A 144,179-nucleotide genomic window follows, 5' to 3' on the forward strand; every position below is an offset into this window, starting at 1 on the left:
GAAAATTTCTTACCAAATTTTTTTTAATATATATTTATATCTTTGTGTATCTACATCCATACCTAAGCAGCGAGAACACATATCATATAACCATTCACATTTATACTATACAATACCAGAATCCAGTATATACAGACCATAGCCATACAAAAATACCCCTCCAGCATCATCTACCCAAAAATATACAAAACTTGGTTAAAAACTCACCCTATAACCAGGGTAATCCAAAATACTCTCTATCCGCGAGCCTGATCTGCTCGTCTAATTGGCTCACTTGAAAAATGTTAAAGTAAAGGGGTGAGTCGACGCTCAGTAAGTGGAAATATGCTATTATTAGTGCGTGACAACTAAGTTAAGAACACTTTTTAAATAGCAAACTGTAATGCAATAAATAATATGTAAAACATATCTTTCTTTCACAATTTAAAATATAATTGTATCATCTGTATTTTCTACTTATCATACTGCTAATATCATACTATACTCATCATATACTGTAAAACAGTATACATATACATAATTGCGCTTTATCCCTAGGACTCTGTACGTCATGATTTGACCCCTCATGACAGGGTTGTGCGGCCCGTAGGCGGGACTTCATCTGGTCGGCCCTCTAGATAAGTCAATATACTCTACACTACCTCATCCCGGCCAAACTGCATCCACTCCTAGGCTCGGGACTAGCTACTACCTTGTCAAAATCGGCCCCCTCCACCCAGTGAACTGGGGAGCTGCATCCTCTCCGAGCACGGCTGACGGTACCCACACACTATCTGAGATATGTGGTTACACTCTATCTGTATATAGCAACGGTACCGTGCTCTATAATCTATATCTGTACTGTATCTGTCTATAATATTTCCACAGGGATTTGATACTATATATATATATATATATATATATATATACATATATACTTTTTTACTGTTTTCATCATGTTTCCAAAATTACCATAACGCTATCTTTCTGTACTATAAATACTGTAATCTCTGTATACTATATCTGTAGCATCTTGATGCTAACTCTATATCTTTATCTGTATACTCTGTCTATATACTCTGTCTGTATACTCTGTATGTTATGGTAATAGGAAACATGGCATGCTATAACTCTGTATATACTGTTTTGTACAAAATTATGATATAATACTGATCTGAATAAAACTGTATACATGTATATATATATATATATATATATATATCTGTTTTATGAAACTATTCATACAAAAACTGTATATGCATGTAAATTTCTCTGTATAATCTTTGTGAATATATATCTATATCTTTATATTCTGTATAACTCCATATATTGGGAAAAACTATATAAACTGCATATACTATCTATATCTGTGTATTCAGTATAGTATGGTACATTATAAAAGCTGTATAAATTCTTCATCACATGAAAATCTACTCAGGTAATACAAGTATTTCATCTCATATTCTGTAAATACTGTATAATAAACTGGTATAAATATGTGTCTATGAAATCTCTGATAGCATTATGAAAACTCCTAGCATAACATATTTCTTTTACCTTAACTTTGAAAAACCCTTAAAAAATTCTAACTCTATACCCGCAGGATTCCTAACTCAACATCTTGAAAACAAAATTCCCCATAACAAAATATTAGTATTTTCTTATTTACAACATTTCTCATAACTGAGGGAAAGACAAATACCGAATAAAATGCCTTACCCTAAGATTGGGACGAAATCCAACCCAACTTTTCCAACGATCAGCTCCAGTAGACTTACAAAGAACTTCACCAGGAGCATCGTGGTAGCCTCAGATCTTCGATCCGACGAGAAACAGGCTCGGAAATGAAGAGAGAAGTGAGAAAGGGACGTAGAGAGAGAGAGAGGGGGGGCACTGAAATTGGATAAAAATCCGATTTTTCACTACTTATAGGGCCAGATTCGTTGATGAGACACGTCACCTCGTCGATGAGTCCTTCAGTAAATTCGTCGACAAACCTTACCCTTCGTCGATGAAATTCAGAGTAGCCCAAAATCTCTCTCTTGTTATTTTCTCGTCGACGAAATCTTGCCTTCGTCGACGAAGTCCTGAAGACCTTCGTCAACAAAACCCTGTATTCGTCGACGAATTTCCTTATGCACTCGTCGACGAACCCCTGTATTCGTCGACAAGTCCTGTCAATTCCTTGAAATTATTATTATTATTATTATCTCCAAAATGCGATGTCATTGACGAAAGCTCCGCGTTCATCGATGAACTCTACTGCCTCCTTTTGTTCCTGTTTCTATTTTCCTCTCTCTTTAATATTTAAATATCAATATTTTCTGGGTTGTTACATAAAGGATCTTGTTTTTTAACTTTACTTGATTCTCATTTTTCAAAGGTACTATTGATCTTAACTTCTGCCATTCCTTCTAGAATATTTTCAATTCTTGTTGATTAGTTTGCAATTGATCGAAGCATTTGATTTGCGTAATTATTTTGACTAACTAATTGACTAAAATCATTATTGGTGATGCAATTACTTTTGTTCCCTTATATGCAAATTTAAAAGAATCTTTTGGCGGATGTGTTGAAGATACGTAATTATTATCTAATAACTTCCATTTATTATTATGAATAACATTTACAATTTGTCTATCTTTTAAATATTTGAAGAATAAAATATCTTTATGAGTTTTTTGCATTTCTTCTAACCATTCTTCTCTTATTCTTTCTCTTTCTTCTTTATTATATTTCTCAAAAAATGTATCTTGATTCTTTTGATTAAGTTTATGTTTATAATCTTCCCTTAAAACTTCCATATTTGGTTCAAACTTTTTACTTATGGTTAATAAATTTTTCCTTTGACCTTCTTCTTTTAAAGTTTCTATCTATTCTTTATCTAAAGCTCGAGACATTGTTTGTTGACTTTTTGAGACCGATCCCTGTTTTGATACTGACAAAGCACCAGTATCTTATGTGTGCTTTAAGTGTGTAAACAGGTTTTCATTTCAGCACGAACATAAGATACTGAAAAATAGATGCTAGCAAGAACATAAAGCTCACACTCTCCTGACGTTTTCCATGAAGATGTAAGAGCAGAGAAGATAAAGAAGACATTTGTTTTTAATTTGTATATGCATTTAATTTTTATCATTGGTATGTAATAATGTATGCATCTGCATGATATGTTTTAAATGCTGAGATGACCATAAAATGACCATAGGGAGTGAATGACCTTAGGGCACCGGTCGACTGACGCTGGATTTTTAGGACTATTTCTGAAAAATAAAAAGACCTAAAATGACCTTACGACAATCACACATACACATATATGTATGGCTAAATGAATAGGGTGATTGCATGATGAAATAGAACTGAAATGTACTTAAATTGTATGTACGTTCGACCGTACTGCTTAAGTACAAATTCCTTTGGTCGACCAAACTGGTGTCGGGTCAACAGTTTGACCATGGCTCGGTTGACCGAACTTACTCAGTTCATTCTCACCCGGTTGACCGAACACCCTAGGAGTCAACTATTTGACTTTATGGTCGATTGTGCCCAGATTGCATGCCAATGCCCTGGTCGACCGAGTTCTCACGTGAGGACCTCAATGGTTTGGTCGACCGAATTAGCTAGTTCAAAAGGTTCCTGGTCAACCGAACCGCGCTAAAATGAAAATCGCCCCTAGAACCTTAATGTCCGGTCGACTGAACTCATAGTTCAATTTATTCCCGGTCGACCGAACTCAGCACAACTTGGTCAACCGAACTTCCTTCGGTCGACCGGTGCTCTTGGGTTGGAATTTTTTAAAAGCTTTAAAACTTAATTAAAATTTAATTAATCTTTTCCAAAATGCCGAGCGTGTTTCCAACGGTCAAATTTTCCAAAAATTCTATAAATACCCCCTCATAACTCCACATTAGTAACTTTGATTAGCCAAAATTTTCTCTCAAATATTTTTACTAATCAAAGTTCCCCCACATACTCTTTTACTTGAAAAATCATTTTGGGGTCAAATTTATCATACTTTTCAAACTCTCTTTCACTCTTTTGTTGAAAACATTCTTTTTAAGAGAGTATTTTTTTTATTAGGCTGATTATTTTTAAAGTGTGGTTATTACAAAAATGTTTTGAGCATAAATCCTATCTTCTCCTAACAATATTATTGCAAATCTTCATTGGAGAAAATATTTGTTTTGCATTTGATCTTTGAAGCTTTTATTGCATGTTTCATATAATATCAAAGATCTTACATATTAGTTTTTGTAAAAATACTTTTAGAACAAACCCTTGATTCTTTGGTGCATTTTAAATATATTTTTAGGAAAATATTTTATTAGGGTTCAAATCTTTGGAGCATTTTATCATATACATATTTCTTCAAAGATTAGAATATTTATTTAGAAAAATACCCTTACTCTAGTGAGCATAAATCATATCATAAGAGAGTGCATATATTTATGAGTTTAGTGTGTACATCCATGCTTGTATTTAGAAGTTTTTTCATATGTACAAAAACGTTTTTATTGTACGGTTGGGTTCAGCCCGTGAATTGAACTGGGGAGTCTCAGTCCCGAAAATGAGACTGGTTCGGTTCAACCAGAAATTGAACTAGGGAGTCTCAACCCCATAAGTGAGACTTGTTCGGCTTAGCCTAACAATTGAGCTGGGGTTTTCCTTGCTCCGTAAGGAGAGAATGTAAAAGGTTTCTGCTCTGCCTAGTTAAGTGAGCATGTAACGCCCCGAACCCTTAAACTCGGGTCCGGTGCATTATACCTGATAATATCCTGATAAATCATAATCCATAACATATGCAACGGAAAACATAATCATAATCTCCATATACATAGTTCTATAATACCAACATTCCATAATACCAGAGTTTGCTATTTCCTATCTAAAAATCCATAAAATCCAACCATCACCTGCATTTCCATAAATACATACACCTCCAACACATTTTAGTATATTCACAACCATTTCTCTCACAACATCCTTAAAACATAACGGCATAAAACATAAATACATAAATATTTACAACCCCAAAACAGTATCAACATATGCCCTGTTTCTTAATATTCCTCAAAACTAAGTACCCTCGAGCTCCCTAAGACTGACCTCGAGGATGTCCTGAAAAAGAAAGAATCACATTCGGGTGAGACACATCTCAGTAAGGGAAGAAACATACATATTAAAACAGCGTATGGCCAACATGAGGTAAATAAATATCATTTTAATTACATTTGCAGATCATCTCATAACATTGAAATAGTTTTCTGAACCTAAACAATCACAAGCAAAGGTTTAACCCACGAGATTACCCAAGGATAGGGGCGATTACTCGCCCATACAAGTAGCACCCCTCAGCTTTGATACTTAGGTAACCCTAAGGTCACAACTAAAGCATACCAGGGCACTCACCTTACTTAGTAAGCCCTCAAGTATTAACTTGATCTCGTACTCACGCCTTCAACAATAGTTTACTTGCAAAGGCCCTAAGGATAGGGAAATCTACCCGCCCATACAAATAGGTTCCCTCTGCCCTAGTACGTTATGCAGCTACTACCACATCCGAAGCTACTAGTGCACTCGCCTTTCTCAATAAGCCCTCAGGCAAAGAGTTTGCCTTGCCCAATCGTAACATGTTCTACATACATAGATACTTCTAATATCATAATACTTTATTCCTTTCTGTCATTATTTATTCATACACATTTGTTCATGTTCATAGCTTAAACATTGCATTTCATTTCACTTTAAGTGACTCTTTCCCATTTACAACATTCACATTTGTCCTTTCATTTCATTGCCATTTCATTGTCATTTCATTGCATAACATTTTCATTTCATTCCTTCGTACTACAGCTGGTCGTTAGCCATTGTTGAATTAGGTGTAATCCCAAGAGGGGGGTGAATTGGGTATTTTAAAATTCTTTGAATCTATTTACCACTTAATCCCTACTTGTATATTTAGTAATGAGTTCTTATTACCCAATTAATTGTGTGCAATGCTATTCAACCTACACATGCAATACGAACAATTTAAATATAGTGCTGAAAGTAAATAGTAAAGGGAAGAGAGAAGACAAACGCAGTTTTTACGAGGTTCAGCCAACTTGGCCTACATCCTCGCCTTGAGCAACCACTCAAGGATTTCATTAAAATGCTTGCTCCTTAAATTGGGACGAAACTTTCCTTACAATCTGCTGCTTACAAGAGGCACAACTCCATCATACTCCGCTGCTTACAAGAGATACAACTCTCTCCTCAAACCCCGGTTCATACACCGAACCATGAATACAATAGAATCTGTAAAAACACTCAAAAATACTTCCAAACAAAAGCTCGTGAGTACAATTCAAATTCCTAGCTCAGAATGTATGAAACGATATAATCATTTATGTATGATATGCTTTAACACACAAACCCCTTTTTATCAATTCTCCCAAAAATATTTGTATAAAAACAATGCTTTGGAGATCTTAGGTTAGATATTTGAATATAAAGATAACTTTGTAGATTGCAAAGATTTGACACACACTTTGTCAAGACAATATTTCTCTCAAGAGTTCGATCTCAATGTGATCTTGGTAGTATTTTCCCTAATATATATATATATATATATATCTATGTGATGAGAATACCAAGTATCAAATACTTAAAATATGATTTTCAGAAAATATCTTTCAATATGTATAGATCTAGTTATGCACTTCTTAGGATATCTAATCAACTAGTTTAGAAGTAACCCAAAAATCATGTCTTTAACTTTGAACACACTTGAACGATCACTCTTTAAACAATGACCAAATAAAAACTTTCTCCAGTATTGAGCTTGTCTAAAACGATCTTTATATGAATGTGAAAACTCAATATCAAGTTTCTCCAAAGATATCAAAACAGATGGTGATATGAGGTTCTCTAACAAAACTAAATGTAATAACCAAACCTCAAACCAAGTTGAAGCACAAGATGTATAATAGAGATCCTTTTAGATTTTTTGAGGTGATTTGCCAAAGATGATGTGTAGAAACTAGAGCGTAGGCAAACGTACAGCAATCAACTCAAGTATCTCAGTTTTCTTTTGAACAAGATGTGTTCTTTGCTTTACGTTGATCTTCTTGTGTTTAGCCACCGTACTAGGGTTTAGATAATCAGTATTTATAGTGTCTTACCCTTATAATTGATCTCAACCGTAAGATCAAAAGATAGCTCGCGTGTTTACACAATAAAAATTAAATTTTTAATCTTTCTAGGAAGTTTAGATGTCTGAGGTCTAGGGCCTAGAAGACCGAAGTCACTTTTATTCTTCGAAAAAATAGTCTGGACACAGAGTTAGACGGCCAAGGTCAAGGTTCAGTCATCTAAGGTGTTTCTGCCAGTTTCTGTTTTTCACCCAAAAATCTTCAGACGACTGAACTTATTCTTTAGACGTCTAAGGAAATTCTTCAGCCAACCGAACTTAAAGTTCAGTCAACCGAAGTCTCTATTTTCTGAATTTTTCTTTTCTAATTTAAAATTCTGCTTTGCTCTCCTCTTGGGTCTTTTATAAAACATATTTTCCATGATTTTAAAAGTATTTTTAAGTCCATTAATGATATGCATGAAATGCATGAATCCTAAAGTCTTTCTAAGTTATGTTGAGCCTAAAATTAAATCATATGAAAATGTAAATACATGAGATCTAAGTACCCATTCCCAAGATGTTCTGGAACTTTGCCGCTTGCATCTTGATTCTCGTACTCTTTGAGTTCCATGGATCTTGCCAAGATTTGTGTGCTTTACTTTAAGGCTTCCATGACTCATTATCATTCCGTGCATGCTTAATATAGTTCTTGTTCACAAACTAATGCACAGATCAAATACCTAGTGATTTGTCATTATCAAAACCGGATTGGACTCATAGAGTCAACAACCATCATTTGTTAGTCCATATAGAAATGCGCTAGAATCTTCTACAGTTAGTCCACATAGAAATGCGCTAGAATCTAACATGACTGTCTTTCAGCTGTCTTACATTTACATGATTGCATTTAACATACACAAACATCATTGTTCATATCATATTTTATTCTCATTACTTTACTTACTTAGTCTGCATCTCATACATTTAACATATATTTGCACAGAATCTCATGCCACACAATTTAACAGTAAAATTCATATACATTCCTTACAAAATAAGCCAACCCACATTTAACATTTATATGGTGAAAATACATTTCATTCCTTACTTACTTCCTTAGAAAATACCTTTCACTTTCATTCGTTTACTTTCACATATACATAGCTATATAAACAACCTTAAGCTCAGAAATCATGATTTTACATGGTTGGCATTTTATACCCATTTAAATATATATATATATATATATATATATATATATAAAACACATAATCCATTTTAATACATGAAAACTTGATTTAATATATAAATTTCCCCCTTACCTGACTTTCAAACTACGCTCGCAAGATCCTCGAACCAATACCCGCAGCGTTCACTTGGACCCTGAATAAAAAATCCTAACTTAATTAAAATAAATTCCAATTAACTTAAATCTTAAGAAAAATGCTTATTTACTACTTCCTAGGCTCCAAACAACAATATTCGTTAAGGAAATCCCAAAATAATTCACATACCCTGATTTTGAGATGTTTCCCAAACCTCTCAACCCAACGATCAACTCCTACAGCCTTTGAGAGAACGATCCTACGAACGTCGTGGTGGTTCCGGATCGTCAAACCGAGTCAAAATCGGCCTGAAATCGAAGAGAGAAGGCTGGGAGTTCGTATTTTAGAGAGAGAAGAAGAGAATTCCCGAGTTTTACGCTGAAAATTAAGAAAAATCCTATTTATAGATAGGGCTTCGTCGACGAGACACATGGATTCGTCGATGAGGTGCTGTAGAGACTTCGTCAACGAGAAGATACCTTCGTTGCCAAAATTCAGAGTTCCAAAATATACTCTCTCAAGATTCCTTTGTCGAGGATTACTGGATTCGTTGACGAGCTTAGAAGGACACTCATCGACGAAGACAGGACATTCGTCGACGAGGCCTGTTGTTCCTTTTAAAAATCCTTTTTTTTCCTTATTATTCTTTAATCCATTTTATTCATTATATTTTCTAATTATTTTATTTTTTGAATCATTACAGAGCACGTATAGTGAAATCCTTAGGGGGTATGCCCAAGGCGGGGACGCAGGCAGTATTGACCGAACCTCGTTAACAAATCTGTGTGTCATTCGCTCTCTAACTTATTTAAATTCCTGCACTTAAATTTCAGCATGTGTATGCTCATTCATGTTTTGTTATAACCATTTTGTATGCACACAGAACTAATTTAAATAAGATATGCAGCACACGTGTATGTATGTACACACTGATAACTTAATCGTTGTACGTACACGTTTTCAATATTGAATATGATATGAACTGTGGTGAATTGGCATAATTGTTTAAATTAGTAAAAAATGTTTTAAAACCCAATTTACCCCCTATTGGGATCACACCAATTCCAACATTGTTGGTGAATTAGATTCTTCAGAATAATAACATTGAGGAATTTCTGGTTCAAAATTGATTCCTTTAAGTTTATAATACTTATTAGGTTCAGTATAAACACTTGAAATGCTTTTTCTTCATAAGTCTTCTGTTATTCTTGAACTTGGTTGTCCTACACTTGTGCTTTTTGTTAATAGTGATTGAAAATTTATTTTGATATTTCCAGTTTGATCATGAATAATACTCGTGGCTATAGTCTTTTTAACACTTATAATTTGTTCTTCATTATTTTCATTTAAATTGTCAAATTCCCATTCTCCCCCAATTTGAATCTCATGCTAAAGAAGTTTCTTTGGTTGAGATACCAACGATGTCCTCTCATAATTAGCTTGAAGTAAAAGAGTTTTACCTTTTGGACTTTCTTTAATTGCATTTGGAAAACCAAGTTCAACGAGGTCCTTGTATGACGGCTTTGAAAGAAGGGGCTCGAGGTCTTATAAGAGGTGAATATTTATTGTGAATATGGATTTCTTTTGAAGGAGTGACTTCTTTTGAGTAATTGTCACTGGTCCTCTATCGTCTAGACATTTTTTCTCTGTAAAAAGTCTCTTGTTAAAAAATTTAGAATTGAGTTTGAAGTGCCTTTAATAAATTCAATTTAAAAATCAAACACATAAATGATTGCTTGCCATCTGACAAAAAAATATGTTTTGAAACTAAATATTTAACATCATTTTATATAATATCTTTTGCACTCTTACAATCTACTCTTAGTAAAAATTATTTATTAAATAAATCATCTTGAAATTTTTGAATGCATAAAACAATTGATAAAATTTCTTTTTTAACTATTGAGTAATTAACTTGTGGTCCTGACCAGACACCTGAATAAAAGCTAACCAAGGTTTCTTTTGAATCTAACCGTTGTTTAAGAATTCCTCCAAATCCAACACCAGACACATCTATTTCTACTATCATAAAAACTTTTGGGTCCGAAAGACTAAGGTAAGGAAGACTTTTGACTAAAGTTTTGACCTTAATAACTGTTTGAGTATGTTCATCCGACCATGCTGATGGATTCTTCTTTAATTTATTGAATAATGGTTTTAAAATAATTCTCAAATTTGGAATAAAGTTAGCTACGTAATTTAAACATCCTAAAAATCTTTGTAATTAATTTTTATCCTTAATTTCGTTTGGAAATTTACTTGCAAATTCTAAAGATCTTTGAATTTGAGTAATTGTATTTTGATAAATGTCAATTAAAAGAATAATATCTAATGACATATGGTATCATCAGCAAATGAATAATAAATTAATAAATTTAGTTATTGTTGATGCTTACAAAATTTTAGAGGTTGCAAAACATTAAACTACTAATTTTATGAGAGGTTTCACAATAGTAATCGTTTTACTTATGATATTTTTTTGACATATTGAATATTTTTTTCATTATTTCATGAATTAAATTCATATATCAATGACAATTACAAAAATTATTAATTCAATTCTAATTGTGGTCTCTTAGGTGATTGCAGAACTCTTATGCTAGGTAGTATCTAACCATATAGAATGCTAGCTCCTTAGCTATTATATGTGATTTTCTTTGAGCCTCCTATCGGTTTATGCCACTATTTCTTGCCGTATTGACTTCCTATCGCTTGCTAAGACGCCATTTTCTTTTTACGTAAAATTTGAAACATTTTTAATATATTTGAAAGTTGTTCGACACAAAAGTTTTTATTTGATTTTGAATTGTTTATGGACACTCTTACAATTAGAGTTTTTTCCCATTTTATTATTAAAAAGAAATAAAATATAAAATAATACTCTTATTGGAAAAAATTTTCCCAAACTGATGCTCACGTAATCTCGCAGCTTGATGCTGCGAGATTTAAAAGCCCAGTCAATGAGAAGCTGACGCGTGGCACGGTTGCAGAGAAAATCTTGCAGCATAAAGCTGCGAGATTTAAATCCTCAGACCAACAGAGTGGTGACACATGTCACTGAGCAAATCTCGCAGGTTAGTCCTGCAAGATTTGCATGGCACCCTGCTTCTCTCCAGCCTTCCTCCTCTACCGGCCGTTGCACCCTCAAGATTTGGTTTTCTCATTTGATGTTGCTATCCTAAAAAACACTGCACCAGCTAATACTCGGATGACATTTCAATGAAAGAAATTTAAGAATTTTAATTGCCAATCATCGGAAGAATTTTAATTAGCAGAGACTAGATCCTGAACCTGCTCCGCTCCCGGTAGCGAGAAGAGATTTGCCGAGCTGAGGGTGATCACACAGTCTCGACAAGCAACTTCCTCTTCCTCGGTGAGGGCGAGTAAATCTATTATCCAAAAAACAGAGCAATCAGAGAGAACACTGGCTACAACAAAATCTTTAAAATTATTTTAATCTTGTCTCTGAGTTCAAAGAGAACTCTAGCCAGAAAGGTACGTTTTTAAGATTTTTTTGTTCCTCTCCCTCCCTTTCCCTTCCCCTGTTTCAGTACCCACTGTGGTAGCTCGTGCTTGAGGCAGCCCTCTCTGCAATATGCTTTGCAGAGGAAGCAATTTTAGATAACTTATGGTTAATTTGGGGTGGCTTCTGAAAAAGATAATGTAAATTTTGGGTAGATCCTAGCTGGAAATTGTGACAAAAATGTCATAACATAGCATATGTTCTCTCACTTCTTCTTGCGCTTGGGGCTTTACCGGAATGTTGGCTGCTTATTAGCAGATTTAGGCAAGTAATATGCTTTGCAGAGAGGCAGCAATTTTAGCTGTAGCTACTAAAAACAGAGGTTTTATTTTTCTGAAAAGAAATATAATTTGTAGTTTGTTTTTACTGTATATTTTTTAAAATGAAAATCAGTCGACATTCAACAAAAGAAAAAAGAAAAAAAAAGCATAATAATTAACTGTTCTTAAACCTTTTTAATTTTTTTCACTGAGGGGGGTGGGGTGTTGTTTGGTTATCTAAAGTTAACATGGTGATGTTAAAGAAATCATTATTTTTTGTAGTTTGAACAGTGCATAAAATACCGCCGGGTTTGAAGGGAGACAAACAGAGTAGAGAGAGAGGTATGTGAAGAACTCATCAAATCAACAGTGACTTAAAATTAAAAGGACAGAAAATAAAGAAGACAAATTTGTTTCTCCTGTTTTCATTTCACTTGGAATCTGGACATTTGTTTCTCTCTTGGTCAAAAACCAATTCCCACACGGTGGGTCTTCCTCCATTGCCTACTCTGCTCTGCTCTGCTCATCTCATCATGTGTCATTTTCTGTGTTATTTTACACAAGAAGCAAAGACCAAAGAAACCCACCACGAGCTGCCTCAGCTGGTGCAGCGTTTTTTAGGATAGCTGCATCAAATGAGAAAACCAAATCTTAAGGGTGCAACGGCCGGCAGAGGAGGAAGGCTAAGAGAGAAGTAGGGTGTTCCATGCAAATCTCGCAGGACTAACCTGCGAGATTTGTTCAAATCTCAAACTCCTGCCGTGGCATGTGTCACCTTCTCATTCATTCATCAGTTTTAAATCTCGCAGCATGGTGCTGCGAGATTACGTGAGCATTAGTTTGGGAAATTTTTTCCCAAATAGAGTATTATTAAATATTTTATTTTATTTTAATAATAAAATTGGAAAAAACTCCTTGCAATTATATCACTCTTTGAACATTAAATTCTCATGAAATAAAAGAAAATAGTAATACCTAATAACATATGATGGCATAGTGAATGAAGAAATAAGTTTAGTCTTTATTAATGGTTATAAAATATTAATTTAATAATTAGAGGTTGCAAAAATTAAATTTATAATTTCATGGGGAGATCTCAAAATAGTAATAATTTTATTTATGATATTTTTGAAAATATTAAATATTTTATTTATTGTTTCAAATACTAATTCTATTGATGACGATTATATATAATGTAAAACCCGCCCGACATTGGTTAAACCTCCATCCGATTAATTCCTGAGCAAGGAGCAGAAGAATCCCCCGAAGCGAAGAAAAGTATACTTGAAAGCGCGCGGTGGGGTTTGAAGTAGGTAGCAGAAAAAATGAGCAGGTAATCGGCGGCGGTGCATGAACATCCAACGGCCTTCGCTCCATCAAAATTTCTTCAGTGTAATATTGGCTAACGCTTTTCGGAGCTACCTTATTCTATGGTGTGGGCTTTGTTACCCGTCGATTCCATTCCAGGTTCCAATTTCTTCTTCCTCCTCGTTTACTCTACATATTGCTTATTGTTCTTCTTCTTCCATTTTTTTTTCTTCTCTGTCCTTTGCTTGTGATGTTTTGTTTATTTTTGCCATAAAATTTACAATGGTACTCAATTTAGGAGGAGTAGAGGTCGAAGTATCTCATAGCTTTTAGGTTATTGCTGTATATATTTCAGAGCATGTCAAACATTGAAAAGTAGACTACTATTCCAATAATTTTGTGATCCAAAAGGCTGTTGTGTAACTCTAGTGTTTGACATAGCCAACTTATGCTTTTGTGGTCATCTCATTGCTTTTATGTTGTGTCAAGCTTCAATGCCATCATTTTCCCCATTTTATTTAGTGACCCGTTTCATGGCGATTTATAATATCAGTCCTGCCATGCATTTTTAGTGTTTGTAATAGAAACAAATCATAATGATTATGACAATGTGTGTTTTACCAAGACAGCATGATATGGTTAATATGTTCCATTAAGTTATGATTTTTTATATTTCTTACTAGTTGTATTCCTTGTTTTTACTAGATTAACTGAGAGATATCCCTTTACAAAAAAAAAGCAAAAAAAAAAAGAAAAAAAAGAAAAAAAAAGAAAAAAAAAGAAAAGGGAAAAAGAAAAAGAAGAAGAAAATGAAAATGGTAATGCCTAATGCACAGGCTCTCATCTCATAGAAAAACATGATATATGTTGTTTAATCTCCACATTTGGAAAGACTGGTTCTCTCGCTTGAACTTGTGTCTGTCAGGTCTAGCTTTCGCATTCCCTTGGCTGGGTCAAGGCTTGCGCTCACTCGCGTTATTGGACTTGGAGTGATCACTAAAAATGCAGTTTTTAAATTTTTTTTTCATGCAGTCCTTCTAGATTTCACTTTTTTTTGGGAAAATGTTTCTGAGTCGAGTTCTCTCTCTTTGTCCACTCCACTAGGCTCCATCAATTAAGGAATCATTTGTGGCTTTTTTTTGAGAGTTGATTGTAATATTTGCTTTAAATATCCATGTTAAAGGAGCGCTAGGAATTGATTGAAATCATTATCAGTTTTCACCCATCTCTTGATAGTTTATTTTTGTTCTCCCACTTGAATGTTTGCTTACCATAGCTTGTGGTTGCAAGAAAAGTCTACTCCTCCAAGAAGCCAGCAAACAGGTTCCATACCAATGATTTTGCAAAAACTTTTTAAATAAAAATTCTCTTACATTTATGAGATAAACTAAGGTGTCCCTTCTACTATAAGAGAATTGGATTTGGAGTGATAATTGAATAACTGCACTTAATTTTTATTTCGACTCTCTCTTTCTCTCTCTCTCTCTCTCTCCCCCTGCTACATAATAGTTGGATATGCTGGCTTCTTCATCTATCATCACGTGGGAACAATGAAGTTGACTTATGTGCTTTGCATGGCTTCTGCTGTACACATATATCTATTTATGATGGGATGGTGTGTGACCGTGTGCGACCCTAAATTGGATAACTGGTTAGCAGATGCACATAGCATGGGCATTTGGTGAAAAGCTTGTGAAGGAGTGGCATAAGTGGGATGTGGTTGAAAGGAGAGGATGGGTTCTTGGTATGGAAGGAATTAGAGTTTGTGGTGGAAGATAGGTTGTAGTTGGGATCAGTGGACTGATTTTGGTAGATCGGTTTATTAATGGTGGGAGAAATGTCCCACATTGACCAGATAAGGGAAATTTATCTAGTTTATATAGATTGGTTGGAGTGAGAACAATTTTAGCATAAGCTTTTAGGCCTGGTTGTTAAAAGCAGCTTTTATAAGTTTTTTTTTTACTAATCCAAGACTTCTGAACAGGATTTGACATGGTACGTTTAGTTCAGCAATGACTGCAAAAGACATGTTATATGTCGTAATAAATTGCTTGGTGCAATAATAATAATCTTGGGTTGCCAAGCGCAATTGCACAAGTTGTAATGGGAGGGAGGAGGAAGTACAATAGAGGCCTAATGGACAACCAAACCTAAGAGCTAGAAATTAAAAAGTTTCCAAGGCCACCACAATGCCAAGATAGGGTCGAATCATCATAAAACCTTCCCAAAAAGAAGCTTAAGATTTGCATAATGATTTACTACATCATTAACAACCATTTGATGAGGAAGAGGTGAGAAGGGCAGTGTTTGATGTCATTGAAATGTTTAATGAGTTCTTTGTGAATGGCGAGGAGCATTTATATTTGTTACTATTGTGCTCAAGATAGATTACTCCATTAAGGTAGGAACTTTAAGCCTATTAGCTTTGACTCTTTGTGTGTAGTGTTTACTAGATTTTTTCTATGGTTCTTTTTTAATAGTCAGTGTGGCTTGCTGGTTGACATGAGTCCTTGTACTTAAATTGCTTTTAAAGGTTTTCAGAGTTTGATGCATCTTTTTGAGATTATGATGATGTTAGGAGGGGGAAAGGTATTGCTTTTAAGTGTTGAATATTGATGTAGGATGGGTAGCTGGCCATTGAATGGATCACTTTTGACCCTATTTAGAGGCCGATTCAAAAGAATAGTGTTAATTGGGTCCTAAACCCAAATTTGTTTTTTTAAATTATTTCTTAAGCTTATGTGCGTGTGGATTTGTAGATAAATGTGTCTTATAGGTTTATTTGTAAATAAACTTTGTCCCATTCTTTCTGAAACACACCAAGACCTTCCCATCTTGCCAAACATAAATTGTTTCTTGTTTATCAAAACAATGTCCCTCCTGACATCCATTGGTTGATCAAGAATCTAGAAGAAGGTGAAAGATCACTAGGTTTTCAGGAAAGATGATGGATATGGAGGTAAAAGAATCGAAAGACAAAAAATGATGTAGGGTAGAAAGATGTGAGCTGGGAAGAGAATGGGTGAGAACTCAGAGTCAATTGAAGCTTGAGATACAAAGCCTTTGTCTCGTTTGAGGATGTCGGAGTGGGCCTTAACTTGGGCCTTGGAGCTACAAATACGGGGATTTTTTTTTCTGCCTTGAAATCTCACTTGACTACTCAAAGTCCAAACCCAACTCTTTTTCTCCCTTTAAGCTACATGACGGTCCTTCCGAAGCTGCCAAAAAGTTAGTCCACTTTGGAAGGCTGCCCCCTTCAGGACCTCCCCTCATGCTGCTGCAACGCAATAGGAGATTGTTCTGGAGCAAACACCGCCTATCACAAATTGATGCTGAAAGACTAGCCTTGTTCTAGCCCTTAGCACAGTACCACTGCCTATGACACTTCGTGTGTAAATCCCAACTTTGAGGATTTGATTGATATACCCAATATTGATACTTCAAATGACTTGGCCTCAGACAACACTCACTTCAAGAACCAAGCATCTGTTTGGGTTCTTTGGAAATTGATATTGGTAAGCAAAACCATAGGCATGTCCTTTGAAGGGTTTGAGGATAGAGCCTTGCAATGTTTGAGGATATTGAAAGAAAGAGAAGAGAGGATATGAGAAATAATCCCAAAAAACCGTTAGGCAGTATAAGAAAGTTGGATACAATTAGGGAATTAAAGCGCTTGGAATGCACAATGAACTATGGAAAAACATAAGGATGCTTAGAAATGGCAGAGGCATGCAATAGCCGGAGCCCTTGTGTTAAATCATGTTAAGGAAAATCATTTTTTGGAACGTAAGGAGTCTTAACGACAAACCCTAATTAAGTACTTATTGAAGGATTAGAGGGGCAATGTGGTGTGCTTGCAAGAAAGTAAGGTGGAGACAATGGAGCAGTTCTTGATTAATGACCTTTGGGGCTGAGGCACTTGTGGTTGGATATCCCTTGGAGCAATAGGCAGCTCAGGGGGTATTCTTGTCTTATGAAAGCCTAGTGTTGTGGAATTGTTGGACCACTCGATCAACTCCTTCTTACTCTCTTGTTTGTTCAAAAGCACGAATGATAACTTTTAGTGGATTTTCACAAGGGTGTATGTCCTTGGTAAAGGACCCTGTAGACCTCCTTTTTGAAATGAGCTATTCGAGATTAAGAGTAGATGGGATGCTTCGTGTATCATTGGAGGTGATTTGAATATCATTGTTTATCCGCACGAAAGAAGTGGGGGCAGCCTTGAGACAAGTAGCATGAGAGATCTCCTTGACTTTATCAGCATGAATGCCCTTATTGATCTCCCTCTCATTGGTGTCAACTTCAATTGGTATAACTCCAAGAGTTGCCTTCCTTTTCAAGGATTGATAGGTTCTTAATTTAGGTTGAGTTGGAACTTCACTTTCCTCATGTGATTTAGAGTCTACTTCCTGGCCCCTTCAGATCATTTCTCATCACCCTTGACACTAAGGGAGTTAAATTGGGGCCAACGCCCTTTTGCTTTGAAAATATGTGATTAAAACAAGATGGTTTCGGGGAGTTAGTGAAAACTTGGTGGTCATATATTCTGGTCTCGAGGAAGGGTAGTTTTTACTTGTCTCAAAGTTGAAAGGAATAAAAGAGAAGCTAAAGATTCCATAGAAACACCTTTGGGAATGTCCACGCAAAGAAGACCATTATCCTTAATGGCACCAAAGAGCTTGATGAGCAGGAAATAATCCAGGGTCTTGATGATGAATAGAGAGCCAATAGAACTTTTCTTAAGAAGGAATTGAACGAGTTTATTAACCTTCAAGAAATATGTTGGAGGCAAAAACTAGAGCTTTATGGCTTAAGGAGGGGGACTATAATACAAAATTCTTAAATTGGATGGCGAAAATTCATCATAGAAGTAACACCTTTTCCAACATTGAATTTGGGGAAATCACCTTAACTTGGGAAGAAGATTTTAGGAAAGGTATTTGTGATTTTTGTAAAGACCTTTGCACTGAACCTGAGACTTGGAGACCTTCAGTGAATGGCATCAATTTCAGGTCTCTTAGTTCTTTCACTATGAGGTGGCTTGAGAGACCCTTTGATGAAACAGAAGCCCTCCAAGCTATTAAAAATTGTGAGGGGGATAAAGCGCCCTGGGTTTCTTTCAGGCTAACTAGAGCCTCCTTAAGCACAACATGTTAAAAGTGTTCGAGGAGTTTTGTAAATGAGGAAAATTAGTTAGTTGCATCTACCACTTTTGCCTCTCTTGTTCCAATGAAAGTTGGGGTTGTCAACATCAAGGATTTTTGCCTTATTAGCTTGGTAGGAAGCATTTATAAAATCATTGCCGAAGTCCTAGTTGAGAGTTCAAAAAGCAATACTGGAAGTTATTGGTCAGTATTAGTTCCTTTTTTGATTTCTTTCACTCCTCGAGAGGCTTGAGACAAGGAGATCCCTTGCCCCCTTTTCTGTTTATTTTGGTTATGGAGGTGCTTAGCCTCATGTTGATGAAAGCTACTGAAGGAGAGATCTTTAGATGTCTCAAGGTGGGCAAAAATGGAAGTCTTACAAAAGTTTCTTATCTCTTTTTCCATAGATGATATTATCATTTTTCACAAAGATGATCCCTTCTATATCCTCAACCTCCGAAGCATTTTGTTAGGGTTTGAGGCCGTCTTAGGCCTGAAAGTGAACCTTGGCAAAGGTTAGCTTATTCCAATTGGAGAGAACATGGGAGGGGCTCCCTTGCTGGTTTTTTGGGTTGCAAGATGGATCCTTTCCCATTAATTACCTTGGTATCCCCCTCAGAGCCAAATTCAAAGACAAAGGAGTCTAGGACCCTATTGTTGTAAAGTTTGAAAGGAGATTGGTAGGATGGGAAAGAAATTTCTTATCAAAAGGAGGCAGTCTCACCCTCATCAGGAGCACTTTGACGAATCTTTTAATTTATTTCATGTCTCTCCTTCCCTTAACGACCTTAATGGCTAGGAGATTGGAGGCAATCTAGAGAACATTTCTTTGGGGAAACTTAGGGAGGAGTTTAAATATCACCTTGTTAGATGGGGGGTGGTCAAACAACCCATTTGTTTGGGATTGAAATCCCTGCTCACTTTCAATTCAGCCCTCCTTGGGAAGTGGTTATGGAGGTTCATGAAGGAGAAGGATTTTGGTGGGATATTATTGTTTCTAAATATGGGTTTGAGCATAATGGTTGGACAATGCACACTAGAAGGGGACCCTATGAAGTGGGAGTTTAGAAATTCATTAGGAAAGGAAAGGATGTCTTTTTTTTTTTTTTTTTTTTTCCTTTTTGTGACATTTCAAGTGGGAAATTTGGTCAATGTTTAGTTTTTGGCATGATGTGTGGCATGAGAACAATAATCTTAGAGCTATCCTTCCTTCCATCTACAGCTTGGCTTGTGACAAAAATGCCCTTATTGGTAATCATCTCCAAATCACTGATCAAGGAATTTTCTGGAATATTCCTTTTACTATGAATGTGGCAGATTGGGAACTTCATGCGCTCTCTGACTTTTACAAAATTCTCTATAAATTCTGTAACCAAAACATCTCCAACGAACCAAAATGGGCTTTGGGGAAAAAAATGGTGTTTTCACTGTTAAATCTTTCTACAAGAAGCTCTTGTCGCTGAGAACAAATTGCAACATCTCCCCCTTGAAATCACATTTGGAGGATGGCAGCCCTTCAAAGATTTGCCTTTTTTGTTTGGGAATCTGGATATGGAAATATTTTAACCCTTGACGATTTGCAGAAAAGAGGGCTTACAGTTACTGAAAGGTGTTTTTGTTTTTGTTTTTTTTTGTATGGCTGATGCAGAATCAGTCAACCACATTCTTCTCCATTGCCCCGTGGTACTTGTGGAATTTGGTTCTGTCCGTGACTGGACAGCAGTGGGTTACAGCAAATTAACTTGGAGGGGAGATTTGGGCTTGGAAAGGCATCAGAGCCACCAAGGAGAAGTGAAGGCTTTCAACCTCATCCCTCTTGCCATCTTTTGGTGTACTTGGGAAGAAAGAAATAAGAGAGCCTGCAAAGACACAACTACTCCGCTTCAGACTTGCAAAGACTAGTGGACTGTTGCTGTCTCCAGCTGGCTTAGTGGGAAAATTGTTAATGATCATGATGTAATCCTCGATGTTTGCAACACTCTACGGAGTGGTTCTTGTTTTGTACCACTTGTTGGCATCCCCTTGAGGCTTCACTAATATAGTTTTCTCTGTACTGATTGCAAAAAAAAAAAAAAGTGGTTAATTTAGGGATGTCAAAATTGGGGAATTAGATGTCAAAAAGTGATAGATTAGGTGGATAGGTTAGTGTATTCATCCATCATTTGGTGGAAACAATGGAAGTTTCCTTATGTGCTTTGTATGTCTTCTAGTGTTCCTGTAATTTGTTGAATATAGTGAGGAATTGAAAGTGTTACTTGTGTGTCACGGGCTGAACATTTCACACCTTTTGAAGGGCTGTGCGGCTAGTTCTAGCACTCTTGCATAACTAGTTAGCTGAAAGTATATTGCGGTTTCACCACATGAACAAATTATTAATTATCAAGTACAAAGTTAAAGTGAAGCAATTAATAAGCATGAAAGTGGACAAGAGTCATGCGGTAAACGGTAAAACAACATTATTCATTATTAACATCTTCCTAAGCAACGTGTATTCTAGTAGGCTAAACGTTTTTCCAAAAGCTAGTGAGTTTTACAATGATGATGAATACTCACCCTTCCCTAAAGAGCTTTCTATGCTATTCTAGCTCTGACACTAGGAAACTTTGAATGATAGAGAAGTCATGCTTTCATTTGACGCTAAAGCATTTTCTTAATTAAAGAATAAAACCTACTTTACTATTTACACTTGGTTGCCTATCCTATGTACGCAAGACAAGTGGTTATATGCAAGCATAATGCCTTGAACAAGCTTGGCTCCAGACGTTCTCCCCACTTATATAGTTGACGCCCTTGTAGGCTTTGATGCTAAGTTACTTCGTCCACAAATGGTTCCATGTCTTCCGTTGACATCCAATTGATTTCATCATCTCCAAGGTCTTTCCACATCACTAAGAATTTATGCCACTTCTTCTTTAATGATGTGAACTCTCTATTTGCAAGGATAACCTCAACTTCTCTTTTGCTAGGTTGGGATGTCTTTAGTAGCCTTTGGTTTATTGACTTTTGCATGGATCTTCCGTGTTGGTGATGAATGGTTTGAAACAACTTATGTGAAACACATGATGCATCTTCATCCAAGTCGAAAGATCAACCTTGTAAAAGGACTTCTCGACTTTAGCCAAGATGGTGATTGGTCCTTCATATTTGCAAAGCAATCTCCTATCTCGACCTTGTAGTGACTTGATTTGTTCTGGATGGAGCTTAACAAGCATCAAGTCACCACCCACATTGAAGTGCAACGATCTTCTCACTTGATTTGCCTACTTCTTTGTCCACTTGGAAGCTTTCTCTAAGTAAGCTCAAATGATCTTCATGTTTTGTCTCCATTTTTGGTGAAAATGTATGCTCTTGGATTCTTTCCTCTACACAACTTGTGCATTGTGTGATGTAACAACGATTGTTGGCTTGTTACAAGCTCAAAAGGACTCTTATTGGTTGTATCTAGGCTGAAATAGAATTGAGCCATGTTGTATAGCTACACCTAATTTTTTTGGTTGGCGGTGATGAAAGTGCACAAGTATTCCTCTAGTACCTTGTTGAATCTCTTTGTTTGTCCATTTGTTTGCAGATGGTAGTTCAATGACATGTCAAGCTATGAAACGAGGGTTCTGAAATGGTTTTGTCCAGAAGTTCTCTTGAATTTTGTCTCGGTCAATGACGATATCTTGGGGAACATCCTTATACTTCACCACTTTTTGAGAAACAAGTGTGTTGTCTTCTTTATTGAATGGTACTCTATACTCCAGTGTGGGTATAAAAGTGCTGTACTTCGAAACCTGTCATAACCATAAGTAAAGATCCAGCATCCTTGAGTTTGGGAAGGTTGCCGATAAAATCTAGTGAGACACTCTCCCACGGTTTCCTTGGTACTTGAAGGGGCTCCAATAACCTTGCAACCTTCTTCCACTAGACCTTGTCTTATTGGTAGGTAAGACTAGTTTGGGCATACTCAACTACCTCATCATGTATGTGTGACCAATAGTACTTTTGCTTCAACAATGCCAAAGTGTGATGCCATCCTCGGTGGCTTGCTCATATGGTGTCATGACACTCTCTAAATGGTGTTTTCCTTGGGTCACCAGCTTGAGACCCGAAGTACTAGTTACCATGTATTCATCCTCTATCCAAACGTGCGTGCTTCGCCCTCTTCCACCAACTTCATAAGGGTTTGAGAAATTGGATCTTTGACAAGGTTATCCTCAATGCTCTCCCCCATTGTCGTGTAATCTTACTGTTAAGTTTGTTATAATTGTAAGGCTGCAAGCTCGGCCTTCCTGCTTAGTGCATTTGCAACTTGGTTCATTTGCCCTCCTTGTGCTGAAATGAGAATTCAAATTCCGTTAGGAATTTTTTCCAATGGCGTGCTTGGGGTGGGGTTAGTTTAGGGTGTGAAAAGAAATGATTGAAAATCGAGTTATTGTTTTGACCATGAACTTCTATAGTTCGACCCTAGGTCATGTCGCCATGTGTGAAGACAATGTATCATCTCTAGCCTCTCTTTCTCTTAGTTGTGTACTTTTGCTCTACTTCACTAAGATAACAATTTTCTTTTTTTGTACGCAATAGGATGCCCATCCCGTAACAAGACTCCACCAAGGGCATAGTTTGATGCATCTGTCTATACCTAGGAGGGCGTCATAATGTTCGAAAGGCAAGTATTTTTTTTTTTTTTGCATTATAGCTTTCTTTAAGTTGTCAAAGGCTCCCTGAAACTTCTCCATCCAGTTCCACTAATGACATTTCTTTATTAGTTTTGTCAACAGGGTGGTTCTCCTTGAGTACCCCTCCACGAACTTTTGATAGTAGTTGGCTAGTCCAAGAAAGGAGCATAACTCCTTTATTTATGTTGGATTTTCGAATCTTGAATAACTGTCACCTTCTTCGTATCCATCTGTATAGGATCTTGTTCAGCCACATGTCCAAGGAATTTGATGCTCCTCTGAGCAAAATAACACTTCTCTCTTTTCGTATAAAGGTTGTTCTCCTTTAGCCTATTGACCACCTGCTGTAGATGTTTTTCATGTCCTTCCATGAATTTTGCATGTGCTGCCACTGTCCAAGCTTTATAGTCACTTGGTTGGCTACTTTGAGAGTAGACTGAGCTGTGGAGTTAACTGCTTTCATGTGTCCTTAATCCTTCTCTAGGTGCAAGTTGAGTTTCTATGCTTCTGCATGTGAGACAAAGTTATGGGTATCCCATAGCATGAGTACTCTTCCCATTGAGTCATTGACGCATTTCCACAAACGTTAACCCTTTAGCTTTTGACTTTTTTTTTTTTTTTTTTCACCTCTCCAATGTGTCAAGTAACTGCGTTGCACTCATCCTCAAGTTTACTCCTCATCCTTATTGTGCCCTTGTGCCCCTTCTGCAATGGAAGCTTGCAAGGCATTGAGTGATGACTTGTGAAGGCAATTTGAAACTCTATGGGGGCCTCGACATAAGAAGCATGCCAGCTTACGCTTCCCACTGGTTGTGTTGAAAGACTAAGATGATGAAGCTTCCTTGAAGTTGTTGTCTTGGTGTTGGCTCCCCTACTTTTAAGTTTGTCCCTTTTGAAAGACTTTTCGTTGTTTCCACCCAACATTTTACTCTCTTGGGACATTGTGGAACTCTCCACATCGTAATCAAAAAAGCATTCTGCGACAACCTATGTAGTAAGCAAGTTTAGAATTCTTTGTTGATGAAGTTTGGCCTTTGGACAAGGTTTCAACCCCTGAAGGAAATAGAACAACTTGTCCTTTTCTGACATGTCCCGGATATCCAATATCAAAGCAAAGAATTATATTGTACATACACCTTGACTGTACTAGCATGGCTAAGATCTCATATTTTGCTTCGAACAATGTACTCAGCATTTTCAAGAAAGAAATTGGGCCTTGAGCTCTCTCGTCAAGTCTGCCCGACTATTAAAAACATACCGTCCATTTTGAATTTTATCATACTTGGTACACCACCATAGGTGAGCATCATCACTTAATACATTGTTGCCAGGGATACTTTTGCCTACTTTTGCTCCACATCAAATAAAAAGTTATCCAACTCCTTAGCATGACAGACACCCCTATACGATAGGGGTTCTGGTGCCCTTATTCTTCCATACTCACCACATAGAGTTGGAATTCCTAGTAGCATGAACCATCCGGTTTATATTGGCAGTAAGCCCCATTTGAATCATAAAGCTTCTATCGTAGCATGGAACTTTTATGGAAACTCCACCACAGAACCCTGCTGATAATTTTGTGATCCCTCATCAACATGTTCAGCAAGTTTGGCCATCTCCAAGACCACTTCATTGGCTGTCTCAGCCTGCGCCTCTAGCACCTCAATTCTCTCGGTATTGGTTGGCATGGTCTCTTACCAATGCTTCACACAATCCCACAATATGAAGGCAACAAATTCACGAAGCAATTAACCTAGTTGTGATATCAATTGTCATGGGCCTAACACTTCACACCATTGTGAAGGGCCGTGTGACACTAGTTCTAGCACTCTTGCTTAACTAATCAATCAAAAGTATACCACAGTTTCACCACATGAACAAAATCTCGTCCATCGAATACAAAGTTAAATGGAAGCAATTAATAATCATGAAAGTAGACAAGAATCGCAGGGTAAATTGTAAAGCAAAGCAATTCATAATTAATACCTTTGTAGGTAATGTGTGTTTAGTGAAGGAGGCGAGTAGGCTAACCGTGTTTACAATTGCTAATGAATTTTGCAATGATTGATGAACCCTCACACTCCCCTAAAGAGCTTTCTACACTAATCTAGCTCCAACACTAATGGAAATCGGGGCATAGGAATGCAAGGAAAGTTCATAAATAAAGATTGAGAATTCAGGATAGCTCTCAAATGGTTAACATGACTTTGCTTGTTTGTGCTGTACGCCAAAATATCATCAAAATAATCAACAACAAATTTCTCAATGAAAGGTCGTAGCACTTGATTCATAAACCTCATGAAGGTATTGGTTGCATTGGACCACCCGAAGGGCATGACCAGCCATTCATAGAGCCCTTCCTTGGTCTTAAAGACTGTTTTCCACTCATCTTCAGGCCTAATCCTAATTTGGTGATGACCATTGTTCAAGTCAATCTTGGAATAAGCCTGAGATCTAGCTGGCATGTCAAGCATATCATCCAATTTGGAGTATGAAACCTGTATTTAATGATGATTTTGTCGATAGGCATGCTGTGCACACACATTCTCCAAGTTCCATCCTTCTTAGGAGTGAGTAAAGGTCGTACAGCACAAGGACTTAGGTTTTATTGAATAAATCTCTTTCTCCCTTCGAAGCTCTTCATGCTCTTTTGGGCTCGTTCTATAGTGCGGAAAATTGGGTTGTGTAGCACCTTGTAAAAGATCAACTTGGTGTTGTATATCCCCCATGAGAGGGAGTCCATCAGGTAACTGATTTGGCATCACTTCTTTGAACTCGTTAAGAATCTCTTGACATCATTTTGGAACTCCAACTGCAGCTTCCCTTCCTTTTGAAAGAGGATGTAAATCAGTCCACTTTCCTTACTTCCTTGAGCAAAACCCATTTTATTTATGAAATCATGTGAACAACAATTTTCTTGCCTCTCAACATCATCATCCTTCATTGGTTTCAGCACAAGCTTCTTTTTGCTCTCACCATCGTTCACAAAAAATGAATAGGTATTCTTGATACAATCATGGATTGTGCCCCTGTCATATTGCCAAGGCTGCCCAAGAGGATTATGGCATGCATCCTTGGGAGCCACATCACAATAAACGTATTCTTTGAAGTAACCAGTTAAGAAATTAATGAGGTGTCTTGAAGAGACGATTGCCTCATTTCCGTTGTTGAATCATGGAATCCGGTATGGCTGTAGTCTGTAGATGTCTTTCTGTTTTAAATCCCAGCTTGTCTACTGTCTCTTGAGAAACCAGATTCTCACTGCTCCCACTATCAATTACCAAGTTGCAAAGTTTTCCACCATTTGTACATTTAGTTCGAAAGATATTCCTATGTAGTCAGTTTTTTTTTTTTACTAAAAGAGGGCGGCACCTCCATTTATTTATTAATATACCCTCACTTTTGGCGGAGGAATACTGTGGTTACAAGTTAAAACAAACAAACCAAATTTGGACAAACAAAATTAAACGTAACTAACAAAGGAAATAAAAACAAAAAAACAATCAAAATCAAAACGAAATACACCAAAACGAAACTCTAGAGTTGAACTAACGACGAACGGAAACGAGATCCCACCTATCCATCCGAAGGATACCTTTCAGATAAATGTGGTAGAAGGTGTTGTCCTTCGTAGATTACATTGTTTCCCATTTCTCCTTCTTTAACAAGAAAATCAGCCGCACTATTACCTTCCCTATTGATACATCACCATGACATTCACTCCTTCTAACTCTGCCATGAGCTCCTCCCAAAATTCCCAAAGATACCACAAAGTACATCTACTTTTCCAAAGCCAATCAACTACAATTCGCGAGTCACTTTCAATAATCACATTAACATAAAGCAAACGTTTACACAAACGAATTCCTTTCCTGATTGCTTTTAATTCCGCACTATTATTCGTACCATTACCAAAATAACTTGAAAAAGCCGCTTTTACCATGCCATGTATGTAGTCAGTTGCTGCTGGTTGGAGGGGAAAATAATAACTTTTGAATGACTAAAGCCTCACCAAGGACATCACCCTCAATCCCTTCCTTCGCCATATCCTTTTCTGCTGATTTGCATCAGACACTAGGAAACATCAAACTGACTGAGGAGTCATACTCCCATTTTACACCAAGGTGTTTTCTTGCCCAAAGAATAAAACCTACACTTCTATGTACATGATGGTTATTGATCCCATGAACACAATTCAAATGGTCACAGGTTATCATAATGCCTTGAGCAAGCTTGGGTTGTGGCATTGGGGCCGAAAAATACAGTGTAATATCTCATCATAAAAGATGCATGGTGCTATAGTAAATCTCTTCGGTTGTAAAGAGCAAGTGCATAAGTTTTGAGTATTGAAAATGGTGACTTGCTGCACAAATACTAGAGATTAGGATTGCATTTGAATTATCCCTCCCAAGACCTTATTTAGTGGGACCATGGTTGGGCAATGAACTTTTTATGCCGGCATTTTTTGAGTGCTAATGCTGTTGAGTTTTACCTTTTTGTTTCTTATCATCTTACCATTGCAAATTTTTATTTACATTATGCTTTCCTCTGCCCTCCTATTGTTGTTACCTATCTAAGCTCTCTCTTTCTTGCTTGCTGTAAGAGAGGTTTAAGGTGAGGAGGTAAAGGTTTTTGATCACACAAAGCATTCACAACCCTAAAGTGGGATTGAATCAATTTGGATCAATGTCCAATCTGGAAAAGGCGCCGGGTTGGTTGGACCAGTTGTATTGGTGGGTCAAATTGGTGGTTGAAGAGGTGATGTCTACATGACAGAAACAAATTTTGAAAAAATATGGAGAGAGAGAGAGAGAGAGAGAATTTGGGGTGTGTTTGTATAAAGATTTATAATTTTATATTTATGACTTGGTAAAAAAGCAAATAAAATCAAGTTGATACAGTGATAACAAACTGACTTAAAATGTGTTGAGGTTGTGAATTCGACTGCTTGTAGCTGCAACTGCTGCACCATGGCCTCCTTTTTTTATGAGGTAAGGTGCTGAATTAACCTGCTGCTGAGCCCAGTTTAGTCTGGTTCATGTCAGTTCAGTTCTGACCGTCTCAGCTGGGTCAATTTTGGTTCGTGCCATTTCCGGTTCTGAGGGCACGCCCTGACCTGCCTTGTGAAAAGTTCTGGTCGAATCTGCCAGTCTGATCTGGGTTTTAGAATCATGGTATGAATTATACTATCAAAGCTGCATGGTAGCCATGTGGATGTGTCACTTGTTTAACATGTGCAATACATTGAAGCATCTGTTCCCTTCAGTTGTTTGAGATTTGTAAGAGCTGACGTTTACTGTCATATTTGACACATGCTTCCTACATATCAGAAGATTATTCAGGGTTTTCCTTTGGTATAAAAGAAGGCAGTGTGAGCAGCCCCAGTTTCTAAACATTTTCTATAGAAAGAGAAACTTACTTTTTTTAATTCTGAAAAATAAAAAAAAAATATCGTGGCAGTAAAAGGTGGCCTCTTAATTGTATTTTATATATCATTGTTCCTCTCCGCTTTTAAAAGAAGAAATTGAAGAGTCTGAAATTGAAATAAGGATCATGAAAATATAATGGAGCTGTGTGTATTGTATTTATTACATTTTGTATCTGGGTATATAGTTAATTGTATGTTGTTACTCATTATGGGAATTATTCTTTTTGCAATATGATATTTATCATGTATATGAGTTGTAGAATAAGAGAAATCTGAAAGCAATGTAAAATATATTTGTTGAAGCCATTTTTCCTGACATGATTGAACCTTAGAAAAATATATGAATGCCTTCAAAAACTTTTGAATGTTTCTATTTACTCCAAAGGAGGCCTGTTGGGGGTGGAGGGGGGTTGGGTTGCTTTTTATCCCACCCGTGACCTTGGAAAAAAGCATAAAAGGCCGTACCTAGTGCACAAGGCTCCATGATGGAAGATTAGTTAGCTCCATTATTTTAACTAACTTGTTCTACCATATTGGATGATACAAGTATATAAAAATTGTCTTGTATCTATGTGCTAAATATTGCATATTATGAAATTCAACCATGTGATATGGAATGCCATCCTTAATAGTTTTTTTTTATGGATTTAAATTGCTTGAACATCTTTTATTTATAGTTTTAATGTTGTTATTGCATGAAGGATTTAGTTTGTGCTGATTCGTTACCAGTTGTAATTCATTTTACAGGTGAAGACAAGTACTATATTTTCACCAAAGGAAGGTACAAGGTGGGTCGAAAAGGTAATCTAGCATATGTTCAAGTAGTTATTTTTTAATGTACTATTTTAAGAGTGGAGAGAAAAAGAAAAGTAATAGAGAGGATAAAATAACCTCTTCAAAGAAAAAAAAAGGAAGGCCAAACAAGAGAAAACAAATCCATTGAAGTGACGACTTCCAATCTCCTTGTAAATCAATCAAAGATTCACTTTTAAAAGCTGTAGAAACTGTTCTTTTCAACATTGATAAGGAGTCTTGGGTTTATTTAACTGCGAGGGAGTTGTTTCTCACCCAATTCTCGGGGTTTTGGCAGAAGGAAATATGGTAGGATTTTGTGGGATTGTGCTTTAATGGCTATGGCATGATGCATTTGGTTAGAAAGGTATTTGAGTATCTTTCAGGACAAGAACCTTCCATTCATTTGCTTTGGGATAGGGTGGTTTTCTATGCCTCTTTTTTGGACATCAATGAGCAGCTTTGTCATAGAACTTACGTTTTGTGTATTGTTCTGCTTCATTGTATTATTTTGTAATTTATTTTGTGGGTGGATTTGATTTGTATATTCTTTCTCATCTTAATAAATTCTTTTCTTGTTTTTTTAAGGAGAAAATATCTAGAAGCTAAACATCAAAGAGAAGCAAAACAAGTCTACTCTACGGAAGATCAATAGACAGTGCTTGACATTTAAAAAAGCTTGCATTATATTATTTATATTCCTATCAAATACTAGGGGTGAGCAAACGGTCGGTTCGGTCAAATTCGGTTAATTAACCGAATTAACCGAAATTTTCGGTTAATGATTTTTGATAACCGAACCGACCAAACAAAGGAAGCTCACCGAACCAAACTCGACCGAATTACCTTTTCGGGTAATTCGGTTAACCGAATTTAACCGAAATAATTTGAAATTAATTATTAAAAACATAATAAAATTATAAATTTTTTTACCAATTCCAGCTTAATCACTAATTATTAATTATTAAAAACATGAAAATCAACTCTATATGTTGGGATCGTCTTGGTGTGATTTGGAAACAATGTTACTTTGTTGGACATAGCCCTAGGTTTTGATGTTCCTAATTGGATTGCTTGCGGATCCAGTGAATGTAGGGCTTGTTCCTCCAGTAAAGTTGACGTCCTATTTCGTGCTTCTTAGTCCCAATTCATACCTGGATTGGTTGGAGAGACCTTCATGGGTTTGATTAAAGGAGTTAGCTCACCTGCAGTAGCCTTCTTCATTTATTCACTAGAATCACTAATTATTAATTCGGTTAACCGAATTAAAATTCATATTAACCGAACCGATAACCGATTAACCGAAAATTGGTTAAATCGTAACCGAATCGAACTGACCTTGTTTCTTGACCGAACCGAACCGACCGAAATTGGTCAGTTAATTCAGGTTTCCCCGAATTATGCTCACCCCTATCAAATACAGCAAATGGCTGTAGAAACTGCACAATGCTAAAGATTTTTTTCCCCTTCACAATCAAGGGCAATATCATCAGACAGTTGGATAGCTGTCAATTTTTTATTTACTACCAAGTCCAAGTTATTCTTGGTTGATCGTTTGATCTCCAACTGCGACTAAATTACTCTTTCTCAATGAAGCATTATTTGGTCAACATTTAAAGTGCCAATCCTTCTTAAATGCTCATTTTTAATCTTATTTTTTAATAGTTGCTACACTTAAGTTTCCTCTCATTTATATTTTAGTTATATCATTTATCTATCTTACCATCTCATTTCTATAAGACTTAATTTTTTAGGATGTTGTTTTTCAGTTGCCCAACATTCTAATCCATGTAGCATAGCTGGTATTATGGCCATCATGTAGAATTTTCCTTTTACAATTCTACACTTACATAACACCCCCAAAGCATTTCTCCTTTTTACCATACTTGTTTTAACTTTACCTATGACAAAGTCTTTAATTTCACTTTTAGCTTGTATAATAGATCAAAGGTACCGAATTCTATGACTCAGGAATTTCTTGACCATTAAAAAATTCATTGGTTCAGGGGAAACAATTTATTTGGTGTAATTGGGGATCACGGGGTTTGCCTTTCTTCATTTGATGGTTTTTGCCTTATTTGGTTTAAAGGTATTGGGAAGAAGTAGAGGAAAGCTCTATGGAAATGTGGTGTTTTCTGGTTATTTGGTGTGTCTAGTTGGAGAATAATGCATGCATTTTCAATAGATCTATTGATTTTGTTGCATTGATTTGGAGTAGAGTGGTCTTCCTTGCTTACTTTTTGCTTTGCATATAGTTTTTTAGAGGAGTTTCACTGAATGATTTGCGAAGGGTTGGTGGGCTTTGATTCATTAGTCTTTAGATGTTGGAATTTATGATGGGAAAGGAGGAACTCTTGAAGGCTCTTCCTGCTTCCTGGCCACAACTATAGCAGTATTTAAACTGAGGACTTGCGATGGTTCTCCCTCTCTTGCGTAGGACTCTTACTCACTTTCCTTGCTCTCCCAATTGAGGTCATGATGCTGTTGGTTATTGATGATGGGGATTCATTCAGTCTAGACCGAAGGGAAATCCTTTGATCTGATATTGGATAAAGTAGGGAAGATTGCAGCTTTGTTCATTCTTGAGAAGAATTGGCAGCACAATGGTGGGTTTGAAAGGAGAGTGTATTTTGAAGATAATTCGGATTCATCTAGTGATAAAAAAATCTTAAGAGAGATTCTAAGGTGTTTTAAGCATGGTAGAGGAGCCAATTGTTGAGAGGATTAATACAAGGATAGTAAGAAATGGGGGGTTGTTTTAGAGGACAGTGTAGGTAGTAGTGATTTTGAATGTGACAAGGGTTTAGTTTTGGATCAAATTCGGGAGCAGCAAGGATTTTTTTCAGACTCTTCTTTTGATTGACTTGGGGATTTATCTTATGTGCCGCCTCCTCCTCTAGAAGGTTTAGATGGAATTAATATTTTTGAGGACTATGTTTCTAAAGAAGAATTAAAGGTAAAAGATGGAATTCTGCCAGTCCAGTTCAAGAATCTGCGGGTAAAGACTTTCAAACTCGGAATTTGTTGGATAGCTTGGGCCTTACTTTATCTGATCATGGAGAAATGAAGTTAGGCTAGATGGTGGTAAATCCAAGGTGAAGAAGGGTTAGAGGAATTGGCAAATTTGAAGTGTTTGGTGAACTATGATGGGAAGGGATTAAAGGGGCGCTTTCTTGGATAATCAGCTTATTTTATTTTTATTTTTTTTATTTTTGTTCTTTTCTTTTGTTTTCTTTTTTTCTTTTTTTCTTTTGAGGATTTAGTATCCTTGCTCTGATTATACATTCTGTATCTTAAATTCTTAATATATCTTCTTTTATTATTAAAAAAATTTGTATTTATATGTTGTCAAGTTTATTTTTTCCCTTTTTGGCTATGGGATGTATGTCCTTATAACTTCTTCCTACTTTTTATAATTTTTTCTAATAAAAAAGTCCATAAGTATCAAATTGAATTACTCCCATTGCACAATAATATATGGAAGAGTAGACAAAGATGAGAACTATACTTGCCGATACAACAATACCCAATATGGGCTATAGGCAGTTGGTATTTTCCAATCATAGGGTCCCTTTGCAACAATGATGGAGGGATTCGTGCATGGGGAGACATGGAAGGAAAGGTTTCAAGAACGGTATTTTTGTCAAAGCAAGAAATCAGGAATTCAACCAACAAGATCTATTTCTACAATGGGAGATAGTTTAAATTCTGTGCTTATGCTTAGCAGGAGGTTGGGCTGAAACACAAAAAGATATTCCCATGGCCCATCATGCTTTGACAATTCCGAGAAGAAGTCTAAACTTGGAGGCAGAACTTTTGGGCCTAACAAGCGATGCAGAACAAGGCTCAAAGCTCTTGAGTGGTGGTTCAGCTGCAGTTAGATTTGGATGTGCTTGGGGTCCTCACATGAGATTCAATGTGGGCATGGGGTCAAGGGGTGTTTGAGTGCATGCCAAGCAGCCCTAACAAACTTCAATGAGACAAGTGTCATGAGAACAGCCATGCCTCTGCGACTTCAGTGCGCTTGAGGGTTTTGTAGGAGCTTTGGGAGGTATCTATGCAATTCAACCTCCTGAAACCTTGTGGGACATTGCAGGAACAGTTGGGAATGGGGAAGTTGGGTTTTGGTCATCTGCAATAGGCTCTATGCTGGCCGTCACAGGTGTGTGACTGAGTGAAAATGAAGATGGAAGCAGGAAAATACGTATTAGTGTCAAATGGGTTTGAGAAGCTATCTATGGATTTTGACAAGGAGGAGGACAATTTTCTATCCTCTAACAACTCGGGGGAGGATGATTGAATGAACAACTAGTTGCGAAGGAGAGGTAAATAGCTAATAACAGTGACAGACACTTGGATGTAGGTAATTTTGATTTTTGGGAGTAGGTAGTTGATGTATTTTTTCTCCTTATTTTAGAAGTTGTATCAACAATTTTTCCTTTTTGTGGTTATACTACTCTAGTTGCATCTTTCGTAAGCAAAAAACCAACTAAATTTTTTCCCAAGCTTCTCTGCTTCTGCTACTGTCTTCCTCTCTGTAGAAACAATGAATTATTATTTTTCTTTTTCTGTGTGATTAAAATTTAGGTTGTGGCCTGTGGGATTTTGGTTGAAGGGGCTGCAAAGGTGGATGAGATGGTGTTGGAAGGAAATGGTAATTAGACAGTCGGTGGGGTATTATGGTTTTGAGAGAAAAGGGATTTGCAGTTGGAAGGAAAAGGGATTTGATCAAGGACAGGAAGGAGAAAGAGAAGAGAGGGATAGAAAAGAGAATAGAGAGAGGAGGGAAAAGGTAGAAGAGAAGAAGTGAGAGAGAGAGAGAGAGAGATAAGAGCATAGTCAAATAATCATCCAATTCAATCTCCTATACCTCCATGATCCTATAATTTCCTAAACCCATGCCCTTTAAAATGTTTAAAAGTTGCATGAGAGGTCCTTCATGAAGGTAGGGTAGGGGAGAATAGGCTTGGAATAACTTGGATAAATGTATAGGGAATGAGCTTGATGACACTCAAACTTTTAAAGGACATGAGTCACCTGGATTAAATTTAGCAAAACAAAAAATTGTACATCTAACCCAACCTTGTGGGAATAGGGCTTTGTTGTTGTTGTTGTTCTTGTTTTTGTTACTGCCAGCATTGTTGCTGTTACATACGGACTTTAGATTATGCTAATTACATACCACCTAGTGGGATTTATGGCTTTGTTGTTAATACTCAATGACTAATGTAATGTTGAAAATGCAACAAACAGCGCACAAGGCTCCCATGCCATAAAAGGTATTCTTCCTCTTCCGATTTCCTCTCTCCCTTTTGATTCTTTATGCCTACAATAAGGAAACTGATGAAGGAAGTGACTTTGGTGTTGGCCGAGGGGTTAGTGAGAGGGACAATAGAGACCCAAACGAGCTCTTAAATGGTATGGGGTTGAAGTTAGTAAGTCATGTAGGAGTTGGGGTTAAGTTGGGGATGAGTCCAAACACGTATGAGAGGAACAAAAAAGAAGGTGCCAAAAGAATTAAAGAATTTGGTTTCTTCCATCAATTATTGGGGAAGGAAGGGGATAACGAAAGGGTGTAAGAGTGATAGATTATGAATATTATTTGTTGGAATGTTAGGGGTCTAGGGGATGTAAGGAAGAGGAGTTTGATTGGGAAGGTTTTGCTTAGGAATTCCACCAATATTGTCTTAATTTAGGAGGCTAAGCTTGAGTTAGTCGACAGGAAGGTAGTTGGAGGGATTTGGGAATGATAGTGTAAGGATTGAGTTTTTGTACCCTCTCAGGGATCGGTAGGTGGCATTCTAGTGTGGTGGGACACTTTGTCTATTACCTGAGTGGACAGTTTAGTGGGTTTCTTTCTCTCTTTTTGTCTTGCTTTTAATAAGTGATAGGGGTCAATGCTAGATTTCCTTTGTATATAGTTCTTCTAGGCCTGTTCTTAGGGAATCTTTTTGGGATGAGCTTTATTTTGTTTTTGGTTTATGATTGCGTAGGTGGGTTGTGGGTGGTGATTTTAAATCAACTAGGTTCTCTTGGGATCTCTTGGGAAAGACTTGGTGGGGGGGGGGGGGTGGTAGGGTTAATGCATCTATGTAGAAGTTTGATTTGATTATTAGGGAGTGTGGGTTGAGGGATTTCCCTTGGGCAATGCCATTTTACGTGGTCAGTGGGTGGGGCTTGGGGGTAGCTAGTAGAATAGATAGGTTTTTCATTTTTGTTTTCAAATGATTGGAAGGAGGAGTTTTTTAATCTTTCTAAAGCAGTGTTACCTAGACCCACTTTTGATCATTTTCCTATCATATTGGAATCTACGAAGGTGCCTTGGGCCCCCACCCCTTTCAGGTTCAAGAATACGTGGTTAGTTCATGGCTCCTTCTAGACCTTGGTTAGGGATTCATGGAGTGAGGATGTGGGAAGGGGTTGGGAGAGGTTTAGATTTATGAAGAAATTGAAGAGTTTGAAAAAAAAAAACTGAAAGTGTGGAACAGGGAGGTGTTTGGAGATATTACGTTTAAAAATAAGTCTATTATTCTAGGAGAATATCGAAGAGTTAGATAGAAAGGAAGAAGGTGTGACTCTTTCAAGGGAGGAAGAGGCTAAAAGGGTTTCTTTGAAAAGCGAATTGGAAGAGCTGATTTTTAAGGAATGATAAGTTAGAGGTAGAAGAAGAAGTTTACATAGGTTAGAGATGGCGATTGTAATTCAAGATTTTTTTCATAGGATAGCCAATGGAAAAATGGAAAGAATTTGATAAGGGAGATGGAGGTGGAATTTTTTTTTGGGGGGGGGGGGTTATTATCTCAGATTCTAGTAGATTTGCCTTTGAGATCACTGACTTTTTTAATTTTCTTTATTTTTTATAATTTGTATATGGAGGAGGATGAGAGTAGACCAATGGTGGAAGGATTAGAGTGGGATCCTTTGTCTGTTGTTAGGATAGCTTGGTTAGAGAGATCTTTTGAGGAAGAGGAAGTTAGGGCTATAGTTTTTAGGATGGAGAGGGATAAAGCTCTTGGGCTAGATGGTGTTAATTTAGCTTTTTATCAAGATTATTGGGCAATAATGAAGAATGACTTGATGAAGGTTTTCAATGAATTATATTGGAATGGAGTTTCAGGTAAGAGTGCCAATTCTACTTTTATCAGTTTGGTGCCAAAGAAAATTAGGTCTATCAAGATTTCTTATTATAAACTGTTTATTAGTATCTACTGTCTATAAAATAATTGCTAAAATTCTAGCTAATAGGCTAAGTGTGGTGCTTTAAGACTATTTCAATGGCCTAGAGTGCATTTGTGGGGGGAACATAGATTGTGGATGCAATCCTGATTGTAAATGAAACTGTTGAGGATATTAGGAGAGAGAAGAAGGGGTTTGTTTTTAAGTTGGATTTTGAAAAAGCTTACGATAGAATGAGTTGGAACTTTCTGGATAAGGATTTTGTGAGGAAGGGGTTTGGAGAAAGATGGTATAGATGGATGAAAGGTTGTATGTCTAATGTGAATTTTGCAATGATAGTGAATGGTGAGCCTAAATCTTGGTTTAGGGTCATAAGGGGGATCAGACAAGGAGGCCCTCTTTCTTGTTTTTTGGTTGTGTTAGTGATTGATGTTTTGAGTAGGATGGTTGATAGTGTGGTGGATAGAGGTTTAGTGAAAGGTCTAGGAGTGGGTAGGGAGGAGATCATGGTGTCATACCTTCAGTTTGCTGATGATACCACCTTCTTCGTAGAGGATCGTAAGCCTTCTTTCTTTAATATATTGGGGATTCTCCAATTTTTTGAAAGGATGTCGGAGCTTAAGATTAATATGGGAAAGAGTGGTATTGCTGTTATTAACGTGCGTGCAGGGAGTTTTAGGGAATTAGATTTGGAAGTTGGGTTTGTTGAGTTGGGTGGCTGTTAGGGGTTCCTTTTGGGGGTAATCCTTGATCAGTTAGTTTTTGGGATCTAGTGGTGGAGAAAGTGTCCAAGTGTTTAGATTGGTGGAAGAGAGCCTAGACGCTAGTAAGATTGAGAGAATTATAAGATATTTTCTTTGGTTAGAGGTAGGGGGTTTTAGGGACCATTTGGTGAGATGGGAGGTGTTTTGTAGGACTAAGAGGGAGGGTGGTTTGGGTCTCGGAAATTTGATGTCTAAGAACATGACTCTTTTGGCTAAATGGCTTTAGCAGTTCTCACTAGAATTTTCTACCTTGTGACATTAAGTTGTCAAAAGCAAGTTTGGACTTGATGGGAATGGGTGGGATACTAATTTGGGTTCTAGATGCGGAAAGCCTGTGGAAAGCTATTTCCCAGATTTTCCCTCTCTTTATTGCCTATACTAAATTTGTTTTGGATAAGGGCTGTAAAATCCGTTTTTGGAATGTCCTGTGGCTGGGGAATGTTGTTTTATCCACCTTTTCGTCCTCGCCTATTTGGCTTGAGCTCAGGGCAAAATTATCTCATTTCTTCTTTTAGTATAGATCCGGGTAGTCCTTTACCTTCTGGGGATTTTCACTTTAGAGTTCTTTGAATGATAACTATTGAGTTATTTCTTCGTTGGTTATGTTGAATAATTGTAGGGTATCTTCCTAAGATGATATTCGATCTTGGTTGTTTGATTCTTCAGGTGTTTATTCTTATTATCTTTCTGTGAATTCTTGGTTGATACCAATTTCTCCTCTCCACTGTTATTTGGAAGGTCAAAATCCCCCCTAAAATCAAAGTGTTTCTTTGGTTGCTTGTGCTTAATAGGTTAAACTCTAATGACTTGTTGCAGATTAGGAGACCTTTAAAGGCTCTCTCTCCTGATATATGTATGCTTTGTAATGATTGTTCAGAATCTGTTTCATGTCTTTATTTGCCATGTGATTTTGCATGGAAGGTTTGGAACAAACTATTCAATTACTTTGGAGAAAGCTGGGTTTGTCCAAGGACAGTGGAGGAGTTCTTGGCAATATCTTTTGTGGGGTTTGGTATGAAGAAAGAAGGAATTGCATTACGAAATTGTGCTTTATTTGCAGTGTTTTGGTGTTTGTGGGAGGAACATAACTTGTATATATTTTCCGGGAAGAAGTTATCATGTTTGCTGGTGTGGGGAAAAAGTTCATTTTATGGCTTCCTTATGGTGTGTGGGCAAAGGAAATTTCAAGGGGATGTATATTTCAGATGTTCAGTGTAATTGGCTGTCTCTTCTTAGGCTGTGCTGATTTTATTTTTCTGTCTTTTACTTTTTTGTGTTTTTTTTCCCTGGGGATTGTCAGATTTCGTTAAGGAGATGTCTTCTCTATCTAATGAATTCATTTTTCTATATGAAAAAAATGGCTCTCGTGCCATTGGGTTTGGGGATGGCAGGATGCATGCAACCTTAATTACACATTTAGAGATATTGTTAACATGACTTGAACATTTGACTTTGGGATTTAGGTGAAACAAACTTACCACTCAGTCAAGGCTCGTCCTTGGCTTATATTATGGTTATTACATATTAATATTAATGAGAAATATAGTTTTGACAATATAAATTTTTCACTTACAGTAAGTACATGTAAAAAGTCTCACTCCACTCCCTTCTCTCACCTAGTTTAAACTCAGATCTAATTTTTTTTCCTACTCTCTTTGGGCTATTCTTAATGTAGATGATGGTTGCTTTTACTAAATTTGAATGATGGCTGTTTGTGCTGTTATTTATGCATGTATTGTTGTGCAGGTTGTGATGTTGTCATTAATAAAGACAAAGGAGTTTCCCGGATCCATGCAGAGATAGTTGTTGATGCTATGGCTTCTTTGGATCCGGCGCAGAACAAATATTCTAACATGCCCTCTAAAGTTCGCTTAATAGATAACTCAAAGTATGGAACATTTATTAAAAGGGATCTTGCATCAAAGATAAAAATTCATGAGTTTCCGAATAAAGAAACAACTTTGGAAGATGGGGACCTGGTTTCATTTGGAACTGGTAGTTCAACATACAGGTAATTTAATTTTCTAAGTTCAGTCTGTCGTTATGGAAGTGGTTGGCAAAGCGGTGGGACATTTCTAATTTTGAGCGAAGAATTTTAATGCACTGACACTTTCTGGGAGTTGCATTACTATTTTCAGTTAATGTTCCATAGATATTAAGATTATGTTTGGCAAGTATAACATAAAGTGGTGCTATTATCTGAGACACACTATCATGTTCCAGTTGGATATATTTATTCTTTAGTAATATGTGGCAGGTTTTGTTTTGTTCCGCTCATATTTTTTGCTTGCTGCTTGGAGCCTTCCCAAATAAGTCCTCATTTACAAAAGAAAATTTCAGCAATTGGTTAGTAACTTGAACTCTCTGTTTATTTCAATCTTGTATTAAATTTTCTGAAAAAAATTGGCTATGATGTGCAGTATTGCATTTGGAAGTTGCATCTCTTTAGCATTCTTATTCTCTTCCTTGTTAATAATTTTTTATTTGGGCATTTATAGCAGTTGAAATCCTGGAGTCTATAACATATAGTGGAAGTGTGTTTTGAGTGCTTGGGGTGTTGATAAGTGGTGTTCCTTTCTTGTTTTTCTTTTTGACCTGGGCAAGTTTGGAGTGAACTGGTCATTAACTGGTGGATACCTGGTTTTGTTTCTATCTGGGTCAGTTCAAGTCAGTTGGTTGGCCTAATTTGTCTTTCAGGTTTGGTCAGGGTGAGGACCCAAGCTTGATCATTTGGGTTTGGGTTGTGCGAGTGCGAGGTTGGGGATTGATCACTTGTGTTGGTAAGGTTGGGGATTTGCCCCTTTGCTGGATTTCTTTTCCTTATTTGACCAAATTGCATATTTCTTGAATGCCTATAATAAAAGGCATTGTGACAGAACAATTTTTATTGTTCCTTGTAATGCATTCTTAATTTGCTATTTTTTTAGGCCTTGGCTTAGCTGACACATTTGATAAGCTGTGTCCTATTTATGTACTTATTTTGATAAGCTCTGTCATAAATATTTGCATTTTGGGTCATTTTGGTGTCATTCATTTGAATGATCTGGGCGTCATATTTGTTCCAAAATATTAGGTGAAACATCATCCCATCTACTATGTTCTTATGAGTTTAAATTGGCACTTTTTCTAGTTTTGGAGTAGTTGTTGAAGCCACTAATAATAGAATGTCTTGATCCACCAAATCTTTTCTTTACATTTCCTTTTCAGTAATTTGCAGGAATTCATCATTGCACACAATCTCATTCTATCATACACTTGGGCTTGATGACATGAATAGTGTTGATGGCCACATGGGGGATGCTGTTTGTCCACCTCTTTTCCTTGCCTGTTTTGTTGGAGCTCAGGGCAGAATGATCCCATTTCTTCCTTTAATGTAGATCGGTGGTCCTTTACCTTTTCCATTTTAAGAGATCTTTGAATGACAGGGAAACAGATGAGTTATCTTCATTGTTGGTCCTGTTGAATAATTTTAGGTATCCTCTGAAGCTCATAGTCAATCCTGGTTGTTGGATCCCTCGGGGTTTTATTCTTGCAATCTTTTTTGTGAATTCTTGGTTAGCTCCGATTTTTCCTTTCCACTCTACAAAACTATTTGGAAGGCCAAAATCCCCCCTAAAATCAAAGCTTTTCTATGGTCGTGCTTAATAGGGTAAAAACTAATAACTTACTGCAGATTAGGTGGCCTTTCAAGGCTCTCTCTCCAGATATATGCACACTTTGTTTTAATTGCTCAAAATTTCCTCTGCATCTTTTCTTGTTTGTGATTTCGCTTGGACGGTTTGAAACAAGCTATTCAATTATTTTGGAGAAAGTTGGGTTTGTCTGGGACTGTGGAGGAGTTATTGGCAATATCTTTTGTTGGGTTTGGTAGGAAGAAGGTAGGGATAGCGTTATGGAATTGTGCTTTATTTGCATTTTTTTTGGGGTTTGTGGAAGGAATGCAACTCATGTATTTTCAGGGAAGAAGAAATTATTTTTGTTGGTGTGGGAGAAGGCTCATTTTCTGTCCTTCTCTATGGTGTGTCGGTAATGGAAACTTCAAGGGATGTGTTTTTCATATATTCAGCACGATTAGCTATTCTGGTGACTTCTTATGGCACGCCAATCTTCTTGTTCTGTTCTTTACACTAATTGGTTTTCTTCTTTTGTTTTCTCTGGGGTTTCCTAGATTTCATTAAGGAGATGTCTCTTCTCCTGATTGTACGTTGTTACTGTATCTAACGAATTTCTTTTGCTATAAAAAATAGTATTTTTTATGGCCAATTTGTTTGATAGAAGAAGAAAATAATATTATTAAATCTGAAAATTGGAGTACATAATTTAGAGGACAAGAAGTCCTCCCCAACTAGCTAGAAAAGCAGAAGAAAAACTACAAACAGCAAGGAAAATACCAAAATGGGAAAAAACATAAGGCACTCTAAAAATTCATTACCAGTGTGCTGCCTTCCAATCTCTAGCAAGGTCAGACAGCGGAAGACTTCTAAAGAAACCCAAGGAGTGCACTCGCAGGGAGGCTAGGAAAGTAGCTTTATCCCACAGAAGTCGTGAACAAGTTGATTGGCTTCTAAAAATCCTAGCATTCCTCTCTACACACAAGGTCCAAAGGATGGCAAAAACAGCTGTATGCCATAGAGCTTTGCCATTCCTATTTGTTTTGAATCCCTTGAAGTTAACCAAAAGCAGGTTTCTCGCCTTTCCTGGAACCACCACCCTTCCCTGCCAGAGAGAAGGGGCAGTCCAGAGCTGCGATGCCACCTTGCTATGCACAAAAAGATGAGAATTGGACTCATTGCTTTCATAGCATATGAAGCACACATCAGGACTAAGAGCCTTATAGGATCTTCTCTTCTGAAGCAAATCATTTGTGTTAATCCTTTCCAGAATGATGGTGCAGACAAAAGACCGAACCTTCCTTGAAACCTTAGCCCTCCAAAGAAAGTGCGTCCAAGGAAAAAGATTAGGTAGATGGGTTTTCAGGAAGTGAGGTAGACAAGAGTTGGAAGTAAATATATCTGAAGAATTGTTTTCAAAACAAAAAAAAATTCCCTGAAGAATCCCTCTCCCACACTCTCTCTCATTCTCACTAGAAGGGGGTATGTGCTGGTCCAACAAGGAAATAAGGTAGTGAGCTCTTCAACCTCTCTTTCATTGAGGTTCCTGAAGAAATCGTAAGAAGGAGGACCCCCCTTAGAAGAAATAAAGGAGCTTATAGGAGTATTATGAAGTGAAGAAATCTTAAAATGATGAGGAACCTTCAGCTTGAATGAAATCTCCCCCACCCACACATCTTCCTAGAAACGGACTTTGTTGCCATTACCCACTTTGAACCAAATAGGAGGAAAAACTGACTGTTTGAGAGAAAATTTCCACGCACATGCGTGGGATATGATGTCGCTGCTCCTCGTCCCCCACCCATTCTATTTGATCCCATATTTAATCTTAGTCACCTTGTGCCAAAGAGATTCAGTTTTCCAAGGGGAACCTCCAAAGCCATGTCCTACCTATAGGCGAGGTGTTCTTGGAGAACACATTCCCAATACCTAGGCTCCCCTCAGACTAAGTTTGGTAACCTTGTCCCAGCTAACAAGATGGTCACACCTACCCTCCCTAGCACTCGACTAAAGGAACTCAAAGATCAACCTCGGTAAGGATTTGGCCACTCTAGAGGGGACCCTAAACAACGAGAGGTAATAACTAATAAATCAGGACATTAGAGAGAGACACTAATGTGAGTAGCTCGGCCCTTGAGGGAAAAATAAGCCCTCTTCCATCCCTCTAATCTCTTAGCCACCTTTTCCTAGACGGGATCCCAGCAGGCTATGGAGTTTAGTTTATCTTCAAGGGACCTAGATAGGTGGGGCAGTACTAAAAGGATTCCGAACCTGCACTCAATTTGAAATTCTGAAGAGTCCTCTGACCCATGTTGATGCCAGCTATACCACTCTTGGACAAGTTGATCTTAAGACCTAAGACCTTCTCAAAGATTTTGAGCAACAGAACGACTTTCTTGAATTTTGCTGATTGGACTCAAGAAATAACAGGGTGTCATTAGCAAACTGGAGATGTGATATCTCAACTAGTTGATACTAGTTATTAGTGCATACTAATAGATATTGACCATTTTTTAGAAAACTTTTGTTGTTCTTATTGTAATTCATTGTTGTTATGATTATCATGTTAGTACTATAAATTTATATACCACAATACATTAATATTATTATAATTAATATTGCCATTCTATTTATTATCATTAGGGGATATTAATCATTTTAGTAATTTAGTCACTTAGAGATATCTGCTAATATATAATAACCGTTATTTTTTTTAACTCATATTTCCTATTACAATTTATTGTCTAATATTACTGTGTCCTAATTTAGCTATTAGTGTCATATTTATTAATGCCATCCTAGTTATTATCATTATTATAATAGTTATTATTATTATTAGTGGAAATTAATCTTGTGCTAATATCAGTCCTTAAAAGATATTTATCACTGTCTTTAATTCATATTATTCTTATTATAATTAACTATTATTATTATTATTAACCCCATTATCATTATTATTACTATTATTCCTTTGGAACCATTTATGGAAAAGTACTTCTCTGGAAAAAAAAGCACTTATTTAAAGAAGTACTTATCAATAAAGTTTTCTCCTATTTGGAATGCAAAAGCTCCTCCAAAAAATTAAGGCTTTTATATGGCTGATTGTGCTCAATAAAGCCAAGACTAATAACTTGTTGCAGGCTAGGAGACCTTTCATATCTCTAGATGTCTGTGTAATGCTATTTGAATTCTAAATAGCACCTGATTTATTTTTACACTATGGCCATGCCTGGAGAATTTGGAAGAATTTATTTGGTGTGACGGGAGAATCTTGGGTCTGTTCGGCATTGGTCGAGGAATTGTTGTCGATTTCTTTGAGGGATTTGGTAGAAGGAAGGGGAGGATGATACTATGGAAGTTGGTATTTTTGCAGCTGTGGGGATTATGATCGGAGCATGATACACACATTTTTTCAGGTGTGTTGGGTTTTGGTTGCTTTAAGGGAGTCAAGGTTTTTGGATATTCAGCGAGGCTGGAGGAATCTTCTGCTCTGAATTTTATGTTCTTTTCCAGTTTTTGTTTTATTAGTTCTTGTTCTTCTTAGTATTGTTGTTATTACTATTTATTAACAGTATGGTTACATTATTATTCTAATGTTACAATTTAGCATTATTTTTGTCATATTTATTATTATCCTTTTTCAATGAAATCTCTTCTTTTGACAAGAGAAGTATTTTTTTTTTCCATTTTGTAAATTCTCCTTTTATCAATGAAATCTCTTCTTTTGCTTTTAAAGAAAAAGGCAGTCTAGGATTACTTATTATAAGTATTAGACTACTTTTAGATAAGTACTTTCTCAAATTAGTACTTTTGTCAGAAAAATAATTTTTCAGAAAATACTCATTTTCTTTGAAAAAAGAAAGTATTTTGGAAAATCAATATTTGAAATAAGTACTTATTTAAGTGTAAACCAAACACTTCTCATTAACTCAAGTACTTAGTTTGAGTACTTATTTTTTATGACGTTCTAGAATGGGGTTTCTTCTTCTTCTTCTTCTTAGAATTGTTGTTATTACTATTATTAACATTATAGTTACATTATTATTCTATATTATAATGTAGCATTATTATTGTCATATTTATTGTTGTCATTGTTATTATAATAATAATTATTATTAGTGGATATTAATCATGAGCTAATATTAGTCCTTAAAAAATGTTTAGACTATCTTTAGCTCTTATGATTCTTATTGTTATTTACTACTACTACTACTATTATGATTAAAGTCATTCTTATTATTACTATTATTCTTATTATTATTATAGTTACATTATTATTATTGATACTAATCATTAATTAAAACTCATTATAAATTAGATGTTAATAGATATTAATCGTGATCTCTAATTCATTTTAAAATTGGATTTGGAGAAGGCATTTGATGGAGTTAGTTGGAAAGCTTTTGGTGAGTGTTGGCGCTGGTGGTTAAGAGGTTGTTTGTCAAATGTTTGGTTTTTGGTAGTGGAGAATGGGGAGCCTAAGTCTTGGTTTAGGGCTTTGAGAGGTATTGGACAAGGTCATCCACTTTCCCCCCTTTTTTTTTTTCGGTCCTAGAAGCTGATGTGTTGAGTAGAATGGTGGATAGGGTTGTGAATAGGGGATTGATGAAAGGGTTGGAAGTGGGGAGGGAGGGAATGGTAGTTTCTCATCTTCAGTTTATGGATGACATCATTTTCTTTGTAGAGGATCATAACCCTTCTTTCAATTACACTTCGAGTATACTCAAAAATCTTCGAGAGGGTGTTGGGGTTGAAAATAAATATGGGGAAAAGTGGTTTAGAAAATATTAATGTGTCTATTGAACGGATTAGGGAGAGGTCTTTTGATGTGGGTTGTGGTCTCTTGGATTGGCCTTTGACTTACTTAGGGGTCCCTTTGGGGGGTAATCCTAAATGTCTTGGAGTTTTGGAATCCGGTTGTGGAGAGAATGGCCAAGAGGCTAGATGGTTGGATGGGGGCACTTTTTTCCCTTGAGGGTAGAATTACCCTTATCTAGGCCAATTTATCTAGTATCCCTTTATATTATTTTTCTGTATTTAGGATTCTAGTGGGGATTGCTAATAAGATTGAGAAAATTATAAGAAACTTCTTGTGGTTTGGTGTCGGGGGTTTTTGGGATCATTTAGTGAGGTGGGAAGAGGCTTGCAGATCTATAAATTGGGGGGAGGGCCGGGTCTAGGAAAATTTGGTGTCCAAAAACAGCACACTCTCAGCTAAATGGTCATGGCATTTTTCCCCAGAAGACCATTCCCTTTGGCATAGGGTTATTAGAAGTAAGTATGGTATGGGTTGGGTGAGAATGGGTGGGATGCCAACGTTAGTTTGCGATGTTCATTGGAGAGTCCATGGATATCTATTTCCTCAGATTTATTCCTTACTTCTCACATTAAATTTGTGGTGCAGAGGGGTTTGTGGATTCTCTTTTGAGAAGATTTGTGGCTGGGGAATGCTGGTATAGTCACATGTTTCCCTCGTCTCTCTGGCTTGATCTCAGGGTAGAATAGTATGATTTCTTTCTTTGTGGTTGATTCGGGTAGCCCTTGGGTTTCTTGGAACTTTCATTTCAGAAGATCTCTTAATGATGAGAGAGTAGATGGAACTGTCCTCTTTGTTTTCATTATTGAACAATTGTCATCTTTCTTCCGCTAGGGATACTTAATCTTGGGCTTTGGATCATTCGGGAGTGTATTCTTGTGAATCATTGTTTGAGTTTTTGACATGTTCCAATTCTTGTTTCCCTCTATATTATTTTATTTGGAAAGAAAAAGTTCCCCTAAAAATTAAGGCTTTCATTTGGCTGATTGTGCTTAATAAAATCAATGCTAATAACTTGTTGCAGGTCATGAGACTTTTGAAGTCCTTATCTCCAGATGTTTGAGTGCTCTGTTACTTGAATTCTGAAACAGCACCTTATCTGTTTTTACAGTATGATTATGCTTGGAGAATCTGGAATAAACTATTTGGTCTGTTGGGAGAAACTTGGGTTTGGCCGGCATTGGTGGAAGGAATGCTTTCTACTTATTATGAGGGCTCTGAAAGGAGGAAAGAGTGGGCTGCACTTTGGAAAAGTGGTGTTTTCACAATGTTGTGGGGATTATGGTTGGAGCATAATGTACAGATTTTTTCAGGGAAAAAATTGAATTGGCAGCTGATCTGGGAGAAAGATTCAATAGCTTGCCTCTTTATGGTGTGCTAACTTCAGATGCTTCAATGGAGTTAGCTTTTCGGAGATTCAGCAAGAATGGAGGAATCTTTTGATCTGATTTTGTCAATTTTTTATTTGTTTATTATTTTTATTTTTACTGGTTTTTTCCAGATTTATGATGGGAGAAGTCTATTCTCTTTTTTGTAAATTCTTCTTCTATCAATGAAGTCACTTCTTCTGTTATAAAAAAATCTTGAACTCCTATTTTAATTAGTATAATTTATTGTTATTATTAGTATTATTGCAATTATTGTTGCTATTACTATTATTATTATTATTATTATTATTATTATTATTACTACATTTCTTAATGATATCATTGTGAATAGGAAGGCATCATTAGCTAATGTGTATTATTAATAGATATTAATTCTGATCATGTAACTTTACTATCATTATCATTATATTATTATTGCTATCATGTTACACCAGCATGGCAGTATCATTAGTTTGTCTTTTTTTTTTTTTTTTTTAGCAATTACAATTGCCATTACTATTATTCCAATAAGAGATCTATTTGGATTTATGAATTCATTGTTCTGTGTTTGGTAAATAAGAAAAAAAACTGCAAATAAAATACTTAGAAAATCCTGTGAAAGTCAATAAAATATCAGAAAAAATCCAAAAAAAAAAAAAAAACTTAGGAATTAGGAAATTCCAAAAATACTGGAGAGGCATGCATGCATATGCAATGGCGAACGTTCTTGGAACTGGTGTTGATGGGGGATGTTGGTTGGCAAATTACCCTTAGTATGGTTTGTCACTCATCTTCTCTACGCACAAACGTACTTTCTATCTCGTTCTTTGTTTCTTGTAGACTTTAGGGGCCCATTTAGTTGTGAAAAATAATTTTCATTTTTCATTTTAATTTTTCCTAAAAATTGCAATAAAGTTAGCTAATTTTTATTTTTTATCACATTTGTATGAAATAAAAGAATAACGACAAATATTTTTTGCACTATTTTCTTGTGAAAATAGTTTTATTTTTCATTCCTAATTTTTCAAATAATTACAAAACTGCCACCTTGTTTTCCGACTTTTTAAATTTATATAAAAAAGTTGAAAAACATCTTTTCATTATTTTTCTAGACTTCTAACACTTACTTTGTATATGGGAGCATGGAATTTGGATCTTGGACTTTAATTTATGTGGATTATGTATAGAGTTTCTTTTACATCCACACAAATCTAAATTCAAACCCCAAATCCATGATTCCAAAAAGTGCCTTGGAAAATTGGAAAACAAGTTGTCTTTTTTGTTTTTTTTTGTGTGATTGTTTTGAAATATTAAAGAAAAAGTGAAAAATTGTTTTACACATTTAAACAACTCTTTATTTTCTTCCTTTTTAATATGAATCTTTAAAATTTTAAAAATAACCTGAAATTTTTATAATCCTTTGGAAAATTAAAAATTGGAAAATAGAAAATGTGTCCACAACAAAACAGGCCCTAGGGTCTTTTCTTTGTTTTCTCGTTTGCCTCTCTCTCTCTCTCTTTAATTTTTAAATAGAGTAGCAGCTCCGTTTGTATCTAGTCCTTTCTTTTTGTCTTTTTTTTTTCAAAAGTGCGCTGCCACTCTTGTCTGCATCCTTGATAGAATCTGGCATTGACATATTGTTATAGCAATTTGTTGAAGCTCTCTATTATTTAAACTCCCCCCCTCCCTCCCCTATTTTGTAATACTCTTCACACTTTATTGCTGTAGAAGCGTTTGTTCCTACTGGCTACAGTGTCATTTATTATGAATTCAACACTGTATTGTTGATGATTAATTTACTTTCCATACAGGTGCATGTATTACTCATACTCTGTGTGCTGAGTGCACTCATGTGCTCGTTGATAAGTCCATGCCAGTGAAGGAAGATCTCATTGATGCTATTGTGGCTAAGAAACCTTTAGTCCTCGGCGAGTGGATTGAGGTATTAAAAGTTATATTTTGCAGTACTCCTAATGATTTGTTTAGAGTTGCTACTACGTAGAACTAATATAATTGGCAGATGTTTTGTTTGCAGCTATGATGTATTGGTTACAAATAATGAAAAAAATTAACAGCTTTGTATGTTTGACAGGAACAAAAATATTATATTAGGAGAAATAGAGAAATAATATACAATACAGAAGATAAGAAGTCCCCCCACAAAGAAAAAAAATGTCAAGCACCGCAAACCAAGTGAAAATTCAGCATATGAAAGATCTACAATCACTCTGTATGATTCAAAGGATCTCCTGCAAAAGCGTGCCACTGAAGCCCAATGTGTAGCATAGAAAATCACCTTATCACAGAGCAAAGAACAAATGCACCACATCATTGCCAGGGAAGCACAATCCCATAGTACTACAATCTTTCCTTTGCCTTAATCCTCAAAATCTCAAGGGAAAAAATTCCTCCATGGTATTGTGGCACACCTAGCATTCATCAATTTTAAAGATAAGATTCGACATCCCTCAAACCTAAGGACAATGCAGAAAAAGATCAGTAGTTACACAACTCTGCCTGCACGCACATAGGGCGAAAAAGCCTCATTGGGCTTCTGCAAATAATTATTTTCATGTATCGGATTCAAAATCATGCACTACGAAAAGCCTTAACTTTAAAAGCAACCTTTGCCTTCCCAATAAGCATATTTTGAAAGGACTAGTATTTGTCAGGGACTGAACAAGATAAGAACAAAGGAATTTACAAATTAAAATGCTAGAGCTATCAAAACACCAAAGTCTCTTGCCCAAAGAAAAGAGAACCGACAAGAAAAAAATATGACTCAAAAGGCAAACTCATCCACCTCTCTATGCTTAACATTTAGATTATGAAAAAATTGAAGATTCTTTGAATTATTGGAGTCATCATAGTTGTTAAAATTTCTAAGAGCATCATGAGTTATACCAAGATTTTACAACCGTGGAAAATGCATTAGAGAAAGGATTATCCCTTGTCCTCAAATCCTTGCAAAATTAGATGTTAGATCCATCCCCCACCTGTATGAGTCAAGCAAAATAAAGCTTGAATAAATTTGAGAAATAGGACCCCATATTTTTCTCTTGATTACCTTATGGCAAAAGGGTTCAATTTCTAGAGGTTAATGCTACTACAACTTCCCCCTAAAGAGATGTTGAACGCTAGACTCTATCCTAAATCCTCCTTTAGGTCTAGCTTCATCACAACTTCCCAATTGACTAAATAATCTTTCCTCCCCTCCCCCACCCTAGAAATGAAAACTACTTGTTATGAATATGAATTGCATTTTGATGAAAGATTTTATTTGTTATTAGTAATAGTTTGCCAAAAGTATTCATGATTTATTGATCTTTGTTAAAGTATTAAGTAAAAAGGAAGACCTAATCATAATGACGGATCTCTCCCTCTATTTATAATTTATGTCAAGTACATACCAATAACTATAATAGCCTTACTCATACTCATTAAATGAACACTAACACTCTAAAAATACTAAATGACCAAAATAACCATTAACACTCCCCCTTAAGTTCGAGAATATGCTCCTAGCTTCTTACAAATGAGTATAAAACGAGCACTTCCCAAAGCTTTAGTAAACAAGTCAGGAAGCTGCACATCATACATCACATAAGTGGTTGAAATGAGCTTCTGCACAAGTTTCTCCCAAGAAAGTGGCAATCAACTTTTGTTTTGCCCACTCATTGAAGAATAGGTTGGAGGCAATATGAATAGCAGTTTGATTGTCACATATCAACTCTATAGACCGTGAATGTGGAAAACACAATTCTTCCAACATGTTTTTAACCAGGAAAGTTCACATATAGATTGGAGCCATGGGCCATGACCCCCGACACTTTGACTCTGCACTTGACCTAGAAACTATAGTTTATTCCTTTCTCTTCAAGGAAATCACCACCAATAATGATGCAGTACCTGATTGTCAATCTTCTATTTAGAGGTGACTTGGCCCAATCTGCATTTTTATATCCTTAAATATGAGTGTGACCCTGATCTCGATATAAACAACATCTCCTAGATGTACCTTTGAAATATCTTAAGATGCAAATTATTACATCCTAATGACTTGTCCTCTGACTCATAACACTTGTTGCAAAAGATATATTTGTTTGAGTGACTGTTTAATAGTTCAACTTTCCAACAAGTCTTTGGTACCACCCTAGGTTAGGCAACAAATCACCCATATTTGGCTCTAACTTGCTGTTAGGATCCATGCATGTATCAACAGGTTTTGGATCCCAGCAACCTGGTCTTATCCAAAAGATCAAGAACATACTTCCTTTGTGACAACAGTTACCATCAAGGTCTCAAATTTCGATTTCAACTCAAATTTTGAAGCTCCAAAAGTATAGGAATTTCGATGGAAATTTCGATTTCAATGTCAATTTCGATTTTGATTTTAAAAAACAACGAAAATTAGTAGTAAAGCATGGAATTCTTTGTGAAACTTTAAAAATGGTTAACAAACAAAATAATGTAAGTTTTAAGACTAATATATTACAAGTTAAATAGATCTATATTGTGTATGAGGTGGAAAAGTTATAATATAGTATATGTATCGAACATATTTGTAAGATAACGCGCATTAAACATATTTAGTTAAATAATGTCGGTTTCTATTGGAGGAGTTAAATAATGATGCTAGTTTCTGTTGGTTCAGTGCAAAAAATTTGCTGACTAGTATTCTTAGCTAATTCGAGTACTCCAATCAACTAAGGGGATTTTTGCTAACCGAACAACTAAGGGGACGTTTCCTGGTATCTTTTAACATTCTTGGGAATGTTATGCCCGTGGCATCTTATTCCCACATTTGTTTGGGCATTGAAATTTGATGTGGTAGGCATGCTAATGTTCTGGGTGAAAGATTTCCAGAAAACATGGGCATCCCATCCCCACCTTTCTCAATGGGTAGGAATCCCAATCCCATTAGAATCTAACTTCTCGGACCACATTGTCTTGACTATTTTGGTTGGTTGGCCAATAATGCCCCTATAATATAGTATTATTACATGCTATTGTTATATTTAAAATAATAAATCATTATTAAAATAAAAATTATAATATTATCGTGTTATAATATATAATGTAGTGTTTAATGTTTAGAGACCATGTTGCGATCCATTCGATTATTAAGTGTTTAATTTTTTAAATTTATGATTTTTGAAAATTTTAGGGCTTGCATTTTACGAACTGTATATTTTTTGTTGGCTTTTATGATGAGAATACTCTTCATATATTGTAGCTTTTTCTTCTGGTCATAATCCTGCACCTATTTCGTCTTAGGACAAGGTTGTTGAGGATGTCCCTAGGAGGTTGGGTTGATGCAAGGTCTTAAATTTCGATTTCGACTCAAATTTCGAAGCTCCAAAAGTACAAAAATTTGGATTTGAAAAAATAAAGGAAATTTGTAGTAAAACAAGGATTTTTTTTTGTGAAACTTTAGAATTGGTTAACAAACATAATAATGTAAGTTTTAAGACTAATATATTGCAAGTTAAATAGATCTATGTTGTGTATGAGGTGGAGAAGTTATAATATAGTATGTGTATTGAGTGTATTTGTAAGATAATGTGCATTAAACATATTTGGTTAACACAAATGAAGTTCAGAAATCATTCAAATATTATTTATTATACAAATAATGATAGTTTAGATATGAATGGTTAAATAAAATGTTGTCGTAAATTTATTTTTTCATATAATTTGAAAAGCACTTGTAATAATCTTTTGTTTTGATAAAAAAATAAATAAAATAAATTAAGAGAGAAATTTCATTCACTCCTAAATCTCTCATTTGAATTTTGAGGAAATTTCATTGCATAGTTAAATTTTCGACAAGTTTTGCTAAAATTTTGAGATTTCAATAAATTTCGGATGATTCGTTGAGATTTTGATGGAAATTATGCAAGATGGAAATCAACTGTCATTTTGATTTCGACAATGATAGAAATGGGAAATTTCGACAATTTTATGGAAATTTAAGACCATGGTTACCATAACAAGATCTAGATACTTCTATACCCAAGAAGTACTTCAATGCACCCAAATCTTTGGTTTGAAACTTAGTCTATATAATATGTTTTAGGGCTTGAATACCTTCATCATTATCATCATTGGTAATCACAATGTCATCCACATACATAATAAGCTGAACCGCAGTAGGTGGAGCATGATGATAAAACACAGTGATCTAATGCACACTGTTGAAGGCCAAACTAAAGTACTTCAGCACTGAATTGACGAAACCATGCTCTAGGAGACTGTTTTAAACCATATGATGACTTCTTGAACCGGCACACTAAGCCTGACTTTCCCTGAACAACAAACCCTGGTGTTTGCTCTGATACTATGTTCAAATACCACTTTACCTAAAATCTTAAGTTGTTAGGTTGTCGGCCAACAATGTGTGCAGCCACACAGCACATGGAGAGACACACGAATGATAAACAATGCCCATTATAGTGAATAAGATAATTCTTAACAAACAATAAATGCAGGCAGCATGATTAGAACCTAATACCTCCTGGCAATCATGGCTGGTAACATTACTTCGGTTGGTTGTGCTTAATAGGATAAATACTAATAACTTGCTGCAGATTAGGAGGCCTTTAAGGGTCCTCTCTCCAGATATATGTGTGCTTTGTTTTAATTGCTCAGAATCTTCTGTGTCTTTTCTTGCTTTGTGATTTTGTGTGGAAGGTTTGGAACAAACTATTCAATTATTGTAAAGAAAGTTGGGTTTGTCCAAGGATAGTGGAGGAGTTTTTGGCAATATCTTTTGTTGGGTTTGGTAGGAAGAATGAAGGGATTGCATTTGGAATTGTGCTTATTGGCAGTTTTTGGGGTTTGTGGAAGGAACATAACTTGCATATATTTTCAAGGAATAGTTATCATATTTGTTGGTGTGGGGGAAGGTTCATTTTCTGGCTTCTTTATGTTGTGTGGGTAATGGAGACTTTGAGGGAATGTGCTTTTCAGATGTTCAGTACGATTGGCATTCTCTTCTTAGGGCATGCTGATTTTCTTGTGCTGCTCTTTACACTTTTTGTCTTTTTTTTTTCTCTGGGGGTCTTAAATTTCGTTGAGGAGATGTCTCTTCTCCTGATTGTACATTCTTTCTTTATCTAATGAAATTATTTTCCAATAAAAAAAGGTATTGAGTAAAATGGAAGACCTAATCAAAATGATCGGGTCTCTCCCTATATTTATAATACATGTCAAGTTCCTGCCAATGAAAAAATAATAACCTTATGAACTTGCACTCAGTAACATTACACTAACACACTAGTAATTAGACCAAAATTACCATTAACAATCTCAAAGGTAGCTACCGTATTTTCTTGTTTATAGATGACCAATTATGCAGATCTCTCTCTCTCTCTCTCTCGCACTCACTCTCTCACAGGCATGCTTCTGCAAATCAAAGGCCTTAAATACTCACCCCTTCGTGAATTTGGAGGAAAACTTATAGGAAGCCCTTACTGCTGGCCCACCTTCTAGCCCTTCGAAACCAACTAGTTGAATATACTTCAGTTATTTTCACCTGCTCTAGTAAGTTTATTTATTTAAAGAATGAGAAAGAAAATAGTCATTCATAATGGCTCTGTTCCTGCTCAGTGTTATTATTGCTCAGATTTTTTCCTGATCGAAGGGAAAATGGGTTCCCTTGGGCCCTAAAAGGTGGCAGGAAGATTGAAAGATATTCAATTTCAAGCAATTAGGTGATGCAGTGTGCAAACAAGAGCTATTTTGCTTTACTACTTTTTTTTTTTTTTGTATTTTCATTTGTTTTATTTAGGGTATTTTTTGTTATGATCATATTTTTTCAAGATTTTAGGGTATTATTATTTATAGGAATGAGAATTTAGGTGATTATCATTTAGGGAATCAGTATTTTAATTTATTGAGGTTTCCTAAACTAGTTTGCTCATCTTCCAAGCATTGTAAGCCTACTAAAGTTCCTGTATTTTAGGTTTTATTCAGATTGTAAGTGAAAATTAGAGTTTGCTGGTCCTGGATCATTGGCTGATACAAAATTATTGCTTCATAAAACTGAGTTCGCTGGATGAAAATTGTCCTTTATTTTCTAAAGATAACCATCCTTGGGTGAAAACATTCAGAGAAATTTCTCTTTGTTTGGAAAGTTATTCAAGCTTGGGGGACTATGGGAATTCCAAATGGTGATGATGTGATAAGCTGGTGGAGATTTTTTTTTTTTTTTGAAATGATGGAAGCACTGGTTGGTGATTCAAATAATGATACAATGTTAGTTAACGTGGGGCAATCAATGGATAATGTAGGGCTTGGGATGTGGAGATTGTCTTTCAAAATATTTAGTGAAGGCGCAGCACGAAGGTAAAGTGGAAGTTAATAAAGGTTCTAAGTAGATTTGCTGGTAGATTCTAAATGGTTCGGTTTTACTCTTAACCAATAACCTAACCAATCTAATCGGTTTCCAAAACCTTAAGACTGAAACAGAACTGACAATTGTCAATTATAAAAAATCATAAACTTTTGGTTTAATGGTTTGGTTCTGTTATTTTTGGTTTTTAATGTTTGAACTGTAGTTTATCAAATTGGGCTTGAATTTAAGTCAGAATCCTGGGCTCTAGACCCAATATAACCCTTATAATTGGGCTTCGATCAAGCCCTTGTGAGCCCAACAACTTGGAAGGCCAGGGTCTGCTTAAATGAGCGTCTACTGGATCTAATTTATAAGAGGGGGGAAGAAGGGGAGTTGCATTCCTTGTCCGATGTGGCGATGTGTGACAAGTGCTTTCGTGTTTGGCAGTTGGTAGTAGGCAGCAGACTACAATTTTATTGCAGCCAGAATGGGAGAGCATTATGGGGAGGCATCACCTTGTTGCACACCGGAAGATGTTAAGTTTGGGGGAGCCTCCCCACTTCTATGAAAAGAAAAACCTCCCCTGACCCTCTTTTACAGTTATGCAATTTTTTATTAATAATATTAATATTATAGTAGAACTGTAAAGAACTAAAATTAAAATTAAAATTAAAATCAATAATTGCTAACAAATCTCGAGGTTAACAAACACAAATTAAAATTAAAATTAGAAAAAATAATTGCTAAAAAATCTGGAGGTTAACAAATATAAATAAATTGCAAAAAATAAAATTAATATTGATATTTCAATAGTGATCTGACAAATTTTACGCTGGCTGTCAACTACCTAACGCAACCCTCCTCCTTTACCCGGGCTTAGTATGGACACTTGCAACGTAGGCCATATGGTGCACCTGTGAGGAAGAGTGACTTAGTTACTATGGGGGGCAGTAGAAGGGGTAGGGGTAGACCTAAAATAACTTGGAAGTATATAGTGAGTAAGGATTTAATATCCTTGAATCTATCAAAAGAAATGGTCCATGATCGCATAAATTGGTAGAAAATGATTCATATAGCCGACCCCAGCTAGTGGGACTAAGGCTTGGTTTTGTTGTTGTTGTTGTTGTTTATTTTGATTTTGGTTTTTTGTTTTATTTTTTATTAGAAAACTGAAATCAAACTAAAAAACTGATTTTTACAAAAATTGAAAACTGAAACCAAAATACTGAACCGAAATAGGAAATAGTTCAGTTTTGGGCTGGTTCGTAATTTTTGTGCACCCCTACCTTAACCAGTTCTAAATTTGATGATTTATTCAAGATTGGAAATTGCTTTGGTTAAGTTAAAGTTGCCAGAGTTGGAAGTTGAATGCTGGAGAGGGAAATTTTTTTGGTAACCAAAGAATGAAAGGGCATGATTTTTGTCCCAAAATCAGCAAGCAATGCACCTAATTTGAATTTAAAACAGGATGGGCTGTAATAGGCAGGACAAAGAGGCTGAATGTAATTAATTAACCAAGTTATTTCTTCATTTTTGTCTGCAGGATTAACTCTTTGGCCTCTTAGGCTGTTACCTAGTGAAGAACTTTGAGCCAAGAAGTTATAGCAATTGGGCTGGGAAGATGTGGGCTAGAAAGATTAATCAAAATGAGCTGAAGGAAATGGCTAACTATAATTGTCTTGTGATGAGGTTTGTTGAGCTTCAGGATATGCAGCCAAAACTTAGGGCAGTGGGGAAGCTGGGATGTCTCGAGTAGGGGTTGTACAAAATTTAACGAAAAACTGAATATTGACCCAAAAACGGATCGAAATAGGTTTCGGTTTCATTTTTCCAGTCTTCAGTTTTGATTTTGATTTTGGTTCTTGAAAATAGAAATTTTCAGTTTTTGGTTCGGTTTTGGTTTTGAACCTAAAACTGAACCAAAAAACTGAATTATGTAATAAAATTGATATATTTGAGCTCTATTTTGTACTACACATGTTGGAGTCAGGTCGTAAAATATATTAATAATTTTTTTAGTACTTTTTATTTAGCTATATTAATTCTCCTTTCATATTGAGTTTCTAGAATTATAATTTTCAGATTTTTATTTAAAAGTTAAAACGGTTAAACGGATCAGTGAAGGAGGGGAATGGTGAAATTTTATATAGATGGGTAGGACCCCCCCGAGAGAATTTTTGATGTGGGACACGGTGGCTCAAGAGTCAAGCCAACTACTGTCTGTTTGCAACTTGCAAGTGCTCTCCATCCCATTTACTTGTCCAACATCAGAAATAGTTGAAAGATTTGATCTCTCTCTTCCTTTAAGTACAAGTATTTCGATCCAATCCTTCCATCTCCCAGGCTTGGCTTGCAAGTGTAATTGCACCCAGCCCACGTACTTAAATCCTCCAAAGGAATTCTGTACTCTTTAATGTTGGGCCTTGGAGAAATGTTGAAAACATTTATTGTAAAGGTTAAACTGGTTTAATAACCAAACAAAAGTGGAAAACTGTAAATCTTTGTGGTATGAAAATTTTTGATTTTGGTTAGGTTCGGTTTAGTATTACAAAACCGAGACTTGTGGTTCGGTTTTTGGTTTTGATTAAAACCGAACCTAAACCAAATACACCCCTAGACTTGAGGTGCTTGTGGAGGTTGATAAATGGTAAGGTGAAGGATATGGAGAGTAGGAAATAAGGTCATAGGATGAAAATTGCTTGGTTGGGATTCTAGCGATCCCCGGGGGGGTGTGCTAATGAGCCTCGAAAAAGTCAGTGTGGTTATTTTTAAGATTCTTTCTGCTATTCTCATGTTACTGCTTACAAGAATCTAAGCTGGAGGAGGAGGTTGATGGTTTTACAGGAAGTGGTTGGGCTTGGGTGGCGCTAAGGAGGGGGTTTGTTATTCTTTTGAATTGGAGTGCTAGGTTTGTCTGTAGGGTTGACAGGGTTTTTTGTCACTTTGGCTTAAATTTGTCCAGGGTCTCATTGCCTGAGGTGTGGGAGCTTCTTGTGGAATGAACTACATATAGTTTCTATTCTCCTAATTGGTGTATTGGTTTGGGAGCGGGTTTAATATGATTAGAACTTCTAGTGAGGAATTGGGGGTTCTAAAGTTACATCTAGTGTAAGACGGTTTGATAGTTTATAAGCAAGAGAGGGAGGGAGAGAATGAGGGATTGAGTTGTGCTAAGCACTACTTGGGTTAATGGATTTAACTAATTGAACTGAAAAATTCGGCCCGTAACAAATTTGTTTAAGTTTTTTTTGTTTTTTTGTTTTTGTTTTTGTTTGTTTGTTTGATTTTTTGTGTTTTTTTTTTTTTTGTTTTTTTTCTAGTTTTCAGTTATTGATTTTAACTAATTTTAATTTTTAATAAATTTCTAATATTTTTATTTTTGCTATAAAATATGCAGAAAATAAAATAGAGATGAGATAGAAATTTTACGTGGTTTGGCTACGCTTACTCCTTGGGTGGATGGGATTAAAAACTTCATTATCTCGGGAAGAATTACAAGATGATTTGGAACCAGCCCTTGTACAAAATATCTCCCTTCTTTTATCTCTCCTCTTCTAAATCCTTTCTATATATGCTCCTACTTACTTTGAGCATGCAAGTGTGTATACAAGCATGCAATGTGTCTTCAAATGTGAGGGGTAAAGTGTCCTTTTATAGGGCAATATGGATAACAAGACATTTATTGAGGTGGAAAAACCGAAGTGGTGGAAGATGGGGTGACATACATATTTTTCGTAACACTCCCCCTTGGATATCACCCATATATTAACTCCTTCTGCTAATATCTTTAAGATGTCTCATTTCAATGGGATGAACCAATTTCTTGAATGTTATAGCAGGTAAAGTTTTGGTGAACAAATATGTTAGATTATCACTTGATCAGATCTTCTGAACATCTATATCACCATTTTTCTGGAGTTCATGTGTATAGAAGAATTTTGGAGAGATATGCTTCGTTCTATCACCCTTTATGTATTCTCCTCGTAGTTGAGCTATACATGCAATGTTGTCTTCATATAAAACTGTTGGAATATTCTTGATTGATTGAAGACCACAATATGCTTGGATATGAGAAATCATTGATCTGAGCCACACACATTCTCTACTAGTTTCATGGATAGCTAGTATTTCAGAATGATTGAAGGATGTTGCTGTAATCATCTGCTTTACTGATTTTCAAGATATAGCAGTTTTTCTGTAAAGAAATACATATCTAGTTTGAGATATAGCATTGTGAGGATCAGATAGATATCTAGCATTTGCATATCCTACTAGTTGAGATTTGGAATCAAATGAGTAGAATAAATCCAAATCATATGTACCTTTCAAATAGTGTAGAATGTGCTTAATTCCATTCCAGTGTTGCCGAATTGGAGCAGAACTATATCTTGTTAGTAGATTTACAGCAAATGCAATGTCGGGTCTTGTATAATTGGTCAGATGCATTAGAGAGTTGATAGCACTTAAATATGGTATTTCAGGACCAAGTAATTCCTCCCACTCATCATGAGGTCGAAATGGATCATTTTTAACATCAAGTGATCACCATCATTGGAGATCCCAAAAGATGAACTTTGTCTATATAGAATTGCCTTAATACCTTTTTGGTATGTTTAGATTGATGAACAAGAATTCCGCCATTTACATGTTTAATCTGTAGGCCAAGACAATATTTTTGTCTTTTTTAAATCTTTCATATCAAATTCTGCCATTAAATAATTAGCAGCTTTAGTGAGCTCTTCAGGAGTCCGAACTAAATTCAAATCATCAACATAAACAGCAATTATAGCCAATGTTTTAAAAGGCGAAGGCGTAAGGTGAGGCGTTTTAACCCTCAAAAGGCAAGGCGTAAGCCTTAAGGCATTGGGACGTAAGCCTTTTGAGAATTTATTTTTTAAGATAAAAATTAGTTATATAAATTATATATATTTAAAATAAAGTAAAAATTAATAAAATCACAAATATAATGTGAAAAGAAAAACTAGATGTACTTCGCACAATACTTGTTGGCCATTCAAAAATTGCTAACTTGAATACATGATATAAATCACGACAAGAGATAGCTATACCATTACAAAGTTCAAACTGTTTTCATGACATAAGATACAAGTCCAGTTATTTTGGAAAGGTTGAGGTTCGAGAGTTTTATAAATAAATTCATATTAGAACATTCCTTTTGAACAAACATGTAGTTAAAATTTTCTAACCAATTCTAACTTGAGAATCACACACCCAAAATGCATAAGCCTCAATTAAAAAGGCGCAAAGGCATGCTTCTTATAGAAATGCGTAATCCTCAGCATGTAATGCGTTAGCTTTTTTGGAATTTGGTATTTTAGATTGAGCCTCAAGGCGTTTTAAGCATGCCTTGCCTTGAGGCGAGCCTCGATTGAGCCTTTTAAAACACTGATTATAGCAAATCCGGATTCTAATCTTATAATAAAAGCGCATGTACAAATTGGATCATTTATGAATCTTTCTTTCACATGGTACTCACATAATCAATTGTAACACATGCGTCCAGATTGCTTTAATCCATATAAAGAACGTTGGAGTTTAATTGAATATAAATTTTTGGGTTTTGCTTCAGGCAATTTAAATCCTTAAGGGATTTTCATATAAATTTCATTATCCAACGATCCATGTAGGTATGCTGTTACTGCGTCCATAAGACGCATGCTCAGTCGTTAAGCGACTGCTAGCCTAATTAAGAATTTGAAAGTGATTTCATCCATTACGACAGACATAATCAATTTCGGGTTTCTGCGAGAAATCTTGTGTTACAAGCCTTGCTTTATATTGAGTAATTTCATTATTTTCATTTCGCTTGCGCACAAATACCCATTTGTATCCAATGGGTTAGACATCTTCTAGTGTCTGGACTATAGGTCCGAAAACTTCTCTTTTTGATCGAGAGTTTAATTCTGATGTGATAGCTTCTTTCCATTTTGGCCAATCACTTCTATATCGACATTCATTAACAAATTTATTTTTAGGATCCTTATTACTTCTGGTAATGTCAGTAGCTATTGCATATGTAAATGTGTTGTTGACAACAACTTTATTTCTATCCCACATTTCTCTTGTGTAATGAATTGAGATCTTATTATTATTTCTAGGTACCTGTCCCTTTTCAAGGGATGTCTCTTCAGGAGTTTTTTTCCTCAGGAGATCCCTCTTCTGGAGGTTCCATTATAGGGATTTCATTTTCAGGAGAAACGGGTTTGTGAATGTCGAATGGATTATCCACCTTTGTAACCTTTTCTGGAATGTTTACAGATTTCAATTTTTTTCCTTTTTGGAGTTTTATTTTTTATTCCAACCATGGTTTTAAATAAAGGCCGCGACCGTTACGTAACGCCGTTACGTAAAGGTTTTTTAGGTTACCGATACCGTTACACACCGCGAAATCGGTGGGAAGAAAAATCACGGCTGTAGCGGCCGTTACGGACCGCGACCGTTATGTAAAGGCCGCTACGGCCGTTACGTAACCGTTACAGGACTGTTACACCAAAAAAATATTTTATTTTTTACTTTTTCTTCTCACTTTTTCTCTCTCTTTCCTATATCATTCTCAATATACCAAGTGGCAAGAGGGGGAAAAGATTATAATGAGGACGACAATGATACAAAATTTACTTTTTCTTTAAATACTCACAATAGATGCATTAATTAACAATTTCAAAATACTAACTTGTTAGGAATTTTTTTTTAATAATATTAGTAATATGATATTTATGTTCTTTATTTTTCAACTTCAACCTTCTTTCTTTTCTAACTATTTTATATTTATAGTATTCGTATGTCTTATGTGTCTAATAGACTAATGGAGTGTATAATGTATTTTATTTTATTAATTCATTTAGCACACATAAGAATTTATTACAGATAAGAACAATGAGAAGTATAAATACGCGCACACACGTAATTTTCTATCAATGATGGTTTAAAACAAATGTAAACTTGTTGCCCTTACCAAATAACTTAGTTACTCGAACTAAAGGGTCCAAAATACACTAAAACCCTTTCTCAGAATGGCCAAAAGCTTAAAACATGCAAGTACGCTAATATGCACAAGGTTGTGCATGCTTCAAAAAAATTCACGGCCGTTACACCCGCTTCCCGTTATGTAACATCCGCTACTCTTGCTTCCCATTACACCTATTACCGTTACGTTACGCTACCCGCTACCGCGATTTAAAACCATGATTCCAACAGGCCTTCCATGCTTAACTTGCGGTTTAGGTTCATTAGCCGGTTGTTGTCCTTCAGGGACCTTAATACATGTTGTAATATTTGCAGTAGGTATATGAGATTTTAATATGACCTTGGTATCTGCAAAACAATTTGGTAATTGATTTGCAACCCTTTGCAAATGTATAATCTTCTGAACTTCAAGTTCGCTTTGATTTGTGCGAGAATCTAAATGAGATAAACTCATGGCATTCCATGTGATTTCATGTTGTGCTTCAGGCACTGATTTTGCACCCCCTAATGTAGAGAATATTGCTTTATTAAAATGTCATTTAATTTCCTTTAAGATCAAGTAGTACACATGAAATCACTTGATAAAAAAATCTTCTGGTTCTTTAGTGGATGACCGAATGAATTTTCAATGATTCTTCGCATCATTACATCTCCAAGATGTCCAAGACAATCATGCCAAAGTTTAAATAATTTTGGGTCATTGCACTTCTGGTGTAAGATATTATATGATTCAACTGCTTTAATGTTTGTATAATATATTCTAGAAGATAAAGTTGATAGTTTTGCTAAAATTTATTTCTTCCCAAAAACAATAGAAGTAATATAAAGGAATTCTTTACTGCCTTTAGTAGTTTCAATGTGATATCGATTGAGTCTTAAATTTTTAAAACTTAACAGATTTCTTCTGGATCTACTGGGATATAAAACTTCATCAATTTGTAATATAGTACCATTGGGTAACTTTATATTAGCTCTTTTGGAGCCTTTAATCAAATTTTTAGAACCAGATATTGTATTAACATTTGTTGAAGATATATTCAAGTAATGGAAATATTTCCTATCTTGAAGAATTGTGTCTGTTGTAGCACTCTCAGCTTGACAAACTTCATCCAAAAATGTGTAAGAATTGATCAAAGCTTTAAGAAAATTCACACTACAGAACATATTTTAAAAACTCATTATTATAATTGATCATATCAACAATAAATACGATAATTTATTTATTGAAATTCAAATACAATATTGCTTACTTTATATCTTAAAATATTGCATCATTATTTTCGTCTTGATTTGTAAGAAAATCAGCAAAATTATTTATACTTCTTTGCTATTTTCCTTTTCATTTATAGAGACTTGGTATAGATCTACCAAGTGCCTAGGCGTACGACAGGTACGCGACTAATGACCTTTTCCTCCGCATCTGCAGCATTCATTTTCATGATGCATGGGTTGCTGATTTTGATCATTATCCCACTTTTGGGGGTCATCCCTCTTCTAGGGGTTTGCAGCCTCACGTTGATGCCAGTGATTATTTTGACCACGTCCACAACCATGCCTGCGGCCTCGTTCTCGACCACGAGATGTATTCATATTCACTTCAGGGAATGGGGTCGAACCAATTGGACTTTGGTGATTTTTCATTAAAAGCTCGTTATTTTGCTCAACAACAAGAAGACATGATATAAGTTCAAAAATTTAGTAAATTTTCTCTCCTTATATTGTTACTACAAGAGCACATTAGTGGGATGGAAAGTAATAAAAGTTTTTTGTAGCATGTCTATTAGTAATATTTTCACCACATAACTTTAGTTTCGAGCTAATCTTATGCATAGCTGAGTTATATTCGTCGATTGTTTGAAAGTCTTGCAATCTCAGGTGCAACCATTCATATCGAGCTTTTGGTAAAATCACAGTTTTTTGGTGGTCAAATCTATCCTTTAAATTTTTCCATAGGGTAAGTGGGTCTTTAATAATGAGATATTCAGTTTTTGATTCTTCATCTAAATGATGATGGAGGAAGATCATAGTTTTTACGTGATCTTGAAGGGATACGGTATTTCCATCTAAAATAGTGTTTCCCAAGTTCTTTGCATTTAGATGGATTTCAATGTCAAGAATTCATGATAAATAATTGTTGCCTTTGATGTTAAGGGGAACAAATTCAATTTTACTCATGTTCGACATGTAAATAAATTAACAATAATAAGGCAATTTAGAAAAATAAAATGTAAAAACTGAAATAATAATATAATATTGTTTACAGCCTTTTGGGGTACTTAAATATATTTCTTCAGGAACATTATTTTACTTTTCTCAATTTATACTCTTCAGGAGTATGATTCTAATTTACAATATTAAATTGGGTAATAATTTACCACCTCTTTTGAAGGTTAAATATACTACCTCATCTGAAGGATAAATGTTTCACCTCTTCAGAGGTCGATTTGAACATCTTTTTGGGAGGTTAAAAAAATATACCCTCTTCAGGAGGTAAATATTTACCATCTTTTCTGGAGAGGAGGTCTATCTCTTCGGGAGATTAAATATATAAACGAGAGATTTGAATATATTGCCTCTTCAGGAGGTCTATATCTTCGGGAGATTAAATATATAGACGAGAGAATTAAATATCTTGCCTCTTCAGGAGGTCTTTCTCTTCGAGAGTTTAAATATATAGACGAGAGATTTAAATATATTGCCTCTTCAGGAGGACTATCTCTTCGGGAGATTTAATTATATAGCCTCTTCAGGAGGACTATCTTACCATCTCTTTTGGAGATTGATACTCTTTAAACTTTAAAAGACGTATTCTCTTATAGAGAATATTATATTCTTGTGGAGTAAAGTTACAAGAAATAAATAAATTAAATAAGAATTAAAGAAATAACTCAGTTGGTTTAAGTCTCATGCTGATAACGTGTTATAAAATATGTAGAAAATGAAATAGAGATGAGACAAAAATTTTACGTGGTTCAGCTATGCCTACTTAACGAGCAGATGGGATAAAAAATTTCACTATCTCGGAAGGAATTACAAGATGATTTGGAATCGGCCCTTGTACAAAATATCTCCCTTCTTTTATCTCTCCTCCTCTCTAATCCTTTCTATATGCTCCTACTTACTTTGAGCATGCAAGTGTGTATACAAACATGCAATGCGTGTCTTCAAATGTGAGGTGTAGGGTGCCTTTTTATAGGGCAATATGGATAACAAGGCATTTAGTGGGGTGGAAAAACTGAAGTGGTGGAAGATGGGGCGACATACATATATTTCATAACAATTTCAAGTTTATGAATTTTATTTAATTATTTATGTGGGAAAAAGATGTGCAAAGGAACCTTCATGGCTGAATTAAGTAATTGAGGGGGAGCAGATACATTACTTGGGGTTCTTTATTGCCTATTGGGGGGGGGGGGGCACCTCAGTCTGAGTGATGTGGGTCAAGAGGGAAGGGGGACAATTGTCAACCACATCCTCTTTTATCCCATTGGCATGGCCCGAGGTCCAAGCCTCTTGGGCTTTAGCTAAATCCTTTATAGTATGTTTTTTATTATTTTGGACCTATAAATTTTTGGTCCCTTCGGGAAATTAATAATTAATAAAATTAAATATTAATCAATTAGCATTTTATTTTCATCCTTCAATTATTCAAATTAACTAAAATGGCCAAAATAATTTTTGATCGGTCGATTTTTGTTGGTTCACTACAAAAAATTTGCTGACCAGTATTCTTAACTAATTTGAGTACTCCAAACAACTAAGAGGATTTTTGCTAACCGAAAAACTAAGGGGACGTTTCGTGGTATCTTTTAATGTTCTTGGGAATGTTATGCTTGTGGCATCTTATTCCCACATTTTTTTGGGCATTGAAATTTGATTTGGCAGGCATGTTAATGTTCCTGGGTGAAAGATTTCCTGAAAACATGGGCATCCATCCCCACCCTTCTCCATGGGTAGGAATCCCATTTCCATTAGAATCCAACTTCTCGGACCAAATTGTCTTGACTATTTTGGTTGGTTGGACAATAATGCCCCTATAATATAGTATTATTACATGCTATTGTTATATTTAAAATAATAAATCATTATTAAAATAAAAATTATAATATTATCGTGTTATAATATATAATACAGTGTTTAATGTTTAGAGACCATGTTGCGATCCATTCAACTATTAGGTGTTGAATTTTTTAAATTTATGATTTTTGAAAATTTTATTGCTTGCATTTTATTAACTGCATATTTTTTGTTGGTTTTTATGATGAGAATATTTTTCATATATTATAGCTTTTTCTTCTCGTCGTAATCCTACACCTATTTCGTCTTAGGACTAGGTTGTTGAGGAGGTCCCTAGGAGGTTGGGTTGATGCAAGGTCTTAAATTTTGATTTTGACTCAAATTTCGAAGTGCCAAAAGTACGAAAATTTTGACGGAAATTTCAATTTGAAAAATAAAGGAAATTAGTAGTAAAATATGGATTTTTTTGTGAAACTTTAGAGTTGGTTAACAAACATAATAATGTAAGTTTTAAGACTAATATATTATAAGTTAAATAGATCTATGTTGTGTATGAGGTGGAGAAGTTATAATATAGTATGTGTATCGAATGTATTTGTAAGATAATGTGCATTAAACATATTCGGTTAATACAAATGAAATTCAGAAATCATTTAAATATTATTTATTATACAAATAATGATAATTTAGATATGAATGGTTAAATAAAATGTTGTAAATTTATTTTTTCATATAATTTGAAAAGCGCTTGTAATAATCTTTTGTTTTGATAAAAAATAAATAAAATAAATTAAGAGAGAAATTTCATTCACTCCTAAATCTCTCATTTGAATTTTGAGGAAATTTCATTGCTTAGTTAAATTTTCGACCCTGTTTCTCTAAAATTTTGAGATTTCGATAAATTTCAAATGATTTGTTGAGATTTTGATGGAAATCATGCAAGATGGAAATCGACTATCATTTTGATTTCGAGGGTGACCGAAACGAGAAATTTTGAACAAATTCGTGGAAATTTAAGACCAGGGTGGATAGTGGGGTCCTCGGTATTATTATCTTTGTTTAAGATTGCAGTCTCTCATGCTTGTCCCATAGAAAAGGTAATGATGAATTTTTTTTTGGTCTGGGGCTGGTTATGCTAAGTGGGACCACATTGTTAACAAGGAGATCGTCCATAAGCCCAAAAGTGTGGGAGGTTTGGGCCTAGGTGATTTTGGTGTTTAAAAGCATCTCTTTATTAGGAAAGTGGTAATGGCAGCTCCCTATAGAATCTAATTTTCTTTCACATTTGGCAATTTGTTGCAATATGGGCTTGAACAGGATAGGTGGTATGATAGAGCTGGCTCTAATGTTGGCCATGCAATCTCTAAGAAACTTACTTCTCAATTTTTTTTTTCAGACGTGACATCGAATTGGGAAGCATGAGGAGATTTGGGCTGGGGATGCTCTTGTTTAAGTTTTTCCCTCTCTTTATCTTCTTTATATTCTTCATGATTTTTTGGTCTACTTCTCCCTTTGTCAGGGGAATTTGACTTCTTGGGAGTTTTCATTTTTACTATAGACCTAATAGGGAGACTGATGATCTTATTTTGTTGATGAGTGCCCTTGACTCTTTTTTGTCGTTCCACTGGATTCTTGTGGAAAGTTTTCTTCCAAGTCTTTCATTGCTCACTTGATTCTTAACCCCAATGACACTTCTTTTCATCTTCCTTTTGTCTTTCCACTAGCAGAGATAGTAGGAAGGAAGGATCTGGAAGTGGAAGCAGGTAGTGCGTATGGCTGCATGAGATATCCTATGGCTTTGTAACTTGCAGTTCTGGCCAATTGGAGGGTTGCATCTGCACTGATGACAGTGGTGGCATGCGTCAGATGGTCTCAAAGAGGCGTGGTAGCTTGGGTGTTTTGAATTGAGTTTTTTAAAACATGTTGGTCAAGAGTTCTTTGATTGATGGGGACTATGGTTAGACAATGGAAGTGATTGGTGGTGCCGATTGTGGGGAATTCAAATCCTTGGTACCAAGTTCATAGTGGACAGCAGCTGAGGAAAGACACAGCATGGATGTAAAAGAAGTGGGGAATGTGAGAGTGAGAGGAACAAAAGTGGAACCCAGAGAAATGAGGTTTGAAATTGCAGCCAAATACCAAAGCCAAATTTTCAATTGCAAACCTATTTATGTACCATAAACTAACTGAAAGAATATAGGGGCCAGACTAAAATTACGGAACATCATATTTCATATAATTCCCAAGATTCTCAAAGTAAAACAGAAGCCATAACTTCCTAATTCTCTGGCTAAGATATGTGTCTTGAGGATTGGCATTTGCCATCCTCCATCATAATGTCCTCAATGTTTCAAGACACAGACACTGATTTGGATATGCAAAATGTCTTCTTTTTTCTTGTTCCCTTTTCTTCGGATGTAGTGAAATAGCTAAATAGGATTCCATGTCACAATCATGACAAGACTGGGTAATCATTATGATGACAATCACAAATAAGTTAAGGATTAAAAGAGAGCACATTTTTGACAGTCTGGGTGAATTGTCTGAATCAGCTATAAAATAATGGTCTCGACAGGAATATAGGATGGTTTATATATGGGCAGAGAAAGTTAAGTATAGTAATGGCGTGGCAGTACTATCAGTAGCGATGAAGGTTGAGAGAAACCCATATATGAGTATAGGAGATTTAAATTACTTTAACTTAACCCCGGGCTTTGGAGAAATGTGGATAATGAGATAATTTCTGCTTATTCTTTACCTTCTCAATTAAATATCTACTGTAAGTTTAGTGCCCCACTCTCTCTCTCTCTTTCCACCCCTCGTTTTTTGGCTGACTGAAAAATGTTGGAGGGGGGTGGCTGGTTTGACCGTAGGAGCGCTTACATGTTTGGAACAAATGTCAGGAGGGGCCTAGACACAGAAGCCCTCGAGTGAACCCTGTTCTCTTTCTTTTGTCCGGCTGAAGGAGCCACTGGTGATCCCTCAATGTGGTTGACCCATAGCCTTCCCAACACCATGGAGGACAGAGTCGCAAAGAGGCAGAGGCTTGAGATTGAAGGCCATGAGTTAAAATCCAATTATGCTACTCTGCCCTGGGGTTCGAATACATGTTCCCCCATGTTCCAATCCACATGAGAGTGAAGCATGTTCACTAAGATTAGGTTTATGTTTCACCCCAAGTAAAGAAAAGCATTATAAGATTAGTTTTTGTGTAAAGTGAATTATTTTAAATTATTATTATTATTATTATTTTTTGATTACAAAAGAAAGTAAATTAGATAGAAAGAATAGAAGGTACAAAGTGGGGTCAAGGAGTTCACCAAACAAAAAGGAAGAAAAAAAGAAAGTCAAAGACACTAGATTGAGAAAAAAAATTAAACAAAATTAACCAAGAAACCGCCTTTTCAAACCCTTTCCATTATAATTCGCTAATTCCCTTTGACCCTTCATCTTTCGGCTTTCTCCATCCAAATGCACTTTATTTCTTCCAATATCACTCAACTTTAAATCCATTTTATCCTAAAGAATTTGAGTTTCTATCTCCTCCTTCGAAACTTCCTCCACTGGCATGGGCAATATTCCATCCCTGTGCTGAAACTGATTTGCCTACCCATCATTATCAAAAATAGAAACACCCTCCAGAACTTCCAACAGGGGCAGGTGAACATAAGATAAATCCCCTAACTCATTGCAGGACTCAGAAACGTAACCATATTGTTTCTGAATCTCATCCAACAACAACCCCCCAGCAGAGTCAAAATTGCTATTATCATCAAAATCTGAATCTGAATCTGAAACATCCCCTAAAATTATTCACCTCCTTACCTTTTCTAGTCTCATTAGGGCCTCCGACATTCTTCTCAACTTGAGGGAACTTCCCCAATACTGAATTCACCCTTAAGAGTCTTTACTGAGTTCCTTTGTTGTTGACTCACCAGAATTTTCTCTCTTATCTTCGAATACTTTCTTCATTTCAGCACCCCAACACACTGCCTTTCAATGAGAATAAACCTTTTTACCTTCAAATTTATGAGTATAAGGACGACAATCATCATATTTCTCCCCCTACCCTATTTCTTTTTTACTCTTTTTCCATATTACTGTCTAAAATACCTACGGGCCTAAATGCAGTTTTATCACCATGTTCTTGAAACAAATCTGGTCTTCTAACATCCTGAACTTCTTCCGACTCTTGGACAATTTGATTTGCATCCTTGGTAACTGGAGGCTGAATAATATTTCTATTAATTAGAGGCTGAACCACATTTCTGTTACCGGAATATAAATTATTCTCTTTCAGAATACTTCTCTTACTGGAAGTCAGAGCACTCATTTGGGCCTGTCCATTTTTGGGATGACCAGGCCCTACAATACAGAACTTGGGGCTTTAATTTCTGAATTATGGGGCTGTTTATCACCGAAGCCTTTTTGTGGGAAGTCCACAATAGGAGAACCTTCCTTAGGATCCAATCTGCAGTCCATATCGTCCTTTACTGAACAATGGGCCCTTTCTAGTTGTTGGCCCAGTTTAGTTAAAAACAGGATAACACCTTTTTCAATTACCTGGGCCAAGTCCAAACTGAGAAGCATGCAACCTGGCCCAAATCTCTTCACTGCGTCCTCCCCAAACGCAACCCTAGCCACCTCTCTGATCATCTCAGCTCCATCGGAAACCCTAGCTGCCTCTCTGATCTTCTCTTCTCCATTGGAAACCCTATCTTCCTTCTTGCACCTGTTGATCGAAACTGGCTGATCTGCGATGGCCCTTGATTCATTCAGATGCGACTCATCTCCACACTGACAACATAGCTCTTGCTTCCCAACCCCCACATCCTGCTTCTGGGAAAGGACATGGCTGCAACCTTCCCCTACAGGATTTTTGCTTTCCAACATCGCCTGACTCCACAATCTGTGTCGTGAAGAATTATTGGCATGTACACTCCCAGGTTCCTCACGAAAATTCTTCACTAACTCACAGAAGACACTTGTGACATTTCGCCAACCATTGCCTTTTTCACCTTGAGGAATAGAGACTGAAAACCTCTTCCCCTTCCATCTCCATTGTCACTCCAAAAACTTTCCTACTTGCATCCATTTAACCGACATCCGAATCTTTAAAATACCCAAACGAACATATCAAAACCCTTTGCAATCGACTGAACATAGGTATGCCATCAGCGAACCAAGACACAGCCTCCCTGAAAAATTGAACCCACCTGTTACAAGAAACATTATTCTCGATCACAAGCAAAGACACAATCACACTGACCTTGTCTAATTGCATATCAAAGGACTTAACTTCGATATGGAGCGATCACTTCAGCATGGGCTACTGTAGGAACTCCCATGGCATCGAACACATGAAAGTGGGAGAGGAGAAGTTTGTGCGCGAGAGAGGGAGAAACATTTTCATAACCCTAATTAATTATATAATTAAACCTAACTATGTTACCTATTCTTCAAATTTAGCCTCAAAAGAGGATCACTCTGTCCATCCATACTATCTTTGTGTCCAACTTAGCAACAATCTAATTTCAGCTGTATAGGTTTTAACATTTTAAAGCTTTTGTTTGTGTTTATATGCTTTATAGCTTAATTTGTTGGTGATGTTACTTTCATTGATGCTGACCTAGGAGATCTTGCAATGAATTAAGAAAATAATGCTTACCTTTTGTGTGGCTTTTATAGTGAAGATTTGTTCCTATTGTCTTTGATTTGTCTTTTCTAACTACCCACTTTGAATTCTACCTATAAGTTATAAGCACTATGGAGTCAAATATGTGCTCTAACTTTGACATGATTATATATATACTTTTATTTATTGATCTTCTCATTGTTTATCAATTCATTCAACCAATCACTCCATAGCCCATAGTATGTATACTCCACATATATTTTGATGCTGTCTTATTGCTAATTATTAGTCTTTCCTTTTCAGTTTGTTGCAGAGAAAAGTATCCAAAATGAAATTCCTAGTTATATTTCGTGAGTATTTTTTCTAACTGCACGTCTATTTACTAAATTTAGATTTTTTTGAAGATCTATATGACCCATTTTAATTATGCTGACAATGCTGATGTGCTTCTTTCCGCAGCTATCTTCCAACTTTGACACTGGATAGAGTGCCTGTCAAAATTGCTGACCCTAAATGTCGAGAGAACTGCTTGGAAGGATATACGTTTCTATTAGACTTGTCACACATGGTGATATTGTGATTCCTTCATTTTAAATATCTTGTTTTTTTCATTCAAGACAGACAAGCTAAATGTCTTTTATGTTTGTATTTTGCTGTGGGAAATTTCATAGGTTTTTTTTTTTTTTTCCTTTTAGTTGGAGATAGCATTCAAAAATTTAAGACATATACACATATAGATCCCATCATGGTCCACCCCTTCCCTGGACCCTGCATAGACTGTTGTTCACCGAGCTGCCCTTTTTCTTACACATAGATCCCACTTATCTATGCCTGGTTGTGTGCATGCTTTCTTGAGGGGTGGTGTTGCATGTTTTGTGTGTTGTGTGTGCTTTGGAATATCATTTTTAAGAGAAAACATTCTGTTTCTTGAGGGAAACTGTAGTCAATACTTCTATGGTATTTCCTCATTTTCTTCTGCAGCTTTGAAAAGTTGAATTGAATTTCTGTGCATCTTGTGACCGTTCTATAAAAAACTTGCAGTATAAGTTTGGTGATAGGCTGCAGTTGTTATTGGAAGTGGGTGGTGCAAAAGTTCTTTCTGTGGAAAGCTTTTATTCAAGTGGCCAAGTAAGCAAAGCTTCTATGTGTTTTACTCTCTTCATAGCCTATAGGCTTTTACTTTTTTAACACATTGTAAGACAAACCCTGTTAGATTCTCCTATGTGTTTTGCTACAATTTTGGTAATTGCACATATTCAGCAAATGAGTGTAGTAAAATGAGATTGTTAGATGGATGAGTGACAACAAAAAAGAACAATTTTTTTTTTTTTTTTGTCAGAAGAGCTGTCTCCAAATGGAGCCAAGTTGAGAGGAGTTGTCTTTCTGTGCAATAACAAGCAGTGTCTGCCATGATAGTGTTGGGTGATTTGATTGTAATTGACAATGCAAAATGGACGAAATGATATTTTTTCCTTTCATTGAAGGAAAGGTAGTGGGTTATGTATCTGTTTTCCCTAGTGTGCGTGAGTGTGAGACTAACTCATGCTGCACAGCAAGAACCAGTGAAATGAAAAGATTTTGGAAACATTTTTAGCTTGAGTTTCAGAATTTCATAGTTACCAAAATAGCAATATTCGCATCTGAATAAAACCTATCACACTAGGTAGTTATTTTTATTTTAGTTTCAGTGCATTTCATTTTTTTTCCCTTTTCATTGCTACTGCTTTATTTGTGATTTGCTCTCTGTTGGTGGCTACACATTATAGCAATTTTCTGGTAGGTGAGAGAAAACATCTCAGTTACATTTCAATATAGAGATCTCTTTCTAACAATGGAGTGCGGTAGTTTTTGTTTTTTGTTTTTTTTACTTATTTTTTGTTTCTATAGAAAAGAGCATGTACTGCAATAAGTAAGAGAAGATACAGTGAAGAAGACAAGAAATCCCCATACATAAAGGGAAAACAAAAGAATAAGATACAAATATACAATCAGCTCAATAAGGCCTTCCAATCGTGGTTAACATCCTCAAAAAAAGTAACCTTAAAACAACACGCTCTAAAAGCCCAAAGAGATGCCAAAATACCATATCCTGTCCCAAAGTAAAGGCAGTTTCTTTCCATAGAAGATACTCGCATCCTGTTCCAACCAAGTCCCCCACACAAAATAGCAAATAAAAAAACCTCCACAAACTAGCAGCATTCTTACTCATTCCAAATCCTATAAAAGAAATATTCAAATAGCTCCATTGACTTCAGACACGCCTAAACCTCACCAAATGAGCCAAATAATTTATTCCACATGCCTCAAGTAAATGAACAATGCAAAAAGTAAATGGGAACAGTCTGTTACAAAACGGAAGACATGTGTCGGGGGACAAAGCATTTGAAAGCCTCCTACTTTGTAGACAGTAGGTGTTTCCTACATTATGACTATAACATTAGAAGGGACTTTGGCCCCCCAAATGCAACAATGAAGGGGAAAGAGACAGTAGACCTGATAAGGTGAACAGTATTCATCCCAAGAATCAAAAACCCACATCTTGACATCCCTCCTATTAGATTATATGGCAACCCACCAACACAACAAGCAAAGAAGAAAACTCCTCCATCTCCCTATCATATAAATCCCATTTAAAATAAAAATCTAAAGGGAAAAAAAAGTCAAAATCCAGAATTAGAGAGGAAGAAATAACGACATTATGGAGGAAAAAGAGATGGTAAATTTGAGAAGAAGTGGGTCATAAAGCTGAATCCCCCACTCAAACTTCCTCCCAAAAGAAAATACAAGCACCATTACCCAGTTCAAAATTTGGCAAAGGAATAAATAAAGTGTAGACTTGCTAAATGAACCTCAAAGGACTCCCAAATGAACATCAACCATTCACTCAAAATAGCAGTGTTTTTAGACACCATATTGCCAAGATCCAATGCCCCCTCCTCCTTTGACCTGCACAAAACATCCCACTGAACCAAATGATCCCCCTTCTCTCCTTCCCCCTCCCTCCCTCCCCTGACCAAAGCAAATCCCTCCTAATTCTCTCAATGTTTTCACCACTCACGTAGAAATTCTAAACAAAGACAAATAATGCAGAGTAGCAGAAAGACAAGTGTGAATGAGGGTGATATACCACCCAAAGAGAATAAATCACCTTTTCATCTGTCCAAACGCTTAGCCATAGTAGTAACCATGGTCTTAAATTTCCACGAAATTGTCGAAATTTCCAGTTTCTATCACCCTCAAATCAAAATGGCAGTCGATTTACATTTCATAATTTCCATTGAAATTTCTACACATCATCTGAAATTTATCAAAATCTCTTGTTGAAATTTTAACTATAGAATTAAATTTCCTTGGAATTCAAATGAGAGATTTAGGAATGAAGTGAAATTTCTGTCTTAATTTAATTTATTTTTTTTGTTGAAACAAAAGATTATTACAAGTGCTTTTGAAATTATTTGAAAAAATAAACTTACAAGAAGATCTTATTTAACCATTCATGTCTAAATTGTCATTATTTGTATAACAATTAATAAATAATATTTAAATGATTTATGACTTTCATTTGTATTAATTGAATATATTTAATGCACATTATCTTACAAATATGTTTGATACACAACTTTTCCACCTCATGCACAACATATATGTATTTGACTTGTAATATATTAGTTTTAAAACTTACATTATTACGTCTATTTACCAATTCTAAAGTTTCATAAAAGAATTCCATGCTTTACTATTGTTTTTCGTTATTTTTTCAAATTGAAATCGAAATTGAAATTTCCGTACTTGGCGAGCTTTGAAATTGGATTCAAAATCAAAATTTAAGACCTTGGTAGTAACCACAGGATCCCAGAAAACTAGAGAATGAGATTTATCCCCCAAAGTGACTCCTAAGTTCGAAATAATTCAAAAGCCAATATAAAACACAATACCCAGCTAAAGAACTCAACTCCAAAGCTCTATTAGAACTAAGCTTAATTCCCAATATGATTCTTCCCTAGGTTAATCAAGACCAGAAATCCTCTAAAAAATCTGTTAGTTGTAACTGTATTCACGAAAGACTGTAATATCATCCAAGAAAATAGTAGTGTCATGAGAAAACTGTAAATCTGTAAATAAGATGCTACCATTCCTTCCTTCCCACCCTAATACATCTCACAAACCCCTACCTACAGCACTATTATCAGCCTACACAATGCATCCACCACAAGATCAAACAAAATAAGAGATAAACGTATCCCCTTGTTTAAACCCACTAGAGGACCTAAACCACGATTTTTTGCTCCCCATTGATAATCACCAAGAAAGAAGCAGCAGATAAACATCCCCATCCAATTTTGCTAGTTCTTTCCAAAACCTTTCCTCCTAATAACCTCATCTAAAGCAACCACAATACCAACACCCCACACCCCCTACCAATCTACACATGTTTTGTGACAGGGTATTGGGGCTTTGGCTTCTAGTTTATGCCTGGTCATCTTCAAGTTTGAAATGTTATTGCAGCCTAATGGCCATTCTAAACATGCAGATGTTTATGAAGTGCTTAAAAGTTGATATTCAAATGCAAATAGGAACTAATTTGATTCACTAAAATTCAATGATTCATGTGAAAAATGAGGATAGTCAAGCTGTTTCTGGGATTCATCAGTACCTTGATCTGGGTCCCTTTATCTTCCCAATCCCTGTTCTAAAAAAAAAAAACCAAAGACTCATGCGTTCTAGTTCTTCTGTTTTCCACTCTTTAGCTATTTTAGATGATTTAAATCAAACAAATGTATAGAAATGCAATAACTTTGTATTACTGAAGATATGATGTTTTTTGTTTGGCGTATCTTTTAAAAAATTTTGGCTGGATCTTTTCTTGTAGGGTTTCGAGGAGGGGGGAAACAATCGTGTGGTGCGTGTAATCCCTATAGGATCATCTGACAAGCTTAACTGTAAACTGAGTTCTCCATCTAGAATAAATGAGATGGATTTAATCTTTGCTGTTCTGTCTGGACATATGGATCCTTCTGTGGTGATATCACCATCTAGTAAGTATTTATACTATTTTTATAGTTGGTGCACGTTGTATTCTTGGCTAGCTCAAATATTTTTTTTGTCCTTTTTCTAAAAGAAATCTTTTACATATCTAAAAGTAATAGAAAAATTATAATAAGACAGAATAACAGAAAGTAAAATTTAGTGGATCTATACCAATTATTTTGTTTAATACCTTTCCATAAAGAGTATTTTTTAGTCTTTCTTATCATAATTATTAATATTTGGCAGAAAAGAAAGAGCAAAGAGTGGTTGGTATGTATCTTTTTTTTTTCTAGGTGGGGATTCATTTGTACTCTCTCTCTCTCTCACTCTCTCTCTCATTAATATTAAAGCATATGTGCAATGAAAATCATCTCTATATGCCCTTCATAACACTTCCCCTCAATATGGACTCATGCTGTAAAGAATAGTGGAGGATTCAGACTTCAGAGTACTTTTGGATGTTGGTTCAGAGCTTGAGGGGTCACATTTGCTCTTGGCTGATAACATCATTATGTTATTTGGAACCAAAGAGGACCAACTTACGTACTCAAGGTTTGTTTTTCTAGGTTTTAAAGCTATGTCAGGTCTCTTAAAGCTATGTCAGGTTTCTCAAAGGTAATGTGAAGAAAATTGATATCAAACCAGTGGGTGAGGTGATGAATTTGGTTCAACTGGCCAAGCTTGGGTCCAAATTGGTATGCTCCCTCCAGCTTCCCATGGGTTATCACTTGGATCATGTAACAACCTGATTGCACATGGACATGAATGAACGATTATTAGCACTCTTGCTGGGAATAAGATAATATGTAACAGGTAACAACTAGACAGTAGAGTGAGCAACAAAGCTAGAACCTAGGACCTCCTTGAAACCGTGGCTGCAATACCATATTTTTTGTCTCGATAAACAAAGAATTATATTAAAGAATGAAAGGATTATAATGAAGAAAGATGAAAAACAGGGAGATTAAGATATCCTAGCACTACAAAGGAAAAAAGATGAACAAAAAGGAAGTAATTGCAAGACAATTCTAATGATATAATACCAAGCAATCTCACTATAAGTCTCATTGAAACATAACAGAAGAAACCTCCCCCCCCCCCCTCCCCCCCTTCTTATTTTGATAAACAAAGAACCTTATTAGAAAAAGAGAGGAAGAGTATAGCCAAAAGAAGAGAAAGAAACAGGGATAATAAGACATCTTACCTAAATATAAGAAAAAGAACAAAAAGCCCTAAAAAGGAACAATTACAGAACAGTTCTACTGAGGGCAAAGTAAGATATCTTACCTAAATATAAGAAAAAGAACAAAAAAACCCTAAAAATGGACAATTACAGAACAGTTCTACTGAGGGAAAAGTAGCTCAATCCCATCTGTCAAAGGTAAATGCTGCAAGAAACCATTCATGGAAATCCACCACAATAAGAATTAAGAAACACCACTCTATTTCAAAGCAAGTAGGAGAAGAATCCCAACTCTTAAAATGTCTGGTATTTATCTCCATCCAAATGCACCAAAAATAGCCATCATTGAGCACTGTCACAAAGCCTTTCTCTCTCCTTCTCTTTCCCAAACTCATTAAAACTTATAGCACAAAATTCTCCTCCAAAGAGTAGGGGCACACCCACTTCTCTCCAAAAATATCGAAAAAGTTGCTCCGAAGGGTCCAGGTAAAATGACAATGTAAGAACAAATGTGAACAAGTCTCTCCACTCCTAAGGCTGAGGGCACACACATCGATGAATAAACACTAGTTATGTCTATGTTACTGAAGCAGGTCATTAGGGTTAATTTTTTCCAAGGTTCCATTAATGTTTAATGGAGCTTTAACTTTCCAAAGGAAAGTGTAAAGGGCAAGAGGAATATCATTAGGATTATGAGTTAAATGAGAATAGAAAGACTTAAAACAAAGAACTCTAGAAGCATGGTTTTTAGTAGTAGTAGCTGGTAGCATAGTGTAATGGTAATGGGTGCAGTGAGAAGCAGAAGTAGCAGATGGTTACAGGAAGCGAGTGTAATTTGCATGTTTTAAACTCTCAACCCTTCTTAAAATTAATTTAAGTGCATTTTGGATCCTTTAGATCGACTTCCTAAAGTTGTTTAGTAAGGGCAATAAATTTTAAATTTTTTTTAAACTGCTGTTGGCAGAAAAATTATATATTTCTTCATTTTTCATTAAGCATATGTCTAAAAAATCAATTAATAAAATAATGTATATTATACTATAGATAATACAATAAATTAAACAAGTTCTATTATTCTATATGTTCAAGTAGTAACAGTCTAATAAATTTAGACGAATGAATTATATTGTATAACTATAACCTTGCTTTATAAATTTAGTATATAAATATATAAAAATCTATGTGTAAATAAATAAAGTTCTAACAAGAATAGCTAATTCTAATAGAAGAAATAATGGTATTGAGAACCTTGTGGTTGATGGTGCCTTGTCTTCCGATCAAGGTATGATTGCTGATTACATCACTCAATTTTTCATGAATTTATACTCTGAGCAACAAGTTAGTTGATCATTCCCAGAAGTCTTAGTATTTCCAAGAATATCTGGTGATAATGCAGATTGGCTAGATAGACCATTTGAGGAGGCGGAAATTTTTGATAACATAAAAAATTTTAATGGTGATGAATCGCCTGGACCAGATGAATTTACAATGGCTTTCTTCCAAGCTTGCTGGGGGATTCCCAAACCTGACCTTATGGCTGTGTTCCATCATTTTTTTGCCATAGGCCAGTTTTAGTAAAGCTTGAATGCTACTTTCATCACTCTCATTCTTAAAAAAAAATGAAACAATTGAAGTAAATGATTTTCGCCCTATTAGTCTTGTTTTTTTGGGGGGGGGGTGGTTTATAAGATCATTGTTAAGGTCTTAGCCACTAGACTTCACACGGTTATGGAAGATATAATTTCAACGCACAGAATGCTTTTGTGAGGAACAGGTAGATTCTTGACCCTGTACTTATTGCTAATGAATGCCTTGACAGTAGATTGAAAACTGGGGTGCTAGGGCTACCTTGCAAATTAGATGTTAGATGTTGAGAAGGCTTTTGATCATGTAAATTGGGGTTTTCTTATGAAGTTACTAGAATGGGGTGGGTTCTCTGGTGGTGGATTTTCTTTTGTATATCTACAGTTTGTTTCTCCATTATGATAAATGGCACTCCTTGTGGTTTTTTTGAGAGCTCTAGGGGGTTAAGACAAGGTGACCCATTGTCTCCTCTGTGTTTGTCTTGGTTATGGAAGCCCTGGGGAGAATGTTGGATAAAGCTGTCTATGATGGTTACATGTCAGGCTTTGGTGTGGGGCATATAGAGGGAAGAGCTTTGGTGGTGTCTCATTTTCTCTTTGCAGACGATACTCTAATTTTTTGTGTCGCTGATCTGGATCAGATTTAGTTTCTCCATGTGATTCTTATGTGGTTTGAGGCGGTCTCTGGTTTAAAGATAAATTTGGGCAAGTCACAGTTGGTTCCTGCTGGTACGGTGTTTAATTTTGATTTATTCTTGCACGTCCTTGGCTGTAAACAAGGTAATCTTCCTATGAAATATTTGGGTCCTCCTTTGGGAGCCAAATTCAAGGATAAGTCAATATGGAATCCAATTTTGGAGAAGATAGAACGAAGGTTAGCAGGGTGGAAACGTTTGTACTTATCTAATGGAGGTAGACTTACGTTAATTAAAAGCACTCTATCTAATTTACCCACTTACTGTCTATCTTTATTTCGTATTCCTGCTGCTGTGGCTAACTGTATTGAGAAACTTCAAAGGAATTTTTTTTGGGGTGGCATTGGTGATGAACCAAAATTTCATTTGGTTAAATGGGATACTGTTTCCTCTCCCATTTCTTCGGGTGGTTTGGGGATAAGGAAGGTAAGACAGTTTAATGAAGCTTTGCTTGGGAAGTGGTTATGGAGATTTGGGATGGAGAAGGCTGCTTTTTGGAGGCAAGTGATATAGGTGAAATACGGCTGTGAATGGTGTGGTTGGTGTACTAGGCCTGTTAATGGTCCACATGGTGTTGGCTTGTGGAAAAATATTAGTCGGGGGTGGCCTTCTTTTTCTGGCCATGTTCTATATGATATTGGAAATGGGTCTAAGGTGAAATTTTGGCAAGACCATTGGTGCGGTGAGACGTCTCTTGCAATCAGCTATCCTGATTTGTATAGATTTTGCTAAGATAAAGAAGCTAGTGTGGCTGCGCTTATGAAGTTTGATAATGGAGTCTTGTTTTGGGATGTAAGTTTCTTCAAGGGTATGGATCTTCGGGAATTAGAAGCCTTGACTGGTTTTATGGATACCATATATGGTGCATCGATGAAGGGGTTTGGTGAGGATAAGATGTGGTGGAAATCTGATAGAGAGAAAGGTTTCTTGGTTAAAGGTTATTATGGTATTTTAATGGGCTCCAAAGATTGTGGCTTTCCTTGGAAAAGTATTTGGATGCATAAAATTCCATCTAGAGTAGCTTTTTTCATTTGGACTGCTGCTTTAGGGAAATGCTTAACGATTGACAATTTATGAAAAAGAAAGGTTTGGATATTGGATTGGTGCTACATGTGCAAGTGTAATAATGAGACGGTTGATCATCTTTTTATTCATTGTCTGGTTGCAATGGACTTGTGGGTTATGGTGTTGGATTTGTTTGGTGTGAGCTGGGTTATGCTGCAATCTGTAGTGGGACTTCTAGCATGTTGGCAAGGCAGATTTGGTCGTTTTCGAAATGGGTTTATTTGGTTGATAGTTCCTCATTGTTTATTGTGGTGTCTTTGGAGGGAGAGAAATAGTAGGTGTTTTGAAGATAAGGAAAGATCCATTTCAGACCTGAAGCTATTTTTCTTTACAACTTTGATGGATTGGTTGGCTGCTTTGCGAAACCAATCATTTTCTTTTGTTTTTGAGTTACTAGATTCTTGTAATTTCTGTTTTTGATTTGTTTGCCCCATGTACACTCCTTGTGTATTTGGTGTTCATTTTGATATCAATAAATTTATTACTTATAAAAAAAAACAATTTGGAAAACACTAGAAAGGAAAGAAGCAAGCCCATTAGTTGCTGTCATTCCTTCCAAAATGAAAAGGACCATCCTCTTGCAAAATTAGGAAGGCAGAAATAGGAGACTCATGAGTGGTACTGAAAAACACGAGGGAATCCAAGCACCAAAGTCACTTCCCCAATCCAATTATCCTCCAAAAAGAGGATTCTATGCCCATTACCTGCTTTATAGTGAATATTCGGAAAGAATGAATGATAGGTTTGGGGCACAAATTTCTAAAAAATCAAGTATCTAATACTAATTCCTGCATTAGCATCCCACCCATTTCGTAAAAGTCCAAATTTACTACGAATTACCTTGTGCCAAATAGAGTTTTGTTCTAACGGAAAATGGCATGATCACTTCCCCACCGAAGTACATTTTTTAGATCTACACATAGTTGTCGTCCCCAATGTTTTAAAAGATGAAGGTGTAAGGCGAGGCATTTTAGCCCATATGAGTTATAGGCAAGGAATAAGCCTTAAGGTGTTAGAGGTGTAAACCTTCTAAGAAATTTTTTTTAGTTAAATATATATAAATAAATCACATGTATTTAAAAAAAAGGAACAAAGTAACAAAAAATTACAAATAAAATGTAAAAGAACCAAATATAATTTGTAAACAACTTTTTAGCCATTCAAAATTACTTACTTGAGTTTAAGTAAATCATAACAACAACAATAACAACAAAACCAAGCCTTAAGTCCCACTAGGTGGGGTCAACTATATGAATCCTTTTTCGCCAATTTATGCGATCATGAACTATTTCTTTTGATAGATTCAGGGATATTAAATTCTTACTATCTTCTTTCAAGTTATTTTAGGTCTACCAGTACCCCTTCTATTGGCCCCCATAGTAACTAACTCACTCTTCTTCCCTAGCGCACTATGTGACCTACGTTGCAAGTGTCCATACCATCTTAGTCGCCCTCCCTTATCTTATCTTCTATAGAAGCTACACCTAACTTACTGTGAATATTCCTTAATTTATCTTTCAATGTTATACCATTCATCCATCTAAGCATTCTCATCTCGACAACTTTTACTTTTTGGATATTCAGTTTCTTTGTCGCCCTACATTCTGATTCATATATAGCATGGCTGGTCTTATAGCTGTCTTATAAAACTTCCCTTTTAAAAACATGGCAAGAGGTAAATATAACATTAGGCAGTTCAAATTATTTTCAAAATCCAAGATGCAACTCTCAATTATTTTGTGAAGGTTGAGGATCAACAGTTTTTGAGATAAACTCATATTAGGACATTGCTTTCATTTAAACACATGCTAAATTTTCTAACCAAGCCTAACATAAGATTCACACATCTAAAATGTGCAAGCCTCAACTGCAAGGTGCAAAAGGTGTGCCTTTTGTACAAATGCAAAAGCCTCATTGTGTAAGGTATTGGCCTTTTTGGGTTAGATTGAGCCTTAAGGTGTTTTAGGCATGCGTCACCTTCATGTTAAAGTCCATACAGGAATCAGGTTTCTCGTGGGGGTCAACATATTTCCTTGAGACGCCTTTATCCTATAGAAATACCTCATTTTCCTTAAGTGTACAACTGTGATGAGAGGAACTTCTTCAGATAAAAGAAATCCTGAAACATCAGCTACAAGAGTATCATCCACAGACTAACCAAAATAATTCTGCTAGTAGTGGTGCTGATAAACACAATGTGATCAGATTGGCACTGCTTTTGAAATAACTTGGCATGATTCCCTGTTAATGAAGATTTTATTCAATTTTATATGCGCTCCATTATCCCCCTGCACCTCCCCTACACCCCCACCAAAAAAGAAAAAAAATTCCGATTCTTTTTATTTGTTCTGTTGATAATGGAGTTCCTTAACCCAGATGTAGTTTTTTTCCAGATTGCAGTGTTTGTTGATGCATCACTACATAGTCTACAGTCATTTCATACCTGTTTTCATTTACATCACATTGGCATCATAGACTCACTGAATGCATGTACTTTTGCAGTACTTGTCTCATCTTCATGCTCCACCGATGAGACAGTTGTAGCAGATTCTGATGTGGAAGTTGAAACTGTCACATCAACTCAGAGGACTGTTGCTGTCCACACAGAAGACATTAAATATGAGGCTGATGTCAAGATGTCTACACATAATACTGCTACCAAAACAGAGACTGATCACGCCATATGCTTCAGAGACAAGAATGATGGTATGAAGGCAACAAAGATTGAAGAGTCTGAAAGCAGAGATGCAGATGTTATATACAGTCAAGATTTAATCGTGAGAAATGCTACCTCGCCAGTTTCATTTCGTTCTACAATGGACAATGGGATCATCAATTTTAAATGCTTTCGAAAGGTAAATGACATCCATTGGCATGTTATATTGAACATCTCCAAAATCAGTATTTGAAATTTAGATTCATGAGTTCTGGGTTTGCCTTGGACAAAAATTCAAACATGTGCATAGCTTGTTTTCTTTTTGTTTACTGTATATTTGCTGCTTGTGGTGCGAATTCTCTCTCTGTTTCTATCCATGTCTTGAAGTTTCCATTTGAGCTAATTCTTAAATACATTCAACTTCGATCATATCCAGTGGAAAAAATTTGGAATAGTTAGCCGATTGCTTTGAATCACAACCAAATTTTCTACTTGTTCATATCCATGGTTATGACTGTTTTGAATTGCAACAATATTTTCTATGTTATTTCTGTGTTTTTTCTTCATGCTTGAGTCCATTATTGAATTGATTTGATGTAGCTTCCTTGAAATTCCGCTGGTAGTGAATTATGTTCTGCTTTTGATCATTTCCAGGCATTTGAATCTCTTATGTGTTGTATTGAGTATTCAGCAAACTTCATGTTTGATATCGTTTTTTGCTTCCAACTATAAGTCAACTTGTTGGCCCCATGTAATGGACTTGAGGCTTGGTTGTTGTTGTTAAAAAAGGGCAGCTGGGTGCACAAAGCAGGGTATGCAGGGCTTGGTGAAGGGGCAGATCATGATGGGTCTGGCGTATGCAGCCTTTTACATTGCATTTATAAATCCATTATGATTTGCCCTTTCCCTGGACCCTGCATACGTGTGAGCTTTGTGCACCAGGCTGCCCTTCTTTAACAACAACAACCAAGCTATTACCCTTTTTTAACAATGACAACCAAGCCTCTAGTCCCACTAGGTGGGGCTGGTAAGTTGACTTAATAGTTGAAAGCAGAAAATAGTATTACATTAAGTTTGCTGAGTACTCAATACAAAAAAATGGGAAACACGCTAGGAGATTCAATGCATGGAAATGATCAAAAGCAGAGCATGGTCCGCCCCTTCCTCAGACCCCGCGTACGCGGGAGCTTTGTGCACTGGGCTGCCATTTTTTATTTATTTTTATTTATATTTTTTATAGTTCACTACCAGCAGAATTTCAAAAAAATCTAAGTAAATTAATTTGCATGCATTTGATTAACCATGTCTGTTTTTATTTTTTATTTTTTTAATCAATATTTCATGGATGTTGTGTTTGATATCATTCTTCGGTTTTTCAATCCTTTAAATTAACTCATAGACAAGGACTCCATCTGGGAATAGTTTCAACAACCTTATTCCATTTTCAAAATACCCATACAAGTAAGTCACAAATTCCAAATGTCTTTTTTGGCCCTTTATATTTTTGGAAACCATATAGGATATCGTGTTTTATTAGGATCTATGTTTTTTGATTTCAGAGATTTTGACTATGAGAATGGGGAAGTATGCGAGTCTATGGAAGAAGAGAAGAAGCGAAAGCAAATGGAAGCAATCGCTGAGGATTTATTTAACAATGAAAAGGTGAGCAAGCAATTTTTTAAACTAAAACAAATTGAAGACATGTTTGCAACTTGCTTACTGTGTTATATGATCTAGGGTAAACGTCGTGCTGTAGCTGGTTCTCTTCGTGGGATTCGTTCTCGTGGCTAACAAAGGTATTTATGCTTTTGCTTAGGTAGCATGGACTCCTATGAGGTGGTTGTGTCCGTATCATGCACTCCTTAAACTGTGTTGAACACTTTGTTTGTCCCGTAATGGACCCGCAATGGGGGGTGGGGTGGGGAGGAGATGAATTGGATGTTATTTAAGACTGCAAATATTAACCTAAATACAATTTGCAGAAGCAAGCATACAATCGCAAACCAATTATCAGCAAGAACAAAATTTTTAGTGGTTTTTGGTCTCATGTGCCTCATCTCCATCCTCTTAAGAGGTTCACTTGATGTTCTACTATTTAATAATAGCATGTGCGCCCTCGACACATGGATACTTGATTGAATACAGATAATTACATAAACAATCAAAACAGCCAGTCCCATGTGGATACGCGGTCCAATATAAAATGGCTAGACAACGAATTGGAATACTAGTCAGGAATATTCAATCCAAGAACTATAACAAGTGGTAAATAAGAAATTTATGACATCTCCCAACAAAATGTAATACCTATACTGTGCAAGAGATGTGAGATCAAAGCTTTAAAGATGTGGGAAAATCAGCTTGTTGAATCTGTAGCTTGGTTTTTCATTAGTTTCAGCATGATTGGACTAATGAGTATAATGAGCAATCTATCTGACTTGACCAATAGCTTATGCACCAATCATATATGCACGACAAACAACTAACATTTTGATTTTGATGGAAATTTCGATTTTGATAGAAATTTCAATTTCAGTTTAAACAAACAATGGAAACTTATGAAAAAATTATGAATGTAACTTCTGGAAATAATAAAATAGACGCAAATGATTAGAAACAAAAAATTTAAAAACAAACATAAAATTTGCTTTTCAGTTTTATTTAAATTTCTGAAATTTTAGAAAATATTTCTAAAATTTTGGTGGAAATTTTATAAAAAGAAATTAAAGCCATATCGGAACCTCCCAAAATCCAATTTTGGCAAATTTTTGAAATTTAAGATTGTGTACAACAAATTTGAAGCTTCAATGAAGCTCTTTGTCTTCACGTATGATTGTGAATCTTGAAAATTGGTTAAGAACTTGATAAAAAGTTTGCTTTTAAGATGATGGACATAAATCGAAGTTTATTCCTTTGCACTTGATGAGCACACTCTTGTTTTGTTGGTTCTCTATTTGTATTTTTTAAACATATGGATGATTGATGAACCTGTATGTGAACTTGATTCTCTCTCTCTTGCTCTCCCTCTCTTTCTTTGTTTTTTTTTCATTTTTGCTGCACAAAAAGAAGGTTAAATAGATGAGCAAAGTTGGGGTTTGTCCGCTTGATGCATTGAGGAATCAATGTCTCTTTCCTTTTTTGGGAAAAAAAATATTGAATATATAGGGTACAATAAAATGATGTGATATGATTTTGTTCTTTGTTTTGGGAAATGATAAAGATATAAAATCGAGTTAAAGACAACTATGATCACTAGACTTGTCACTTAAATTTGATTGGGTCGCTATACTTCAATTTGTATAAATGAAGTCGTCAAAGTTATTGGATTTGTTCAATGTCGTAAAAAATGTAACGGACATTAGGGAGACGATACGGAATGCCTCTTTGGCGTCCTGGTTAGCACCCTCGTCCAATTAGCACTTACTAATGCATGACTCAACATTGGCTTTATAGTTGGGATTAACCAAAATCTACGAACTTGAATGACTGAAATGACCCCTAACTCATCATTCGAATGAACCCTAATTCTTTATGCAAACAAACCTTAGATGCATGGAAATCTCTCGATGATGCCTTCCCTAACCTTTGCCTCTCGTTTCTTGCAAATTTCGTCACGTAGAAATGAAACCATAGATTGATAGTGGAGGAATCTGACATGCCCAGTTTGAACATAGGGAGCCACTCATCGCATATTGTTATTTCAATATGCTATTGTGGTTATACAACTACTGTAAGAACACCTGGGTTGATACTAATCCTGAAAAGGGATTCCTTGTATATTGTTGATCTTTGTTTCTTGATTTGTTAAATATGTATTTGTTTTGATATTTGTTGTGCAGGTAGGTGGATTATGTGTATTTCAGGTGGTATGATGTGACCTGGGAAGGAAGAGTAAAGGAGGTCACTTTTGGCTTGCTTTGGAGTGTTTTGAGAAGAAATTGACAATGGAGAAGTTTAAAGTGAAGATCTTGCTTGTGGTGGTGGTGGTTTGGTGTTTGTATCATGTGTAATGATTTGGAGGATGAGGATGGTATCCAACTTTGGGAATTTGAGGATGGTATCTCTATCATAGGCATATAGTAATGTAATGGTGGTGGTTTATATTGTAATGACATATAGTAGTATAACCATGATAATGTACTGTAATTATGGTGTTTTTGGTTGTTCTAATGGCACATTTTGGAAGCAATAGTCATTGTTGTTTTGTTCAAAAAAAAAAAAAATGACAATGTGGATGAATTTTTTTGTTTAGTTTGGAATGAATGGTTGTGGTTTTTCTTGTAATGCTTGTGAATTTTATTATAAAAATGGGCATTGAAATTTGCTATAGCGTGGTGGGTTTTTGGTGTTGTAGTGGTGCATAATGGAAGCAAGGCTGTACATTTTGATGGGCTTGCCTCTCCAGTCTGTGCACTTGTTGGTAACTACTGCCTCCCAACTAGAGCGATCTTGTGTGCTTATTGCTGCTATTGCCTCCTAAGAAGAGTAGGTTATCTTCTACTTACATGATTAAAATAATAGGATAGTTGACCTCTATGCTAACGAGTACATCAACTCGAGTAGGGATGCAAATAAAGTATGGATGAACAAACATTTCAATTGTATAAATAGAAGATACAAATATGTTCAAAGCTGTTTCATAGCCCGACACGTTGTGCACCGTATTACGCCATTCCGTTACCAAAGTTGTTCTCCAAAGTGGGATGAAGTGAGATCATAAAAGAGAAAAGACCAAAGTTGTTCTCCAAAGTGGGATGAAGTGAGATCATTAAAGAGAAAAGAGAGAAGAAAATAGAAACTTCTTGTCCTCAAAATGAGAATTAATATAAAAAAAAACATATGTTGTCCATATCACATCACATTCAATTATAGAGAAATGTTTTTTTAAAGCACAGATTCCTTTCTTATTGGCTACGATTGCCCACACCATGTGCTTGATCTTGTATCCTGTTGCTACTCCTGCCTCCTATGCCTTGGCCTTGTGCATTCCCTTATACCCTCCTCTTGTTGTTGTCTCTCAATCTATATGCTTGGCCGTGTACCTCGCTATTGCTATTACTGTCTCCCATGCCTTTGTATTGTGCTTGCTCTTCCACCCAGTTGTTGTTGTTACTGCCTCAGTCCATAATCCATATGCTTGGCTTTATACCCTATTGCTGCTGCTGCTGCCTCCCATGCCTTAGCCTTCTGCTTGCCGTCCCATGAAAGTGCCTTTCTCAACTAAATGGCTATTGCCCTGTTACACCAAATGGAATTGTTTTTAGTCAAGCGAAATGAAATTTTTGTAAGAAAAAAAAAAAAGCAATCAAAATTTAGGCATCCACCTCATTAGAAAAACTCTTTGTTGGGTTGTTTGATTGGATATTATTGGAGTGGGTTGAGTGGATATTAGTGGGTTTGGTTAAGTAGATACTGTTGGGGTTGGTTAAGTCAAAGTGGAGTGGGCTACTTGTCCCGGTAGGCTATCCAGTAAGTTTTGAATTCTGACAATGGAATCTTTTGTTGCGGCCTTTTTGTCCACATACAGAGCACTGTATCTTAGCACCTTTTCAATTGACCTTGGTTGGGTTAGATTCCTCTTCCTTAGCATCTCTCCTCCTTAATTTCTACTTCTATCCTCATTTGGGTCTGACCCTGTTCGGTAGTAGCACAGCTTCCTTCCCACTCTTTTGCCACATTTGAGAGTCATTAATGTGATTAATAATGTGACCATATATCTTTAGATTAGTCTGAACCGTGTAGCATGCATTCATTTGAATTTCATTTCTTTCATTGATGTAAAGCATGCAAGAAATAATATGTGCAGAGTGTATATTAGAAGAAATATACCCTTTTCATATAGAAAATATATAATTTCTATTTTTTAATTATCTCGTGTGTGTGTACATATATATATATACCATTGTATCCCTTGTAATATGAGTGCATCAATAAAGATTATTATTTTCTCTTTTAAAATTTAACATGGTATCAGAGAAAACCTAATTTTTCTTTTCTTTCTTTTCCTTCTTTCTTGTCGCGCCGCCCCACTGGTTTGTCCTCTGCAACAATTTCGGAGTCTCTTCTTGGCTGGTTTGTCCTCTGCAACAATTCCGGCGTCTCTCTGCTGCAACTCTTGGTACGCTCTCGCTCGGCCTTTCTCCGGCGTAGCTCAGTTCCTCCTCTCTAGTGTTAGTCGTCTTCGACTGTCTAGTCTTTTGGCTTTAGCAGCGTTTGTCTTCTTCGGTGTGTTATTGTCGCTCCTCTCGATTATTCACTTTTTTGGAGGGTTACCTCCGATTCGCGACGCCAACGACACAAACCGGTGGTCGTCGTCGCCCTCGCCCTCACTCACAAGTTCGCTGCTGCGCTCTCTGTTACCTCGGCACTGTTCCTTCTCTATACTCACGAGTCCGCTACCGCATCTTTGTGTTCCGACGTTGCTCTCTTCTCTCCTCGTGCTCTTTAATGTGTTTTCTTGGGTTATCCTGCTCATCATAAGACTTATCATGTATACGATCTTGAAAACAAAAAAATTCTCATCTCCTGTGATGTCACTTTTCAAGAACATATCTTTCCGTATCATCTCATACCTCCACCTTCTACATCTTCTCTCGTCCTTTCCTTTCCTATTCATAATATACACCCTTCCTACACACCCACCCCTAGCCCCCTACCTTTCTCTCCTTCTCCCTTGGTGTCCTCCCCGACACCCTCACCCTCGCCCCCTCCACCACTCCCTCCAGCCACCTCCTCATGACCCAAACGAGCTGTCACACATGCCTCTTACTTGGCTGATTATATCTACCCTACTTTGCCAAAGTCCTCCACGGCTTCACAAGTTTCAAGATGTTCCTCAGGTATGGTTCATTGTTTCTCCTCCTTTTTATCTTATCATCGTTTCTCTAATCAACATTTGGCCTTTCTTTCTGTCATGTCCCAACATCCCGAACCCACCTCTTATTCTCAGGCTGTGCTGCACCCACATTGGCGTGATGCCATGGCTTCTGAAATCCAAGCCTTAGAAACCAATAATACATGGGTTCTTCAACACATTCCACTTGGAAAAAAACCAATTAGCTGTAAATGGGGGTTCAAAACAAAACTTCAGGCCGATGGATCCATAGAGCGACACAAAGCTCGCTTGGTGGCCAAGGGCTACACTCAGGTAGAAGGTTTGGACTATCATGACACTTTTGCTCCTGTTGCTAAACTCATTACTATTAAGTGTGTTCTTGCAGTGGCTGCAACTAGGAATTGGCATCTCCTTCAATTGGACGTCAGCAGCTCTTTTCTTCATGGTGATCTCGATGAGGAGGTCTATATGCTCCCTCCATCTGGTTATTGCAAACAGGGGAAGACTCGCGTTTGTCATCTTCAGAAACCCCTTTATGGTCTTAAGCAAGCCTCCCGCAATTAGTTCTCTAAATTATCTTTTGTTTTACTTGTTGCGGGTTTCACCCAATCTCAGGCCGACCATTCTCTTTTCACCCGCTCTTGGGGTCAGTCTTTTACTCTCATTCTTGTTTATGTTGATGACATTCTCATGGCAAGTAATGATCTCTCCGATATTAGAACTTTCAAAGTCATGCTTGCTCAGAAATTCAAACTAAAGGATCTTGGAAAATTGAAATATTTCCTTAGCCTCGAAGTTACTCGCTCTCCCACTGGCATATTTCTTAATCAATGCAAATATGCACTTGACATCCTCACTGATAGCGGTCATCTTGGTGCTCGTCCTACCCCCTTTCCCATGGAACAAAATCTCAAGCTCAATAATACTGATGGTGCTCTTCTCTCTGATCCAAGCTCATTTCGGCGACTCGTTGGACGTTTGATCTATCTAACCATCACTCGTCCCGACATTGTGTTTCCGGTCAACATTCTCAGTCAATTTATGCACCAGCCTAGACGACCACATTATGATGCTGCTGTACGTGTTCTTCGATACATTAAGACTTCTCTAGGATAGGGCTTATTTTTTCCTACTGCCAACACTCTTCAAGTCTCAACCTATTCTGATTCGGATTGAGCTAGTTGTCCCCTCACTCACCGCTCCACCACTGGTTTTTTCATTCAGTTGGGTACTAGTCCGATTTCCTGGTGCACTAAGAAACAAACTACCATGTCTCGCTCATTTGCTGAAGCTGAGTACAATGCACTTGCTTCCACTACATGTGAACTTACATGGCTCAAAACTCTTTTAAATGATCTTGGAGTATTGCATTCCCAACCTATGCTCTTATATTGTGACAACCAAGCAGCTCTTCACATTGCTCAGAATCCAGTTTTCCACGAACGTACAAAACATATAAAAATTGATTGTCACATTGTTCGTGAGAAGTTACTGGTTGGCCTTTTTTTGACTAAGCATATTCCTACCCACAGTCAGCTTGCAGATATCTTCACCAAAGCTTTGAGTCGTGAACATTTCCAAACTTTATCACGCAAGTTGGATATTATGGATCTCCATGCTCCAACTTGAGGGGGAGTATTAGAAGAAATATACCCTTTCCATATAGAAAATATACAATTTCCATTTTTCAATTATCTCGTGTATATATATATATACACACCATTATATCCCTTGTAATATGAGTGCATCAATAAAGATTATTATTTTCTCTTCAAATTTAACAGTGTATATTATTTAGGTCTCACTTCCTACATGAGCAAGACTGAGATCCTAAGTTGACCACATATTGGCTAGAAGGGTAACATACTAGAAACTTGAACCACCAGACCATTGTGGAGTGCAAAATAGTTTGTCCCCTCCTTTGTCTACTTTCTTATGCACTTTCGAACACAATAGCCCAACCCATTTTTTCATGGCCTCACTCTTCAACTATAACCTTTATATCAACTTGCACCTAATTTCCTCCATCATTATTAGAATGCCCTTCTCCTTATGCCTCTATATTCAAGTTATTGAAACACTTAAACAGATTATTTCAGAAGCATATCACTATTGGGTAGTGTTGAAAAGGGAGACATAGATCTATGTTGTGTGGTGTTATTGCATAACCACTCATGAATTGTAAGGAAAACTTCTTTGATTATAGACATCCTCTTCTTAAACTCAAGCACATATGTCCCCTATGCTGTATACCTTAGGTAAGGGAACAATGTTTGAGTCATTGAAGTTCATGGATTATGGTTACTCTCCCTTTTGTGAAGGTGATGTTGAGTCATGATTAGTGGATGATGACTAGGCAATAGGGGTGCTGAATGGGACGTCAATGAGGCATTTTTGTCTTTTTTCCTTAACATTTATTGCATTTTTTTTATAACATTGAACCAATCTAGTAACTTTAATGACTTCATTTGAAGAAATTAAATTACAATGATGCAATTGGGTTTAAGTGAGGAGTTTGGTCACAACATTTTTCTTTAACCCATAAGTTGAAAGATAAGGTAACAAATACATCAATACTCTAGCAAATATATAGCAATAGTTCTTTCATTTAAATTTTAAAAATTTAGAATATTGAGGGGCAAAGAGTATTGCTCCAAGTATGGCTAAATGAAAACAATTATATATATATATATATATATATATATAATTGTTTACTGCTAAAAAAATATTGATAAATATGTTCTCATGTGATAATAATGAAATAATGATAATAAGATTAGCTAAAGTTAATTTTCCAAAATAATATAGTTTAAGTTTTTGCACGATATTAGTTTTCAATTTTGTTGGATCATGAGTCAACTCATGCTTAGCATGTATCTGCTCTTGCTATACTAGAAAATGTTATACTTAAATTGCTAACCTATTTTAGTTCACATTGATCTAATGTGTTATAAGAAACAAATACACAAAAATCATCGCAGATAAGGTTTTGGAATTATTAAAAATCATCAACTCTAATTAATTATTTTACATAGCATATTACACAACTTTTTTCTTAACAAACGACACTAGTTTAGCTATAACACATTGCAGACTTGTTCAATTCACATTAATCTTTTGTATCATGAGCAACAAATGAAGATAGTCACAACTTTGGCTTTGGAATCATCAATTCATCAATTCAAAATAATTATTCAACAAAATACATTATATGTAAGGTTTGTTTTCAATACAACATAACCTATAAGTTTTGGTGTCATCAAAACAATGCCTTAGGTGTTGTGTAATAAAAAAATTATATCAAAATTGTGTTATAAAGTTCTATAGGCATAAAGGACATAGAAGTATAGAGCAAACATCTTGCTATTAACTATAGTTTTATTTCAACCAAATATCTCTCTTCCTTTCTATCATACAAAAAAAGGTAAGTTAACACATAAATCAAGATCACGATAATTTCATTGAATAATATTAAAAAATGGTATACATTGTCAGCAAAAACCTAATAGTTTAAACTTTTGGGTAAAATGGTAATCTAATATACTATCAGAGCTGGTTATTAGGAGGTCTTGGGGTTCTAACTTCGTTGCTTATGTTTATTGTATCGTATTTACAAAATTATTTTGTTCCTTGTAAAGTGTGATACTCATTGTGTGTTTATCTCTCCATATGCTATCAAATTGCATGTGTAGGAAAGTGTTGAAGCTTGATATCCTTTATTGGTCACTTAACTCCCCTATAATCATGGATAGTTTTAATGTTTTCAATCAAGTTGTAGAATTATCAAAATATCCTTGCTTTTAATCACAATAAACACATTAAAAAAAACCATAAGAACAAAATATCTCGTACAAAAAAAATTAGGTTGATCAATTTCAAGTATGATCTAATTTTTCTTCCCACTAAGAACTCAATTATTTTAGTATGATCGAATTTAAACTAAAATATTATAATCAAGGCTAACATTTTACATGATTATCAAAATAATTAATCCATATATATATATATATATATATATATGCATATGCATGAAAATTTCATTGAAATCAATCATCTCATCATTTTTGCCAACATTATAATATGGTTTGACATGCAAAAAGATAAACAATCATAACTTATATTTAATAGATAAAATTCAATATATATACCAAAAATTGTTACTTGGTAAAGTATCATGAAATTTTCTCCCCTTAAATGTATGATTACAAAATCAAGGAAAATTATTTTCATTGTTCAATTATTTTCAAAGCTCTCCTTGATATATGCATCAAATCATTATCTTCCAAAGGTATAGCCATTTTTACACGTGCCAACTAGAATTGAACTAAAAAAAAACAATTTTTCAGTAGACAAAATCAAACATTAAGCTGTTAGAATTTCATAAGATCGCACCTTGGCTCTTCTATAAACTTACTACCATTTCTTGCTATATGAATATTTTCCACCATTAAGGTTGTGATTGTCGCTTTTATCTTAAAGTTTAACCTATTAGGTTGTGGGTTGGCTTAATACCCATTATTTGGGCATGATAAATTTAATGAACTTAGAATAAACGTGGATAATAAAAGGGTGTGAAAGACACTTATCCCTTATGAGGTTTAACAAAAAAAATAAAGACGACACTTGAAGTTTCAAAAATCATATAGACCTCCCCTAAGTATCACAAATTTCACATACCTCTTTAGAAATTTATCAAAAAGACATAAACCTTCTCTTATTAATGTAAAAAGATAAATATTTTCAAAGTTTCCACCTGTTCTGTGCATGAAATCATTATCTTCCAAAAGTATAAACATTTTCATAAATTTACAAGCAAACTAGAATTGAATTAAAAAATAAAAAATATGTGTACTTTGTATGTATATGTATCTCAAAAATGGGAAACATACATTTCAATAATAAAAAATATGGATGTCATTCCTAATTTCTTTTGTCACCCATAAAGTGTAAAGGAAGTGAAAACAATTCTCATACATTTCTTAAGTATTTCTTCCCTTAAAATCTTGACTAGTTCTAGAATGGGGAAACAAAAATTTTTCCCCTGACATTTGCATTTTAGCAGGAGCCTCAAGACTCACCAGCACATGCATTGTGCGTGTGGAGATAAACAAACAATTAATAACACCCTTATTGGGGCACAACAAATTTAATGGACTTAGTATAAATGTGGGTAATAAAGTTCAGGGTAAAAGGCACTTATTCCTTCTGACATTTGGAAAAAAGATAAAGAACCTCTTCTGAGATTTTAAAAATCTTAGGGATCTCCCTTAAGATTTTATAAATTTTAAAGATCTCTCCTGATATTTACTAAAAAGACATAAACTTTCCTCATAATTGACAAAAAGATAAACTTTTAAGGGGTGTAAGTGTCCCAAGAACCAAATGTCAAGGGAAGTTTATAGAATTTTTGAAATCTCAGTGGAGATCTTTGAGATTTCTGAAACCTCAAGATATGTCTTTTAGTCAAATATCATGGGAGGTCAATATATTTTGCCCTAAATCTAAACCCATATTTCTTTTCCAAAAACATTGAAATTCTCTTTCCATTCATGGATTTAAAAAGAGTTTGATATAAATCCAAAATCTTCGTTTTTAATATGCCATTCTCATTTTTGAAATAACTCGAAGTTTTCAAATTTCGAGGATAAACTTTCAATTTCATTTGTTAAACTCATTTTCATCCGTAAATTTTTTATTTTCCAAATCCCCGATTTGATTTTTATGTTTTTCTAATTATTCTATGAAATTCATGATTTTATTTCCAAAAATTCCAGTATCATTTTCAAAACTTTGTTTTCATTTTTCAGAAGTTCATTTTGATTTTTGAGATCATTATTTTGTTAGAAAATTTACAAACGAAGGATTTTCAGCTTATTTTATGAACTATAATCAAGTAAGGATAAGAAAAGTAATTCTAAATATACCTTGCTCCATTTTGCACAAGACAATAGAACTTCGATGCAATTAACTCTTCTTTCCTTCTATACTTGTTGATCAAGTCTCTATTATGCAGAATATTACTTGATCTTCTCTCCAACTTACTCATTTTTATGTTTGACTTAGTGATGTAGGTTCTACCAAAAATGATTGAGTAGTGACAGGGACCAAGAGCCCTTATATAGAATTCCATAAATGACTCAATCCATGAAATAGTCATAACTGGCCTTTTCGTTCCTCTAAGAAGAATAGACATTGATTAAATATGATATATTCCTTAATGATATATTAATTAAATAGATTCATGACTTTGACTAATGCATCTATATTTTTTCAATGTATCTTGATTGGGAGGCTCTTTAACCATTATAGATAGATGACTTTGGTCATTGTATCTTACACACCAATAAATAGGACATTTGACTTTGGTCAATGTATGTTTATATGTTCATTAATAAGTTAAGATATAGCTTAATACTTTAATTATTTATATGTAAGCATATACACTTTGTGGTCATGAAGATCACACACACACATGCACACATATTTCCAACAGCCTCCCTTTTGATTGAATGACCACATTAAGAATCACATACCTTCTAGTTCGATTAACATTCACTATACACTTAACAAATTACTAATGTAGATCACAATGGTTTTATATCAATTATCTTACATAATTCCTTCTATGTATCGCACCATTAACATTTGTTTAGATAAGTCATGATGTGGAAAAATATAAACTGTTCACTTATGTTTATATGATCTCACAATAATGTCAAAAACACCATAATCATTTATTACCATCTTTTATTTTTCAATAATGTGCTCATATACAAATTTCAAAACTTAAGCTAAGCCTATTGAATTCACATGGTCATTATGCATTTAGACACTAATAATTTAATCATACTTAATGTGTTTAATCAATACCTTTTATCTCACACCCTCTTTCTTTCAACAATATTTCTCAAATTTATGTGTTTCAACTTTCTTAACACTTGTTATTTAGAGAAAAAAAATCAACATATAATGCTTCAATGGGTCTTGAAATAAAATCCATTATTCAAAGTCCAAGATGAAATTCCTCAACTGGGAGGTCATTACATAATTCCACCTTTCAATATATATCAAATATTGGTGCGCGTATATGCATGAGTATAATTTATGCTTCCAACTAAAAATGCATATGAAATATTTTCCATTTGAATTCATTTACCTTCTTTGAAAAAACTTTGATTATCAATTAATTTGTCACTTTTCACGATAGGGCTATAAATATTCAACCTCTTAAAACCCCCCCCCCCTTTTTTTTTTTTTTTCAATAGAAGTATTCATAGAGAAATCAAGTTTCTCTTAGACCTATCATGACAAAATTTAATGCGCAACACAATGAGCCATCTCACATTGTACATAAAATCCTTTGTTTTCATGTAGTAAACCAAGGTCATTACTATTGAGTAGTATACCATCCATACAAAAAAAAAAAAAAAAATACAAACAAAATGCATATGGATTATTTTCCATTTGAATTCATTTGCCTTCTTTGGAAAAAACTTCGATTATCAATTAATCTCTAACTTTTCAAGATAGGGATATAAATATTAGACCTCTTAAGAACCTTCTTTTTTTTTTCCAATAGAAGTATTCATAGAGAAATCAAGTTTCTCTTGGACTTATCATGTCAAAATTTAATGCGCAACGCAATGAGCCATCTCACATGTCTTTCATTCAAAATTTTTTCTTTCATTTGAAAGTTTGTACAGAAAATCCTTTGTTTTCATGTAGTAAACCAAGGTCATTACTATTGAGTAGTATACCATCCATTAAAAAAAAAAAAAATACAAACTCACTTTCACTGCTCTTTAGATATATACAATCATTAACATCATTTCCTATGAAATCAAGGGAAATAATTGTATCATGAAAATTAAGATACCATTTTTGGGAAGCTTGTTCAATCCCATATATGAATTTCTTTAATCTACATACTAGTTTCCATTACGTGCTCTCACACACCATTTGTTGTGCCAGACACCCCACTTGTGTCAAACACCAATATTACAACTAAAGTTATTGAAAATATAAAGAACTAAAGCAAATGCAGAAACTAATAATAAAAGACAGTAAGAAAAAACAAGACAAGAATTTAACGAGATTCAGTACAAAATTACCTACGTCCTCGAGCGCCAACGATCAATCTACTACTTCTTGACAAAGTACAACTTTGAGGTGTATTTTACAAATAGAGAGTTGAACTCTTTATATAGCTTCAACCTCAAGTCTAAAAAACACTTCTCACCAATGTGGGACAAATAATACAAAAAAATCAAAACAACTTTTTATACCAATGTGGAACTATTCTATCAATGTGGGACAAAAAACAACAAATCTCCACCTTGACGATAAATTCAACAAAATTTTCAGTCACCAACATTTCCTAGAGTTCCACATCATCGGCGCTTTTCAAAAATATTCAGACTTGCAGGATATTGATCAAGTGCAAACAATGTTTGAACTTGATTGTTGTCACAATCTTGGTCAACATATCTGCGGGATTTTTACTGTAGCAATCTTTTGAAGAAGTATCTTGCCTCCATCAACAATATCTCGCATAAAATGAATCCGAACATCAATGTGCTTCGTTCGTGCATGGTAGACTTGGTTTTTTGCCAAATGAATAGCACTCTGCCTATCACAGAACATAACAATGTGCTTCTGAACAACTCTCAAATTTTCAAGTAAACTCTGCAACCAAATAACTTCCTTAACAACCTCTAAAGCTGTCATGTACTATGCTTCTGTTGTAGACAAGGCAATGGTAGACTGTAAGGTAGACCTCCAACTCACTGGACCATTAGCAAATGTAAAAACATATTCAGTAGTTAATCGACGTTTATTCAGATCACTTGCAAAATCAAAATCCATATATCCAACAACCCGTTGCTCAATATTATTATTTTTCTCAAATACTATACCAATATAAATCATATTCATAATATATCTTAAAATCTATTTCAAAGCTTGCCAATGTCCTTTACTCGGATCATGCGTATACTTGCTCACCATACTAACAACTACTAACAACACTTGCATAAGGAACTTGTGACATATACTTATGTTTCTCGTCTAATTTAGGAGATAAAGCTGCACTAATTTTGAAATGAGGAGCAAGATTAGTGCTTATTGGTTTTGATTGCTCGGACATGCCCAAACTCTGTACTACCTTCTTCAAATACTGTTTTTGAGAAAAACTAATTCTTCCTCTCATTCTATCTCTACGAATCTCCATGCCAAGTATCTTCTTTACTTCACCAAGATCTTTCATCTCAAACTCTTGATTTAATTGAATTTTCAACTTGTTGATTTCTTCCCAGTTCTTTGAAGTTATCAACATATCATCAACATACAAGAGTAAATATATAAAAGATCCATTTTGTAGTCTACAAAAATAAACACAATGATCATGCTTATTTCTAATGTATTTTTGATCCATCATAAACTGATGAAATCGTTTGTACCACTGTCTTGGAAACTGTTTTAAATCATACAACGATTTACCCAGTTTACATAGCCAATTTTATTTTCCAACAACCTGAAATCCATCTAACTGAGTCATATAGATTTCCTCTTCCAAATCACCATGTAAAAATGTAGTTTTTACATCGAGTTGAACTAGTTCAAGATTAAATTGTGCTACCAAAGCCAAAAAAATTTGAATGGAAGAATGTTTAACAACCGGAGAAAATACCTTATTATAATCAATGCATTCCTTTTATGCGTAGCCCTTAGCTACCAATCTAGCTTTGAAGCGAATATTATTTGCATATGAAAATCCTTCTTTCTTTACATAAACCCATTTGCAACCAATTGCTTTCTTACCCTTGGGCAGTTGGGCTAGCTCCCAAGTCTGATTTTGATGAAGAGACTGCATTTCTTCATCCATCGCTCTTTTCCGCTTGTCTGATTCAGAGTTCCTTATAACTTCTTTGAAAGTGTAAGGAACATATCCTCCACAACTGCAAGTGTATAGGCCACCATATTAGTATATTGAGCAAGTTTTCGAATTTCTCGTATTGGCCTCTAAGAAACAATTGATTCTTGTTGCTGTGAAAATTATCGAATTGAAATCTCCTCTTCTTATACACTATTCCCCACCGTAACTGGAGAGTTACCTTGTATAGTCTCATTTCTTACTGGGTTTCCAAAAATTGTCTCAACCTCCACTTGTTGTTGAGTACCACTAGTCTTTTCTTCAACTCGTGACTCCTTGCGTATTGTTTTCTTTATCATTGCAAGTTCATCAAAAGTCACATCCCTGCTTAAAATAATTTTTTTCGTCTCAAGACACCAAATACGGTATCCTTTAACTCCTGCACTTATCCCCAAGAATATTACTTTCTTGGCTCTTGGTTCCAACTTAGATTCTTTAACATGATAATAAGCCATAGTACCAAATATATGTAAAGAATCATAATCACCAGAAGGCTTTCCAAATCATACCTCATAGGGTTTTTTTCCCCCTATTGCAAATGATAGTAGACGGTTGATGAGATGACATGCATATCTAACAGCCTTAACCCAAAACCTTTTGTCTAACCCAGCATTAGACAACATACATCGAACTTTCTCCAGCAAAGTCTGATTCGTGCACTTTGCCACCCTATTCTGCTGTGGTGTATCTCTAACTATGAAGTGTTGAGCAATACCTTCATCCTAACATACCTTCATAAATGGGTCACTTGTGTATTCACCACCATTATCTGATTTGAGCCGTTTAATCTTTTTACCAATTTGAGTTTCAACTAATTTTTTCCTCTTAAGGAAAATATCATACACTTCATTTTTATGCTTCATAGAATACACCCAAACTCTTCTGGAAAAATCATCAACAAAAGTGACAAAATAATACATATTACCCAATGAAGCCGTTTTTGTGGGCCCCCATACATCTATATGGATGTAGTCTAAAATACCTTCAGTCTGGTGGATTGTAGTGTCAAATTTCACTCTAGTCTGTTTTCCCAGAATGCAATGCTCAAAAAATTCAAGTTTGCACACCTTTGCACCCTTTAACAAACCTCGCTTAACTAATTGTTGCAAAGATTTTTCTCCTGTATGCGCTAATCGCATATGCCATAACCTAGTTGTATCTAAACCTGCATCTTTATTTGAAACAATAGCTGCTGAGCCAATAACTGTACTACCTTGTAAATAGTACAAGTTATTTTTCCTTATTTTTTTCATCACCACCAGCGCACCTGATTTAATATTTAAGGTTCCATCTTTCAAAGTGATAGTAAACCCTTTAGATTCCAAGGCACCCAATGAAATCAAATTTTTGTTTAGACTTGGAACATACCTAACATTAGTCAAGGTTTTAAAAGTTCCATCTTGACATTTCAATTGTATTGATCTTATTCTAGTTGTTTTACAGGTATTATCATTTCCCATAAAAACAACCCCACCATCTAATTCTTCAAAATTAGAAAACCATTCCCTATTGGGACACATATGATAGGAACAATCAAATCCACTCACCAAAATAATGTGACGAAGATGTTCCAATAAGAGAAAAATCTTACTCACTTCCATCATCATTGGCAATATTGACATTAGAATGTGCTTTGCCCTTATTCTTCTGTTGTAATTTAGGGCAATCTTTCTTCCAATGCCCTCCCTCATGACAAAAGATGCATTTATCTTTAGCAAGTCTCCCATGAGATTTACTCCACCCATGATATTTACTCCTCCTTCTCGGCTTACGATTCTGAGAGCGCCCCCTTATTGTTAGTGCTTCTGCTATTTCCTTATGGACCCTCTAATCCTTCTTTCTGCATTCAGTACTAATCAATGCAGTACAAATAACATCAAAAGTAACTTTATCTTTCCCATACAATAAGGTGGTGGTCAGATGTTCATAATCATCAAGGAGAGAGTTCAGCAACAATATGACTTTATCCTCATCTTTAACCTTTTCATCCAAATTTAAAAAATCGGCCAAAATTTTATTGAAAGCATTTATGTGGTTATTAATTGAAATACCTGGTTGATACTGGAAGCAAAACAATTTCCTTTTCAAATAGAGCTGATTTTATAGACTCTTGGTCATAAATGTATCTTCTAATATCTTTCACAATTTCTTTGCAGATGTCTCCCTCATAACACAATATTTTTTATTTTTAGCGAGATACAGACGAATTGTACCACATGCCTCATGATTGATCTTTTCCCAATCTCTGTAAGCCATATCCACTCATTTATCATCAAAAGCAATATCTAATTCTTGCTGATACAAGATGTTCATCACCTCACATTGCCACATACCAAAATTATTGGTACCATCAAATTTCTCCACCTCAAACCGAGCATTAGCTATCGTCTTTGATATCGAAGCCGAAGGGATTGTAGCTATCTTCTACTGTTGCACTATTTTTTGTCATCTTCTATTTATTCAATAGCAACCAACAAAGCAAAAGGCCTAGGATGAATAGTACATACCAACTGTGTCTACTCTGTTTATCTTATGAAATTCCACTTTGATCAGGCCGACCTCCAGGAAGCGACTGAGCCGCAATGGTCTCTGAGCACTCACTTAGATAATGTCTTTCTTAGGCATCAAACATGGAATCAAAGATCTTAATAGAGGAACACCTCTGTATCGACACTATTCAACCTAGCTCTGATACCAATTGTTGTGCCGGGCACCCCACTTGTGCCAAAAACCAATACTACAACTAATGCTATTGAAAATATAAAGAACTAAAGCAAATGCAGAAACTAATAATGAAGGATAGTAAAAAAAAACAAGACAAGAATTTAACGAGGTTCGGTATAGACTTACCTATGTCCTCGGGCGCCAACGATCAATCCACTACTTCTTGACAAAGTACAACTTTGAGGTGTATTTTAAAAATAGAGAATTGAGCTCTTTATATAGCTTCAACCTCAAGTTTAAAAGACACTTCTCACGAATGTGGGACATGTAGACACCCTAATTTTTACCAGACCTTCTTAAAAAGACCTGGTGATTGTAAAATTGACTTTAAATCTGATAAAAGCTCCGATTGTTTTGATTTTGAGTCCTTTTCAAAAATTAGCGTCCCCCTTGAAGAACCAATTTTCCCAAAATATTCTTGCAATTTCAGTTGAGTCTCGTTCAAAGTCCTAACCATTTTAAAATAATCTTGTCATTTCAAGATGAGTAATGCTGAATCCTTTTATTGTAATTAATTCCCTAGTCACAAAACTTCATCTCTTTCTTTTAGGGTCGTAAGATAGGCCATGCTTTGAATTAAGCCCTCTTGGTTTCAAGACCAATTCCATGGATGGGGTTTAATTTTGAGTATCTCAGTTGAGTATCAAGAACAATCAGGTCCTTTTATTTTCATTTTTGAGCCCCTTAAATCATTTTAGTGGCAAAATCAATCTCTCTTAATTTTAGGAGGTCACACAATGCCAAAATAATCCTCTCATTGAAGGTTGTTTTCGAAACTTAAAATCGAGTTCTAAATGTTTAATTTGTGAAACGATTTCTTTCAGAACTTTCAATTAGATTGAGTGAGTCCTTTAAAACCGGGGCTTTGGTTTGATGTTGAAGTCTAGTTATAATAACCATTTTTTTTTTTAGTCAAAATCGGTCAAATCCATATTGGCAATCCTACATCACTCATTGGGGAAGCAGGATACATGTGTCTAGTAGGGTGCAAATGCACGTGCAGAGGGGCTGCTATGGAAAGTTCACAAATAATAAATAAATAAAGTGTAGGCATACAAAAGGAAATGAAAAATTACAGGGAAATGAAAATATAGTTGTACACAAAGAATTGTTGCAGTAATAGCAACCCGGGGTACATGCAAAAAAATGATAAATACAAGAAAATTAAAAAAGAAAGCAAAAAGGAAGATGCCATGGCCTCCAATGCCCTTTTGCCACCTGGACTTTCCACTTTCACTTGCGCATAGAAGAGAGAGTTGACACAGTTAGTTAGCAGCTGAGACCCAAAAAAAAAAATAATAATAATAAAAAAAGAAAATGAGAAATGAAATCACATGGAGAGAATAAAATTATTCCTTGACAATCCGTTGGTGGGGAAATTGGTTAGCAGAAAAGTTTTGGCACCAAAGTCACCAACTTAGTGGTGAATTTTTGAAATCTCAAATGTCACCAAATCAAATGTCAAGGGAAGTTTATAGAATTTTTGAAGTCTTAGTGGTGATCTTTGAGATTTCTGAAACCTCAAGAGATGTCTTTTTGTCAAATATCATGGGAGGTCAATATCTTTTGCCCTAAATCTAAACACATATTTCTTTTCCAAGAACATTGAAATTCTCTTTCCATTCATGGACTTAAAAAGAGTTTGATATAAATCCAAAATCTTCGTTTTTAACATGCCATTCTCGTTTTTGAAATTACTCGAAGTTTTCAAATTTTGAGGATAAACTTTCAATTTCAATTTTTTAAACTCATTTTCATTCATAAATTTTTTATTTTCCAAATCCCCAATTTGATTTTTAAGTTTTTCTAATTATTCTATGAAATTCATGATTTTATTTCCAAAAATTCCAGTATCATTTTCAAAACTTTGTTTTCATTTTTCAAAAGTTCATTTTGATTTTTGAGATCATTATTTTGTTAAAAAATTTACATACGAAGGATCTTCAACTTATTTTATGAACTATAATCAAGTAAGAATAAGAAAACTAATTCAAAATATACTGTAACGCGCCAAACCCAAAACTAGGGTCCAATGTGTTATACGAAATATATCTCTGATATATCTCACATGTATCTGATATCATAATACCTACCTCCATATCAATTACGTAGCGGAAATAACAACATATCCTCAATAAAATATACCAAAGTTTCTATACCTATATACATCTCAAAACATAACCCAACATGTAACGCCCCGAACCCTTAAACCCAGGTCCGGCGCGTTATACCTAATAATCCATAATTCCATAATTAACATAACATACGTAGCGGAAAAACATGATCATAATCTCCATATAACATAATACCAAAGTTTACTAATTCTAATTATAATTTATAATAAATCATCCAACACCTGCATTTCCATAATTACATATATCTCCAAAACATTTTAGTATGTTCACAACTTTCTTTTCTCCATAGACTTAAAATATAAGGACGTAAAACATATATATTTGCATCCCATAATTAAAATAAAAATATACCATTTTCTTTTTCTATTTCCCAATAATGTTATAGAACCTCGAGCTCTCTAAGCTCGATCTCGATGAAATCCTGAAAAAAAGATAAATTTATATTCGGGTGAGACACATCTCAGTAAGGGAAGAAACCATATATTAAAACAGTGTGTGGCCAACATAAGTTTATATATATCATAATATTTAACATTTGAAAATCCTTAACATAATTTCCGAAATCATTCTCTGATCCTAATCAAACACATGCAAATATTTAACCCACGAGATTACCCGAGGATAGGGGTGATTACCCGCCCATACAAGTAGCACCCCTCTGTTCTAATACATTTGGCAACCCGAAGGTCACAATTTAAGCATACCAGGGCACTCACCTTACTCAGTAAGCCCTCAAGTGATAAATTAATCTCGTACTCACGCACTCAACAATAGTTTATCGGCAAAGGCCCTAAGGATAGGGAATTCTACCCGCCCATACAAGTCGGTTCCCTCTACCCTAGTACGTTATGTGGCTACTGCCACATTTGTAGCTACTAGCGCACTCGCCTTACTTAGCAAGCTCTCAGGCGAAAGGTACGCCTCGCCCAATCGTAACATGTTCTACGTACATACGTACTTCTAATATCATAATACATCATTCTATTCTATCATTATACATTCATGCACATTTATTCCTGTTCATAACTTAACTTTGCATTTCGTTTCACTTTAAGTGACTTTTTTCCATTTACATCATTTGCCTTTGTCATTTCATTTCATTGCCATTTCATTAGTCATTTCATTGCATAACATTTCATTTCATTACTTCGTACTACAGCTGGTCTTTAACCATCATCAGTTAGTCTACGTAGAAACGTGCTAAATCTGTTAACACAGCTCCTTTTAGCTGTCATTAGTTAGTCTACACAGAAGTGTGCTAGATCTGCTAACATGGCTTTCTTTCAGCTGTCTTACATTTACATGGTTGCATTTAATATACACAGGCAACATTGTCCATATCATATTTTATTTTCATTACTTTACTTACTTAACCTACATCTCATACATTTAACATATATTTGTACAGAATCTCATGCCACACAATTTAACAATAAAATTCATACATTACCTGTAAAATAAGCCAACCAACATTTAATGTTTATATACTAAAAATACCTTTCATTTCTTACTTAATTATCCTGAAAATATTTCCCACTTTCATCAGTTCATTTTCGCATATACATATCTAATAAACATCTTTAAACTTAAAAAATATATATAATTTAAATAGTTTGCATTTTATCCATACCGAAAAATTACACATACATATAACACAATTTATTTTTCATTTAAATTCATAAAAATTCTGATTTAATATATATTTTTCCCCTTACCTGGTTTCTTGAACTACGCCAACAGGGACTTCAAAATATACCTGCGGCGCTCACCCGGACCCTGAAATTAAAGTCTTAGTTCCAATAAATTATTCCTGAATAAAATATTAATTTAATACTTCCTAGGGCCATAATTCCTAAATAAATAATAAAACCCTTAAATTTAGTCAAATTTTCTAAATCCCACTCTCGCTTTGGAGTAGGGTCTAGAAAATCTCAATTGACAAATTACCTATGTCAAAATGACGGTGAAGACGACTAGGACCTCGTGGTGGTGTCCGTTCATTGATTTAACCACATATTAGCAACGAAATTGAGAAAATAGAAAAAAATTACCTTTCCCCAGGAGCAGTGCCTAAGCCGTTCCCATGAAAAATCTGCTCTAGTAGAAATGTCGGCAGCGGAATCAGGATTCCAACGGCACCTTCCATTTCCTGATCAGTCGCAAACTCGCCGAGTAATTGAGAGAAGGAGAGAGACGGAGACGGAGTGGCTGGCATGCAGGAAAAATATTCACAGGGGGGGCATGCAGCTCTGCTCCAGGTTCCTTTTCTTTCTTCTTTCTTCTTCTTCCTTCTTCTTTCTTCTTCTTATCTTCATTTTGTCAGTAACTTTATATATATATATTAAACTTATACTTATCATATATATATATATATATATATATATATATATATATATATATCTTATTTTAATTATTTTTTTTATAAATCCAATACAATAATATTTAATTTAACAACTAGTTATTTAATTATTTAATTTATCTTAATTTAATTTAATTTCTTTATTTTTAATTTTTTTTCTTTTTCCCACATCATTCCTTTTATTTATTTATCTGTTATTTTATTTATTATTTTTTTCCAAATTATTTTAATCCTTTTTAATTTTCAGGTCTTTACACAACATCTAGTATTCACAACATCCATATACATCTCTGAAAACATAAATATATTACAACCCAAAAACATAATCAAAATTTATACCTTTTCTCTCTAAAAAAATGCTACAACAGCCTCGAGCACTCTAAGCTCGATCCCGTGGAGGTCCTAAAAAGATGAAATTCAACTATCGGGTGAGACACATCTTAGTAAGGATGGAATACATTAAAGCGGTGTGTGACCAACATGAAATTTGTGTACAATATACATATTATTTTCATTATTTTCAAATGATACCATAATTATAAAACTATTCTCTGCTCCAAATCAAACACATGTAAAGTATTTTACCAACGAGAGTTCCTAAGGATTGGGGTGCTTACCCGCCCACACAAGTTGCACCCCTTTATTATGATACTTTAAGCAACCTACGGTCACAATTGAAGCATATCAGGGAACTTACCTTACTTACTAAGCCCTCAAGTGATTAGTTATCTCGTACTCACACATTCATACAAAAGTTTACCGGTAGAAGTTCTCGAGAATAGGGAAGATTACCCACCTATACAAGTAGCTTCCCTTTACCCTAATATGTTATGCAACCCACAGCTATATCTGATACCTATTAGGGCACTCCCCTTTCTCAGCAAGCCCTTGGACTAAGAGTATATGCCACCCCAAATACATGTAATGATACAATATATAATACATTTCTTTCTTTACTCTATATCCATTATTTCCGTGTCATTCATTACATTCATATTCAATTCTATATTTCTTATAATCTGTTTCCATATCATTCTTGTCCATATCATTTCCATTTGCCAGTTTCCATATCCATTGTTCTCATATCCCCCATTTCCATTTTATCCATGGTTAAAATAACAATTATGCATTTAGAACTCTCTATACCAATCGAAGATCGTAGTTATGCTTCCGCCCCATGACGAGTTGTGCGGCCCGAAGGCTGGACTTAACTCTGTTTGGTCAACCAGAGCTAAATCAACCACATTATACTATCTATAGGTATGTCTGGCTACTCCCACACTGGTCTAGCCTCTAGGGGGACACTACCCTTCCCTGCACAATCGACTATCCCATCTCCACACTCTATCTAAGACATGAGGGTGCACTACCTCCACCAAATATATCCATAGCAGTACTGTGCCCATTCTCCAGTTTACTAGCTTCCAGTTTACTAGAGTTCTCAAACCATACATTACCATTTAACATTCCCAAACACATGCATAATAAACCATATCCCATTTTGATTATCAATACATTTCTAGTATTTCCTGCATCTCATACATATATCATAGTTCAGCACAGAAATTTCCTTTTACTCATGCCACACAATTTAACAACATATAATCATACATTTACTAAAAAATAAGCTAACCATAATAATCGTTAATATACTAGAAATATACATTTAATTTCTTACACAATTAACCAGAAAATCTATTGTTTTATCTTCTTCTTTTTTTCGCAAACATAACTAGTAACGTAGCCCTAGGCTTAGAAATTTACCATTTAAATGGTTGGCTTTTCAGAACTCACATGAAAATCATATACGTATATACATAAATTTTTCATTTTTACTGGTTAATTTCATAAAAACTCTGATTTAATATATTTCCCTTACCTGCTTTCTTGAACTACGCCAACAGGAATCCAAAATGATGCCATTGGCACTCACCCGAACTCTGGATCAAAAACTCTAATTTAATCAAATAAACCCCAAATAACCTACTATTTCAGCATTTCCTCAACCCACAAATCTCAAATAAACCTTTAAAACCCCAAAAACTAGAAATCTTAACCATTACCTCAACTTTGGAGCGTTTCCTGAAAAGCCCAATTTAGAAATCTACTCCGCTAGATGTGTAGAGAATCTCCCCAAGAACACCGTAGTGGTTTTCGTTTGTTGATTCAGGCTGAATCTGAGCCAAAAAGTTAGAGAAAAGGCAGAGGAAACGGTCTAGAGAGAGAAAATCAAAGGAGAAATGAATTTCTTCACCAAGAAGCTTCCTTGGTTCTTTTTATACACGATGTTGCCATGTGTGGCTTTGTCAACGAGTCATACAAAGGAATTCATCGACGAGAGAGTTTGTTCGTCAATGAAACTTAAAATCTGAAATTTGCTCACTCGGGATCTCTTCGTCGATGAGGGTCTAAACTTCATTGACGATCTCTAGAAAAACACTCGTTGACGAAGACGCGAGATTCGTCGACGAGGTCCGTTGTTCTTTATTCCAAAATTTTCCCTTTTCCCTTTATTATTTATTTATCTACTCTATTTATTATCTTTCCTAATTATTTTAATAGTTATAATTTTCTAGGTCTTTACATTCTCCCCTCCTTCAGAAAATTTCGTCCTCGAAATTTTGCTAATCATTCATCTGTTTACATTTCTACAATTTACTAACACAGTATATCCCATACAGTTCAGTATATGTCACCAAATAAACTTTTGCATCGTCAATAATTAAGTAAAATTACTATTATCTTAAATATAAATTCATACCTGCCCCCTTGGCTTTTTATACCTCATCCAGGACCATCGTGTAGACACGTGTTGGTCCACCACCACCTCGGGGTACTTGTTGATTTCCCTGAATCTAAGTAGATGTAGGTGCAATAGGCAGCAATTCTTGACAGTTTCTCTTGATGTGCCCAGGTTTACCGCACCTATTACAATTAGGAGTCCTAGTCCAGCATTCACTCCTATGCCTCTTATTACGTTTCTAACATATGGAGTAAGACAGATTATCCCGGTAACCAAAATAACCCTGATCTGCCATATCTTACCTTGGGCCCCCAATATTTTTCTCCCTCTTCTACAATCTTGACTATCCTCAGTCTGAAAACTAGAAGGTGCAGGCCTTTTCTTCTGTTTTGTCGGCTCTGTACCGCCCTGGATGCTCTTTTCCAGCACCGAAGCCTTATCTATCATGTCAGAGAAGTTCTGAACCTGAAACCCTACTACAAGCTCATAAAGTCTTTGTCTTAGGCATTTTTCAAATTTCTTAGCTTTCCTCGCCTCGTTTGGGATCAGGAACGGAGCAAAACGCGACAGTTCAAAAAACTTAGCCACATATTCCCCCATAGTCATGTTGACTCTATGAGTCCAATCCTGTTTTGATAATGACAAATCACTTGGTATTTGATCTGTGCATTGAGATTGTGAACAGGAATAATATTTAGCATGCATGGAAGGATAGAAAGTCATGGAAGTCATGAAGACTAACGTATATATATCTTGGCAAAATCCATGGAACTAAAAGAGTAAAAGAATGAAGATGCAAACGGCAAGTTCAAGACTATCATGGGAATGAGTATTTAAAACTAAATGTATTTACATATTTCATATGATTTAATTTGAAGCTCAAAACATATCCTAGACTGACCTTAGGACTCATGCATCTCATGAACATCTTTAGGGGATATTTATGGACTTAGAGATTGTTTTTGAAACCCTGGAAAATATTATATAAAAGAGCAATGAAAGAGAGCAAAACAAATTTTTTGAAACTAAAAAGAAAAATACAGAAAATGCATTGTTCAGAAGACCGAACTCCTTGTTCAGTCGTCTAAAGTGTCAACTTCAGAAGACCGAAGTTTAAGCTCAGTCGTCTGAAGAATTTCTTCAGAAGACTGAGGATTAAGTTCAGTCATCTGAAGAATTATTAGAGAAACACAAAAACAGGTAAAAACACACCAGAAAACTGAACCCTAACTTCAATCGCCTGAACCTGTAACTTCAGAAGTCAGAACCCCAACTTCAATCATCTGACCCTGTGTCCAGATTCTATTTTTCGAAGCTGTAAGGAACTTCAGCTGTTTAAGCTCTAACCCTCAGTCATATGAACTTACGGGAAGTTAAAATTTTGATTTTTTAATAAGAGAACACGCAAGTTATTTCTTCATCAAGTTGATCCAACGGTTAGAAATCATCCTAAAGGCAAGGTTACCTATATAATCAACATCTAAACCCTTGTTCCCCCAACAAGTGAAAAGAGAACAAACCTTTGGCATACAATTGAAGATATTGTACGTTTAGCACAACTTGGGAGAACTTTGAACACACTGCTGAAGTTTTTGCTTGGGATTTCAAAGTTTATACATCAAATCTGAGTTAAGGCTATCTTGATCTTCAAAAGGCAATCTAGAAATCGTTGTGCTTTCATTTTTATACTGAGGTTTGGTAAATCGACTTGCTTGTTAATATTTATTCTCATAGAGTTTTTTTTTTTTTTCATCTAAACTGATTTGCTTGTTGATATTTATTTTTCAAAGAGCTTTTCATCTCAAAATCCATTATTGAATATTTGTTGAGAAGTTGATCTTGAGTGTGCTTATATTAAATCGTTTTGACAAGATCACTACTTGAGAAAAGTTTTAGCTATTGGTTAAGTATTTTTTATTCAAGTGAGTATTCATTTAAAGACTTGATACTTTCGATATTACAAAACCACTTGATTAAATATCCATAGAGCTTATAACTATATTTATTTTTGAGGGATATTTTCTGAAAAATATTATATTAGGTTTTTGATCTTTGGAACTCATATCATATATATATATATATATATATATATATATATATTTGCATATTACAAAGATCATATTGTGGTTGGATATTTGGAAGAAAACTTATTGATTTTGATTGTTATAATATTCAAGACAAATTTTTTGATGAGATCACATTTGGTATTCATGCATCAAATAAGTTGAGCTAGAATCATAATTTCTCCAAAGTTTTACTTATATCATTATTTTGGGAGATTTGATAAAAGGGAAATTGTGTGCAGCATATTATTCATATAACGATTATATTGTTACATACATACTGAGCTTCAAATTTCATCATATGGATATGTGTTAGGTTTCAATTGTACTCACTAGTTTTGATAGAAGCAAATCTTAAGTTGTTTTGCAGATTTGAAATTATATATTGTAATCACGGTTCGGGTTGTGAACCGGGTGAGGAGGAAGTTGTGCCTCTTGTAAGCAGCAGATGTAAGGGAAGCTCCGTCCCGGTTAAAGGAGCAGGGATTTAGTGGAATCCTTGAGTGGGTTGCTCAAGGCGAGGACGTAGGTCGGGTTGGCTGAATCTCGTAAAAACTGTGTTTGCCTTCTCTATTCTTTACTCCTTTTATTTTCCACAATGCATTTCATTATCTATCTTGCTGTGTGCATGTTGAATAACCCCACACGCACTTAATTGGGTAAAAATAATTCATTGATATAATAATTTAAATCTGCCTCAAACCCTTGCAATTAAAATCTGAAAGATTTTAAAATACCTAATTCACCCCCCCTCTTGGGATTACACCTAAATTAACAAGTCATATTCCCCTGTGTGAGATTGGTAAATTCTTCAATCTTTTCCTCTCTGATAGATAAGGGGAAATACCTATCAAAGAATAGCTCTTTGAATCGGTCTCATGTCAAAGCTATCTTTACTAACCTCTATTCCTTTAGTAGCTTCACAGAAAGCCACTAGTGTTTCGCATCCCCGGCCATTTTAAATGCAGCATAACGGATCTTCTGCTCATCCGTGCAGCCAAGTACTTCTAGTATCTCCTCTATATGTTGAACCTAGTTTTCTGTGGTCACTAGATCAGGTCCTCCCTCAAACATAGGAGGGTTCAATCTCATAAACTCCTTGATGCTACGGCCCTGATCAGCAAGTGGATAGTTCTACCCTCTAGTATCCTTCCTCATTTCTTCCTTGACCTGTCGGGCTATATCCCGCAACATCGTAGAGGTATCAATGTCCTCTTCACTGGAAGTCTTTGAATCATCTCTTCCTTCAGCCTCCATAACCTCATCCTTAGGATCCATCCTGAAAATAGAACAGAAGAGGAATAAGAATTCTATTATCATAACCCTATTAGCATAATCATTAATCTAAATTCCAATATACACCAAACTTCTCAATTTAAGACCAGACTCACAGCTCAGAAATAAAATCATCTAAGGTTTACCATGGCTTTTCTAAGGCTGTCAACTGCTTCAGAAAAATCACAGAAAATCGTCGACGTATTTCCGCCTCTAGGCTACAAAACAAAATTATAAACTTCTCAATTCCTAACCTACCTATTTGCTATCCTCATCATCACCTATTCCTATACTCTGGTTGTAATAACTCGAAAAAAAAAATTAAAAAAAATTAATTAATAAATTAAAATTATTAATCAATTAATTAGTTAAACATTATTAAATTAATGTATTAAATAAACAAATAAAAAGAAATAATATGGAAAAAAATTAAGACTAATAATTAATTAATTAGTTAATTAATTAATTAATTAAACATTATTGAATTAATTAAATAAATAAAAAGGAATAGTAAAAAAAAAATGAAATAAAGATGTGTATATATATATATATATATATATATAATATTAAAATAATATATATTAAATGTAATAAGATGGAATGGATTTCAATTTGAAGTCCAATTCCATCATCTTCTTCTTCTTCTTCAGCGTCAATCTCTCTCTCTCTGTAATAATTTTTGCACATTTGTAAATTGATTTTCCATGAAATATAGAGTGTCTAAGGTCAGTGATGAGCTTCAATTTAAATAAGATGATATGTATGCACAATTGAAACCTTATAACATTACAATTAAAAAATACAAACAAGTCTTCAAGCTTTTACTCATTGGTTTCCATGGAATGTGCCAAGATATGTGCTCGTTTAGGTACTTTCGAGGCTTTCATTTTACACCGTCATCTGTGCTTTTTGAAACTTAACCTATTCAAATACTAAACGCACAAATGAGATGATGTGCTTTGTCATTATCAAAACGGGATAGGTCTCAAAAAGTCAACAAATTCAAATTCATCAACAATGCCTACAACATGCATGGATTTCACATACTATTTATAAGAAAAACTCTTCACATGAAATTGCATAAATACCTCTAAAACTACATTTCATTACAAACACACCCGTAGAATACACAAATATTACAAAAGGCCTTAGATATACATAATGCTATACTAATTAAACCAAACACATAGTAAACTACTAACTAAACTCAACCATTATTCTCCAACAAGGATCTACTCGTGGTCTTGTATCTTGTCCTACATCAAATCTCTCCTAGTTAGAAAATAATTGCCTTGAATTTTGAAATTGTGGAGGATTAGAAGTAAGAAGCAAACTTGGACTCTTTGAAAGTTAGCACTTGAGTGATACAAGAAACCATGATCCTTTGGCAACATCATAGACTTGAATTGAGAGTTAGCATCAATGAACTCATTGAAGATGACAAAATATACAATAGGAATGTTTGGAAGACTTTGGATGTCTTCAAATGCATTTAATGCCTTGCTTGTAGGGCCTTCAAGTTGAGTAACTCTAACAAATTCTTCGTCTTGTTTGGTTGGTAGTGTAGGCTCATCTTCTAGACATTATAGTGGAAGATATATATGTTCTCATGTTCTTGAGTCACATCCAAATCATTCAACCAAGGTGAACCAAGGAGTACATGGCCAATATTCATAGGTATGATACCACACCAAACATTATCAAAATAATCACCCATTTGGATAGGAATTTTTATTACCCATTTTTGTCTAGGCTTATCCCGGACCACCAATTTTCGACTTATAGAAGGTTGGTATATTTTTGTGAGACTTTAGAATCTAGGTGCAACTAATTTTGGGTTTAATTCCATTTTAATAACAATTTGGTGAAAATAAGACCCTTTTAAGGGCACTTCGAGAAAGCTTGGATATTTGGCTTAAAACTCTAACCCTTTGCTTATATATATATATATATAAAGCTAAGGAACTGTGTTGAAGAGGGCACTCTCAGGTTTAATCAAGAAAATAGGGGGACACACATTCAAGGAAGGGAGAAGAAAACCCTAGATGAGATGCTTTCAGTTTTGAGGGAATTACACATTTAAGAAAGAGGAGGCGATGATGAGTCTTTAAAATATATGATTTTAGACCCTCATTTACCTATGCTTATCCTCATTTTATTATATATTTACCCAAAGTTATCATTGTTCAGAGCTACACAACGTTTGTTTGTCTTTTTAAGAAAAACAGGATAAAACCATGGAGTTAAGCATTACAAGAAGCCAAAGAGAATTTGGAGGATTCAAAGCTCAAATTCAAATGTTTAGCCAAGCTCCAGAAGCTTCAAAGCATAAATGGGCAAGACGATGATGCTTGACCATGTGGCGCAACCATCAAACCACAGGAGCGACTTAGTCTTCCACAGCAAACTCCAAGGTTCGACCAAGTGCTTGACCAAGTGACCCACTGGGGCGACCACGTCAAGATTCTGAGACAAAACTAAAATTCAAAAGTACCGAGTGTAGAGACCCAAAGAAATGTAGTAATTAAATAATAAATAAAGGAGAGAAAATAATTTTTTTAAGGGGACTTACAGGGGCTTTTCGACGAACGCAGGGCGCTCGTTAACGAGCATCCTTCTTAGGCTTGTCGACATGGACATTCGTCTTGTTGATAAGAAGTTACTGAGAGGCCTATTCTAGGGTCTGAAATTCGTCGACGAGGAGATGGTGTTTGTCGACGAGCTCCCTTCATTGACTCATCGACAAGTCCACGTGGACCAGCTTTTTATATAAGGCTGAAAATTATTTTTCTGCGAGAATTTCAGATTTCACTTTATTTTCTCTCTCTAGAAAATGCATCCTCTGACTTCTCTCTATAAATTCAGCTCTGTCTCTCCCTAGTTCGATGATCAGAAGCTATGGTGATCTTGAGGAGATTCTCTACAACATAGTTAGAGCGAAATGTTGATTTGAGAAGTTTGGGAACCATCCCAAAACCAGGGTAAGTGGATTATTTGAGTATTTCCAGTATTACCAAGTTCACTTGAGCCTAGATTTTGTATTATATAGGAATATACTGAAGTTTTGCAAAGTAAAATCAGGGTATTATATTTTTAGGTATAGGGTGTTTGGGACCCTGCAGTCATGAGTTGAGGACCCTAGTGGGTGGTATTTCAGGAACCTAGGTAAAATGATAACATGGTTTATAGTCTAGAAATTGTGCATATGGATTTGGGGAAATATGTATGTGATGATTATTTAAGTGAATTCAATTGTTTGATTAGGAAATTATATGTGTATTATCTCAAGATGTTGAAATTATAAATGCTGCACGCATGAGATTGTAATAAGCAGTTAGTGCCCAAATAGTCAGGTAAGGGAAATATGCTATGCTAGGAAATTTTAGTATGGTTATCAGTATAAGTTATATGTTTTACCAAATTATTATTCAGATCATAAAATATCAGTATAACAGAAATTACAAATTTCAGAGCATGTGAATCTAATTATTTAATTGTGTGGTATGAGCTAGTAACAGAGTAGTATAGTATTTATACAATTTACAAATACCCTGTTTTACAGTATACTAGACAGAAAATATCATGGAATATATATGTTCTATAGTATGATAAATTTTCAGTATACATACAGATAAAAATTTTACAGAATTTTTAAAATACCATGATTTTAGAACCATAACACCCAAATACTCAGATAACCAGTCCGATATTCAGATATACATATATTAAATATTTAGCCAGTTATTCATATTTTCAGATCTTTTTTATAGTGTTATGGTTATTTCAAAATCATGGTAAAATAGTAATATAGAAATATCAGTTACTTATATAGTATCAGACCCTAATAGACCAGAATCAGTCAGCAGAGCACGGTATCGTAGCTATTTTCAGTTTAGAGTCCAACCACATAACTTAAATAGTATGTGAATTTTTAGCAGTCGATCGTGCCTATGTTGTGGATAGGCTCCCCATCAGTTAGGGTTAAGGAAGCCGATTTGACTTCCGGAGTTTAGTTGACTTATCCTAGTTAGCGAGCTAGTGATAGGTCTCGCCTGCGGGCCACACAACCCTATCACAAGGGGTTAAATCATGACTTTTAGTTATCCATCCATGAAGTTTTCTCAGTTATTATATATGTATCCAGACTTACAGAAACCATAGACATACCTATGAATATTAGAAGTATTATGAATAGAATATTCAGAAAAACAATTTATATTAAGTAACATAGGTATAAGCTATACTGTACATTATGTATACATGTTTTTCTCAGACTCAGTTATTTGCAGTACTTCTAGATCATATTTTACAATTATGTAAACTCATCTGCTACACACTAGTAATAGCATATTTCGTCTTACTGAGTGTTGCCTCATCCTAGTGATTTAACATTTTTCAAGTGATCCAGCTAGGTGAGCAAATTAGGCTCTCAAATAGAGGGGACTACAGTACTGCCCTATCTGTAGGGTAAGTGTTTTTGGGAAGTCATTTTTGAGTAGTCCCTAGGTCCAGATGACGGTAATTTGGGAATAGTTGTGTATGCATATTTTGGGAAAAATTTTGACACTCTGGTATTGTATATATTGACATGGTTATATGTATTCTGCTTTCCGCTACATAGGTAGTTTATTAATTTCCAGATTCCACGATCCCTATCTTGTCCATGATGATGGTTTGGTTTTTATTAGAAGGTATCATAGCAGTGAAATTTTATTGTTTATACATGTGGAAAAAAATAGTATGTAAAATCAGGTCGTTCCACTAAGAGTCTCAACGAAGTGTTTGACCAAGAGACCTTCAAGGGCGACAATGTCAAGGTACTAAGATTTCTTGAAAATCAAGATACTGCAAGTCTCGACCATCAACTCGACCATCAAGACCCCAAGGTGTGATGAAGTCGAAGGCATTAGAGATTCGAATCCCTGACTTCCCGCGAGTCTCGACTAGGGCGCACACAAGAATGATAGAGGGGCGACTTGGTTGACAATGACGATATTCTGTGCGGGATTTGCTGCAATCTTTCCTAAATTTTTAAAGAAACTTTGTAAACCCTAGAGCCTATAAGTACTCGCTACGAACACGAGCTCTGGGTTCCTCTTTGGCCTCTCTTAGGTTAGTGACAGACTTAAGATGTCATTGAGAGTCAAGATGGATTAGGAGTAGCATAGTTTTCAATTCCTATTTTGGTATGTGTAAGAAGTGTTGATCGGCCTGTGACAACTGGAGGCATTCATGTGCTATCCGTGTATATTACACGATCACTCCTTTTATAATTCCCGGTGTTAGTGATAGACGTTCTGAATAATAAAGGGATGATCTTTTTACTCTTGCTTTCATTTACATGCTTTCGTTTACTGCTTTCCATTTACCTGCTGTGTGTTTGATGAAGGATTGCAGATAAGGATAAACACTTCTACGTATAAGTCAGAGGGAAATAGTCGGCTACGAAACCGCAGAGGTGTTCGTTCATCGTTGAGACATGGTATACTCTAGTTCCCAATCGTGCTCCGGACGGTTGGTGCACCCTTGCTACCCTATGCCCTTGATCGCCCCTTTCTCGCTTTGGCCTGCTCGGGTAAGTACTTCTATGGAAGTCTGGATGAACGTAGATAGAGGCATGGCATCCAACATCTGATTCAAACCACAGTATCACTTTGTAGGAGTAGGGTAACTCATAAATTTACATACTTTCCCGTAGTGTAGATTTATTTGCTTTAATTTAATCGCTTTCCAATAGTTAGACACATCCACTATTGCAAAACATCACTTTTTACTACTTTTTCATAACAAGGCCACAATAAACTAACTTGGAAGTTGTTTACTAACTGCGCTTCAAGTCCCTATGGATCGATACCTGAATTACCCACTTTCTATTGAACTTGGGATAGTTAGCTTTATAAATATTATTTTTGGTTGTTAAGGACCCCAAGTCTTGGCGAGCCTACCAAATTTTGGTGCTGTTGCCGAGGACTTGGTTACGGTTATAAGACAACTTCAACTTTAGAGTATTATTGTCTTGTTCTTTTGATTTACTCTCCTTTTATTTTCACTTTCTTACTTAATTTCTATTTTCTTTATTTTTGTTTTCTGTTTTTAAAGTATGAATCTGTGTGCTTAGACGTGTGTATGTTTGGTCTGCGTTCTTTGGAACTCAAGATAATTCCCATAGATTTTGAGATTGAAAAATTCCATAGATCCCTTAGGAAACCTATCTCTAATCCGAAGAAAGTCGAGTTGTCTGAACTAAAAGTAATGGCCGAAGATAACCCTCGGTTCCCGCTGAACAATTCCCGGAACCCCATGCTCCTCACCTACCTGTGGTGGGAGAGCAACACCTGCAGCCTCTTAGGGACTACTTTGTACCTAATGTATATGCATTGTCGTCCAGCATCCGATTCCCTGATGTTCACAAGGCCCAATTTGAGATTAAGACTTCAATCATCTCAATGCTACCCAACTTTCATGGGAACTCTACTGAAAATCCTTATCAGCATTTGGATGAGTTCTTGGAAATTTGTTCCACCATCCGCATCCCTAATTTTAGTGATGATGCTCTCCGTCTTAGGCTTTTCCTATTCTATCTAAAGAATAAGGCCAAATATTGGCTGACGTCCTTAGAGGCGAACTCAATGACCAACTGGGCCACCATACAACATGAATTTCTTAAAAATTTCTTCCCAATTGGAAAGACTAATCAGCTTTGGAGAGCAATCACAAGTTTCTCACAAATGGATGGGGAATTCTTTTTCGAGACTTGGGAGCGGTTTAGGGACCTGCTCATCCGTAAATGCCCACATCACCAGGTCCCCAAGTGGAAATTAGTCCAAACTTTCTATGAAGGGTTGGCAGAGAGAGATAGGTCTATGGTTGATGCGTCGTGTGGAGGTACTTTCCTCACTAAGAATGAGAATGAGGCCTGGATTCTCTTCGAAAATATGGTAGAAAATTCTCAGCAGCATATGGTTGCCACTCATAGACTACCTAATCTATCAAATTCCAAACCAAAAGGAGTTTATGAGTTGGCCATTGGCCAAGACCTAGCCCCAACCTTGCATGCCATATCTAAAAATTTAGATCAATGCCTATCCTTAGGACCACAAACAACAACGTGTGTAAAGGTTTGTGCAATCTACTCCGACCCTTCCCATACATGTTACAATTGCCCTCACAAGCATTCCCAGCCTGAGCTTGTGTAGGAGGAAGTAAAGGCAACTCACAATTGGTACGATAAGCCATATAATGACCCTTATTTGAATACCTACAATCCTTGATGGAAAAAACATCCTAATTTCTCCTAGAAGCCGCAAGTTTCAGGTTTTCAAAGCCAAAGACCTCAACAAAACCCTAATGCTATGCCTCCATGCCTATATCAAAATTTCCAAAACCATCCGGACTCAGCCCCCAGACCTTTAACCATTCAGCATCCGCCTCCACCTCAATCCAAATATGATTTATTCCAAGAGACAGTGTTGAAAGCCTTTAAGAGAATTGAAGCTAACCATTAAGTGGACCGGCAACTCCTTCACTCCCACTCCCAATCTATTGCAAAACTAGAAACTTCCATAGGACAGCTAGTCGCTGCTTTAAGTCGAAGGGATGAGGGTAAGTTACCAAGTAAACCCATCATGAATCCAAAGGGACAATATGGGGTAGAATGTGAACCGGACTCTGGACCCTCCTCATACTCTGCGTAAGCCCAGACGATAACCAAATTTCAAAATGGCAGGCTAACACCTGAATAAGGTAAAGAGCAGCCAAGCATGAGGGAGACCCAAGATGAAAAACTGGAAGTACCCAACACGGATTTATGCACCCTCTCTTCCTCTAGTCGGGTACACAAACCATTGAGTCGCACACCCACCACCAGAAGAACCACACCTCACTTCGCTCCTCATAGGGCTTTTCATAGCTACTCAGTGACACATCTAGCAACCCCACTCGCACCCTTTATATTTAGGAAAGCGGCTTCCACCAAGTCCATCTGGGACATGTTTAAACAAGTGTGAATGGATACGCCTCTCCTCGATGACATTGAGCAATCACTTGCATTTATAAAATTCCTTAAGGACTTGTCAATGCAGGAGACAGAATCAAGGGTGCATATGGATGGATTGGTTAAGCAGGCCGAGCATATAAGTTCCATAATACTAAAGCACTTGGTTCCTAAACTAAAAGACCTAGGCTCACCTACAATCTTGTGTGTAATTGGTAATTACACCACTAATGGGGCTCTTCTGGATTTAGGCGCAAGTGTGAACATTTTTTCATACTTGGCCTATCAGAAACTTGACCCAAGAGTGCTGCAACCCACCTCAGTTTCCATATGTCTTGTTGATCGATCTCTTAAGCAACCCCGGGGTGTGGTAGTTAAGGTGGAAAATTTCCATTACCCCGTTGATTTGATCATTTTAGATGTGGAGACCTCCACCAACCCGACCCTTGTCCTTTTGGGATGACCATTCTTAGCCACGGCTAATGCTTGCATTTAATGTAGGACGGGGATTATGGACATCTCATGGGGCCATAAGCAACGCAAGCTAAACATATTTAATGCTTCCCAACATCATCTGAACGCCATCCAAGTTGTGGATGAAGACATAATTGAAAAATTTGTTGGGGAAGCAACTCCTTCAATGCTATGGAAACACCCTTGGGAAATTATAGTGCAGCTCGACAGCCCTACCCATGTTGAATTTGGGAATTCCCTTGAGCAATCTATGCTAAGACATGATTGGGACCCCAAATCTTAAACTAAGTTGGGGGTATGCAACTTAGGGCATGAGGAAGAGGAGGAAGAAACCAATGTTAGCTGGGAACTAGGATGAGTTTAAAATAAGCTTTCAAGTGTCTGGCTGAAGACGATAAACTTAGCACTTCCGGCAGACAACCCAATAGTTTTTCATTTTTCTTTAGTCCATGAAATGTTTAGAGTAGGTTAAGTGGGTTGAGTGTCTATCGCGTAAGATTTAATGTAATCTGGGAGTGCGACAAAGTACAACACCTACCTTTGGGCCCCTACCCCTGTTGGCATTGGTTCCCTCTGCCTTAGCTACAACTTCTGCTCTAATTGTCCCGATCGTCGTACCATGACTACCAGTGCCTTTGCAAATCCAACCTTCCCCTATCTTATGGCGTTATAGCCGATCTAGGACTGTATCTCCATCGTCGACCTCCTCTGCTGCCCCAGTGGCAATTGAGCCTGCTTCCCAGGCGCCCATCCAAGAATCATCCCTGCCACAGCTTCTTCAACCTATGTTTCTGCAAAATAGGAGGCTGCTTTGAGTGTACAAGCGTTCGAGGACCGCCACTCGACCGCTGGTACTCCCTCTGACGCATCTGGTGATCTAGGGGGTGGGAATTCTGACTATGGCAATAGCAGCTCTTCTGGAGGGGACTAATGTAGGGCACAGATTGGCCAACCAAGTTTTTGTTCATACTATTTGCTGATGTCGCGGTGACACATGTATTTCCTTGACTTTTTTCTTTTGTTTTCCTTTTAGGCACTATAGTGTGCTTGACAGTGTACTTCTTGTAACACAACGTGCTACCCTTTCCTGTTAATAAAATATGCATGATACTTTTGGCTTCCTTGTTTTACAATGCCTTTTTACACACCTGCTAGTATTGTTTTTTGTTTTGTAGGAACACTGATTTGCTAGTATTGTTCTCATGCACTATTTTATCCCTTGCCTAGGTTCTATTTTCAATCCACACTTCAATGAGGACACTGAAGTTCTAAGTTGGGGGTAGGGGGTAATACACTACATGGCACAATCATGCACACAAAGGGACACACTTTTCATAAATTTCAGACATTTAAAAATATTTTCTTAGTGAATAGTACGTGCTTCATAACTTGATAACAACTAGTTTACCCTTTCTACATACACCTATGTAACTCAAACTCACATACCTAGGCCCATTTATTAAATGATGCTATTATGCTCACTAACAATGCAGTCACTTGTGCATGGTTTCACATTAAATGACCCAATAAACTATCATGCCACTCCGGAAGGGTCAATTAGTAACTTAGTTGTGTTAATACTGCTGTGTGAAATCTTATATTCAATGGTACTTCATAAGGCTTAAAAACACACTTACATGAGATTTGTAACACTTAGGGTTCTTTGAGAGCATTGAAAGAACAACCGCGGTGACTATGAAATCTTGTGCGTAATGTTGAGCCATTCATTCATTGCTAGAGTTTTTGACATCAAACTCTGAGTTTATAAAACTCAACTTTATTTTCTTTTATGGATTCTTTTTGCCTAACTAGCCTTTATTCTTGCATTTGCTGGCCTAGAGGTGGCATCAAGTGGGGAGATATAAACTTAGGTCTTGTAACTTACTCAATATATGAAGATTTGAGCCACCTTAGAGATCCCTTCCAAGCTGAATTTCCTATTGGTGGTATGAAGATAACTAAGGGTGTAATGACTATCCTAGCTTACCTATAAATGAAAGTTAAAGGAAAGAAGGAGCAGAAGATAAAAAAAAAAAAATCTGCTCTAGATGCAAGAAAAATAGCAAACTAAGGATAGGACACCATGATTCTTACAAATATTAGGAATCTTCAGGCTGACCAAAGCATCTGTGGTGTTTATGTCGAGTCTGTGAAAGGATCGATCTATGGTGGTCTTGATTGAGTATGACGAGTAAGTGAGAAGATGTTAAGGTGAAAGATCCCGAAACCTCAAAAATAGGCTAGATCCCATCCGTATGAGGCTAGTCCATTCCAGGCTTAACATTCGTTCTTCAAAATATGTGGGATGTTTGATCATACATTCTTCCTCATGTATAAGAGTGAACCCCTTTTCTCGAGTGTTTTTTGTTCTGAGGGTATATCAGTGAGGTTGAGTCAAGACAACTATTCTGTAGGTGTCTAAAGACACCCGGAGTGTGATAGATCATGCACCCTACACATGCCTTATGATGTAATCTAGCAATGCTTGAAACTACATAGTAATATTATCACCGAATTAAAATTGTTGTTGATCCCCTAAGAGTTGTATCTTTGGTGTCATTGTTGTACGGTATTGAGACTTGTATGAATGAATTGCTGCGAAGTGTGTATAATGGAATCATGAATGAACAGGTCTACATGTAACTGGGTCATATCTTTGTATGTGAAATGGTAAGGTTCTTGTTATATACAAATATATTCTATATTCACTAAGCAGGTGTTTGTGGGTATCGCTCTGGAAACCATCACGAGGATAGAACTCGTCCACTGGGATTGACCTAGGGGTTTAAAGCCTTGTTGCATATGGTAAATGCAATCGTGTTTCCCGCGAAAGAGGATATAGGTAGGATTTGGTAGCTTTCTTGGATTTTGCTTTGCTTGAGGACTAGCAAAGTGTAAGTTGGGGGTTGTGATGAGTCCCTAAAATATATGATTTCAGACCCTTATTTACCTATGCTTATCCTTATTTTATTATATATTTATCCAGAGTTATCATTGTTCAGAGCTATGCAAGGTTTGTTTGTCTTTTCAGGAAAAACAGGACAAAACCATGGAGTTAAGAATTACAAGAAGCCAAGGATAATTTGTAGGATTCAAAGCTCGAATTCAGACATTTAGCCAAGCTCTAGAAGCTTCAAAGCATAAATGGGCAAGAAGATAATGCTCGACCATGTGGCGTGACTAGCAAATCACAGGGGTGACTTAGTCTTCCATTGCAAACTCCAAGGTTTGACTAAGTGCTCGACCACGTCAAGATACTGAGATAGAACTAAAATTCAAAAGTACCGAGAGTCTCGATGAAGTGTTCGACCAAGAGACCTTCATGGGCGACTATGTTGAGATATTGAGATTTTCTGAAGTTCGAGATACTGCAAATCTTGACCATCAACTCGACCATCAAGACCCTGAGGCGCAATGAATTCGAAGGCATTGGATATTAAAATCCCTGACTTCCCGCGAGTCTTGACCAGGGCGCGCAAAAAAATGACAGAGGGGCGACTTGGTCGATAGCGACGATCTTCTGTGTGAGATTTGCTGCAAACTTTCCTAAATTTTAAAACAAACTTTGTAAACCCTAGAGCCTATAAGTACTCTCTACAAACACGAGCTCTTGGTTCCTCTTTGGCCTTTCTTAGGTTAGTGACAGACTTAAGATGTCATTGAGAGCCAAGATAGATTAAGAGTAGCATAGTTTTCAATTCCTATTTCGGTGTGTGCATAAAGTGTTCGTCGGCTTGTGACAATCGGCGACGTTCGTGTGCTATCTGTGTATATTACATGATCACTCCTTTTGTAATTCTTGACATTAGTGAGAGACGTTCTGAATAATAAAGGGATGATCTTTTTACTCTTACTTTCATTTACATGCTTTCGTTTATTGCTTTCCATTTACCTACTGTATGTTTGATGAAGGATTACAGATAAGGATGAGCACTTCTGTATATCAGTCAGAGGGAAATAGTCGGCTACGGAACCGCGGAGGTGTTCGTTCATTATTGAGACAGGGTATACTCTGGTTCCTGACCGTGCTCTGGACTGTTGGTGCACCCTTGCTACCCTGTGCCCTCGATTGCCCCTCTCTCGCTTTGGCCCACTCGGATTAGTACGTCTATGGAAGTCTGGATGAACGTAGATAGAGGCATGGTGTCCAACGTCTGATTCAGATCACAGTATTGCTTTGTAGGAGTAGGGTAACTTATAAATTTACTTGCTTTCTCGTAGTGTAGATTCACTTGCTTTCATTTAATCGCTTTCCAGTAGTTAGAAACATCCACCATTGCAAAACATCACCTTTTACTTCTTTTTCATAATAAGGTCATAATAAACTAACTTGGAAGTGGTTTACTAACTACGCTTCAAGTCCTCGTGGATCGATACCCTACTTACCCACTTTCTACTGAACTTGAGATAGTTAGGTTTATAAATATTATTTTTGGTAGTTAAGGATCAAAGTCTTGGTGAGTCTACCAGGTAGCTACACATGTTAAAGATTGGGAGGAAGCACTTGTATAAGGAGATTCAAGAGAAGAATGTTATATTATTTCTTGGCTTTTTGAACTTTATTGGATCATATTAGTTTCTTTTTTGTTCTTGAAATGAAACTCTTGGTACAACTTTTTTATTTTTATTTTTTTTTTCTGTTCATGAATTTTAGCTTGTATAGTATGAAGGATTAATGTAACTTTTGCACACTAGGTCATATTTTTGGGTGTTTTGGCATGTTAACATGAAGATTGACTTATAATCTCTTCATTGTTTGACTAAAATTGTGTGTATAAATGTGAAGGGATTTTTTGTAGTGTAGGTTGTGTTTTTTAATTTTATTTTGTGTTCTATTATATGAATTTTGTTATTATGTTACTACTGTCTTGAATCGAAGAGGGTTTTAGAGAGAATGATTCATATTAGGGTTTTGGGAAAAAAAAAGGGGGAACAAACAGCTCGACATTTTTTTAAAATTGTTTTTCTCTTTATTTATTACTTTATAAATAATTTTAAAATAAAAATGGTAAAAGTGTGAACATTAGCTAAAAAAATTTTACTTTCTATTATTTATTGTTGGTATTATGGTTTTTTTTGGGCCTTAATTTTTATCTAAAGAATTTTTAAAAATTGAAAAAAATTCCTAGAACATTATGATTGATTTTGAGGTTTAATGGCTTTTTGTGTGTGTGCGTTTTAACATATTAGGATTTTCTACGACCAATAAAAGAAATTAAAATTAAAAAAGGAAAAGTCTCTTTTTGTACATAAAGAGTTGATTTTGCTATCAAGAAAATATGGTCGAACATAGAGCATAGCAAAATATTGGAATATTAGGACTAGAGATTGTGTCTTTAGCATTCTAAACATACAAAGCACTTAAAAAGCAATGTTAATTTTAGCAGACAATCCAAAAGATAACAAGCCAAAAACAAGGAACGCTATCAATAGCATTAAGGAAAAACTAATCTTTTAATAAATTAAGAGTTGAATCAAGAAAATCAACAAATAGAAAAGAAATTTTAAAAAAAAAAAGTAAAAAAAAAAATGTGTGGACGTGATGTATGCTTGCTTCGCACCTAGCCAAATGTTTTCGTATTAGGCTCCTAGGAAATGAATGAGTAAAGTCTTGCCTCGCGCGCGCGCGTGAAATACTATACACTAAATACCAACAGTGTAGAATTTATTTTTTAGGTTGATCGGAGCCTTAGCGAAAAAGGGATTGACTCCTTGCATGCAATGGTTTCCTTTTCTTAGAGTAGGAATTGGATAGAAAGTGATGCAATTGTTTGTGTTTTGTATTGATAAAGCACTTATGTATTTGAGTTAAAAAATATGATTGTCAAATTAAAATTTTAAATCAATGAGTTTGCTTTACAAATTTTTTTTGATGCATTTAGAAATATGAATTCCAAGTCTTGGATGTAGATATAAATTTATATTTTCATATTAACTTTTAACATGAGCAAAGCTTTTTTTTTTTTCATAGTTAGTACATGTGCACCAACTATTATATATAAATTGAAAAACAAACTTATTTTCCAATAGATTACATACAAAAAAAAATGCCCCAAGCATTACTTTTTTTTTTTTTTAATTGGAAAGAAGCCAAGAAGGGTTATAAAAATAAGAAATTTTAGAAAAGCAAAGCTTTTGAATTGAAAAATCGACATAACAATGTTAACTCATTATTGATTCATTATGACATCTCCATTGCAGTAATCATGCACCTCCAACATTGTGAATTTTTGAAAACTACGTTCTATTTCATCTCCAGTCATTAGAATTAATCCCAAAACCATGGACGTGCTTTAAATATATATCAAATAGATCAAACTTATTTGCACCATGGAGATGAAGAGAGAAAGGGGATGATAATAGGAATGAAGAGAGGAAGATGACATGATTCTGGAGAGATAAAAGAAAGTGGAATTCTCGTTTGTATAGGGGTAGTGGAGGAGTTTGGAACGTAGTTGAAGTATGAGCACAAAGAGATTTCATTCAATCTATAGGGGATTTCATACTGTGTGCCCATTGTTTGACTTCCAGTTGCATAGGAAAGAAAAGGGAAATCTATGAGATGTCTTATCACACACGACAAACCCTACAATACGGTTTAAAAAAGAAAAAGGAAAACACACACACTCACACCCCATATACAACTAGATTTGTCCCAAAACACACATAGAGCAAAAAGCTCCTCGAAATTGTTGTGACATGACATCTAAAAATAAAATAAAATACTGACATGCATTGTGCAAGTTTTACCTAATGAACTTTGTTTATTTATTAATTTGTCGAGTTTCTAAACAAAGTTGAATATGAAAATGTCAAGGTTTAACCCATATGCCTAGTTTGTTTGGAACACTCCTACTTATGGTAAAATCTTCAAAGAAAATTCCTAATTTTCCCATGGAGATAAGGCTGAAAGAATCCCTTGGTTGGTAGTTTGTAGGCATGCTATTTTACATTTCTTTTTTCTTGTAATTTTAGTTTTACAAGTATATTTTTATTGGGACGTGCGCAACACGGGCAATAGTAGAGCGTAGAAGTAGTCCCGCCCCCGAACTCCCAAGCGTTAATAGTCTGCGTGGGGATTGGTCCAGCTTCTTGCTTACTTCCTCGAGGTTCTTTCTCATTTTCTGTTTCTCTCTCCTAAATCTGAAAATCCCAAATCTCGAATTCGAATGGCGTCGTTGAGGCAGCGTCTTCTCCTCCCCATCCTCTTGGCGGTGGGGCTCTTCTCCGTCGCTGCCTACGCGAGGCCTGGCCTCCACTTCCATCCCTGCAACACCCTTCTCATCTCCTACTCCTTCTCCATCGATTCGCAAAACCCTAACCCTAACCTTAACTCCAAGCCTAATTCACCCCAATTCCTCACAATCTTCACCCATTTCACCCAATTCAAGCCCAGGCCCTCTCGCATCTTCGTCGATCGCCCCAATTTCCTCCTTCCTGACGATGAGCCCGAGATCCGGCGACCCAGATTCTTCCCCCGCTCCTCGCCGTCCTCGGTTGTCAGCTCCCTCCGTGATCGCACCAAAGACATCATTAGCGTTGTGGTGGCTCTTCTCTTTGGCGTCGGCTGCGGTTTCCTCACCGCCGCTACCATGTACTTGGCTTGGTCGCTTTTCTCCAACCGCTTCTATGATCTTTCCAATTCTTACGACGATGATGACGATGATGACCAAGATGACGATGATGCTAGCCCCAAAAAGATGGGATACCTCAAGATTCCTGCTGCGGATGCCGCTGTTGCCCCTGCTTCGGAGAAAGCAGCGGTATGAGGCGAATGATGGATTTTATCTACTTAATATTATCTCTGTGCATTTTGCGGTTACATTGTTGAACTTAACATTTCAGGTCGCTCCATTACTGTAATTGTCATATCTATGACTTGTTGTTATATATAACCTAATACATCAAATTCTTGACGTTCCATGTGTGTGTGTGTGTGTGTGTTTCGCTCAGCATTTTTAATATGTTGATGATTGTGATGGGATATCATGAAGTTTATGTTGCCATCTGTTTTGCATCTTTAATAAATGGCAGCACATATTCTGTGTATTTGTATATAAGTTTCTTTTGGTGATGCATGTGGTTGCTGCATTGGCTCCGTTAGGATAAACACTAAGGAATAATTAAAATTTATGTATTTTATCACTTTACTTTTCCATTTTCTAATTTTAAATTCTTTTATTCTGTAGTAATATATTTCAGTTAGATATGTTCCTTTGTTGAAAGAGGGTTAGGCGCGTGGCTGCTATATGGGTTTAAGTGGCTAGTGCTGTTATGCACTGGTATTGAGTTCTCTGCTAAGAATATCTGCCACTGGCCAAGCCTGTAAATGTATATAATCCGTATGGAATGCCCTTGAGTTCTCTGCAGTTGCTCTTCATTTGGTTTGTTTGTTATTTTTTTCCTGCTGGCTGCTGCTCATTTCTGCAGCAGTTTTCTAGAATTTACAGCATGAATGCGCCTTAACTTTGTACCTTTGTGTGCCTTTGACTTCTATGCTTTCAAAAGACGATAGAAAGGTGTGAAAGTGGATAATTTCAGGGAATTCTTTTTTGTTTTGTTCTCGCTATTCATCATCATAGATATGTTTTGTTCCCTTCGCATTTTGCAATTTGGAAAGCCAAGATTCCTAAAATTAGGGCATTTACCTAGTTTATTATCCACAGCCTAGGATTAACACTAATAATTCACTTCTGGATAGAAGATGCAATAAGATGTTGTACCTAGATATTCATGTTCTTTGTATTCAAAATGCTGAGACTGATGCATCTTCACATTGTTCTTATTTTTGGAAAATTTCGTGCAGGTTTTGGGTTTGTTTTTTGGAAACATTGGGTGCTATATTTACTTTGGAAATATTTTTTTCCATAAGTTTATGGGCTTTGGTGGTGGGAAAAAAGGGGAAGATACTCTGGAGATGCTCTACTTTAGGGGCTTGGTGTATTTGATTGGAGTGGAATCTAGAATCTTCAATTGGTGGAGGGTCTTATTTGATTTGGTTTAACTCTAGGTGTAACACTAGTAGAAGACAAGTGAAGGGCGGATAAGATGATTAGGATGGTTGCAACTATTGCCAAATAATGTATGTGAGGAGTGGAGGGGTAAGTTTAAGTGGCAGTAGGAGGGGTGGGGGGAGAAGAGAGGGATGTAGAGTAGCATGGGCGGATAGTAAGGATTTGATAGCACTCCGCTTGTTGGAGGATATTGCCCCAATCTTGTACTATGATGGAAGGAAATTCATGTAGTTGACCCCTACCTCATAGGACTTGGGGCTTTGTGGTGGTTGGTTGTTGACACAGTCTTAGTCGTTGTCTTTGTTTTTGTTTTTTTCTTGGGGGTTTCTCTTTGGTGCTTTGCATAAGAAAATCCTTTTTCTTATGTTTTGCTTGATGTGGGAGGGATACCTTGTCCTTCATTTCTTGTACTCTTCCTTCAGTATTATTATATTTACCTTTATCCACACACGCACAGCCAAGGGATAAGTATATGACTATAGGGTTGAGTTTTATTGGAACATATTTTCTATATTTCAATCCCATGGGTTTTGGGGGGTGAGGGTGGGGTTTAAATGGACTGAATTTGTTGAAGTGTTACAATCTTCTGTGTTTTTAAAGGAATTAAGATCCTTTTGAAGAATTAGAAGGTATTAGCAATTTAATAGTCAGAAGTGTGCCTTAGGCATGCCTAGGCGCGAGGCGCAGAGGGTTGATGAGGCTAGCACCTCACTGAGGTTGAGGCGTGGCGACCTTCAAGATGTGCAACAAGGCGCAGTGAAGCACACAGAGGCTCGAGGCGCAGTGAGTAACTCACTGGGCCTTGAGATATCTTACCTTTTTAACTTCATTTAAAAATTTTAAGAAAGAAAGCGCAAGGCTTTGGCAGATGTAGCTAGAGTCAAAGCCTTCGAACCAGCCCTAGCCCTAGCCAGAGTCTTTGACTCGAACCGGTAGGTACAGGCTTCATCTTTGAGCCTTTGAACCAGCACGAAACACCTTCATCTTCATGTCTTTGTCTTTGAGCCTTCCTCAGCGAGAGAGCCTTCACAAGAGCCCTTTGTCTTTGAAGTTTGAGCCTTCAAATCACCACAACCTTCACCTTTGAGCCTTCAAACCACCACGGAACACCTTGATCTTCAAGTCTTCGAGTTTTTGAGCCTTCACCAGCAAGAGAGCCTTATCAAGAGCCCTTCCTCTTTGAGGTTTGAGCCTTCTAACCAGCATGACCTTCGTCTTTGAGTCTTTGAGCCTTCCGCCAGCAAAAGAGCCTTTGCCAGAGCCTTCAAAAAAGCGAGAGGCTGTGAGCCCGTGAGTTGTCATCGACAGTCTTTGTGAGTCATTAGGCTGCTTCAAACTAGCAAGTCGTTGTCGTCTTATTCTTCTTCTTCAGTATTCTGCTGCTGCTGTTGCCTTCTTCTTCTTCTTCTTCAGGGCTCAGTATTCTGCTGCTACTGCTGCTGCTGATGCCGCTGCCGCTGCCTGCTGGTTCGTCTTCTTCTTCTTCTTCTTGTTCCTCAGGGCTCAGTATATTGCTGCTTCTGCCTGCTGGTGGCTGGCAGGCTTCCCTGATCTTCGCGAGTTATAGATTAACTTGCATTAAGCCATTAAGTTAATATTATATAATATGTAATTAATTATGTAGTTTAATGCAAGTTTATAATTAATATATAACATTTTTTTTACTAATTTTAGCAGCTGTTTTGTTACATACTATTCATTTTTCTGAATTTAATTTATTTATAAATTTAAGTTTATTTCTGAAATATAGTATATATTGCTTTTGCATTTAGGATAACAAGGCGTAAATCTTACTATTGATATGTTCATATATTAATTACCCATCAAATATGCATTGTACACAATTTTAATAATTGTGTGCCTCACCTTCGCGAGGAGCGTGCCTTCGCCTCTCGCTTTGGCTTTAATACCCTTTGCGCCTCGGTATGCATTGTGCGTTTGACTACTACAATTAGCAAGGAGCAATAGTAATCTTGGTTGGAATGAGATGGTGAGGAAGGTTGATTGGTTGGCAAGCTTAACGGGGAGTAGTGGTGGTGTTAATTGTGCAGGAACAATGGAGTATTGCAACATTGGTGGTCTTGTATAATATGGGTGAGAATCTACAAGATGAGGTGCATGGCTGTGGTTGCATCTGTTTATTGGAGGCTTGGAGCTCACCAGGGGTTAAGCTTGGGTTTGGTTGAATTTTTGAGTATGTTAGGGGCTCAAACATCTTGTTTTGAATGACAGGCCCCTCTTGGTAATTTTGATGAGTTGGCCCAAAGTCGCTTTTGTTTTCATCTTGTTTCATTTGGCAGGGAATATAACAAGCCCCGGATTTATAGACGGTCTGAACAAAGTACACTAATTTAGGCTTGGGAAATTCTTCAATAAATTGAGTCATAAAGTGTTGTATTGGTGGAGCATGGGCAGTGTCTTTGATGAAGCTAGAGTTGAAGTAGTGAATGCATTGGTAGGTGTTTTGGAGGGGATGAGTTCTTCTTCTTCGTTGTTGTTGTTTTTATTTTTTTCTCTTTGGTAGGAAAGATTCTTCTTTGGTGAAGCATGCGGCTCTCTCAACAAGTTGTTGTCTTTGAGCCTGGTATTTTCAAAGGGCGAGGGCGAACTTGTTCGTTGTGCTGATTAGAAAGTTAGTTGTGGTTTTCTATGATTAGTCCCTGCAATGGTAGGCAGGTTGTTAGTGAGATGAAACTGCATGTTCTGAAAGAGAGGTTCGAGCACTTCATTTAGACTTTGCTTACAAAGAAAGTACTTAGAGAGGAATGGCGATGGGAGTTCTTTTCCTATCAACCTAATACAGAGAAGTTTTGAGAATAAAAATGGAAAAAGTGGGTGATTGAAGTGAGATTAATGAATGCGAGGATGTCCCGATTGAATGATGAGTGATAACGTTTTGAATATGGCAGTGTTTATTGTTGCAAGAAATTTGCAGTAGATGTGATTCATCTTTGTATAATGTTTTAGATGGTTTGGAGTTCGTGAAGAATAGAAGTGGAAGGGGCTCCAGAGATCATTTAAAATTTTATTTATTTGAAGGAATAGTGTTTTACCAACTCCTCAATTGTCCTCAATAACATCGTTTGCGTATATGCTTTGGTTAATGGAATGCTGTCCTTTTTTTGGCTTCTTCTTCCTCTTCTTCTTCTTCCTATTCTTCTTTTCTCCTTGTTTTAAGATAAAGGACACCCTCCTCAATTCCCAACCTCTCTTACCATTACCCCATGATCCTCCCCCCTACCCTCCCTCCAACAACTGAGAGAGGAAACAAAACTGAAGAGGACTGAACCCTTTACCTCATAGAGATATCTTTTTTTCCCGAACCATTGGGCTCAAACCCCGAGTTTGAATATTGTTATTTAAGCTGTGTTTTAGAGTATGTATTTTGAGTCTTGGATTTGAATTTGGACAAAATATAATATAATTTATATTATATTTTTATGTAATTTGGAATAAATTTAAATTTAAGGTCTCTCTTAAACATAGATTTAGGAAATTATTTAATTGCCCACTAGGGCCTAGGGAATATAAAAGGGGGCTTTTATGTTTTGGTGGTTATTGGGTGTTGAATTTTGGGAGGGGATGGGTAAGATGTGGGCTCCCAATGGCGGTCCATAATAACTAACTATGATTCTATTGTGTATAAACTTAGCACCATCAAAGTTCACAATTAAGAATTTTTATGCCCCTAGGTTGGGTTTTGGTAGCGCTGAGCTCATCCATTGCCCTGAACTTCATTAGTATTCATTATTATTATTTTTTCCCCTCGTGAAATGTATACATAGATACATCCATCTGGATGGCTCAATTAAATCGAGTTAAATTGGTTGCTCTTGATCTATGAACTTATATAATTTTCCACTTGTTTTAGAATTAGGATCTTCAACCCCAAGGTTTCAATTATTTGATGACCAAAACTCTCCTTCATCTTTTGCTGGGATATCGAATGAGATCAAATCATTTTTATGAGGCATTGGGTTTCTATAACTATATTAAATTATCTTCACAAATTGACGTATTAATTAGTTTGATGGCAAATAAATGCTATAGTATGTCGAGGTGTATGCATACAAATCTCCTTCATCTTTTGCGCGAGATAAATTCTTTTTGCAGGGCGTTGGGTTTCTATAAAAATGTTAAAATTATATTCACCACTTGATGATTATCCAAAGTGAGCTAGTTAATATTAATTAACATTGACAACAAATGAATGCATGAGTACGTAAGGTGAATGTGTAGAGTCATGTAATATATATAAACTAATATTTATGAAATTTGTCAGTGTTACAAGTATGAATAAAATATAAAATTTTTATACGTAAGTATCAATGATACATATGTATATATATATATATATATATATATATATATATATTATTAGCCATTTTTTATGAAAAATGTATGAATAAATAAATATGCTGCACAGGTATTAATGCTACATGATTGTTCAGCAGCTACAATATAATATTTATAACATATACTATAAAAATATTATTTGTAGTATTAAAATGTAGGAAGCATTAAATATATGATTACATAAATTTACAAAAAACAAAATCATTAAATTCTTATTTTGCTTTTTATAAAATTATATTATAGTTGTCTAGTATTACTCTACATGCATTTTAAACCAATTGATTATACTCATTGTAGTTAGATATTTTGATTGAGCATTTATGATGTATATAAATATATACTTGGTTCTAAAAGTCTAATAAAGTTAATATTGATCTACTATTGTATAGACTATTATAATATACATGACATGCGCAATGTATTTTTGTTTAAAGACAAATATAGTAAGGTATACAAGAATGTGCATTTATACTTTGAAGCATATATTAATTATAATTTTTTTTATTTTTAAAAATGGACACTTACATTAGTGAGGCTTACTTTTAAATTATGGAATACTAAAATGATATTTAACTTGCATATTAAAGTGGTATGTTGTGCAAATGAATGCATAGAGGGAAAAATCGTTCGAATAGTGATATGCAGCAATTAATGATGAACAATACAGAAACACATTCACACACAGATAATGAGGAAAACAAATAAATAATGACACAAGAAATTTACGTGGTTTGGCAATGTGCCCACCCTCATGGGAGCAAACGGTTGAATTTCACTATCACTCATCAAACTAGGGTTAAAACTTTGTTTATATGCTAACTCTACACGTATAAAGGGATTAAAAAGTTCTCAAAACACCTATGCATCAATATTCGGAGGTTATGCATCTGAATCCCCAACCTACTGATCTTCCTAATTCAAAATTCGAAACTTGCGCCGACTAAAACTGTCGATGGTTTCTTGCTGAGATTGAAACCTAAAAAGGAAGGTGTACTCCCAAGAGAGGGGGGGGGGAATGAATTGGGATTTTAAATTTTTTTTTTATAATTTCTTTTATTAATTATTTCTCAGTTCTTTTTAATTTCAACAATCACGCATGTATAGTTGATTTGAATTTCAGTCATTAGTTCAGTTGAGAGTTAATTCAATTATAAATCTTTATGAATGAGAATACTAGATTGAATATGTTCTAAAATTGATCGTATAATGAAATTGCACAACGAAATAAACAATAAGAAATAAATAACACAACCAATAAGAACAACACAAAGATTTACGTGGTTCGGCAAAACCTACATCTATAGAAGCAAAAGGCACACACATTTTACTATGGAAATCACAATGTACACAACACACTTCAATAATGATCACTTTCTCTCTCAAAATATGCCCAGATGACATATATAGAGGTTTCTTGGAGGTTTCCCCCCGTTTGCCCAACCACCCAACGTTCAAAAATTCAAAATTCAAAAAAAATTGCCGGAGCCCAGGCGCCCCTCGTCGACAAACACTTGTCAGAAGTCTGAAATTTCCTAGTCTCTATAATTATTCGTCGACAAACTTCAAAGCCTTCACCGACGAACCTCTATTGCACCCTCGTTGACAAATACATGGCTCTCGTCAACGAGTCCTGCTGTGCTGCCCCTTCATGTTTTTCCTCCTTCCTTCTTTGCCTAACAAAACAGAAGTATAAGAGCCACAAATAACAATTTTCACCTTGATGATTATACGCCCCTTAGGAGAATCTCAAAAATTAAACTTAAAAATGCTTGGTTGGGTATGTCTCCCTTCTATCACTTGGAGACATGGAGTAAGTCCACGTAATGCTTGAACTTCTTTAAAGTAACTGATTTGGTTAGAATATCTGATGCATTATTAGATATGTGAACTTTCTCCAACACAAGTTCACTCGAAGCAATCAATTCCCGAACCCTATCGAACCTCACATCAATATGCTTGGTCCTAGCATAGTATACCTGATTCTTCACCAAGTAAATGACACTCTGACTATTACAATGCAATACCACACCATTTTGCTGTAACCCCAACTCTCTGACTAAACCAGTAAGTTATAAGACTTCCTTTGCAGTTTTAGCAACTGCCATATATTCCACCTCAGTCGTGGACAACAACCGAAGACTGTACCATGGGTCTCCAACATATCAGTCCTCTTGCAAAAGTAAGGACATATCCCGTGGTAGACCTTCTGTCATTCATATCTCTAGTATAATCTGCATCAACAAACCCCATAACTAAAGGACAATCCTGTTGCTTGCCGAACATGATGTAATATCTCGATGTACCCCGCAAGTATCTAAGTATCCATTTTACAGCTTCCCAATGCTGTCTTCCTGGATTAGAGAGGAACTTGCTCACCATGCTCACTGCATGAGCTAAATCTGGTCTCATACATACCATGACATACATCAAACTCCCCACAGCACTAGCATAGGGGGCCTTTGACATGTTCTGGATTTCCTCATCCAAACTTGGGCAATCTGCAGTAGACAACTTGAAATGATTAGCTAGAGGTGTACACACCAGTCTTGCATCAGCCATGTTAAACCTCTCCAACACCTTCTGTACATAACCGCCCTGAGATAGCCATAATCTCCCTGTAGTCCTGTCTTAGCAAATTTTCATCCCAAGTATTTTCTTGGCTGAATCAAGATCATTTATGTCAAATTCCTTATGCAACAGGTCCTTTTACTGATTCACCTCAGTTAAATCTCTTGCATCTATCAACATATGATCGACATACAATAAGAAAAGAATAAGTGAGTCATCATCAAGTTTATTCACATATATGCAGTAGTCATAATCACCCCATTTGTAGTCAATCTTTATTATATAGGAATCAAACCGTTTATACCAGTACCTTGGAGGCTGTTTCAGCCCATAAAGAGATTTCTTTAACCTGTAAACAAAATTTTCTTTTTCTGGTTCAATGAATCCCTCTAGCTGTACCATATATTTTTGTTCCTCCAAGTCACCGTGAAGAAATGCCGTCTTCACGTCCATTTGTTCCAAATGAAGATCGAAATGAGCTACCAACCCCAACACAACTTTGATAGAAGTATGTCAGACCACTGGAAAAAAATCTCATCATAATTTATTCCCTTCTTTTGTGAGTATCCTTTTGCCACCAACCATGCCTTGAACTTCTCACCTTCCTTTTCTAATATTGCCTCATTCTTCCTGTACATCCATTTGCACCCAATTGGTCTCTTTCAATCTAGATGCTCCACCAACTTGCAAGTTTTGTTCTTATGCAGTGATTCCATTTTCTCAATCATTGCTTCCATCCACCTATATTTCTCTTGGCCGCGCATTACCTCTTGAAAAGAAGTTGGATCATTGCAACAAGTAAGGAAAACATAAAATACTAACTTATCAAAACCATACCTTTCCTCCTACGGGGTGTATATTCACCAAAGTGGAGATTGTTGTCAATTGTGGTTCACATTCTGAGTGGAAAGCATACACAAAGGGAAAAAATGAAGGAAATCAAGCAGTAGTAGGGGAAACCATCAATGGTAAAGCTCTGGCTGTCGACGGTTTGGAGTAGGATTTCAGACAATTGCATTTTGTCTGAAACCATCGAAGGTTTGGCTTAGGACACCAAGCGCAGATTTCAAATTTTGAATTAGGAGACATTGGTTTGGTTGGGGTTTGGAGGGAAAACCTCTGGGAACTCTATATATATATATATGTTTAGAGTATTGATTGATAGTTGTTGAGAATTTTGTTAAGAGGATTGTATTGTTCTTGTAATTTACATAAGAAGGTGGTGAATCCTTGTCGTTTACTCCCATGGATGTAGGCATTGCCGAACCACGTAATTCCTTGTGTTTGTTCTTGCTTTCATTAATTTGTTGTGGTTGTGGATTATTTTGTATTTTTCATCATTAAAGTGTTGCATGTGTGTTTGATCCTTTTACAAAAATATATTTTGTTGTGCTGTTTGGGGGTTTTACACAACGAGGAATTTCCATCACTTTATTGTTAAGAATTTCACTTGTGAGTTTCTTCCACATTGAAAAAATTGAGTGGATGATAGGTGCTTATATATATATATATATATATGATTGGACCCAAGACTCAATAGGCTTAAACTTTTGGATCAAGTTGGTGCTCACTCATGTGTATCAAACCCACCCATGGACTCCTCTGGTGCTAACAAGTGGTATCAAAGCCAATGGTTCGTAACTTTGGGTGAGCGACATCGTAAAAAAGTCGAGGCGTGAAGCTAATTCTTCTAACATGCTAATAGTTTGAAGACCAAGTGTGTGACTGAGGCCAATAAGGATCATTTAGGCCTAGAAGATGGATTTGAAATAGGGTCAAGATGTGGGAGGTAGGATTGGTTCGGACGTACGTGAAATGCAATCCGAGGCACGTAAGGCGCAGTAGTAAGGCCCAATTGGGCAACTATTGGAGAATTGAGCTTACTCTCATGAGGAAAATGGTTTCCGTTCAAGGGGGAGCGTTTGGAACTCACAAGTGAGGGGGAGATTGTTGAGAATTCCACTTGTGAGTTTGTCCCACATTGAAAAAATTGAGTGGATGATGGGTGCTTATATACATGGTTGGACCCAAGACCCAATAAGCTTAAGCTTTTGGGCCAAGTTGGTGTTCAACCATGTGTATCAAGCCCACTCATGGACTCCTCGAGTGCTAACATTTACAGATGAGGCATCATGGTTATCTTGCTGATAAATCACCACATAAAGTCAACGACTGTAAATTCATTAAGGATTTCAAAATCAATTACCAATAATTTAAATAGATTAAATAATATTGCAATAAAATCATGAGACCCTAGCTTGAAAGAGGTGACTACCTTAATTTGAACAAGAATCTTAAATCAAGGGGATTTAAAGTGCATTTGTTAGGAAGATAAATAATCCTTTTTGAAATTTTGAAACTCTACCATATTCAAATTATTTTATAAAAGGAGTTTAAGACACAATCTTGATTCAAAATTTTAATTAAAGCATTAAGAAACCAATCTCAAATTACAGCCAATTAAAAGTTATATGTATATTTTATAAATTGTAATAAAGTTAGCCCATATTTCAAAATCTTGTGGGATTAAGTTGACTTGCAAGATTTTAGAGGACCTTTTAAAACTTAAATATGTCTTCTTTGAATCCACTAGCTTCCAAAGTTTTTTTATTATTAATAATAATAAAATTCACGCACATTAAGGTTATTGAATTTGGGATTTTCCTTGTACAACAACTTGCATTAGTCATCATAATAAATGTCTCATGTTGTTTAAGGTCTTCAAACCAACACCGGGTGTGCTAGTTGGTCGGTACACCAAAAGCTAATAAAAAAATGGACACTTGTGTAAGGGTAGGCTGCTGCTAGGAAGTTGATTGCTGTCAACATTGTGGTTTTTTGTAAGACTAGAAAGGTGGAAAGTTGCGAATGTTTGATGTGGGTCGGCCCTTGATGAGCACAGTGCAATTTGTATATAATTTATTTTTTTATTTTGTTGATAATAACAGTGGTAGCAACAATAATAATGTTATTGTTATGATTATGGAGATCTTAAGTAGATTGCTGAAGCATGCTGAACAAGAAGGGCAACACTCTTGTCATGCAAACTGTAGGAAAGTTAGTCTTCTAAATCTATCTATGCTGATGACTTGCTGATATTAGCAAGTAGAGATATCAAGTCAGCTATTTGTATAAAACATATTCTCCATTTTTTTTAAAAATCAAATTACTGGTCTCAAATGTAATTCTTCAAAATATGAGCTCTTCTACTCAGGCTTAAGTGAAAATGAAGCAAGATCTACAGCTAGATTCTTGGTTTCACTTTAGGCAAGCTTCTAGTGAAGTGTCTTGCGTTGCCCTTGTTCTCAAAAAGGATTAGCAAGATAGATTGTAAAATCTTGTTGCATGGTTGGAAACACCAAATTAAATGGGAAGAGGTTTGTAAATCTATTGACTGAAGGAGGTTTGTACTTGAAATTAATTGCTGACTATGGAAAAATCAATCTGATGAAGCTTCCTTGGCAAATCTACATTTCAAAGCAATTCCTATGGATGTTCTGGGCTCATATTTATAAGATCAAAGGGAGAATTATTTGGGAAATCAAAGAACAACCGAATGACAGGAAGAAATTTTTGAAACTCAAAGCCATGTTGTACTGTCTTGTAAATTATCAAGTCAATTTTGGTTGTTTTATTTGTCTATTATATGATAATTGACATCCTTAAAGTTCACTATTTCAACATTATGGAGTCTTTAACTCCGGTATGACCTTGGTATTCTCATATTTGATAAACTAAATAAATTCATATATCGTGGACCTAGGATATGGCCGAGAAGGCAGTCAAGAAATGTTTAGGATATGATCAGTTAGATTATTTTTTGCCCTTTCATGGTGAATGATGTTATAAAGTGGAGTTTGACAAGCGATGGGAGTTCTGCTACTGCTATAGCTTATGAATACATTAGAGAAAAAAGAATGGATAGGTGGAATGGCCCAATTAAGCATGGGATTCTCATACATGGTTTTATTTGTTGGTTAGCTATCTGGAACAAATAATCTACTCTTGAAAAGCTCAGGAAATGGGGGAAAATTCTTGAAAGTTGTTGTCGACCATGCAATGCCGATTTAGAGTCAGAAGATTGTTCTTTGGTTCTTACTAAAAAAATGATCTATTTGAGAACTTGGGGTGATCTGAATATAAGAAGACCTACCAAAGGCTGGGTTGAAAATATTGGTAAGTTGAAAAAAGTGGGTAATTCTAAGGAGGGGATACTTGAAAAGCTCACTTGGTTAGCTGCTATCTATCGCATGTGGAGGAATAGAAATGAAAACATATATGGGAATGCTGAGCCAAATATCAACTCAGCTGTGAAGATTATAGTAAATGATTTAGACTAAACTGCATTAGTATCTTTGGCTTTTTATTTAAACTTTTGAAATTGTAATTGATGATTTTGTTTGTTCATCTTTGTTGCAAGTTGTTCCTTTTTGCTCTTGTACTCTCTGCTTTGGTAATTATGCGATGCTTATTTCTTACCAAAAAAGGAACAACAATAATAATGATTATAGTAAAAAATATTTTGTTTCAGTATAATACTAGCAGCAATGGTGATCATTCCTAAACTTCCCAGTTTTGTTTGAAGCATCAATTTCAAGTTTTAGATTTGTACTTGTATGATTTGGATAAAATTATTTAGAATTTAGCATTATGTTTTATCTAATTTGTACAAATAAAAATCCAAGTCTGAACTCCAAACTCCAAACTGTGAACTCCCAGGCATAGGTTTGGCATCTGTAGTAGATTTGTTAGTTAGCTAATCTACACAAATATTAAAAAAAAAGACAAAAAAATCAAGAGTATTTTGTTAATTTATTTTCGATTTTTTCATAGAGACATGTCCTAATCTCTTATGCCATATCACACAGAGTTTTCAATAATAATATTAAACAACATCATCTAAATTCAAAAAGCTATATTCACAAATAGAATAGAAAAATAGAAAAAAAATTCTAAATATTTATGCATAAGATCCTTATACTAACTAAAAAGAAAGCCCTAAACTGTCTTGGTAGCTTGTTGGCCCCCTTGTAGAAGTAAGAAGGCAAAGCACAAAAGTGTCAAACATAATTTGGGGCAAGTTATCCGGCGGATACTTTGTAGAGAAGGGATCCGAAAAGTAGGGAGGAGTCAAGTGGAAAGCACAAACCCCTGAAAGAAATCCTCATAAAAGTAGGTTTCACTCTCTTAACGTTGGGGGCACACTCCTCAGTGTGTGGGAGGCAAAGCTTAATCGATAAAGGATGCAGTATAT

General features: G+C 35.8%; 2 protein-coding genes and 1 non-coding gene across 5 annotated transcripts; 2 read left to right on the forward strand and 1 right to left on the reverse strand.

Moving 5' to 3' along the window:
• Positions 1-13,389: 13,389 nt before the first annotated feature.
• Positions 13,390-88,706, forward strand: LOC131160344 (nibrin homolog). Of its 3 annotated transcripts, none has more exons than XM_058115953.1 (14): positions 13,390-13,668; positions 29,490-29,543; positions 39,221-39,485; positions 39,732-39,820; positions 49,080-49,210; positions 72,549-72,595; positions 72,705-72,813; positions 73,287-73,373; positions 77,116-77,281; positions 84,302-84,654; positions 85,855-85,916; positions 86,015-86,117; positions 86,193-86,251; positions 88,295-88,706. In XM_058115953.1, the coding sequence occupies exons 1-13, from the start codon at positions 13,632-13,634 to the stop codon at positions 86,244-86,246; spliced, it is 1,557 nt and encodes a 518-aa protein (XP_057971936.1). In that variant the 5' UTR covers positions 13,390-13,631; the 3' UTR covers positions 86,247-86,251; positions 88,295-88,706. The 3 variants fall into 3 exon arrangements, with proteins under 3 accessions (XP_057971936.1, XP_057971935.1, XP_057971937.1); XM_058115952.1 differs by having other exon boundaries at positions 13,422-13,668; positions 29,472-29,543; XM_058115954.1 differs by having other exon boundaries at positions 13,422-13,668; positions 29,490-29,530.
• A 32,510-nt stretch (positions 88,707-121,216) lies between these two features.
• On the reverse strand, positions 121,217-121,325 carry LOC131161058 (small nucleolar RNA R71). The gene has a single exon (XR_009138220.1). It is a non-coding gene; the product is annotated as a small nucleolar RNA R71 (small nucleolar RNA).
• Positions 121,326-130,005: 8,680 nt separating this feature from the next.
• LOC131160124 (uncharacterized) lies at positions 130,006-130,908 on the forward strand. Its single transcript, XM_058115476.1, has one exon. It carries the CDS (start codon positions 130,157-130,159, stop codon positions 130,754-130,756), a length of 600 nt encoding a protein of 199 aa, XP_057971459.1. The 5' UTR covers positions 130,006-130,156; the 3' UTR covers positions 130,757-130,908.
• The last annotated feature ends 13,271 nt before the right edge of the window (positions 130,909-144,179 follow it).

Source organism: Malania oleifera, chromosome 7, assembly GCF_029873635.1.
Source record: "Malania oleifera isolate guangnan ecotype guangnan chromosome 7, ASM2987363v1, whole genome shotgun sequence".
NCBI lineage: Eukaryota > Viridiplantae > Streptophyta > Magnoliopsida > Santalales > Ximeniaceae > Malania > Malania oleifera.

Bases quoted from the DNA above. Each gene is read 5' to 3' on its own strand.
- LOC131160344 (XM_058115952.1), top strand. From the start codon at position 13,632: ATGGTGTGGGCTTTGTTACCCGTCGATTCCATTCCAG. The intron at 49,211-72,548 runs GTATTAAAAGTT...TTTCCTTTTCAG, and splicing joins TCCTCGGCGAGTGGATTGAG to TTTGTTGCAGAGAAAAGTAT. The intron at 85,917-86,014 runs GTAAGTCACAAA...TTTTGATTTCAG, and splicing joins TTTTCAAAATACCCATACAA to AGATTTTGACTATGAGAATG.
- LOC131160124 (XM_058115476.1), top strand. From the start codon at position 130,157: ATGGCGTCGTTGAGGCAGCGTCTTCTCCTCCCCATCCTCTTGGCGGTG.